Source organism: Calonectris borealis, chromosome 7, assembly GCF_964195595.1.
Source record: "Calonectris borealis chromosome 7, bCalBor7.hap1.2, whole genome shotgun sequence".
NCBI classification, from domain to species: domain Eukaryota; kingdom Metazoa; phylum Chordata; class Aves; order Procellariiformes; family Procellariidae; genus Calonectris; species Calonectris borealis.
Genome location: NC_134318.1, coordinates 22,554,430 through 22,695,537, shown reverse-complemented (window position 1 = coordinate 22,695,537; position 141,108 = coordinate 22,554,430). Strand labels below are relative to the sequence as shown.

General features: G+C 48.7%; 4 protein-coding genes across 14 annotated transcripts; 3 read left to right on the top strand and 1 right to left on the bottom strand.

Moving 5' to 3' along the window:
* The first annotated feature begins 13,012 nt into the window (after positions 1–13,012).
* Positions 13,013–35,280, top strand: SCD (stearoyl-CoA desaturase). Its single transcript, XM_075154545.1, has 6 exons — positions 13,013–13,332; positions 17,110–17,395; positions 25,002–25,132; positions 28,546–28,751; positions 30,015–30,247; positions 31,446–35,280. The coding sequence occupies exons 1-6, from the start codon at positions 13,306–13,308 to the stop codon at positions 31,643–31,645; spliced, it is 1,083 nt and encodes a 360-aa protein (XP_075010646.1). The 5' UTR covers positions 13,013–13,305; the 3' UTR covers positions 31,646–35,280.
* A 27,143-nt stretch (positions 35,281–62,423) lies between these two features.
* On the top strand, positions 62,424–74,937 carry WNT8B (Wnt family member 8B). Its single transcript, XM_075154544.1, has 6 exons — positions 62,424–62,482; positions 68,768–68,801; positions 70,110–70,248; positions 71,628–71,753; positions 73,810–73,952; positions 74,380–74,937. The coding sequence occupies exons 1-6, from the start codon at positions 62,424–62,426 to the stop codon at positions 74,935–74,937; spliced, it is 1,059 nt and encodes a 352-aa protein (XP_075010645.1).
* A 5,113-nt stretch (positions 74,938–80,050) lies between these two features.
* Positions 80,051–124,104, bottom strand: LOC142084220 (NADH dehydrogenase [ubiquinone] 1 beta subcomplex subunit 8, mitochondrial-like). 10 transcript variants are annotated; one of them, XM_075154534.1, is made up of 26 exons: positions 121,185–121,274; positions 112,549–112,637; positions 109,711–109,834; positions 108,716–108,911; positions 107,834–107,929; positions 106,606–106,746; positions 105,958–106,100; positions 105,606–105,705; positions 103,465–103,626; positions 101,365–101,517; positions 100,405–100,635; positions 98,844–98,918; positions 98,150–98,233; positions 97,079–97,187; positions 96,497–96,675; positions 95,704–95,830; positions 93,976–94,121; positions 92,532–92,705; positions 91,728–91,916; positions 90,826–91,039; positions 90,106–90,432; positions 86,038–86,093; positions 84,656–84,802; positions 84,121–84,237; positions 82,667–82,738; positions 80,051–81,936 (listed from the first exon to the last, which is right to left on the bottom strand). In XM_075154534.1, the coding sequence occupies exons 2-26, from the start codon at positions 112,625–112,627 to the stop codon at positions 81,757–81,759; spliced, it is 3,621 nt and encodes a 1,206-aa protein (XP_075010635.1). In that variant the 5' UTR covers positions 112,628–112,637; positions 121,185–121,274; the 3' UTR covers positions 80,051–81,756. The 10 variants fall into 10 exon arrangements, 9 of the variants coding, with proteins under 9 accessions (XP_075010635.1, XP_075010634.1, XP_075010637.1 ...); XM_075154533.1 differs by lacking the exon at positions 121,185–121,274 and adding an exon at positions 117,326–117,459; XM_075154536.1 differs by lacking the exon at positions 121,185–121,274 and adding an exon at positions 117,326–117,459 and having other exon boundaries at positions 90,826–90,919.
* A 2,114-nt stretch (positions 124,105–126,218) lies between these two features.
* HIF1AN (hypoxia inducible factor 1 subunit alpha inhibitor) lies at positions 126,219–136,225 on the top strand. Of its 2 annotated transcripts, none has more exons than XM_075154532.1 (8): positions 126,219–126,426; positions 127,604–127,854; positions 129,094–129,242; positions 130,993–131,138; positions 131,649–131,755; positions 132,148–132,211; positions 132,449–132,559; positions 133,080–133,768. In XM_075154532.1, the coding sequence occupies exons 1-8, from the start codon at positions 126,256–126,258 to the stop codon at positions 133,104–133,106; spliced, it is 1,026 nt and encodes a 341-aa protein (XP_075010633.1). In that variant the 5' UTR covers positions 126,219–126,255; the 3' UTR covers positions 133,107–133,768. The 2 variants fall into 2 exon arrangements, with proteins under 2 accessions (XP_075010633.1, XP_075010631.1); XM_075154530.1 differs by lacking the exon at positions 133,080–133,768 and adding an exon at positions 133,787–136,225 and having other exon boundaries at positions 126,220–126,426.
* The last annotated feature ends 4,883 nt before the right edge of the window (positions 136,226–141,108 follow it).

Here is a 141,108-nt window from a genome sequence, read left to right as displayed (position 1 = left end):
TGAGCTGAGCTAGAGCTGGTGGTTATCCCTGGGGATTGAATCAGGGTGAGAGGATGGGAAAGTGGTGGTGGCAGTACTGATCAACTGTTAAACATCAGAAGAAAAAACTAGATTTCCAGGCAGAGTACCTTGGTGCTGAGTAAGCTGTTTATGCTGCATTTTGAAAATTTTCCCAGCACAGTGTATTCAGATAGATGTATTTTCATTACTTTTCACTTAAACCAAGTCTTCTCTGCCTATCTCCGTTTTTGCATCAAATGAGTAGATTTACTCTGCGTTTTAATTACTTGATACCATTCTCATTCTGAGAATGTGCAGAGGCTAAGATAGCCAACCATCTCATGAGAGACTCACTGAGGAACCAATATGAAAGGTGAAAGCTGCTATCCTCAGACCAAGATGTAGGAACTGTGTCAGTAAGCATCCCTACATGTCTCCAATCCATCAAGATAAATCTGTCTGAGGAGAAGGAGAAGGTGGAGAGGGATAGAAGTGCATCTTAGACAAACACAGATTGAAACTGATAGAAACTTATTGCGAAGTTGTACAACACAGTAACAAGTTTCCATAAACATTTGTATGTGTATAAATGTATATTTACTAACATTTACATATTTCCTAATGCATTAGAGAGCTCTCTTGCATTCATGTACCTGTGCAGTGGCCCTCGGTGGGGACTTCACTGGCTGGCTGCAAATTCACAGGGAATGGCACGTGCAACTCCGGCTGAGCAGAAAGAAGCAAGTGTAGGAGAAAGTTACAGGATCCTTTACAAGATAATGGTCATTTTTCCTCTTTTCAGAACATAATAATACTAACAGATTAATAATATTTAGTTATTTTGATGATGAATAACCTTTACTATCACTCTGCAGGGTGTTGTTTTCTTAAACATCCATTGCAATACATGCACGTGTGCATGTGTGTGTGTGTGCACGTATGCACACACATCTACTACAGAATTTTTTGTTGAGTTCCACATCAGCTAACAAGCATTAAAGCCTGCACTTCCAATCACCATTCCCTTTCTAAATTGGAGGCCTTGCAGTCATCTTTCTCCCTGTTTTACCCAGGACGTTCAGCGTAGCAGTCTTGATTTGCTGAAGCCCCATGGCTCCCACTGGCTGCTCAGGGCCTTGAGCACTCCCACGCCAGTGACTGTCCAGCAGTCACCCAGCTCCTGTAGCCGCAATTCCTGGACCAGTAGGCCTGGTCCAGCCTTGATGAGCTTTGACGTGACATGATGGCAGTGCAAGAACCAGAATCTGGCTACCAGCTCTGATGCAGCATTTCTGCAGCAAGCATGCTCTGTGCTCCTGGGAGCTGTCTGGGCGACCATTGTACTGGCATTACCGAGAAGAAAGTCCGTCTTTGAAGCACTGTGGGCAGGGATGAACACCCGGGTGGGCACCACACCTAAAGAAGCACAAGTGCCCTAAGGGGCCTGGCTTGAAAGTAAAAGGTACTTCCTCCTGTGCAATGCAACTGGCTCTGGGGTGGCAACCAACCAGAAGTTCACTCCCAGAGGTGACCCGTGCTTAGAGAGTCAAGCAGCTTCCTTCAAGGTGTTCAAAGAGCAGCTTCCCGTAGGCTGGGCTGCTGTCAGTGCCAGTGGCAGGTTGTGTGGTTACAGGCTGCTCCTTTGACCCAAATTTAGCAGAGCCAGCAGAGAGAAGGACACACACAGCCTGTGTCCCATGGCATATCACAAGCAAACACCTGCCAGTGTCCCTGCAAAGACAAAGCAAGGCTCAGAGATCGAAGATGTCTTCCCCAACCCAGCTACCTGCCATATGCAGATGAGTCCCTGCATAATACTCCTGAAATACAGCAGGTTGCAACCTGGTATTGAATAAGTGCAATGAAAGGAAGGGATGCTGATCACTCTTCCTTGGTTTGTTCCTGAAAGGGCATAGGCTGGTTTTAACACCTGTTTGGAAGGCCTGTTCCTCTGAACTCCTCATGCTAGCCACTGACTATTCAGACAGACCGCTTGCTGCTTTCCCTCAATGTCTCTGTGCACAGAGTGAAGAACCAGCCAGTAAGTAGTGTGTTAAACAACTGGAGAAAATCATTATACCATAAAGGCCTTTCCAGTAATCAGGAATCCTTAGCCTCTGCATAGCCCGTTCCCTTAGAGGACTTACAGGTTACATGAATAGAAAAGAAAATAAAAGCAGGCACAGAGGTGAAGAAACTGGCTGGATCTTCTATGGCAGGCAAAGAGAGCTGAGCAAGGAAGACCTCCATACTCCCATTCCACCAGGTTCCTGGCAGATGCAGCCTGCCTTTCAATAGCTCAACCCCAACAGGAAGAGGTCCACATCCAAGAATTCAATACCTTGTCTGTTTAGTCCCAAAGAGGCCTTCCCTACTAGCACTTAGTGTGCTTCTATGATAAGGTAGTGTAAGTAGCAGTTTAAATCTACAGAAGTAGGAAGAGCTAGTTGAAGAGGAGAAGCAGCTTACAAGACAGTACAGGCCTAAACTGGTGCTAATGCATAGGCTAACGCATAGGAAAAAATAACAGTAAGCATCAGAAGTGAGACTTCCCATCAGCTTTGTTAACAGAAGCAAGCACAATGGAAAACAGCATCATTACACCCACCTTACTGATGGAATACCATAATGCATATAATGGGAGACTAGTAAAAGAAGGTCTCTGTTGTGACACTGTTCCCCTCCTCCTGAACTTGTGTTCCTGCTGGTGTTCCCACCTTTAGATGCATCAGCACTTTTATAAGCATTTAGTCTCTGAAGCATAGCTAAGGCCGATGCTCTTTTCAGTTTATTCACAGTAAATCTTGCATTGAAATATTGTGTGGTTTCATTAGCTATTATTTGTACTTCACTGCTTTTCATCTACTCACCAATTACACGCTTAGGAGTTTAGTAAAGCTCTTAAGCTCACTATTGGGACCACCTAGTTTTACTGGGCATCTCCCAGGAATTTTATAGCACGTGGCTCTTGCCTACAAACAGGCACAGGGCCACCCTGTTTGGGAAAGCTCACTGGGAGCATCGTTGACCTTTTCTGGCTTTCTGGATACATCCCATGAGGATGGTATTCAAACTCCTTAGCAATCTGGGTCCAGCCTACCTCAGACACTTGCCCCCATGACTAGGGTACAATCCAGCAGCTGAGATCTCTGCAGGATGCTTCGAGGGCTGCAGTCCCATACTTCCAGTTTTTGCTGGACTTTGGCAACCCTGCCGGAGTCAATGGACCAGATATGTCTCTCAGTTTCTCCCCTGTAAACAGCCAAAATGTAAAATTCTCTATGAACACGAGAACTGTGGGCCGTGTGGCAGCACAGGACCGCATTGAACAGGGAAGTGGCAGCTTGATGGGAAGGACAAGGGCAGAGCAACGGCAGAGCCCACGCGAGAGGGCAGCGGGACCTTGCCCCCTCCCATACCCGCCCGGGGAGCCGCTGGCCCCGCTTGGAAGGCGGGTGGGGTCCCCCCTTCCCCGGGCTCTCTGCCCCGGCACCTCCGAGGTGCCGCCCGGGCCCCGCCACCGGGTGGCAGCAGCGCTCCGTCCTCCCGCCGCCGCCCGGGGCCGCGGCCGCCCACCGCCGCCGCCCCAGCCCCACACCCGAGGGGCCTGGCTGGTGAGCAGTGCTGACACGTAGAATCCGCTTGTGAACCGTGGGTCAAGGGGCTGCCGTGTGCTCTTCACCTCGGCCGGGTAACGCCGTTTTCCCACCGCGACCACCTCTTCGGGTGGTCCTTCCACAGGAGCGGAGGTGACCCAGACCTCCGATGCACACACAGCAAAGCCCGTGTATGAGGACAAACCTCTACTGCTGTCCCAGGGGCCCTCCTGTAAGTAACATGGCTTTGGGGCTGCTGCCTTTTCCACAAGGGTTCCCCCGGTCCCGGGCAGGTTATGGGTGGAGGGAGAGAAAGCACTTCTGGGTGACAGCAAACCATCTCATCCGCTGACTTCCCCAGACGCCTGCCCGAGTCAGGCCAGAGGACAGCAGGGGGGAGGCACAGGCTGGACCACCATCCCAGCAGGCTGAGCACAATTTGTGAGCCAGAGTTAGGCATGATATAAATCTCATTTACTGCAACATAACCCCCTTCCCTCTTGTTCAGTGCAGAGAGAAAGCAGATTATTGTCTCCTTCCAGCCTTGTCCCTTCGTTTCTCCTGCGGCCACCACCAACCAGCTCCTTCAGGCTGCGCACACACCTTGCATTCCTTCCTACTTTCCTCACTCCCTTCTGAATTGTCCCAAAATTTTCTCCCTCTCTGAGGGCATGGTGCCCACTGCTGAGCACATTTGGCCAGCTGGTGCCTTCCCAGTGTCAGGATGACTTCACATAGTGACCTCTGCTGCTCCTGCTGCCGCAGCCCAAGCTTTGTTAGCTTATTTAGCAACCCTCTGGCACTGCTGCCTTGGGTTCAGCTGCAGCTCCACAAGGCCTCCTGGGCTAGGCAGCGCAGGATGGCTGTCTGGGCACTCGCTGCCTTGTTCTCTTTGTGCAGCTGGTCCTGCCTGCATGGCCCCCTCCTCAGTTGGCTTCTACTGCCTGGGACCACATCCCCCAGCAGCCATGAGCACTGGGAATCCCAGTCCCACCAGCACTCATCTCCCACACCAGACTGGCGGTGTCCTCTGCCAAACTCAGTCAGTTACTGCCTACTCTGTCACCTTGGTTAATAAAGACAATATGGGCAGAGCCAGCGCAGCCCCAACAAGACCCATCCTGCCACTGCCAGGACAGAGCTGCAGAGACATCAGCCAGCTAGGTGAGAGAGAGGCAGCCAGTCTTCTTCAAGAGCTAGGCAGAGCACTCAGCTGTCAATCCTGCCTGAGGACCAGTGCAGGTGTTTGGGATGAAGGGAGTGCAATTTATTCCACGTGGGAAAGCTTTTTCTGGCAGGTTGCTGTCCCTGCACGTCGTTCACATGCTGCAGCATGAGGGGCTGACACATGCCATGGAGGGCAGCACCAGAGTCCCCACCAGCAGTCGCCTACTGAAAGTTGCCAGGCTCTTTGCAGTTAAAGCACTGCATGTTGAGAGGGGTTGGGCGAGAGACCTTGGGAACCCACCTCTCAGGGCCTTCTGGCAGGGGCAGACAATGTAGATATCCTGTGCAGATAATTTAGGGAAAGTCCAAGGGGTGGGGCTGGGGGGACAAAACTGGATTAGCAGTTCAAACTTACATCCTCAGCACTAGTTAACAGTCATGTAACTCATACCTGTCCAGGGGAACTCACCCTGCCTGTTCCCATCATGCCTGGAGCAAACTTCAGAGACGAAACACAATGAGACCAGGGACCTCCAGAGCAAAACCTTGACCATCTCTGACACTTCCTGCAGAAGTACTCTCCCTCAGGTGCCAACTGCTGACATTTTGGTGTTGTTTTTCCTCTTAGTCCCTGGCTGACTCACATTAACACCCACATGCTGCAGAGGAGAGACCCTGTCCCCAAGGGTGAAAGAAATGTCTGTGATAGATCCAGCAGCACCAAGGGAAGAGCTGGGTCCCTGCACCCTGAGGACTGGCACCTCCTGAGATCCAGGCGTGAGCCCCAGGGAGGAAATGCAGAACAAGGAGTCCTGACATCTTTGGAAACCGAGGCAGGGACCCTGTGAGCACCAAAGAGCTGTCCTAGTCTTACCCCAGCATGTCCTGAGCTCACTCCACTGACTTTTGGGGGAATGGTGCTGGCCAAGTCCTGGCTAGAGAGCAGAGGGGCAGATTCCTCAGGAGCTGCAAATGATTCACCACGCTTCTTACCTTTGTCCACCAGTTTTCTCTCACCAAACCTTTGTTTAGATGAAGATCATTTGTCCGCAGTGCAATTATATCAACTCAATCTGCACAGTACTTGTTTTCCTCTACTCATTCCTGACCTTGTCATTCCAAATAATCCATGAAGGTCCCATCTTATAGTTAGGAAAAGAAGATCAAGAAAGGCTCAGGTGGCCATTTGAAAAGCCAGAGGCTGGCATCAGTTTTCGGATTAGATGCTACATGTGCTTGATATTCAGGGATGAGCCAATCACCTGGTTGAGCCAGCTCCTTAACAATAAACTTGACTGACTGAGAAAGAGGAGGTGAAGGAGGAGCTGGGGCCCTACCAGTCACTGGCAACATTGCATGTTTGCACACCAGGTAGCTGTTATCTGTGTTCCAGCGCTTTCCAGACTCATTCTACCCCAGCATTCAGGCATGCTAGCTGGTATCCTGGGGTCCCTGTGGGGTGCTCTCAGCATATTACAGAAGCTGTGATCAGATGGGGACACCCTCAGGAGGACAACGTTGCAGTCCCTTTCTAGTGGGTTGAGAGGTGCCATCCTGAGAGGCAACTATCCCCCAGAGCTGCACAGCCCGATGTCACACACGCAACCGAAGCTTTGCTGGTGCAGGACAGGGTAAGCTTGCCTGGATTCTCCCTGTGTGTTATTTTTTCTGTTCAGGGAGGCTCTTCAAGCTTTTGCTAATCTTTTTACATAATTCCTTTTGCAAAGTTGTTATTCCCAAGGTACAACACAGAGCCAGCAGACTATTTAAAAAGCAGAATGGCACAATGGACAAACAAAGCAAAACCTCAGAGCTAAGGTGTCCCCAGTGCCAAGCAGAACCAGACAGTTGCTCCATGTGTCTTTCCTATTCTACTATTTCTACATCTGCAGTTTGCTCTGCTCGCAGCAGCATGAGGTTGTGAGCACATGCTCCACTGTTGCCCCCAGACCCTTATCTGCAGAACTGCTATCTCACCAAATTACTTTCCCACTGTATGTTTGGACAGTTGACTCTTCCCCTCAAGCTAGAACTTTGTACTTGTCTAGTGAATTGCACCCTATTTATTTCAGTCTATGTATCCCATTTGCCAAGATCTTATTGGAAATCTAAGCAGGGTGACCTCCAACACATTTTCCACTCTTCCTAGTCTAGTACAGTCTGCAGAAGTAGGAAGCTTGATCTGTCTTCCATTACATATATCAGCAGGGTTATTCAGATCCATAGCTGTATACAGGTATGGATCCCAGAGCTGTTCCAGCAGCCCTCAAACTGAAAGTGGGTGCTCTTAGCCCAGCTTCCCAAAACCTCCACAACCATCCTCATCTAGGTAAAATTAGGAGGATAAGAACAGTTGTGATAATGTCATGTAACTCTATACCAAAAACCGTACAATTCTGCTACTTCGCCCTTACCTTACTTACTTTTCTCAAAGACTCAGGGATAAAATCGCCTGGCATTATCAACTAGAGAAGGTTGAAGTAATTTCTGTGCCAGCATGGGTTGTTCTTGAAGTTTATACCTGGATTCTGTGCAAACGTGACCCCCTCAAACACAGCGTGGATAAAGCAAAATGCATACTTTCCAGAACGCGCCGCATGCCTGCTGTGTGAATGCATGTGGTGGTCGATCATCTGCTGCAGCTCTCCAGTGCCATGAGGACCAGACGTTATAAGAGGCCTTAGTAGATTGACTTTTTGAATGAGTCTTCTATGTTAGCACTGTCACAAGACTTAAGAAGTAAAACGAGGACACTTCAAAAAGGTAATCAGAAATAGCTTAGATACTGGGCTGCAGGGAAGGAAGGCACAGAAGGCCTGGAGGAGGAGAAAGGACAGCTGAGATGACCGGAGCATCCCGCAGAAGGGAGGCTGCAGAACCGCAGAGGGTGTCGCTGCCCAGCAAACGCAGGCTGGGTACAGTGGGGAAGGGCGCTCAGCATGCCGGCTCCTTGGCACCTGGCCTGCCATGTCTGATGTGGGTAGAAAGACACCAGAGAGCACCAGTGCCGAAGAGAGGGTGGCAACACAAAGACCGCTGTGTTCCTCTGCTCCCCATCCCTTTCTCCCCCTCCTCTCCCAATTTATTTACCCGAGTTCAAAAGACAGCCTCACAGTCCCGAGGGGCTGGCTGAAGTGGCCAAGGGGTGGGCTGTGAGGTCATCTTTAATGAGGGCAAAAATCCAGTGTCAACAATGCTGCCCATTGTATGGCCCTGTTTAGACAATACCGGCTGGGTTCTCGCTGCTGGCAGCCCGAGGACTGGGAGCAAAGCCTGTTTGGGGTAACAGGAGGGGAGGAGGATGGGCAGGGGGTCTGGCACTGAGTCAGGCAGCAAGGGATGGGACAAAGTGCAGAGATAAGCACCCTATCCCAGTCATCAGCGTGTTATCAGCCTAATTCTCATTGCTGACAAGATTACTGCATCAATGGCAGGGAATTTAGCCATCCTGATCACAGCCTGGAGGCACAGCCCATCACACCAGTTACACCCATTCTGACCCTGGCAATGAGACACTAGTGATTTCTGCTACCTTACCGCCTCCCTCTAACCCCACATTTCCCACTCAGCAGCAGTGGGGTGGCAAAGTGAGCACCAGCTTCTTCTTTCAGCCCTGGCCCTTCCCCAGGCAGTTGTGGGAAGGCAGCTGGGGGTTTGGCCACTGCTGCTCTTCTGGGAGCTCCCAGCAGCAGCTGTTAACTGAAGAGCCCAGGTAACCCGTACTGAATTCAGCCATGCTTTAAGGGTGAGGATGGAGCAGGGGATCTTCAGGAGTTTGTGGGATCCACTGAATTTATGGAGCAACAGAACATGTTTTTTGGGGGGAAACATGATAGAAAGCAAGCAAGCGAGCGAGATGATGCCAGTTCTTGTAAACATCTCACTTTTGGTAAATGCCAGGATAGCAGACTCCTCAAGTCGCAGTTTCTGGAGCCAGGTGACTACACAAAAAGGAAAGCAATTTGCTACCTCTTCTGGCCGAGGAAGAGTATGTGAAAATATAACACAGGGTCACCAGATTCCAAAAGAAAGCACGGGGGAGAAAGCAATATTAAAGAAGGGTGGCGACCCCACGAGCTGCCATCTGATCCCCTGGCATCTGAACTCCTGTGACTGACAATCCTGAAAGACCTGCAGCTGCCATCACCTTTCAAGCAGGCATTAACTCTGAATTCCTGTAGTCTGAGACAGGTTTTGTCCCATTCTGTGGCCATGGGCCGCCGCCTCACTTCTCTGCAACACATTACTGTGCCCAGAAGCCAACCTGTCAAAAGCAGGGGGACCATCAACCCCCGAAACAGCTGGCAGCAGTGGTGAACCACGCTGGTGTTCATCTGCTCTGCAGATAGGGCTCAATGCCTTTGAAGAGCAGATTCTTTATGAGGGGAAGGAGAAGAAAGAAAGGAGGATTGGTGAAATGACAGAAAACCACCCCTGCACTTCTCCTTGGATGAAAGGCCCATGGCATGATTCTCCTATCCCTAAAAAAAGCTCTAAAGCTGGAATTGCTTCATACTTCTTCAGGAAAACAATGCAAGAGATGCAGAAAATAATCCTAGGAAAATTTTTGCAAACCTTTATTTTTGGCAGAGGGGAAGGGGTAGGGGTCAGCTCTTTCCCCAGTTTTCAGCTTATTCCCTCTTTATTTGAGTCATCTCTTCTTTTTTTCAACTTCCAGCTGTGAAATAGAAGAAAAAGAAAAAGAGGGAGACAGGGAATGCTATTAAAGAAGATAAACAAACAACATGAAACAAACCTTGCAAAGCCCTTGCAGCAAGCTTTTTTGTCTGTGTGGCTTTTTCAACATTTTTGGAGGGGGTAACTGAGGAGATTCAGTAAATTTTCCAAGATGTTGACACCAGATGAAACCTTCTTGCAAAACTTACTGCTAAATGGAAAAGCAATACTACTTCTTTTTTTTTTTTTTTATTGAGGAGAGAGTAGGAAGGAAAATGTTTTGGTGAAACATCCTTAGCTTAGCCTTGGTGCTTTTCTTCTGCACCGTGGCACTGTGGTAGCAAAACCAGGCTGATTACTGCATCCCAGGAGAGGAACGCAACCGTTTTTTCTCACACGGGCTCCATTCACAGATAGTGTCTGGTGATAAACCCCACTGCTGGTTTGTGCCTCTCTTTTCCCCAACCTTGATAAAAAACTGTGAGACCCTCTGACAAAAAGTACTCTGCAAGAGCTTTTCACTAGCACAGTGACCCAGCTGGGTCATGAATCTGTGGGGAGGACTTCTCAGAAAGGTGGAAACAGCCTTGTGTTAGACCATGCGTTTCTAAAGAAACCCTGTGCTGAAGTTCATGGCCTGTGCTGCCCATGGCATGGCTCTGTGCATCACTGCCCTGAGCCCTGGCATTGCATCAGCTCATTTGTGAAAGACCACGACCTCAGGCAGCAGTCACCAGACGCAGAAGAATTGAATCAGTTTCCTGAGGACGATGGCTGAAGCTGAACCTTTGCTAAGCAGTGTTGGTGAACTCCACCAGCGACGTACTTCTGCTGAAGACTCAGCTGGGCAGCTCTCCCTGAAAGGAGGGAAAAGCCTGTCTGGAGAGATACAAACCAGAGCAGGAAAAGCCCAGTTTAAGCTGTATTGCTGTGTCTATACTAGACATTTCTGCTTTCCCACCTGTGCTGCCCAGTGATTCCCCCTTTTGTCTCAAGCCTTGAGCTGCAGAGCTGAGGCAGGAGTCTGCAGCAGAGGCCCAGATGGGCAGGGCCCGGTGGTAGGGACCAGGGGTGTGCAGGGTGCTGGCCATTGCCCCGGCCAGCAGCTTCCAGGGGAGGGAGCCTGGCTGGCACGGCACAGCCAAACCTTCAGCCCGCAGAGGGCCAAAAAGCCTTTTGACAGGCAAGGCTGGAGCTGCTGCAATCTAAACATTGGGAAAGCAAACTACCCTGCTCACCTCTCCAAGATGTCAATGCCTGAACCTTGTGGCCACATTCAGAACCATTAACCTGTTTCAAAAGTGATCAGAATGCCAGCTGGAGAAGCTGACTATGCTGTGAAGGGCCTTCCTCAGGGCTGTCCTTAGCACATAAGACTTGAAACCTGCCAGGTGAGCACAGCCCTGACGATGGTCAGGATCCATCTCTCCCTCTGTGCACGAAAAAAATGTGATGGTCACCTCCCAGGATAACTTGGCAGGGGAATATTCAGAAAACTTATTCCTGTTGTGTGGGAGCAGCCAGACACGGTGTTAATTTTAGCGGATTACAAAGTCTAGCTGCCCTGTAAGTTCCCTCTTAGCCGTGCTCCATGTCTGAGGAAAGAAACTGGTGGGAAAGGAAAGGGCTCTGGTGGGTACGAGTATCTGCAAAACTGCAAACCTTGAATCCCCAAAAGCCTCATTGTCACCCACCAGTAGAATTGCCAGTTCCCCTAGTTTGTGTCATTGAGATTATTTTCCCCATGTGGCATGAGCTGCAGATTATTTTTTAAAATCAACAAGTACCATCTCCTTCTTTGTTTTTATTTATTTCCTTTCTGTTTTGCTTTTGCAAATAGCAGGATTCAGATTTCCTTAGGGTAGTTTTTAGCACAGCTTATAGTTCTTCCAACACTCACATAGAAAGTAGGTAGAATCTTTAATTAAAACATCATTTCTCCCCAGTGTTCAGTAGCCCTCAGTGTTGTTAACCAAACATTTAACAGAAAGTCTTAGAAGGGACGGTTAAAAGTCCCTCTCTGACTCATGTTAGCTTTTACCATCTAGGAACATCTTCTGACATGGGCTCTCTGTTTTAATACTGTGTCTCAGAAAGTAGGCAAGACTCGAGTTCCTAATGTAAAACTAAAACACAGACTCCTCTCAGACCTCTTCATCTGTCACAGTGAAATGAAAAAGCAGAGACATATTTTTTTCCCCTTTGCTGGACACCTCTAAATCCAGAGAACAATGGGAGCTACTGTTATTTTTCATTGTCGCTTTTCCCTCCCAGTGATTACAATGCAGCTCACTTTTGACAGCGGCCACTGCATCAGCCCTGCTATATCTGAGCAGGATCAGCCCAGGGACGGATTCTGCAAGATCTTGGTTGCCCGTCTGCACCTCGTGTGGCCAGCTCCGTCACTGCAGGATAGCTGCCTGGACATGATACGTGTCAGGGGATATGGGCTCACTTCAAAATGGCTTTTGACATCCTTGTTCCACTCCCAGAATGACTCATGTGTCAGTGGGGGGCAGAGATTGAACATGGGACACACCGTGAGTGGGGGATGGAGCTGAAACAGGTTCTGGCTGGGGTGATGGCACTAGGGCACCCCAAGCCTTGCTGCTAAACAGCTGAGGGTGCCTGCCAAGGTGACCACACGGTGGGGTTACGGGAGCTGCCTCCAGCCCCTACCACCGGCAAGGTTTTATTTGTAAAGGCCCTCTTTTTCACTTTTAATGGTGAAGGTGTCCTTGGGATAGAGCTTAGATTTTCCTATTGCTGGCATTACCGGCTAGCGAGGAGGTTGTTATGGAAAATAGCTGATAGCAAACCGAGCTGCTCCTTTTTCCTTCTGCCCTCTGCCAAAAGGGACTGTTTTCTGGGGGAAAATGGCCAGGATTCTTTTTAAAACGTTACAGCCAACGTTTTCCAGAGATAAACACCTACACAGATATACATGCTTATCCGGATATACAGTTGTGGGTGTGCTTTTCTTTGCAGAGATGTATGATTTATGTATACATGTATATCTATAAAATGCTCCCCATACAGATCCCCTACTCAGATTAGATGTTTTACGCTGAAGCCCCTTCTTTCCCCGCCGCACTCCCTTCCCAGCTGGGGAAGGGGCGCGGGGCTCCCTCGCCGCTCCCCGACAACCCGCGGGCGCCTCTTCCTTCATCGGGGCAGCCCCCGCAGCGGAGCAGCGGGGGGACGCGGAGGGCCGGGTGCCGGCGCCCCGCGGAGGGCCGGCAGCACCCCCGGCGCCGTGCGCGGAGCCGTGCGCGGAGCCGTGCGCGGAGCCGTGCGCGGAGCCGTGCGCGGAGCCGTGCGCGGAGCCGTGCGCGCCGCGGGGAGCGAACAGCAGATTGCGGGCAGCCAATGGCGAGGACAGGCCGAGGTGGCACCAAATTTCCCGCAGCCAATGGGCTCGGGAGGGGGAGGGGGAAAAAAAAAAAAAAAAGAGGAAAGAAAAAAAAAAAAAGAAAGAAAAAAAAGCAGCCAGGCATCATGAGAGAGCCTGGCCCTCGTCATCCTCCTCTTCCTCAGCATCCTTCCTCCCGCCCCCCGGCCCGCCCCGCCCCGCCTCCCCTCCCGGGCACGCCGAGAGCCGGGCCCCCGCCGCGACTCGCCGCCCGCCGCGCTGACCCCGCGCATCCAAACCGCGGGCAGGGGGTCACCGGGAGGCCGGGGCGCAGGGAGCCCGGCCCCACTAGCCGCCAAGCAAGCAGCCCCGCTTAAATAGCTCCGCGCCGCCTCCCCGAGCCGCACAGCTCGCCGGGCGAGGGGCCGACAAGCGCCAGCCTCCTCCCACCGCCACCGCCGGGGACCTGCGCGCCCGCGTTCCGCCGCCGAGGAGCAGAGACAGGGCTGCCCCATGCCTGCGCACTTGCTGCAGGAGGAGGTAAGCGGGGGGCTGCCGGCGGGCCCGGGGGTGCGGGTGCTTTGTCTTCCTCTCGCCCCTTCCTCCTTCATCTCCGCGGCTCCGGCAGTGCTGCGCTGCTGCTGTCTTGGGGAAAAAGGTCTGGGCATCCACGCGTGTCCGTGCACGAGCACACACACACACGTATGCATACGTATGTGCGTGCATGTGTCCTCTCTGTGCCACTTCTCAGTCATGAGGCGAAGTCATTTGTTGCTTACTTAAGACATCGCCCAAACCTCATGGGGAGACCGTGTAATGAAGTGGGGATCTCCGCCGCTGGGACTATCTCCCTGTGGAGTCTATGCCCTCAGATAGACTGAGCATAAAATACAGGTTTATCTTAAAAACATCCATCTAAGCATGCTGGTAAGGGCTATTCAGGAAGCTCTTTTGTGCCAGAGGTTGTGGGGTTTTTGGTAGTGCTCAGACTGTGATTTTTTTATTTTCTTAATTTTTTTTTATTTTATAAGAAAGGACTTTCACTTACAGCGTTTTTAAGGCAAATGTTGCAGCAGGGAGCCTCTCTAGGACAGACCGCAAGGTGAAAGCCGCCAGCTGCCCAGATGAAATGAATGGCTGTGTCTGCATTGCCTGAGCCAAGCAAACATACAATGGGGAGGCTGCCCATTTTTGGCATAAGAAGGACTGAATAACAGCTTGGCACCAGGAAGATACATAGAGCTGTTGGATCTTTAGAGATTTTGTTTTTCATTTTTGCCCCTCCTGGCAGCCACCCTTTGCCCAAGGGGAGGCAGGGGCAGGTTCTAGTATTCCTGCTCTTGCCTTCTCATCCTTCCCCCTTCTGCCTATCCTGAGGAGTGGAAGTAAATCACAGCCCCGCTCTCTTGCCTGTCGCCAGCACGCGGGGTCTCCCCCGGTCCTTTTGTGCAGGTTCTGTGACCTTCCAGGGATGCTGTGATGTAAAGAACTTTATGCCCCTCCCCGCCCAAAACGGATGCCAAAGGCAGCGTGCTCAGACCATGTTTCATGATCTTGGCATGTATTTTGGGGCATGTCCTGGAGGCTGGAAAGAATCCTGTCCCTGGGTCACGTTGGGCATACTCAAATATACTGGACCCAAGATTGAGTGCCCTGGGGCCCCTAGGCTGAACCCAGCGTGGGAGCCTTTGAGTTGCAGTTGGTTGTATAAGCTGGCTGGGTGCCAGGATCACCTATGGCGTGTTCAATGCTGGTAGTGTGTGGGGGGGTTGGAGATGGGGGAACACATCTGTTCTGCAGATGAGGGCTGCAAAGTCATTCAGAAATGAGGGAGAGCTCATGAAAATTATTTAGCTGGCCTCCTCCCCCTCTCAGCTGTACACCCCAGATCAATCCCCATCCCATCCTCCTCGGTAGGAGCCGCAGGAGCCACTACGGCGATAAGGGGGTAAAAATCCTCTTTCTTTCCTCCTCATTTCCCTGGTCTCCAGCTAAATAGCTGCCCACTCTCCCTCCCTCTTCCCCCTATGCTCCCCCCACCAGGTCTGTAACGGTGGAGCTGTGTTTCACAACTGTTTTATAGCCCTTTAGATTTAAGGTTAGTTTACATGTGAGAAATGACTGGTTTGATTATATCAGTGTAATTCCAGCAGCATAGGTATGCTGGTAAAATTCCTCATGTGGCTACTATGACTCTGGAAGAAGAGGTTTTTTTCCTCTCTGTTTTCTTTGCACTCTCCCTCCTCCTCCTCTGCCCCTGTGTAACTTTGACAGTGACATAAGCTATCATGGAGGAGAAAAATGCAACTCCAAGCCCACATTCTTACTCTGGAAGCAGCATGTCCATATGGGGAGCGTTACCCGTCTAATTATACCACCAGATCTCTGTTGGGAATTTTTCCTGCATAGACAAGTCTTAGGTCTTTTTGGTAGATTGTCTTCCAGCCAAGGAAGAAAATTGTGCCTTCCTGCCAAAATGCCAGATGAGAATATCTGACACTTTGAAATGGGCAGGACTTTTCCTTGCCTGATCTCTGGATTAGAAGACATTTCTCACGGCTCTTTTTGGGGGGGATTGCCTCTGAATTCTCCAGCAGCTCAGAGTATCATACCCTCAAAACATTAATTAGGAAAGCAGGCAGAGACAGCCTATAGCCAGATGCAGAGGAGCCGGTCCTGAGCTCAGCAGCTGCCTGGGTTCTGAGAAAGCAGCAGGATACTTGGTGTCCATGTTTTTTCCTTTCTAACCTTTGATTCCAGAAGGAAAAACTTAGAGGGCTCCCTCTGTAGAGATCATTTTACTTCCCAAACGTAGGGAATCTGTCAGCTTTGCCAGCTCCTCCCCGTAGGAAGGTATGTCTGTAACCCTCTAGTTTCTACCCTTGGGAAAGGGAGGAGTTGGGATGGCCACGTAAGCTGCCTGGCCTGATTTTAATACCTCCCTCAGGAAACTAGGCCATGGCGGGACGGTGGTCTTTTACGAATCCCGGGTGCCTGGGTGGGAATCTGCTGTTCATTCAGGAGAGATTTCACTTGGGAAAGGAGCTTTCCCAGCTTGGCCATGCTCCCTCCTGCGGTCCCGGCTCTCCCGTTCCTGCCAGCTGACCTTTGGTGCCCCTTCGCACGTGGAGGCAGCGGCGTGGGCGGCGGAGGGACGTGTCCTTCATGCAGGTTCCCGGGAAGCTCAGGGATGGGGGCGGCGTGCCCTCCCACCGCTCGCATCCCACGTGCTTGGCACCCTCGGGGTCGAGCTCAGTCGGGCGCTTGGGCTCGGGCCTGACAAAGGGCTGCGAGCACCAGCAAGCACGCGGGTGTCATGATGGAGATGGAAATCGGTGATTCAGGGTTCAGTGACCTGTCTCATTAGGGTCAGTCCTGCCTGCTCCTTTCGTCATGCATGCCTGATCGGGCAGGCTGTCACTCAGCCAGGGCAAACAAGCGTGTGCAGAGGGAATGTTGTGTCACGGTTACAGGAGGGAGCCGGGAGCCAGGCTGAGCCAACTTGCTGCTTAAAACTTTCTCTCTGCGTGCTGGTGGCCTCGGCTCAGAGGATTGTCTTCCATGCCTCAGTTTGCCCGTGGGTGGAAAGCGGGAGAGGGATAAGAGGCTTAGCAGCAGCTGTGGGATAGGATGTCTAACTGGAAGCACACCGCTCGACTGCTTCCGTCTGCTGCTCTCCAAGCGTGTTGGTCTTGCCATGTCCCAGCCTGGAAGGTGAGGCAGGGGGAGATAAGGAGACACCCCAGAGTGGATCCTCCTGATGTTCCTCCAGTGATCCCTAGTGGGGTGACACAAAGAGGCAGGATATCAGGAGCAGCCCAATGATTTGTAATAAAACTGTGTTTGAGACCGTATTTCTCTCCCACCTCTTTGTTCATTCACAAGATTTCCTTTATTGTTGTCTGCTTATGTACAAGCCCAGACCACAAGCCCACCTAAAAACGCCTACTAGTAAAACAGGAAAATGAAAATCCTTGCAGCCTGCAAATGATCTCACCAGAGCCACTGGTGGAAAAAAGACTGGCTTTCAAGTCTTTTACTTTACTTTCTGCACCCTGTCCACCATTCACCTCCTCGCCCCAGAAATATCAGGCCCCCTCCCTCTCAGGCCATGACTCCGTGGGGCCAGAGTAGGCTCTTCTTGATGCCAAGGGCTCAGCTGAAAGAATGGAGCCTGCCAGGAAAACTGTAGGCTGCAAGTCTTGGTACTGCCAGCTTAGCTGTTTGTGTTTCAATTCCCTGCATTGGTAATCACCAACTTCTTGTTTTGTTTTCCCTTTTTCCTTTCTTGAAAATGTCCATGGCCACCTCTCCAAGGAGTTCTCCTCCGCTTCCAGCACCACCACTGTCGGCACCGTCACCTCCCGGGTGACCAGGAATGGGGATGCCGTCATGGAGAAGGACTTACTCAATCACGAGGACTTGGCAGGAGACCGGGGCATGATAGACGATATCTTTGATGAGACCTACCGGGAGAAGGAGGGCCCCAAGCCCCCCATGCGATACGTCTGGAGGAATATCATCCTCATGAGCCTGCTGCATCTAGGGGGCATATTTGCATTGACGCTGATACCTTCTGCAAAGATCCAGACATTGGCATGGGGTAAGCACATTCCTCCACTTAATTCTTGGCATCTGCAAACCTGTTTGTTAGGTGGTATTTTTTTTCCTCCAGCCCACAGGCTCAGGGAGGAGAAAGAAGGAAGTGGAGGTCTTCTGTTAGAAGAAGCTACTCAGCCAGCTTCGCAGCAAGCTGTGGGAGGACTTGCTGGTGTCTCTTGTAAGGTCATGCATGAGAGGGAAGGATTTGGCAGGGGACTGCTTGGCTGCTTAAAGAGCAAACTTGATTCACAGGCATTAGGCTTGGAAGTAGCCCACAAGTGAATGTGCAGCCACTTCTGGGGTAAAGCACAGAAAATGTTTGATGGAGTACTGTGACGGTCCCAGAAAGTTAGGAAGAAAGGTGCTAGTAAGAGCACTTCAGGGGGTGGCTGGGGAGGCAAGCTACAGGGCATCATCTGGCATGAGGCTGCTGCTCAAAGACAAGAACCATTCCTGTCCTTACCAAGGGAGGATAAATCCTGCAGAGCCTCCGGTGTGTGTGAGGGGAAAGAGGCAAAATACAGTTGTGCTGAAGATAAAAGTCAAGAGTTAAGTCTGAAGCTCAGGTCTTCTATCATTCTTAAGAAAGCACAGATTAGCCCCCATCATCCCGGAACTAAGCCTGACAATTTTCGAAAAATAAATAAGCATCTCTCCAGGCAGCAAATTCCAATGGAAAGCACAACCCAGCAGAAGGTAGCTAGGCGAAGCTCCCCTTTCTCAGAGAACTTGCCCTGGGTAGGAACCAAACTTCTCCTTTGACTGCTTGAAAGGCAGCTGGGCCCGGGGCCCAAGCTGCAGGGGAGCCTGGCTTTCCGCAAGCCTTTGTGTGGACCCCTGGAGGAGTCAAGAAGCCAAATGGGTCCCCGTGGGGAGGTCGAGAGATTGCATCCAGCCCCTGCCTTCCTGTGAAACACAGCATCCTGAAACAAAAAGCGACGGTCTAATTTGAGACCTGCTGGCATGGCTTTTGGTTTCAGCGGTGCTCCTGGAAAGTGCTTGGCTGGGAGCAGGGTCCTGGCCAGCCCAGCTGCGGACAGGCCCTGGAGAGATCCACCTGGTCTGTCATGCTCTCCAAGTCTGTCCTCCCAATGGCTGTGAGCAGCAAGCATCACAGCTGGACTGGGAAAGAGATGACTCCCTGGACGGCTAAACTGACTCTTTCCCTCCTGGACCACCTCAGCTTCTCACAGGCAGAGGCCTGGGGGATGAGCATCACTGGAGGCCTCAGGACTCGGTCAGAGGCCGGCTACAGCATCTGCAAAAGCAGAGGCACCGCCGTGTTCCCTGTGCAGCCAGCATGGCCTTTCAGGGGGCTGTTATGAAAGACTTTGCTGGGCCTTTCCCGTGTGAAAACCTGGCGGGCTGCACTTTTCCCCCGGGTGGCAGGGCTGGGCAGAACGTGCAGCCTCAGCACGACCTTGGAGAAGCGCTTCAGGGCTCTCGGTCCTGCTCTGTGTGTCCCATCCCCGGGCTCTCAGCTGGAGGCTAGGCAGGAGCTGCTGGCTTCTCTCACTCACTGAGCTGACAGCCTGGGTCCTCCAACCCCAGCCAAATATCCTCAGCTCATTGGGGCAAGGAGGAAGGAAAAGGTGAGTTGGGTTTACTGGTTTCGTTTCAAGCTGGTGAGATGCACTCTGATTTCCAAATCCATCCCTTGAGCTCCCCTGAGATACGTAAGTGGGCTTGAGCATCTTGTTCCAGAATGTTAATGCTGCTTTGCATTCTGCTAAGCCCCACCTTACCCCAAAATGCTCTCTGAGACAGTGTCTTTGCAACTGCGTGCCTGCTCGGGATGTCTATATGGCATCCCATGGCATTTTGTGGGAATCTGCCTGCCTTTTTACCTGACGCCAGTCCCGCCTGCTCCCCTCCCTCAGTCAACTCTGATGTGAAGTGCCGGTTGCCCTCCTGCCACTGTGAGGCATTGCGAGATTCCTTGGTGGCTTCTGGAGTGACAGATGCTCTGGGAATGGGAGAAGGACATGGAGTTTGGGGGAACTGCGCTGTTTTGGACTGGCTGAAGATCCATCTGCCTTACCAAAGCTGGAGTAGTTCCACAGAGCTCCCTGTCCTGCATCCCTGGCACTTGTTCGGGAAAAAAACCACCCTTCCCTGCACCCTGCAGGCAAGTCAGAGGTTTCCCCTGTAGTCCATTCTCCTCCAGTGCTGACCAGAGATACTCTGATCCTCCACAGTTCTGGCTTCTCAGCAAGGCTCCTTGCTCCTTCTTGCATTGCCCTTTTCTCAGTTCATACCTTTCTTTAGCACATACAAGGCATCTGTGGCTGTCATCTCAGTGACTTGCTGTTATTTTCCCAGCACCTCCTGGTAGCAAGGAGAGGACTACGGTTCCTGTTTTACACACAAGGATAGAGCAGCAGAGACTTATGTTGCTCCCAGCAATACACCATGGGGTCATGGCAGAACAGTTCTCCCAGTGGTAGTTCTGGAGCTGCTGGGGTTTTTGCTTGTTTCTTTGTTTTTCAGATCATTCCTTCCTTAGGCTGTATACATATAATATAAAAGTAACATGGCCCCAGATGTTCTCTGCTGTGATGCTACAGGCAGCTGTGGTGCCTGGTAGCTGATCTGCCTTCTATATTTTATTATAAGGAGCAATCCCCTGCTTATACCCTCTTCATCCAGGCCACCGTCTCCTTGATGTTCCTGTCCCTCTGAAACCAGTTATATTGGTGACTGTGTCCTCTTTTGTTTTCATTTCTCTGTGTGCTAATTCCTCTTTGTCTCTCAAGCTCTCCAGCCCTGCCTTCATCATTGTTTGCTGTTCTATTTTGCTGTGTGCATTGTATCCCCTGATCTCTTTCTGGTACAGAGCTTCCCAGAACGAGCCAGGGTTGTTGATCAGGTGAAAGCTCACCATAACGAGAGCTCTCCAAGCCCTTCCAGCACTATGGCTTTCTAGCCAGCTCCCCCCTTTTATTTACTGTCTTCTCCACTGCACTTGACAAAGTCTTGCGCAGTCTTTTCAGGGATCATGGGCAGATTTCACGTCATTTGCCAAATGGCATAGAGATTGAGTCTGGAAGGGCAGGATGTAAAGGTGATTGACATTTTCTTCTCTAGCTGCTCTGAGCCTCCGTGGAAACATGATTTGCAGGTTGTCTTCCTGGCCCTCGGGTGCAGCAGACCGATGATATTTGTGTTAACCCCTGTTGGCCTGGCCATCAATGTCTATAAAACAGTGACGGTTTCTCTCGACCTGGTGCTCTGACAATACCCCAGCTCCCTGCAGTGCCAGTGGTGGCAGCAACATGGGTTGATACCATTTTTTGTTGCTGCTGCTTTGGACCAAGGAGAATCTTGCTGGATGATTTAGGCAACTCTGACAGCCTGAAAATCTCAGTCAGTACTACCCCCAGGGATGTGTCCAGCAAAACATCTACAGAAGTTTTTTGTTACTTTCCCATCAAGGCTACTGCTGGCAACACCTCCCTGCTTCGTGTCCTCTGCAGGCTTAACTAGCAGATGGCGTGCTTCTGCTCCGAGCGTGGAGGTGAACTTCTGATTTTGCTAGATGGGGAAGCTAGGTTTTAACAACAGTAGCTCCTATTGCTCCTGCTAAGCACTGTTCCCCTTGTGCAGGCTGCACACGTTTCCTTGCTCTTGGTATCTTTCTCCTGAGAGTAGCGTGACCCACATGACGAGCAGGGGCTGGAAGGCAAGCTGTAGTTTTCCCTTGCACTGAGCAGAAGCTCAAGAACACCTGCTGGAGCAGGGACACATCTTCATGTAAACATCGTTGGTATTGACTGCAGGTGACAATGCCTTTAGCACATTCCTGGCTTCCCATCATAAAATGAAGTCTGAATCTGGGCCCTGAAGAGGTAAAGGCTAGTGAGTCATATAGACATGACTGAATCCAGAATGTTTTGGGTTTAATTTTTGGAGCACTGAGTGCATATTACTGCCAGTGGTCATAATTCTTTGTGTTCCAGTTGAATGGGTCATTGGGAACATCACCTATGAGTTGACAATCTTTTGGATCTTGGATACTTGAAAGCATGGTGTGGAAGATGAGTTTGAAACCTCAGCTGATGCAGTCCCCAAGTCCTTCAGTTTGGGGCAGCTTCACAAGGCACCTGTGAAAATCTGTGCTACTTTATTTCAGCTTCTCTATTCTCTTTCCAATTTCATTCCTAGTGGATGATCTTGGAGGAGATTTTCTTCTTCCTTCCCTGTGAGATGCTTGTTCCCTAGCTATGCAATGATCATCATTGTACCTGTTTGTGGGGATGAGCCCTCTGAATCATTAGGATGCTGGATTCTTCTGTTTTCCACCAGGCTTTTCAATCTTACTGTCCATATCCTGTCACTGTCACAACAACTCGTAGGTATGGCTGATGGAGCTAATAGGCCCCAGGTAGGGTTTGGGTTTCTGTGTGGCTGGGTGCCATCTATGTATAGACTGAGAATCAGCTCCTTTCCCACAGGAAGCGTCTGCTCCTTAGGTAAGCTACGGCTGCTATATATGGGCAAGGGGGAAGGCAGCACGGGATTATAATTAGAGAGTTGTGTCCATTGTAGTGACCTGGGACGCAGCTCCATGAGAAGTCAACACAAGCTGCTGAGCTTCAGGGGCTTTGGATGAAGGCCGTGACTGTTCTATACCCCACCCGAAAGCAGTGGGTACTCTTCCAAATTTCTAACAAAAGCTTTCAGTCAAGGCTACCCGGCAGCAAGTACTGGGTTGTCTGGTTTCTGGGTCTGTCGGTGTCCCCACCACGTCTCTTTTGTGATTCCTTGTGCTTGCTGATATGTCTTCATTGCCGGTGTCATTTTTTACCGAGGGGGGTATCCACAGGCAAATTCTGAGAATTGCCTGTATAAAAGAGATACAGACGAGCTTCCTTCTTGCAAAACTTAAATACCACAGTCCTCAGCCAGAGTCATTTTCCTGGAGGCCTCTTTTACAAAAAAATTCCCAATCAGCATGTGAAGATTCACTAGAGAGGGAAACCTGAACTCAGGGCTGTAAATAGGGTCTGTACTTACCTAACCTGGCATTTACTTTCTAGTACCATTGAAGATTATGAAAGATCGCAAAGTTCATTTCTGTCCTCAGTGCACCCGTTAACTCATGCCTACGTGCCTTACAGTGGAGAGCTGGGCTCTTTCCCCAGCAATTTGCCCCCTGCATCCATTGCAGCTGATGTTGTTTTCCACAGGCTCCCTGTCTGGTGTTTCTCACAGAGTCTCTATAGGTTGAAGGTTAAATCCAGACTCCTGGATGCTGCTCTCAGCTCTGCCATAAACTGCTTGTCACCCTTGGAAATCCACCTCAGCTATTGAGGTGTGCACTGTAGGTATAAAGTTGCCCAGAGGTTTTATGAAATGCGGTTTGCAGGATATAGCAGCTTGTGTTCAAGGCAGAATGGCGGCGAGTCGCCCTGCTGCTGCTAGCAGGAAGTGTCTGAAACATCCAGGAGTGGGTTTCGTTGTTATTGCAGTGTCTGAAGCCAGAGAGGTTCTGCGAATCAGAGTCATATGTTAGGTGCTTTTTCAAGGTTCGCTCTTCTGTAGGAATCTGTGGGGATAGTGACTGATTTAAAATGAGTCTTAAATCTAAAACCAACAGGGAACTGGTCATGGGCTGGTTCATAACTTTCAAGTCAGCATCATGGGGCTGGGTGAGACCTTCAAGGTGTCCAGCGTAAGTACTTTCCTGTTGGTAAGGCCAAAGGGAGACCTGAATCAAATGCCCTGGTCCAGCATGCCTCCCTTCTCCCCTTCCAGGTTTGCCCAGCTTTGTGAGCTTTGCTCAGTTCCATTGTCTTTTGCAAAGGCTGGATCCTGCTGCATTTTCATCCCTCTTCATGCCCTATAAATCAGCTATGACCAGTGGCTGCTTGGCTCCTCTGATTGATCACAGAGGTGCTGGGAGACACGAGGCAGAGGTGTGCTGGTCCGAGGCTTGCACTGCATTCCGCAGCAGGCAGGGAAGCCAAGGGAGAAGATGAAGATGGGAAGTCACGGTCAGATCAGCAGACAGGGAAGGTCGCTGTTATGCAGCGGGGTGGGAGTGAGGAGGGTTCGTGCAAGTTTAAGGGGCCAGAAGAGGATGTTAAATCAGCCAAGACCAGCTTTTAGTGGATAAGAGATTAGGTTTGGAATGTAGAAAAACAAAAAGGAGGTGACAGACGGAAGAGGGAGCAGGAGATGGTAGGAAATAAAGCCTGGATTATTTTGAATAAATAATCACCCTGAAAGAACAGGGTGACAGTGCCTTGCGTATGTCTCAGATCTCTGATTCCAGACAAGTTTCTGGCAGAAATATCGATTTTCTGGGTTCAAGATAAGCTTGATTAGAGCCATTTGGCTGGACTGAATGGTATTGTCAAGCATACCAGTGATTCATATCCACGGGTTTACGTGTTAGAATAAGGAGCTGTTTTCATGATTGATCCAATTGTCTGAAATCTGCAAATTTATACCAAGGAAAGAGTTTCCCCTGGGGAACTGGGAAGGTGTCCCCCCAGGGGACTGAAGGTGGGTCAGTTGACCTATGCACAGATGTGCAAACTTCCTGACCCTTGCTCCCTAGAGAAAGAGTTAATTTTCAGATCCAATTTTCTTCTTAACCCCAGCTTCCTAGTGTAATGCTGTTATGATCCTATTGGGGTCTTTCTCCATTTTAGTTCTAGGACCAGATGCTGGAACCCAGGTTAAATTCCAGCAGTCCCAGGAGGACATGTGGGAACACACAGACCAGGGCAGATATAAACACGTGATCCAGAGGGAGAGGGATGTGGTTTTTTTACTAGCTGCCAGAGGGGTAAGGAATTCCTTCTGACCTGTGTGGAGAGGGAACGCTTGAAGCAGCCTCGAAGCTCAACTGGGCCCAGCAGCGTCTGCCTCTGCCATGGGCATGACTTGCAATGAGTTGTTGGCCTTGGAGTTTCCTTCTGTAAATGGTGCAGGAGCTGAGCAGAGGGGGGAATCAAAAAGACCCTGGGAACGGGAGCCTCTGAGCAGATTTTAAGTCAGTGGTGGAGCTGAAGGTGAAGCCCAGGCTTCTGGTAGGTTAGATCTTTTTCTAGCCAGCTTCTTCTCAGAAAGGGAGCAGAAGAGAAGCCTAACCCTGGCTTGAGCTGTCCCCCTGAAGAACTGTAAGACATCTACCACCTCTAGGTGAAAAGAATGCAAAAGAGATTTAGTGAGGAGCGGTGAGATAGGAAAGCAAAACCCTTGATTATTCAGGGTGGGAGGAAAGGGGGAAGCTGTTCCCTGGTGGACTGCAGAGCTCTTACCACAGGGCTATATGGAAGCAGTTGCTTTATACAATTTTGATGATCCTTCACCATGACAGATGGGACTATGCTGAAGAACCAACCCTTGTGACAGGTCTTGTAAGGGCGAGCCTCCTCCCTTGTCAGAGATGAAGAGCTGAAGTGATTTGCCCCACATTGCTTAGGAAGCCTGTGGTAGCTTGAGCACTCTCACATTAATTTTTATTGCCCCAATCTGTGCTCTCCACGGGTTCCTCTCTTGCTTATACAGCTTTGGGGGAAGGCCGGCCTTTGTGTTGCTCTGCCTGAAACTTCGCTGCAGGCTGACTTGCTCCAACACTTTCTTTTCCTCTCCAGCCGTTCTGTGTTTCCTGGTGAGTGCTCTGGGAATAACAGCTGGATCTCACCGCCTCTGGAGCCATCGGTCCTACAAAGCCACGCTGCCCCTGCGGATCTTCTTGACTATTGCAAACTCCATGGCCTTCCAGGTAAGCACCTCCTCAATGTGCCACTGGTCCTCAGAAGGAAGTGCTCCCCGAGTCCCTGTCTCTGATACAGGGCACAAGCTGATGGAGAGGTTCCTCTCTCCTACTACCTCTTTTTAGGAAACAACCTGCCTTTTCCATCTAACACTGCAGTGCTAGGATCCATCTCATTGTCTTGTCACCTTGTCTTGTCAGAGGGTGACTCTGAGATGAACCGGGTGGGGAGAGGACTGTTGGCCAAGACCAGGGGTAGGAAAGCTCTCCAAAGCAGGAATGTACCCTTCCCTCGAGGTGTGGTCTCCCTCTGCTTGCTCCAGGTCCTGTGAAAGAGGTGTGGAAGTGCTAAGCGCTCTCCTGGTGTTTAGGTTGCCTCACCCTCCTCTTGCTGCACGGCTGATAAGGGGGGAGACATCTGCACAGCCCAGGGAGTGTGGAATTTGCTGCTGCAGGAAGACCAAAAACTTGTTGAAAATATGCAGTTAGGGGGATGCTTCTCTGGTTCGGAAGAGTGATATTTAGGAATAACCCTGTTGTAAGTCACACCACTGGCTTCCAGAGTCATCCCGGGTCAGAGATGTTTCAAGGAGGGAAGGGTTGGGCCCATTCAGAGTGGCACAAGTGGCTGCAGGCAGCTGATAAGCACCTCAGTATATTGCCTCACCGCTCACGAGAGCACTTCACAGTCCACAAAGCAAACAAACTGGGAAGTCCTTAGGGACTGTAGAAAGTAAAAAGAGGTGGCACTTTAGAAGAAGTTAGAGTGAAAACCCTGATTGGCATGGCACAGAAAAATCCTGGTGGTCTCGGGTTTGCTGCTTGAGGCAGCTCCAACGGCACTCCGTCCTCCAACTGTACTTGAAGGGACTTCGTGCAGGCTTGCTCGTGTGTGGAAAGTACTCGAGAGGGTGGCAGGGTGCAGCACTGCCTGCTAGAAGAAGGTAAACAGAAAAGTGTCAGTGCTCTGCCCCAAAGTAATTCTCCAGCTGAGGTATGGGGGAAGGGTAAAGCCCAAGTGGACCAGGTATTTTAGAGATATTATCTCCCTTTTCCCCTCTGTGTAGCTGTAGAGGATATCACTTCATTGACATGTAATCAGGACAGGGTGGGGGTGGTTTTTTCAGCCTTTCTAAAACACGATTCACTTTCCTATTCTCTGTTAGTACCGAACCAGAGTCTTTCATAAAGAAGAGGAACGACCAAGCTGCTGATTCCAGCTACTGGTCCAGCACTCAGCAAGGGAATGGGATGGGTTGCTGTGTATTGGCTAGTCCCACACAAAGACCATCTTTCACGGGGTTATAGGGCAGAGGGGGAAAGAATTTGCTGAGCTATTGCTCTAGGGGATAGGAACAGACAAAGATGAGAGACAGACAGATATTTCAGCTTCAATAGGAACTAATCCAAAGTTTTACTGAAAATTCAGTATCATTCCCCATGGATTTTTTTTTTTTAATAGTTAATTTCAATGAGCTCAAGAGAAGGTTTATTTTCAATTTACCTCATTCCTGTTAGTGGCAGCAGCTCTAAGATCAGACTGGTAACTTTTAAGGCCAGATAAAACTATAGATTATCTTATCTGAGGTCCTTCAGAAAATGCCTGTTGGCTCCTCAGAGACCTATGGCTTGCGATTTCAGGGAATTCAGGAATTCTGCCCCTAGTTGGCTTCTCCACCTGCAAGATCAGGCAGCTGCAGCACAGCAGAAGCTCTCCTGGTTATAGGCTATTGCTGGAAACTCCCAAGGAAGGCGGCGTTCTCTTAGGCTTTGCTTGCTGGTCTCAGAAAGCCGTGATTTTCAGACAAGGTTGCAGTTTAGAGATTGTCCCAAAATAAGATCTGTAGAAAAGATATGTGCTAAAGTTTGGGTCGGGATTCTGACTCTTCAGCTTTGAGACCCCTGATCTGTGTTTGTGCACAGGCTGTGGTGGATGAGGTGCTTCAGCTGGGGTACATGGTCTCTTTCAAAATTTGTGACTCCTGCCTCCAGCTGAAGAATTTCCAGGAGACAGGGAAGGCCTCCCCAGATGTGTAAACCGAAGCTCTCCATCAGCTTTCAGGCTGGGATTTCTCACATTACCTGATGCTGTGCAGGGTCTGGGATGTGAGAGAGACTTTCAGTCACAGGTGAAGCATTTCCAGCACAGTACTGTATATATACATTTCCAGTACTGGCTGTGCTTCTCTGCTTACTGGATAGGGAAGCTGCTGGGCCACCCTCTTCTGAGGGGATGCTGAGAGACCAAGCTCTGGCTAATATCAGTGCGGGCTTGTGATACTTGGAGATGCTCAGGATTTGGCTGGAAGGAAGGCAGCAGTTCCCAGTATTTGGAACAAGTGAGAGTTGAATTCTGGCCCATGTCTATCATTGCCTTATTGCATGGCCTGCAGGTAAATCATTTTATCTCAGTTGAAGGTGGAGTGGTTACAGCACTTGAGAGGGAATTGAGGACTTGTGTCTCTGCTACAGGGTCCCTGTGTGGATAAGTCATTTGATCTTTCCAGGCAAGAAATAGGGATGGTTATGCCGCTTCCCTACCTTCGAAGTGTTTTGAAGAAAAGTCCTTATGAGATTAAGGAGCGTCTTGTGTAATACAGGCAATAGAAGCATGCTTGGATCTGTTTCATGTTTTCTAGGAGAGTGTAATACATGGCTTTAAGCACATCAAAATCTTGATGTAAAGGAATGAGTACAGGCTCATGAAAATCTCTTAAAACTGGCCAAAACAATCATTTCTTAATTCCAAACTGTATTGATTTTGCAGCTTAAATGGAACAGTTACGGGGCTGAAGGGGGGTATTTTTTGTAATTGTCATTGAAATGGTGTGTTTATTCTATTTCTAAAGAGGGGCCTTCGTTTTAACACCATTTGATTTCCAAGGAAAAAAAAAAAGTTAAAAGAACTCGCCCCAAAGTTAAACAGATGTCATTTGGCAATCCCAGGAAAAGCAAGGCAGGTTGACCCATGGGAAATGTCAGGGTGGAGGGAAGGGGCAGGTTGATCAATCCCAGCTGGCACTGCGTACAGACGGGGACAAGCGACCAACAAGAGCTGAGCGTGTGAGGGAGGAGGCACTGCCTGGCCAATGAGGGCTGACTGTTGCAGGGGCGGGGGAACAGGCTGGCCAGTCAGAGCCTGTGATGCTGTAGAGGATGTGCAAGCCAAAGACTAAATTAACCAATTAAAAAAAAGAGAAAAGGCAGCCCACCAAAGAAGCAGATTTCAAAGAAAATTGAAGTGGTTGAAGATCCAACCTCTGTTTTAAAAGCCAAAACCCCCAAACTCTAAAGAAAGATAAAGTGACTGATGGGAGTTCAGGTCAATGGGATTTAGGTGTCTAAATGTTTTAGGCCTTTTGTTAATTTGAAGGGAACATGTCCAGCCCTGGCCCTAAGTCTCCGCTCCTGTTGCCTTGCAGAATGACATCTACGAGTGGGTCCGGGACCACCGTGTCCATCACAAGTTCTCCGAGACAGACGCAGACCCTCACAACGCCATGCGGGGCTTCTTCTTCTCCCACATTGGCTGGTTGCTGGTGCGCAAGCACCCAGACGTCATAGAGAAGGGCCAGAAGCTGGACCTGAGTGACATAAAGGCTGACAAAGTGGTGATGTTCCAGCGGAGGTGAGTGGTGGGGTAAGCCCCAGCACGGAGCCGTGTGGGATAGAGCAGGGACCCCGCAAATGGGCTGGGGAGCCCAAGAGCCTTTGGTAGAACATGAGGGGATTGAGGGCATCATGTGAGAAGTGTGAGTCTTCGGTCTGCCCGAGGCTTTGCTGTGGGATGAACTGCGGCAAATGAACTGTGCCTCTCCTATAGGAAGTACTTAGGAGCTAGTGCTACCTCCAGCCTTCCCACACCCCTTTCTTGCCTGCCTACCCTGTAGCGTCTTGCCAGCAGCAGGCTGAGCTTCCCACCACAAAGCACCTCCACGCCTGCCAGCCCACAGCCCAGCTGCTGCTTTGGCTGGCCCAGAGCCCACCCACGGGTGCCTCTGGGCCATCCTTGGAGATGTTGTGGTACACCTTCTGCCCCTCTCCCGTCAGTCTCCTGGAAACAGTGTGGTGAAAGAGGAGTTGAAAATGGGGACATGAGAGAGGCAGTCACTGGGAAGGACAGTCTTGATTCACTGGTGCCTCTTGGATGGGCTATCTCTCAGCTGTCTGGGGCTGTACTGGGACTGATACCCAGCGGAGGCGAGCCTGTTACCAGGGCTGCAGGGATGGGGGACTGAATCCGTATAGTAACCACCCTCGCTCGGGAGGTCCCTAGTTCAGTCCCAGACAAACCAAGCAATGGCTCTCCTCCTTTTTGTGGCTGGGATTTTTCTTGTGGGTCATCAGAGTGGTTCAGCTTCCTCTACTCCCATCCCTCTAGTGTGAGAGACCCCACATGCTCATCTTTTTGATGGGGCAAGCGTCCCTTGCTTGCACTTGTTGGTGGGATGTATTGGTAGCAGGGCCAAGTCTGCAAGGAAGAGTTGCAGCACTGGGCCAGAGCTGGAGAAGGGACCTTCCGTGGAACTCTGCAAACCAGGGGTTGCCTTTATGGAGACCAACATAACTGAGAAGCAAATGGAAGATGAGGCCAAAAGCAGCAGCTGGTGTCTGGACTCATGGTGCTGGGGACATTGCTCTGTGCACGTGTGAGATTGAGACAGGGAGAGCAGTTTAGTCCGAGTCTCCTGCCCGGTGGTAAGACTTGGGAGTCTCCAGGAATGGCTTCTGCACCTCCAGGGCAAACGATGCAGGGCTCAGGGGTGAGGTATTTCTGCACTTGATTTTCCCTGTATAGCTGAGCGCGAATCCTCCAAAGGGAGGACTGAACCAGGCCTTCTCGTCCTGCTGCTGCCACTGAGCACTTTCCTCCTGGTCCCTTCCTTTCCAGATACTACAAGCCCTCAGTGGTGTTGCTGTGCTTCACGCTGCCCACTGTAGTGCCCTGGTACTTCTGGGACGAATCCATCGTCATCAGCTTCTTCATTCCAGCTATCCTGCGCTACACCATAGGGCTCAATGCCACTTGGCTAGTGAACAGTGCTGCTCACATGTTTGGCAACCGGCCATATGATCAGAACATCAACCCACGGGAGAACCCCCTGGTCAGCCTGGGGGCCCTAGGTATGTTCAGCATCCGTGTCTTTTGCTGCGGGTAGACCGTAGAGGGGGGACTGCCCCTTGGGGCTGCAGCTGCTTCTAGGAATTTGTGTGAATCCAGGTGTCCCCATTTTCTCCTGCACCCTTCCCCTCCAGCCTTTGCATCTGGGGGTGTTTCCCAGGCTGGCCAGTGTGTACCTAAGGGCAGTGGGGTTATCAGCTCCCACCAGCCTCTCTCCAGGCTGGAAAGGACTCTGCTACACTTAGCACCTCCTTATCTCAATAGCAATATTTTATTTACCCTGCTCGAAGGTCTCCCTGCCCCGTTCACCAGAGTGAAAAACGTGTGCTGCAGTCTCTGCTTATCTGTCTTAGATTTGTCAACTTGAAAACCAGCGGATGCACATTTGGACATGTTCTCAGGGCAGCTGGTGACTTTGGGGGTATTTGAGGATGAGACAAGCCAGATCATCTCATTTTGGGGACCTAGGAAAGTACATCCCAGGGTCAGCATTTGCCCTGATCTGTTCTCCCAAGCCCAAATCCTCACCTGGTTTGCATCACTGTATGTCACTGGGGCTGCACTGATTTCCACCACTGAAGGATCTGCTCCTGGATTTTTAGCAGGGAGGGATTTGAACTGCAGAGACTCAGGGGGTAGGAGCAGGAGTCCAGCCGATGTCATTGAAGGGGCGAGCACTGAAGCCAGCGTGACAGTGTCTGGAGCAGAGGGTGGCTGACTGGAGTAGATCGCTTAGTAGAAGTCTGTCTGCATTATTCCCATCTGGAAATGCCCTTTGGATTTTGGCATTAGGACTGCCAGTGGTGTAGGAGTATTGATTGGCCTGGCTTGTCGGGGACTTGCTGCAGGTCTAGCTGGTAGCTCAACCAATACTAGAAGGTTTCTCGTGGTGGCAGAGGAAAAGCCGTTAGGATTTGGTGCAGTCAGTGAGCCTTTCTCAGTTCCTCGCCACACGCTCGTTTTCCTCTAAAACGCCATAGGTCCTCTATGACTGTCATTGCCTCATTTGGGCCAGCACGGGCATGCTGGACCATGCCCAAATGAGATGGGGTAGATTACAGAGAGGTGAAATTGGGCTGAGAGGAGGGAGGAGCCTGGACTCAATCCAGACCCTGTTTCAAGAATGTGGTGCTTTGGGCCAAGAGAAAGGGGCCATCACCTAGAGCTCTGCAACATCCTCTCCCTGGTCATGTTTTGCAGGAGAAGGCTTCCACAATTATCACCACACCTTCCCCTACGACTACTCCACTAGTGAATTTGGCTGGCGCTTCAACTTAACCACAGCCTTCATCGACCTCATGTGCCTCCTGGGGCTGGCCAGTGATCGCAAGAAGGTCTCCAAGGAGGTCATCCTGGCTCGTAAAATGCGGACTGGAGATGGGAGTCACAAGAGTGGCTGAGTTCCTGCTCCCCTTCACACACACATCCACACCTCTCCTTCCTCCTTTTTTCTCCCTTTTTCCCTTCCAGACCCCTCTGAACACGCTGGACAAAGGTTTAATGTTCTGTTTACTAACTACTGAATAATGCTACCAGTTTGCTTGAGATAATGATAATGCGTTTTAACCCCCCTCCCACGCTGTATTTTACGTGATGTATTTAAGATCTAGGACTCTGCCTTTATAATGCAAGGCCACCCCTTTCCCTCCTCTCCTCTTCCTTTCCGTTCTTTCTCTCCAGCCCCTCTCCCCCGTCTCCCGCTTTACGTCATCCCGGTCTGTCCCTGGCAGAGGAGCTGGTAGGAAGCAGCCCGGGGAGGCCCATCGCAGCCAGCTATGTACCATGGAGTTAAGGGAAGCCTGTACCAGCCAGCTGAAGAGTTGAGCCAAAGTCAGTGACCCTCTCTCCACTACCTTCCCCCCGAAACTCCTTCCTCCGCCCCTCCTCCTTTCTCAAGGGCTGCTGACACACGGGGCATGGCTAAACTGCTCTCCCCGGGAAAAGCAGCCACGTCGCCTTCCCTTGCCATTGGAAAGAGAGTTGTCTTTTTCCAAGATGTCTCTTGGGAAGTGTTCTCCCCAGCTCCCCACCGCACAGCCTCTCTGGCTGGGGAGAGGAGAGCCCCCAGGCTCTCTCAGAGCCCCAGCCAGGTCCACTGGTGGCTGGGGCCTCTGATGGCGGCAGCGGGCACTGGAGGGGGAGCCTTGGTGGCCTTATTACCTCCCCCCTCTGGCGTAACAGCCTCCCTCCCTGCGCTGCCCGCTGTGCCCTGTGCCACCAGGGACTGAAGGCAGAGCCCGGCTCCGGGGTCCGCAGCCCCTTTGGAGAGCCACAGCGAGGAGGGGGACAGACGGGGTGTGCTGCTGGCCGCCGTGGAGCGGCACCGGCCCTGGGGGGTTTTGTTTGCCGCCGCCGCTGAGATTTTTGCCAGCAAACAGGACTTTGCCAAAATGGAGAGGGGGAGAAGGACGTAAACCAAAGCTCCACCGCTGAGTTAAGCTGCTTTACGCGTGGGAGGGGTCCCTGCTGGGCGGCAGGCGGATGTCCTGGTGTCCGCGCCTGCCCTGTGGATCCGCGTCCTGTGCTGAGCGCAGGGACGGGGCAAGGGAGCGCCTGCTGCCATAGGGAGGGGTGAGGATGTCCGTGGGAGCAGGCCTCCCCGTCCTCGTGGGCTCCGCTCGGTCGATTAACAAGTGCCTGAGAAACACCAACGCGGGGCCAGGCAGCACAGGGGGCTTGAGGGAGTTGAGACCTCCGAGACGAGACGCTGCCGCCAGCGTGGGCCACCTCCGGGCTTTCCTGCCCGCGGTCGCCGGGGTGGTTTGCAATTCCCTTCTCTTCTGAGGGACTGGGAGGCACTCCTGAGGGAGCGGGAAGGGGAGGTGAAAGCAGCTCCTTGTTAGTCACTTAGCTTGCCTCCCGGCCCCCTTGGCAAGCCATTTCGCCACCTCGCTCCTTCGCCGGCGCGGCAGGCAGCGAGGGCGGTGAGCCTGCAGAAAGGTCAGTTATATCACCGAGCCGATGTGGGCACGCAGCTGCAGGGTGTGCTGGGGGAAAAAAGTCCTCGTGGGTGTTGTTCCCTGCAAGTTCCAGAGACGGCAGCTTGAGTTCAGGCGGTGGGTTAGGTTCTGGGCGTTGTGGCCCCAAGCCCATCACTGGGCTGAACGTGCTCTTTTCCCCCCCCCTAACTCTCTCCATTATTATTAATTTTTATTATTCTTATTAGTTGTAGCAATAGTGTTGTTTTTGTTGCTTAAATGCATCAAATGGAGCTGGAGGAAAGCACAAGAGGTGGCCGGAACAAGGCGATGCTGGAGTGGGGTTTGCAGCGTCTCCCTTATCCGGGCAGGCCAGGCTGGGCAGAGACGGAGCGGATGCCAACTTCCTCGCCTCAGCTCTGCCACGTAGCAGCCGGGCAAGCTTCACAGGAGCGAGTCTCTGCAGCTTTGTGTGCTCCTGCTGCTGCGAAACTCACCAGGAGCCAGGACAGCTCTGATGCTCTCCTTACAAGAGAACACTTGTTACTCAGAAAAAAGTCCTTCTCCTCTCCTTTCCCCTCCCTGCCACTGCCATGGCCGCCTTATTGCTCAGCAATGGGACTCTTCAAGGTTTTGAGCGATGTGGTCTCCAGCCGAGAGGTACAACAGGGAGGAACAAAGCAGGGAGCCCTTCAGCTGGCGGTGTCAGGAGACGGCATCCTTACCTCTCCAAGGCTCGTGACTGCCTGGGGGCTGGCTGGGGCAAAGGGGCTATGGCTAGAATTGTATCCTACCATTTAAAAAAAAAAAAGCCCTCAAAAAAAAGAGAAACACTGTTAGCTCTGTAATTGTGGGCTGACTTCGCTCTAGTCTAAACCCTTCTGAACTGATGGAAGTCTCCAGAGAGGAGGAATTTGCTCCAGCCAGTAATTAGAAAGAGGTGTGGGGAGGGGAGAAGGTGAGGAGAATGATTTCCTTGCTCCTGGTGCCCTTAACGTGTTGTGTGACATACCCTACGGTAGAGAAGTGTGCCGTGACATGCTGCAATATTTCACATCCTCTCAGCAGAGAAGCAGGGTTTGACATCAAGGGTTCCTTTCAAATTTCAAGTGCTGATTTGGGTCCAGAATCTGGAATTAGGGTGGAAGCTGAGGAGCAGTAACCAAACAGTCCTGGTGTTTGCCCAGTCACTTTAAAGGTAGATTGGCAAATATCTCTGGGTGCCTTAAATCTTTCTTTAATATACATAGGAGTATTGACAGCTATTTGCCGTATTTTTTTCTTTTTTTTTTTTTTCTGAATTATGAACATTCAAGGGGTTTCTCAATTATTTAATTGCCTACATTGAACTGTGGGTGCAGGTGATTTTGAATGTATTTGAGTTAGAATTTTTGTTAGATTAAGAAACAGATACAACACTTTAAGTAGAACTTTGTTTGAGAGAGAGATATATATATATACACAACTCTAAATATATATATATATTTTTGGTGGCATGTTTGTATCCTGGATGCGTCGTCTGTATGTTTAGCTTAAATGAGTCTGTGAGAGGTGGAAGCAGAGAAGGCAGCAGTGGGACCTCGTGGCTGGAGCAGCCATTCTCCTGGGACCTGTTCGCGGCTTAGCTACTCGCTCACTGCGTGATTTGGGACAAAGTCACTTAAAAACTTTCCGTGCCTCAGTTTCCCTATCTGTAGCAGGGGGTTACGCCCTGCCTCCCAGGGGTGTGGTGAGGCTCGCTGCCGACCGGCCAAGTGCGGAGGATGGAGGCGTACGTACCACACGCACACCGCTGCTGGCAGAAGCATGGACTGGTTTGTTTTCCAAAACCGTTCCCAGCCCCGCTGGTATTGTGAAGAGCCGATGTCCAAGTGTTGGGTGTTCAGGGAAGGACTGGAAAGTTGAATCTGCACATTGTCTAAGCTCTGTCACTGTTGAAATGTGAGTAGGATACGATTTTTCACAGCTTAGGGATTTCTGCATAGTAGTATCTCTGTTTTGTGTACTGGAAAAGAAAAAAAAACCTTTTTGAAATAATTTCTACTAATATGGAAACAGACATCTGGTTGTGCTGATCTGAAATTTTATTTGTTCATAATAAAAATGTTACTTTAAAACTTGTTGGCCCGATGACATGGCAGGCTTGGTGCACTAAAGCACGCGACGCCCCATCGGGATGGAGAACGCTACGCGTTACCCTTTCCAAACCCTCCTCCCTTCCAGGAGAACCAGGGAAAAAACCTCTGGCTCTTTAAGCGCTGGGAATGAGTAGATTATAATGGCTTTCATACTCCAGCGCAGCGCGGGCCGGCACACCCTGCCAAGGCTGCCCCTGCGCCGCGGGGTTACTGCAGGTTAATTCCAGCCGGGGCCTCTTGCCAGAGCCTTGCGGCTGAGGGATGTACATGCAGCATAACACGTAATACCGGCAGCCCGTCTTCCCGGCCGGGCACGGCCACCACGGCGTCAGGCGGGTTCATTAACCTCAGCGAGGGGGAATTTTCCTCCTGCAAGAGCGAGCGTCCCTGCTTTCCCCACCCCTTTCACAGCTGGAGGGAAGTGAAAGGAGAAGGGGGAAATCCCCGGAGCAAATCTCACTTTAATTGATGTTAGCTTCCCCACTCCCCCACCCAACCGCCCCTCAAACATCCGATCCTAGCAGCAAATAAGGCCATCTCTGCATGGCACCAGCTTGCTCCATGCGGGAGCACGCAGAGGGGATGGCCTTGTTTGCAGCAACTTTACCACCTGCAGCACCGGGGGACCACCGAGCCAGCCCATGTTCGCCGGCACAGCCAGCCCCTTGCAGCCAGCATGCCGAATTCCTTGGCAAAACTGGCCCACGCTTTGGTTTCCAGCTGCAGCTGCCAGAAAGCCCTTTGGGTGGGAAGGCCAGAGCCAGCGCGCTGCAAAACAGAGCGCATGGGAGAGCACAGGAGCGTACGCCTGCGGGAGGGACAGAGGGAGAAGAGGGTTATTCAGGAGGAAGGTCTGGGCTCTTCCAGCAGCCGCGTTCTCCCACCTGGAGGTGTGTGACCAGCTCAGGCAATGATGTGATGTGTGGCTGCTCTGAGCTGTGGAAAAAAGCAAACAAAATGCTCTGGTCCCAGAAGTATGTCCTTGGAAGTGACAGAGAGGTGCTGCCTCTGATAATCCAGTGCACTTTTGATCCCAGCTATGCCAGCAACAGCCCCTCCTAAAACAAGTGAAACAGAGCAGGCAAATCTTCAAACCTCCTGATTATTCAGCCAAGCCTAAAAATAAAGTTAATGATCCCTCTGTCAGGATTTCATGAGAGTGGAACTCAGATCTTGGCCTCTCCCTCTTCGTTAAAGGCTGTTATTAAATCCCCTGCCCAAAGTATGTTTTTCTATACATCAAGCCCTTCAGCAGCGCCAGCTCAGCATTTTGAGCTCATTGCCTGGAAGCATTTCACACATGATCATTGCTCCAGGTTTCCTATGTAATCCGTGAATTAGGGTTGCAATTCCAATGTACCCCAACTTTGCTTCTCTGAAGATCTCCCACCCACCAGGGAAGGGGAGGGAAGAGTTAACGCACCAGCCAGCTCTGCTGGGAAGGAGAGGACAGGCAAACAAGCGCCTGCTTGTTCAGACCCAGCAGCCGAGGGCGTGCAGAGAGGGCTGCACGCCGGCGCTGCTGGCTGTCAGCAGCCAGTTGGAGAGTTTGCTGCATCTGCTCAGCCTTTACACAACACACAGGAGATGTGTGGTCTCCGGTGGCCGGGGGACAGACCAGGTTCCAGCTGCAACCCCCTCCCCAGAGCCGGGATGCAGTGACCACAGCTGTGAGGAGCCCAGCATCCCCAGGCCAGGACCCTGGGAATGGGACTGGGGAGGGTGCCTTGGGAAGGGCAGAGGTCCCACTGGGAGCTGCCCAGCAGCAGGGCTGGGTGCCAGCTCTGCACTGAGCCATGGGCTCCCACCACAGCAGGAAACCAGCAGCTGCTGCTGCCCCTCCAAGAGGGACCAGGACCCCAGGAAGGCTGCAGGGAGGAGGCAGTACCACAGCAGCCCTGCGTGCCAGATGGATGGAGTGGGTGGTATTTGCTTAACGTCCAGCCAAGCAGCCTCAGCCCTGCCCCGGGGGGACCTCTTCTCCTGGGGAGCCTGGCAGCCGCCCTGCCCCGGTAGGCAGCGCTCCGGCACGTGGCCGCCGTGGCCAGCAGCAGGACCGTAGGGGCCGACACGTACCCCGAAAGAGTGGGCACCCCCAGGCTGTACCCCCTGCTAGCGATGCCCGGCCGGCCGCAACCTCCCACTTCCCGCGGCGCTGGCTTACACGAGGGAGCCGAGCCCCACCTGCTCGGGCTCGAACGAGCCCGCTGGCACAAAAGCGGCTCTGGCCCGAGAGGCCGCGTTTTGCCCTGCCGCTTGCTTGGCTGCCGAGCGGGGACCTGCCCCGCACACCCCCCCGGCCATTGGCCGGGCCGCCCGCCACGGCAGAGCGCGACCGGCTGACGGTGCACGACAGCGAAAGGGGGGAAAACCCGCGGCCGGCTGAGTTCCCCTGCGGGTTACCGCCGGTCACCCGCCGCCGCGGGGGCGCGCCGGCCGCGCGCTCACGCCGGCCTACAGCGCCTGACCCGGGCAGGGCCAATCGGCGCCGCGCCGCCCTTGTCCGATCCTGCGCGGCCCAATCCGCGCCCCGCCGCCTGCGCCGCCCCGCCGCCTGCGCCGCACGCGCGGCCGCGGCCGCGCTCGGCACGGCCCGGGCCCAGGCCCCGGCCCCGGCCCCGGCCCACGCCGCGCCGGGGCTGGCCGTGGCGCCGGCCCACCTGGGAAAACCCGGCCTGAAGCCGTCCCCGTGCCGCCCCGCGGCGTCGGGGGGGCTTTACCCGCCCACCCACCGGTGCCGGGCTGCGGGCGGCGCTGGCAGCGGCTGCTTGGCCCGCCTGCCCCGCGCCGCGAGAGGGAAAGGAGCAGCGTGCCGGGAAAGCAGCAAATACCCTTTCCGACGGAGCTGCCCTTTGCCTGCTCTCCTGCCCCCCCCCGGGCCTCGCCCCTCCGGTGCAGCACAATCGCCCCCACCTGCTGCCCGTGTTAGTGCTTCCTCTGAGGCATCAGGTGCTGGGGTCATGGGAACTGCCAGCACCTCGGCCTGCATTTAACAATGAGCTCCGGTTTTAGCTTTAAAAAGACAGTATAGAAAAATCCAGGAGACAAAAAATTACAATCCGGCCTGCATGTGGACACACATAATCGCACTCAAATATGTATACATGTACATACATAAACACAAGTGTCAATCATAAAGCAGGATACTTAGATTTGGGAGAGAGGCTTAAAAAAATACGATTTTCATACACATAAATGCTAGTTGTGTTATAATCTGGTCATTTTGTGACTGTATATTGAAAGTTGGCATTACATGAAAATAAAATCCTCCCTTACTTGGAATTCTTAACTAACAAAGCAACCTGTAAAATTACGTCTTTTATTTCTTTTTAGACTGTTGCACTTTGCAGAACAAATAGTGTTTCATAATGGAGACGGTAGCGATGACAGCTGTTACATGCCAATTTGGCTTTGTAACAAACACATCTGCTTGTTTTACATTTTTTCAGTTCTCCTAAAATAGCTTTTTACAAAACCCTGGTCTTTAGGACTCAAACAGAAGAAATGCCTATCTCTTTTCAAAATGCCTGTGACCTTCAGTCACTTTATAAGCTGACTAAGCGAAATCGTCATTTTGACCAAATGATCGTAAATACTTGCCCCTTCATCTACAGAGAGGTTTCACGTTCTGTCACATTTACACAGATAGATAAAATTAATGGTTTCTAAGCTAATCACACAATTCTGGTGACACCTGCCATGTGATTTTTAACATTCAGAAACAGGAGGAGACTTACACAGTCATAATATTGCACTTCTTCCTTGTCTTTTTGAGCTGCCTAATTAAATAGTGGTGATCCAAATACCATGTATTTAACTGCCATTTTATCACCTAAGATAGATTTGGCCTGACCTTGAATCCCAAGGAAACTATGCTATATGTTGTTCTTGGGTGACCACTGGGAAGTGCATCATTAAAAAACCAAGATGATTAATTTAAAAGCCCTGAAAGGCTACAGCTGTGATTGAGGTCAGGATGTTTTCCCACCTCAGGCAGGTGATGGAGCATCAGGCTACCCTGCACTCACCCACCCACTATCCCCCTTCAGCCAAAATTCTTCTGAGATGACTTAGAGTTCAGGTGTCTCTTTTCACAAGGCAAAGATGGTAGGGGCAGATTTCAACTAACTTCAGCAATTTTAAACTTATGTACGAAATCCACTCTGGTTAAATAAGCATCCTCTAGAGTCAAGAGAGACAGGGAGGCGGTTCCCGCAGTGACTCACAGCAGCAGTCTGTTTTAGAAAAGGGTGAATCATCTGCTGGTGGTGCACCTGTAACTTCTATATACAGATACCTGGATTAGTTGTTGGATGCCTGTCTTTTAGACTATGAGTTTGGTGCAATGAGTGCCCCTCCGGGATTTTAATTGAGGAAAGCCCTCAACTTTCCAGCAGCGACCCATGACAGCGCAAGCTCTGAGTGCTCAGAGTGAGAAACATGTCATCTGAGGCATCTCAGTGGCTTCGGTCTGTGGCTCAGCTTCCTTGTTTGGAGCTAAGGACGTTCAAAATGCCCCAAGAATTGCTGGAAACTTGAAACTGGAAAAGTTTAGATGCGCTTGACAGATAAGAGTACTTTTGGTTTTTTACACAGGAGGTGATAGACTTCCGGAAATTGTTGCCATAGGATGTCGTGGTAGCACACAGCGTCAACAGGTTCACAAAGGGTTTAGAGAGACTCATAGTAAACAAGGTCTATAACCAGATGCTAAAAGCAGAGATGTGCCCTCTAACACACACACACACAAAAGGTTCGTGGACACAGGTCTGAGTGGAGAAGGCCTCAAACAGCCCCCAGGCTTGCAGGCTCTCCCTGAACAGCCTCTCTGGTTGCCACTGAGGGAGAACATGACATGGGGCAGGATGGACCATCGGTTTGAAGCCTTCCTCACGCCACTGTCAGGCGGGTACAGTGGGATGAGGAATAGTTGCCAGTAGTTACCCTGCTCTAAATTCTGCTCTCATGATGGCTGCAGTCACAGCGTGGCGTCACAGAGGGCTGGAATCGCAGCCCCAGGACCCCACCCGGCTTTGGAGACAGCGCTCCTATTCCTCCATGTCATTCCTTCTAGATCTTCCAGTTCACTTCCCCCAGGCTTTGTTTTTAATACTCCAAGTTTCTGAGAAGTCCAACCATCAAATTATCAAGATGTCTGATGGCACACGATAAATATCGAATCTTTGGGAATGAAGCTCATAACTCAGTTTGCCACTCCGGACTAACAAGCCATCTCAAACTCATAAATGAATGAGTATGTTCTTCGGACTAATGACCACATAACATGCTGGGATTGATGTTGTGGAAGATATTGCAGACACATGGGAGTTTTCAGGAAATATCAAGGCTCTTTAGAACCGCTACTAACAATGCACTAGCTTTGTTTTAATATCCGTGTGGGATTTATTTTCTGTGTTTATAAGATTTTTCTTTGTCTCTAGTCTCTCCAATTCCAATTAAGCTGAGTCATGTGCAGGCAGAACATAAGGGGTTGTATTAGAGGAGCATCAAAAATGGAAATTTTTGTTTCACAGAAATTACCTATATCACTACTAGCTTTCATTTGGATTCAGAACAAACCTGAAAGTTGAAAAAGTGAAGGAAAAACTTGCCAGTTTTTTCTGATTTATCTGAAGTCAGACAAAAAGCCAGGATCTCCCAGCTGTCTTGTCTGGTCAGTTGTTCACGAGGCAGTTCTCTCTTTCAGCCTCAACAGTACTTTCCTTCCTTTCTTTTTTATTTTGACTCCTTCCGTCATAATGTACATAATCAGCACCTTTGCACACAAATATAGCTGAAAAGTCATTTCCAAGCAAAAGCTAGAAGCATTTCATTTTGAAAATACTCAAACCAGAACATTTCAAAATGGCCAGAACATTTGTTTCCCTTTTTTTCTCCTCTAAGATGATATTTCTGGTTTCAGGCAGTGTTTCAGTTATGATGACCACATTTTCTGCTGGCAAGAGGTCCCCTCAGCGGAATTTAGCTGGTCAGAAGGATGATGCAGTCTTATACCCCTTGGGCTCGGCCAGCCTGGAGTCTGAGTCACTACTAATGCATTTATTTGGTTCCCACTCTGCTGTTGGCTTCTTACATGATACTGGGCAGGTCTCCTAATCCTCCAGGAATTGGTACAGATGCTGCTTTCCTCCTTCCCAGATTTTCTGCTGTGCTCTATGGAGGACAGACTTCACATTCCACATCTAGCATAGGGAAGCCAGAGTGTGGTTAGGGATGTCATAACCCAAATGGCTGTGGTAGAAACCTTCTGTTTTATCTGCTCTGTTTAGAGTTCAGCCATTCCTGTTGCTGTGAGGTTCACAAGGCAGGTCCTCAGGCCATCCCTCAGCCTTTGAGGAAAACCAGAGCCGAATAGAATCCTGTCCTTTGCTGCTGCAGAAACCCTTGCCGGAACCAAATGCCTGTGCAATGAGAGACACTGAACCACTGAAAGCACCCTCTCCCAGGAGGTGCATGCACAGGTTTTTCTCTCAAGAGACTCAAATCAGTTCTAACTGCACATTTAAATGCTTAATGCTTTTGAATGATTGATGGGTTGAAGTCCAGCTCTCCTAATATCTGGTTTGTTCTATGCCTGCATCCTCATCTGGATGTCTTGAGCTAACGGAACAGCACAGCCTGGTAATAAATGCCTCTGCCATGGGAACTGGACATGTTTCATTCCTTAGCAGCACATTTACTGTCAGCTCCTTCTTCTACTGGAGCAGGTACAGGACATACTGCAAGGATCACTAATTGCCTGACACGTCTTTGTCAGTAACCAGCTCAGCTGAATTTTCCCTGCCTTGCTGAGTTTCTTTTGTTCAGCCCCAGTATCATGTTGTGCTGTAACAGATTTCCGTTCGGCTGGAGAAACCCTTCTCTACCTCCTGCCCAGCCCTGCTCTGCTGCCCAGCAGCGCAGTCACTGAGCTGGGACACAGGCAAACTCTAAGCTCAGCGAATGCTAAGGACAATCTCTTTGCCCTTTAGTTGCATAATAAAGATACACCTCTCTTCCATATGGCCAGCACATACAGATACTTCTAACCCAGATGTTTGCCTGGGCATAGTGTATGGTGTCAGTGCCAATGGCCTCCGACCTTCTCTGGTCTCCAAGAGGTAGGGCAGATGATAGCTTTCTTGGCCTCATGGCATTAGCTCTAGCACAAAGGGTAGTACCACACACATACTTATAAATGTGCTTGCTCTTCACTGTCATGCTTAAATGCATAGGACTGCTCAAGGCATATCAAATAGTAAATATTTATAAGGTCAGGCTGGCATCAGGCACTGCATCTTTCATGCAAACCCCTCTTCAGAGCACATTAGCCTATTAAATGCACTCACTTCCCCTCTGTAAAAGGCTACTGGGGAGAAAAGAATCCATTCCTGGTCGTGAGGGGACGCAGTGCAGCAGTAAAAGAGAGGAGTGCTCACTTAGAAAGTGAGTTAGCTTAAAGGTAGTCCCCCTTAAAGATAATTTCCCTGTCCCGGTTTCAGCTGGGATAGAGTTAATTTTCTTCCTAGTAGCTGGTATAGTGCTGTGTTTTGGATTTCGTATGAGAAGAATGTCGATAACACACCGATGTTTTAGTTGTTGCTAAGTAGTGCTTACATAGTCAAGGACTTTTCACCTTCCCATGCTCTGCCAGGTGCACAAGAAGCTGGGAGGGAGCACAGCCAGGACAGCTGACCCAAACTGGCCAGAGGGGTGTTCCATACCATATGACGTCATGCTCAGTATATAAACTGGGGGGAGTTGGCCAGGGGGCAGCAATTGCTGCTCGGGGACTGGCTGGGCATCGGTTGGCAGGTAGTGAGCGGTTGCATCACTTGTTTTTTTCCCTGGTTTTGTTCCTCTCTCTCTCTCTCTTGTTCTTTTACTTTTCATTACAATTTATCATTATTATTAATATTAATTTATTTCAAGTATTAAACTGTTTTTTCAACCCACGAATTTTCTTACTTTTGTTCTTCCGATTCTCTTTCCCATCCCACTGGGGCAGGAGGAGAGTGAGCGAGCGGCTGTGTGGTGCTTAGTTGCCGACTGGGGTTAAACCACAACATCCCCCATTCTCAGTGAAAAATACTGAGACACTCTAGATCGGCTGGCATAGATAAAGCGCCTCCCAGTAAAAGCTCAGATTTACAACTACTGAAAAAGTGCCTGCTTCCTCCTGTATTTGGAAATAGCTTTTCCATGGCTGAAAGACAGGGTTAGGCAGCTCTTCCTGTCGGGGGAGATGGGGACACCGATACAAAAATGTTCTTACTGCAAGATAGCGATGAGAGTACCATCTCTGAGAAACAGGCAGCGGAGGCTGAGAAATAGCCTGGCTGCTGAAGAGCTGTTTGACTGAGCCAGCAGGGAAATGGGGGTGGGAGCTAATTCCAGTTAAGGGCATGACAGATAACAAATGGCACAGTTGCCATGCTGGCAGGGCGTCTATCACAGTGACATAAACAAATAATAAAAGAGAAGGCATTTGGCACTGCAAACCCCCAGCAAAGTCCATGCAGAGCACGGTCTGTCAATAAGGGCTGCATGTGCCTCTGATTTCCCAAACGACAGCTCTGTAATAAACAGAGTAAAAAACTTGGCTTTGTGAAACAACCTGTAGCACTTCACTTAGCACTTAAGTCCACAGCTAGTGACTCTTCTTTACTGACACGTCAGCTTGGCCTTTTCACACTTTCCTGCTGTTTTATACTTTTTTATCATATGAACCACAAACCACCACCTGTTTTTAATTTCTAATTCTGTGTGGGACTTCTGAATGCTTTTGAAACCTAGCAGAAAACACCAGCAATGTAAAGATGTGCAACGTGTGCTAACCCGCACACCTGCCAACCTCACCTCCACCGTCACAGGCAATAGCTACAGCGCTAGCTGTCAAGCACGGCATCACAATCCTCTCAGTTTTCCCCACCAAAAATGAAGTTACTCATTCAGAGTGGTTCTCCATTCTGGTTCCTTCTAAAAAGCCGACTCCTCCTGTTTTCTTGGTTACACTAGTCAGATCCCCCCTGTGCCTCCTGGCTCCCCTGCAGCTGCGTGAGGTGGGTCAGAGCATCGATCAGACCGACTGGGTCCTCTCTCCCCGCTGGCTGCTTCAGTCACACCAAAAGCCAGCCGGCTGGCAGGCCAGCCCTCCTGGTAAGACAGGGAACACTACCTGAGGGATCCTGCAGTAGGGAAGGGCCCGTGTAATGGTGATCAGGAGCCCACAGACTTCTCGATTACAGTGTCCCTTTACCCAACCCTTACTCCCAGCCGCTTTGGCCGCTCAGGGCAGGAGCCTCTTCGAGGGTCAGACTCCATGGAGGGGAAAAGGCAGGGCTGGAATTAGGAAGAGTTTCAGAGCACTCACCCCTTTCCTCCACTGTGGACACCCAAGATGATAAACGCTCCTTTCTCCAGGCTGGCTCGCTGGCATTAAATCCAGGCTTGCCAGCTACCACCAACTACAGCCCAGACTTCTTTGGAGACCCTTGCTGTGCAGCCAGCAAAGGTGTTTCCTCCTTCAGCAGCAGGAGACCAAGACTCGTCTGGGCGAAACCAGGGAAAGCCAACCGAGACCGTTGGCAAAGCTGCCAGACTGAGCCAGTGCTGCACACAAAGGAGCCAGACTAATTGAGACCTGCTGAAGGAGTAGACTCTCTCATTAACCACATGTATAGGAAAGCCCCAAGCGAACCTATTCCCAAGTAACCAGCGCAGCGTGCCATATGGCTAAGATCCCAGGGAGCTCTCTCCTGGTTTGAAAGCTTGGGCCATCCCGCTCTGCTACGTTCCCATATACAGCAGAGATGTAACTTGCTAGCTGCCGGGTGCCGCGCAGTTACAGTGCTCCTCTTAACCCTTCTCGAGTCTGCAAGGAACTCTGTTCTTCACCAGCAGTCAGGCTGGGCAGCTGTACATTACAGCGCAACTATGGGAGGAGGTCATTGCTCCATATATGAGCCAGCTGGACCACCAGAAAAAACCTCTGCATGTCCAAATGCAAATCCATAAAGTGTTAGAAGGAGTGTCCTGAAGACAGAAATGCTAACACAGGACAAAAGTACATGGATGCTATTAAAAATCAGGAATCAGAATTGGTCTACCTGAACTTGTTTCATGTTTATACATCTCTAAAGTGTATAACTGAATAGTTTTGGTCAAAAGGGAGACAGGGGGAGACAGGGGTATTGGTCATGTGGTTGGTCAAAAGCCCAAGCGCAGGCTTTAAAATAGGAAGGAAATTACATCTCCATGGATGGAGAGATCCAGGGAACAGCAGAGGAAGGGGGGACACCAAACAGTCTGCAAAACACACAGGAGAGCTGTGGCAGGGAGCCTTTTCTTTGTGTCAGGAAGTGTCACGTATAGGCTCTGGGGCCAGTTGGAGTAGATAAATGTTGACTCCATCCACGTGAAGGTGATGGTGTCAGTGAGCCCAAGTACTGATCCATCTACCTATTGATCCAGCTTATTCCCCATGAATTTGAGTCCATCTCATGCCACAACATCAGGTACTCTGCCAGGGACATATATTATCCACCACCCCATATACCACCTCCTGGTATAAAAGCCTGCTTTGTACAAGTTTGTGTGTTTAAGTTCTGTATGTTTCCATAGATTCGGAGGAGAAATAGTTATCAGAAAACATCACAGGCCAAAGACGAGAAAGATAAATGCTAAGAAGATACTATTTGAAAGTTTCCCAAGGACTGATAAGCTTTGAAGACAAGTAATCCTGGTGAATTTGCAAGAACTGATAAACTTAGACCACCAGGTCTAATGCTGTACAAGGCTGCCAGCACACATTAGCATCTACAACAGGTTGTATAACTTGGATCACACCCAGGAGGGCGGTGGCTGCTATACGCAGATGAAGACTACAGAGTTACGTATACAGCTGGTGAAACAAAGTGCCCTCTGAAGGAATTTCTAAAGACCTACCTAGAAGCCACTGGTGCATCAGGATGACCTTCTGCTTCCAAGTGTGCACATTGGGGTTGGCCTCCCAACGGCTGTTCCAGTTAATAAGCAAACATGAATGAGTGGTGTGTTATGTGAATAGTTACCTGGTATTACTAATAACACCTTGATTCCATTAATAACAGCAGCTAATGAATAAAAGATATTTTAAGAAATAGCAATTGTAATCTGTGTTTTCCCCTAGCACTATCCCCTATCAAGGAAAAAGGAATTTATACCAACTGTTTGGGAAAAACATGCTAAAGTCAGTGTGGCACTCATACCTTTTCAGACCCAGCTGCAGACCCAGCTAGGACAGGCAGTGTTGGCACAGGACAAACAAGCCACTTGCTTGTTAGCTTGACCAAACAAGCCACTAGCCATGAAATGGTTTGTTGAAATCCCAGTGAAATCCTTGCCACTGCTTGCCAGAGGGAATTGGTTGCTGTGGGGAATACGTTCCTCCTCCTGAAATGTGCTATAGGAAATTCAGTCAAATCCAGCCCTACGGAGGGACTTGACAGGAACTACATGAGTGTTCGTAAGGGCAAGATCTGTTCAAAGAGAGAAGGTCTCACGTAAGAGCCAGCTAACCATCTGGCTCCATCACCCACACATTGTCTTCTCTGCATGCTTCAATGCATGGCTGGGGACCATGAACTGGCAGACCCAACTCTGCCACTTAGTTACTCTACAGACATGGCTTGTCGCTTGAGTCTGCTAGTTTTCTAAAGCATCTCCATAGGTGATGCCTCATGGCTGCCACTGATGTCCAGAGAAACTATGCAGACTCAGCACTTCCAGCGCAGAAAAACAACAAGTGTTGCAAGTCACACTGCCACAAAAAAAATGAGACCCACAGCATTTTAATGTGTAAGCCTCCCCCTCAATCTGCCTCCAGGTAACCTGCATTCCTGTCTCTCCAGGGCTGTCAAGTCTGTACCTCCACTTAAGGAACAGACAGATTTCTCCATCTATAAAGAGAATGTGAGGTTGTTTGAATAACTATTGCAACAAAACTAGCTTTATTGAGTCAGACCAAAAATATCCTCTGACTAACCACAGCCAGCAGCAGATGCTTAGAGGCCTATAGAAGAACAGTCAGATTATATCTGGACCTTTATTTTTAATAACTACCAACAGCCTCATCCTCTGTGAAGCACGCCTTCCATGTAAGTGCTGAAAGGCTTGAACCAGATCACAGTCTTGCATGTAAAAGCAGCTCCTACCCTAGAGAGAGTTTATAACCCAAGAGGCAAAGCCCCATACACAGATGCAGGCACAGAGCTGCCCTTGCAAGAGGCAGCCCCAAGCATTCATGGCAAAGCTGAGAATCAAATGCAGGCTCTTGACACTGAGTTACATTTTCAAAACCATCTGTCCAAAACATGATAGAGATGATTAAACTAAAAAAACAAAGGCTTTGACAGGGGAAACTTCCTTCCAGATTTTCTGGCAGTGTTCCAGCCTTGATCACTGAAATTTCACATGCACACCTGACCTCTGCGAGCACACGAGCGCAGTGCTAACACACGCCTAAGCTGAAACGCCACTCAAGCAAAACTTTCTGCTTGGTGAGCATATTTTCTGTTGTCTCCAGTAACTCCTTCAATCCCAGCACACTGATACCAGCAATATCATGATTTATTAAGATGTGGAGTGGTGTTTTTCCAGTGGGTTTTTTCCCCCCACACCATTGTCATCACTGATGAGATCCTGGCTTTGAGAGCTTTCTGGGTTTGGGCAGTCAGAGCTGGCACCCCGCTGAGCTGCGGTCAGCAAACATTTGCAATCAGCAGCTGACTTCCCGCTGTCACCTGCCCGCTCAGGCAGACAACGAAGCCCTTCGCTTTTGTGCCCAGCACCTCACTCCGAGGCAAATTAAGATCCCTCAGCCCGTGGGACTTCCTGAGCCTATGCGTTGCCTACAGATGTTGGATTCGTTTAATGCCCAAGTAAAAGAAGCCAAATTGGGTGTGATCGAAGAACAGGGGAAAAGTGAGCTGGCTCAGCTCTGCTTTAATGATATTAGTCATGAATTTTTACTCACTCAAAGTTCCCAAAGCTTGCTTTCCTTTTTTCCCCTCTTATCTCTTTCATCTATGTGAAACATAGGTGATGTCAATCCTGCTGAGATAGTCCTGAAAACTTTGCTTGGCTTTGAGACTTCTACCACTATCTCAGACTTCAAGGAAAGCCTGTGGGATGTCAGCAGATGTAAAGCTAAAGGCACTCCTTTCCAATCCTCTCTACCATGCCAAAACATTGTCAAATCCCCACGCTTCAAGCAGAAGCCTTCCTCCTTCAGAAAGAAACATGCCTTTCCCTCTACTTCCCCCGTGCATCAGCAAGCAGGGTAGCTGATGGCATGGCTCCAGTGCCCTCTAAAGCTTCCAAACCGCTGCTGCCAGCAACCCAAGCAGGTGCCACCTTTGTCTGGCAGGGTGACATTTAGAAAGCCACAGGGTATCAAGTGAGAGTTCTCCAAGGCTGTATCATGAGACTTGCTAGAGAAGAGTCAGCAAGAACCTTAAGATTAAATCCCATCACTTTAGGAGTTAAATTAATTACGGTGCTGATGGAGTGGGTGAGGGAACCTGTATGAATTAATTAAGCAATACACCTACTCAAGTTAAACCCCAGTGACATCCGCTCCTTCCCCTCAGAGAAGTGTCTCTGGTCTGGACCTATATGCAACAAGGTGAACATACCAGCTCCTCCACCAACAGGGTAGAAATTCCCAACTCCCCTTTCCCTCCCTCATTCTCATGAGGATAAAAATGTTTTTTTTTTTCATGTGATGCATGAAACATGAACTGGACTGGGGCTCAAAAAGTTTGGATGCTCATTCCTACTCTGCCACTGACCAGCTGAGCAACCTCGGCATGCCCTCTTGTTCCTTCTTCACAAGAAGGAATGATCCCCCACCTTGCTGAGCCTTATGCAACACACCCCTGCTGCACCCACTAAAGGAATAATTGGACCTGTCCTAGATGGCCAGAGGCTTGGCAAATCAGTTGGTTCTGAACCATCCCAAGGCCTATTTGGTTCTGCATTCTTGCCTAAGATCTTTTTGCAGATGGAGAAAAAAAGTCAATTTCAGATCAAAATGCTTTTAAAAGTTTGGCATAGTTAAGTAATATAAACGTTTGCAACTGGTTTATTTGCTTGGTGATGAAACAGCACAGAATATAGCCACTGGAAACCTTTCAGCTAAGGTATCTGCTCTTCAAATACCAGAAGAGATATGATGGCTTTTCAGATCTAGTAAGATTCCCTATGGACACTGTTTGAAAGTCAAATATCTGTAATTTTCCCTCAGACAGGACATCCTGCCAACCACCGCAGGGACACGGTGACACTAACAGAAGTGCCAGATTTTCTGTTTGTCTGCAAGCACCAGAGAGTTGCTGAATCTTTGGCTGATCACAGAAACCCGAGAACAGTAAACTTCATGGGTGATAAGACTGATGCCAGGCAACGAGGAGACCAGGTGATTGATGCGCACCCCACGCTCTCTGACACAGGAGGAGCAAGGGGTTACTTAAGTGAAACGACCTGATTAGGCACTGCCAGCACACACTCACTAAGGCTGAAATCACCCAACCAAGATAGCAGCTCAGGGACAGACTTCATCGAAGGGTGGCCTCAGCCTCCAGCTCCTCAGATGACGCTTCCTGAGCTCTGCCCCTCCACCCCAGTATCTGTGAGGTCATCAGCTGAGAAATATTCCTGGCTTGGCCAAAGACACCCCGCAGCAGACCTGCTCCAGCATAGGGAAGAGACTGCAGATCAACTAAGTTGTTCAGAGACCCGAGAAACAAAACTGTCCTATGCACCTGGGAAAGGGCACAAAGGCACTTAAAATAGCAGCTATGTCCCCAGAACTAATTCGTAAGCTTCTACATCCTAAGGATATTCCAGCAACAAGCAGAGAAATGCCACACAGGACTTCAGACTGCCACATCGTCATCAAAAGAGACACTTTCAGAAGCCTTGATTGCATGTAAGGCCAGGGACATAAAGGCACTGCTTTCCCCAAGGACAGGGGACTCCAGACTTTCAGAAACACTTATAGGCTCTGGAGCCTCATGATTGCTCCAGGTTGCTAATATCAGAGCCTGACAGCTTCTCTTTCACACTACCCAGAGCATGCTTAATCCCAGAAAAGAGATGGAAACAAGGGACAACTGCAAAAGGGAACTCCCTTCTCAGCAAAGTATGCTCTTTCCTGAGAGCAGACCATGCATTGCTTTTCTCCCCTTCCTCTACACAGTACCAGTTGTAATAGGTAGTTTCCAAATACGTCTGCTTCCCCTTTTCTCTAGCAGCTGCTTTACTAGCCTTAAACAACTGCCTAAACCACAACCAGAATTTCTGAAGCTTAATCTCTAAACCTTCACTAAGGGTTTTCCTGCAATCCATCATTTCCCCAGCACATCATATCAGCAACATCCCACATACTCTCATCCCCCAAATAACCTTCCAGAAGCTCTTGTCCCAGCAGGCTCCTTTTATAAGAAAGCCCACTGCTCAGCTGCCCTCTATCCCCACCAATCCCCCCACCTGGAAGGGGGGAGCAGGCACAGCTGAGGCTCAGCCTGGCTCCTTGTAAGGGGTCAGTCCACCTTTCCTCAGCAGAGAAGTTACAAGCTTGTGCTAATTTCAGTACAAGCTCTTTGAAATACACAGGCCGAGCCCCTAACTATGCCTGAAAGAAATGTATTAACATATTTGGGTGAGCATAAAAGAATGATCCACCTCTTAGGCTTCCATAGAGGACATCCAGCCCAAGGGTTACATATGCAGAGGGTGATTTTGGAAATCCTGCCAAAGAGACTGTGAAGTGCCCAGGGGCTCTATTTTTTCTGGAAATTGGGATTAGAGAGGGTTTTGTGACTGGGTTTTTTTCCTTAGATGTTTCTGAGTTCTGCTTTTGGAAACTCGCTAGTCATCACTAGTTCCTTGGGAATTCTGGCATTTATCCTGTCAAAATAATAATCCAGGAAATGGGGAGGGAGAACAGCTCCAAATTATCATTTAGCTGATGCTACAAACAACATATTTGGGGCCAACTTCTCCCTGTTTTTGTAGGGCTTATCACATTTTGAATGTGCGTGCTTTGACTCAGCTCAGATGAAGCCCCAGCAATGTCTGGTGGTGGTCCAAACAGAAGAGTCAGCACTGCATCAGAGAGAGCACATGAAAGACACTCTGGGGCTGAGGTTATGAGAGGACATGGCAGTGGCACTGTTCCCATTTGTTGGGACGTTGAGGGCAGAAATCTCAGAGGACTGAGTGATTTTATTGGAGGTCCTACAACCTCCCTTGTGACATGTAGGGCGCTTGCTCCTTCAGTGTATGGGGAAGATGGTGGGCATGGTAGGACGCTGCTGAACTCTCTTCTGCTACATCATTAATGCAATTGCTTTGGGAGAGAAGGGGAAGAGACCCCAAGTTTGGCTGAAATGCTGACAGAGTCCTGCTGTCCAGATCCTTCCTCTGAGAGGAGACTTTGCTATTGGAGTCAACTCACCAAACAAGATGCCATTTTATTAGTTAGTTCTTTTCTGGGCTGGTATGGCCAGAAATGATTGCAAACTGCTCTGGCTTTGCCAGACATTTGATGAAGTGCCACATTATGTATTTATTAAGGGAGTGAAGAAATCCTAACTGGATAAAAATAGCAGGGCTTGGATTAGAAACTGGCCGGCAGATGAGGAACAGAGGTTCACTGTTGCTTCAGGATGCCTAGTGTCGCCAGAAAGATCTTGCACAGTGTTGATGTGGGTCTGCTAAGCTGGGGCAGAGGAGACGCAGAAGGCACAAGACTGGCCTGAGGAAGCACACTGAAAAACAACACCAGGTCCTTTGGATGACTGGCTGATGTCTTGATCAAGAGATCTTACTACTTCATAGTAAGCCAATGAAACAGGCTCTCTCTGGTAGGGACTGCACACAGATCTGCTCCTTGCAGCCCACCAAAGCTGGAAGACATACCACTGGAGGTGAGGTGCACAGTGGGTTCCGCTCTTCTGCCAGGCAAGACAGGAAGTTCACTCTCTTAATGACAGGTGGAGCAGTATTAGTGGTTCTCACATTATTTATGGAAAAAAGGACAAAACCTCCTGTTTAAAATGTTCTTTGTCAGGCTTCTTTCAGTCAAAAGCGATTTTCCCTTATGAACTGATCACTCCTACCTCCTGTGGTGTTTCTAGTAGGTGGTTAAAAATGGAAAAGGGACTGGAGGGTCCAGTCTCCTCAAATCTTTGTTTTTGCTCCCTCTTCAGACGCGTCAAGGGTATCCCTTTGTAATGAAGGTACCAGTTCATTCTCTAGTGCCAGTGTGCTATTAGCCCTGCTCTCTAAGGTAGGTTGGTCTCTGCAGAGAACCACCACAACTGCTACAAAATCGCGCTTTGGGATCCAAGACCAGGAGTTGGCTTCTTTTTCCCACACAGAAGAAAGCTTCTAGCAGGCAGTGGGGGTGGCATACACATCATGTCTGAGGTGCAGTGCTGCCACGTGAAGGGCAGTCACCTCTACTCACAACCCAGATGTTACACCTTCAGTCACTCCAAACCCGGAAAGTGGTTTTATATACACACACTTTCCTCTGTCACTTCTTATCACATATGTGATCTAGAGTCAATTTGGCCAGAGGATTGTTCAGGTAAATTAATTCATATAAAGACTTTGATGTTTCTATTAACATAATGAGTGAAGGCTGCCATCAAGATCAAGGTCTCCATTGTGCTGGGTGCTGTACAAACCCACGCTGGGAGATACCCACTGTCTCCAAAAGCTTACAGTCTAAGTAGACACTTGAATGGGGAGGGAGACTGAGGCACGTGAAAGAGGAATAATTTATCCATGATCAAAGGCTGAGCTGGAATTAGAAGCCCCTGTGTCCTAAGCAGGATCTGCTACTCCTCTTAGCGTGACCACCTACTAATGACTGATACAGTCTGTAAATACTCATAATGAAAAGCCTCCCAGAAACAAGCCACACTTAATTATTGAGGACATTTTGTTCTTTCTCTGGTTACAGACCATGGGCGGGTAGGGGCTGTTCCAGCAGCTGCATGCAAGGCTTCGGACGTAGCAACAGCAGGCGGACCGTGGCTGTAAGAATGACTCCTGACACATGCAATCATCTATCAGCACACCCTGTGGTGTGGTGCTAATAAAAAAAGCCCTTCACAGAGTGCACAGTGTGCATTATCAGCTGAAGAAAGAGCTGAGGCAGCATTGCCATCCCTGAGTCGGAGAGGGAACTGCAGGGGAAACACGTCCGAAGCTGGTGCCTTCAGTGCCACTGTGCATTACATATTCCTCTTTGCTCACGCTGATGGCATGAGGTCTGAATCATGTTGCCATACTTCTGAAAACTGTGGAGAGGAAGGGTGAGACTCAGCCTCCAAACAGGTACTGCAGTGAAATCTGGCAGGAGAAAGTCTGGGAGTTGGCACATCTTTCACAGTGGCAATGGCTAAGGACAAAATTACCTGAAGTGCATCATTCCAGAAAGTACTGCCCAGTGATGGATTAATGTGAATGTTAGTTTCTTCTAACGTGGTGGCGTTTGGGGTTTTTTGCCTTCTTCTCTCTTGGTGTGGCAACGAATGCTTTGTCCTCTAAACATTCCTCCTTTGCATGTGTTAATGTAAAACCAGTGCAAACGTCGCTGTTGATTTTCATTCTGAGACCTGATGCAGGTCACCGTATAAACTCCAGTGTTTGGGAAGAGCTGATGTTATACAGGATCCTCATTTGCTCCTGATGTGGTGCCATCCCAGTGTACTGGGGTCTCAGCCCCCAGCAATCTCTGGCCAGAAGCCAGGATGTTCTTGCATCTTCTTTGGTAGGGTACCCCCCTTCCCAGCATTGACGTGTTGTAGGGGTACCCTCAGCCCCCTCTTCCTCCCCCTAGTAGCAGCCTATGCTCTGCTCTGTTTTCAGCTCAGATGTATCATACGATACACCATCGCTCTGCCTGAGTCTGGGCAAATCATTATCTGTGCCATGCCTCAGTTTCCAGCCTCTAGTCAACGGCTGACACTTCGTAAGTGTACTGAGAGGTTGCAGTAGACTGTGTCCTGGGATGCTGCACTGGTGGAGGTCAGATAAGGATGACTTTGTAAAACATTCATGCAGAGCAAGCTTGACTGCTATCAGTTGTGACAAATGAACGTAACCGGCCAGAACAAAGTTCGCCGTCATGCATTGACTCCCCTCAGCAGCACCTGGCCATGAAGCATGAAGCCCTCTTTCCTAGCTGTGCTTCAGCAGTGGCACTCAGAAAAGGGTTATTATTTCTAGCCACATTTCTCTTTCCTTCACTCTCTGGGTCTCTATTTTTTAGGGCTCCGTGGAAAATCTTGATCAGGCCGTGCTCTTAGCCTGTAACCAAAATGTCTGATCTCTTTAGACAGGAAAAGAAACAACTCCTTCAGAGAGTGTTATGCTTCAATAAAGCACCTCTTTGTGGTGGCCCACATTAGAGGTGAAACCTCATCCAGGCTGACAGTATAAAAGCCAAGGGGTTTGTCCCCAACAGGCCAGCAAAAGTGCTGCTTTACTATTTGTGCAGCAGCCTGTTTCTTGGGACACTTATAAAAGAGGTCAGGGTTGTCCAACAACATTTTTCCAACAACCATCAATAAAAGTGCCTCATGCTTAAGATTTGCCAGGAAGCTGGATTCTGGCTCTGCCAGCAATGGCATTTGCAAAGGATTGGTGATAGATTTTGTGGTGCCAGTTTACTCTGACCATCTCGAAGCTGTTTCTTCATCTTGGCTGTCTGATTCAGCCTCCAAGCTCCTCATCAGAACCATTTATTGGGATTGACTGACTATTTTGGCAGAAGAGATGGTCCCAGTCAGTGCGGAAAACACTGGGGAATACTGGAGCTGGAACCAGATCCTGAGCCTTGGGTTTTATTGGGAAACGATTCCGTTTTTCTTTCAGCTCGCTGTGGGCCACAGCATCCTGTGGGCTGATCTAATGCTCACCACTGAAACGCAGCCACTCCCAAGGTGAAGAGTAGCAACAAGTAACACACTGAAGGCCAAGAGAAGTTCTTGGCCAAGGACAGAGCAGAAAAGATCTGGTATTTTAATGTACAAACACTGAACGTGTAAGATCTCTCAGGCAAACAGCCAGGACCCACACTCAGCAAGTTTTGGGCAACGCAGAGACGTCCTACGTGCCTTCTCAGCCTTGCTACCTCCTGTGATTTATGGCAAGCCTTTTGACATTAGGTGTTCATCGGAAAGCCCGATTGCCTGCAGCCCAAGACTCTCGGTGTGCCTTTCATGCGAGAGAACAGCATGTTCCCAGCCCTGCCGATTCCAGAGGAAACAAGCCCCAGGAGTACCTTAAAGGCTTGGACACAAATAGCTCCCACTGTGTATTATTTTCAAGCCAGTCTCATGATTTTGCAGGCCTGACTCATTCCGGGTAAATGCCGAGGGTTAGTCATGTTAGTCATCCGTAGGCAAAGAGGAAGGACCTCACCGGACTTATGCCAGCACGGTTTTTACTGCTGTTTTAGGGCAAAGAACTGAGCCAGATTTGCAGGTCCCTGACCTTGGCGTTTGTCCTAGGACCTATTAGGGGGCACACCAGTGAAAAAGTGTGGATCCAGATCTTCTGTGCTTACTGCTGATGGCTTTACATCCATCTCCCTGCTGAGGGTTGATGAGCACCTGATCCTTCCTGAGCTAAGGCCAGGTGTCGGTAGAAGACTCATCATCCGCCACAGCGGCTGGCCCACGGGGAAGTGTTCTGCAGCGCACGAGTGGCGGCTGCCCCGCGGTATGCTGCGGCGGGGAGCTCACGTCAGGGCGCTGCTGGCCCTCCACCTGCGGGCACAGCCGCCAGCGGCTCTGCACCACTGCTGTGAACACTGAACCATTCATGATCATCTCTGATTAGCCCATGCTGAGGCCTCAAGGTGCTTGGTCTGGAGAAGGAGGGAGGAGGAGAGGAGGTTTTTTAAGCCTGGATCCCCTGAAGAGCCTCTTGGCTGTGCAGCACAGGAGCATTTCCCTGCACGCCTGTGATCCAAGGATGCTCTTCAGCAGCAGCGCTGAGCCCCAGCCCGGCTGCAGCCGAGCCGGGAGCACCATCTGCCGGCTGCGAAACCGCGAGCTGGCTCACCAGAGGGACAAATTACAGGGTAATTCAGAGCTACGTATGCCGCTGCACGGTCATTAGACCGCGTAGCAAATTAGAGATGAAAAAGATCACAGGATTGCGTAAAACCCTCAGCTAAACCTCCTCCTGTCTGCTTTACAAAAGGGACTCCAAACCAATCAGTCTCTCTATGCTAGAGCAGAGCAAAATCGCTTGGGTGAAGGATATCCTGCTGTAAGTCAGCTGGAGCTATTTATAGCTCCTGCAGAGCTCGCGGACAGTTTCAGCTAAAAAAGATCAAAGCACGTCACTGGGCAGTTTTCTTAATAAAAGGGCTTGATTTTGTTCAGTCTGAAATGTGGTTTTGTTTCCAAATATTCCTGATAATAATAATATTGAGGGGAGCACAGGGAGCCTGAAAGGGAAACAAAATGTATGACTGGTGCAACAGTGGACCCATTTAAGCAGCTCCCATGTAGATTTTTCTTGGGTTCCTCGGGTCTGCCAAAGACCTGAGCTAGCAATTATTTACACTGCACTGCTGAGCCATCTTTCTGCTTTACCCGCCTCATCCTCTGGTCCACTGAGCCCCACACACCTCTCAAACCCATAGCCCTTTCCCCCTCTAGCTACTAATCCTTCTGGCCAGTACAGAAGGATACCTCTGCTTTTTTGCTTTTTTTCTTTTTTTTTTTGCCATGCCCCAAATCTTCATGTGCAGGGGCCAAGCACGTTTCCCCCTTGAGAGGCAGAGCCCTCGTGGGTGCTGAAGAGAGGCTCCTTTTGCAGAGCTGCCTGCTTTGATGCCTGTGACATTTACTCCCCGTGGCCCTGAGCTTGTCTGTGGTGGCCAGAGCAAGGCTCTCTGAAGGATGGTGGCCGTGTCCAGGATGAGCAGTAGCACATGGCCTGGGCTCCTGGTCCCCAAAGGGCCATGCTGGGGAGAGCTGTAGCTGCTGCTCCACATGGGAGTCTGGCTTTCCTTTGAGGTGCACGGGGACAGGAGCGAGGTGTGCCCGGCAAGCGGCCAGGGTATGTTGCTAGACCTGGGAGCTCAGTATGGTCCCTCTCACTTCCAGGGTTATCTCACCTCCTGCCAGCCAGCCAGGAATGTGCTTTGACTCGCTCAGTCCTGCTCGTCCTAATTACAGCTTCCTGGGTGCTATACATAATTTCCCTCCCCCTTTCACAGTCCTTTTTCTCCAAGCTGATCCTGCTTGTCCTTTAATGGCACACCACCTCCTCACTTTCCCTTGATTTTCATCCCCAGATACCCCACCTCTCAGCACTTCTGTCCCTTTCCCTCTCGCAGCCCTCAGCCGCCTGGTCAGCGGGTGCTGGAAAAAGATGCCCTGGACCCATATTTGCTTTCTGGACTCTCAAAAGAAATACTTCTTTGACCAACACAGTGTGAGCCTGTGCAAGTCACTGCCATAGCAAGTCAAGACCATTCAGAGGGAATATCCCCTAGTACTGTAACTGAGAATATGTGATAAAGGAATCATTGTAGCCCAGGCTAAGGATGAACTGGAGTTTTTGAAGTGCTCTAAGCTCACTTGCTCCAGGGCTCGGCCAACTTCTACGTACAATGGCTAAAGAGGATGTTTCCCTCGAGACTTTTGCCTTTCCCTTGAAACTGGCTCCCTGAACGTCAAACTCATCAGATGGAGGCTGGGGCCAGCCTAGGGCGCCGCAGGCTGGATCTATCCCCAAACCGCTACCTGGCTCTGGGCCTCAGTTTTGCATCCTGTAAAATGGGAAAAGTGGGGGAGCTGTTTCGCTGAGGCACTTTGAGAGCTACAGGTGGAAAACACTTTACAGGTGTCCATGCCTTGAATCTTGAACCAGCCCTCTATAGCCATTGCAACATTTCTGTCCCTTCTGATGTGAAATAATTTTCTTTGTTTCTTGTGCACACCTTAAGCTTTTCTCCAGCAACTGAAGAACAGCCTGAACACCTGACCCTCCTGCCTTTCCCCACAGTTTGAGATGTGTGATGGATGTGTCCAGTCACGCAGTTCACTGCAGTAGGCAAGGATCCCCTGAGCTGTCCCTGCATGAACCGTAAGGAGAACCTGCAAATGTGAGGACACATTCAATACTGGTAAAGCACAAGCAGACCTTACGGGAGGCTGCTCAGTGTGCGTCACCCATGCAGAGAGCAGCGTTAGGGAACATAAAGGTTACAAAGTCAAGCTTACAGCGAAGCGGTCATGCAGCCGTTTGCATGTCCTGGTGTGTCAATACCGTCTTTAATGGCACAATCTCAGATTGATATCGCTAAAAAAAAAAGTAAACACATGGGCTTCTAGGCACACTAGCACCTTTCCTGCCTTTTCAGAGTCAAAATGCTGAAAAACCGTGTTTGCTTCTTCCATTGCGTATCAGTCGATCTAATAAAAGCTATTAAATCTCCCCAGCTTTTGTCTGGCTTTGTTTCTGGAACCACTTGACTGTAGGAGCAGAATAGCACAGGGCATGTTCAGTACAGGATTGCAAGCAACACTTAGACTTTCTTGGGGTGCTGGGGGATGTTTTGACAGGCATTAGACACTATTGAAGCCACGTTTAGCTGGTGCAAAAGACAAAGCTGCAGTCAAATCAGTTGAATTCTGCACTGGGAAGCCAGACCTTCCTGAGAATTTTTTAGCTCTTTCAGGGTTGAATTCTGTGTGCTCCCTAGACAAGATTAATTTCTTTTTATTTTGAACTCATACCTTTTACATAACTTTTAAAATAAGAGACTTTGAATTCCTTCTTGACCTTTTTAATGGCCATTTCGTTTTAAAAAATCTGTCCTTTGGGCACTTTGCATTGACACCAAGAAACTTTTGAGATATCTGTGAGTCAGACTTGGAATTTTTACCCCCACTTCTTAACTTCATTTTTCATATACATCAGTTGCATTGGTACCAGGGTGGAAGGCAGCAAGAGCATTAGAGGCTTTATTTTTTACTCTTTCTGTGATTATACAAGTTCTTTAAGGACGGTTCAGATCGTCCCTGTACTCTGGAAATTAAACCTAGACATCTTATATTAATGTTTTGATTTGTTTTTTTAAAAAACTGGAACAAATTACCACAGATGGTGGTAGGTTCTCTGTCTCCTGTTGTCCTCCAACCCTGTCTGCCATTCTGGGAGGAGAGCAAATAGTCAAATGCACATTACAGCACTCAATGCAAAGGTCAGTGGAGATCTGTATTGGCCAACGAGTCAGATGGGATAATATATCAGTCCTTCTGGCCATAAAATCTATTTTAATGCTCTCTGGGCCCATTTTAGAAAATTTACAGAGCTTTTGTCGGTAACAATAACAAAATTTGAGGAACATTATAAAACAATTTTGCATCCCATTTCTTTAGAGAGTACCTCATATAGTCTGTTAAACAGCCTTTGAGAGCTGTAATTAAATGCTTTGAAACATGTTTGGGACAGTTTTGTTTCAGCCTTCGCCTTCAGCCTCTTTGGCTTGAAAAACATGCTTGTTTCCAGGAAAGTGACTATTGCATTTAATTGAAATTAGAAGTTGACTGGGAAGGCTGCTGACTCCGAAGTGCCCTGGTGCTACTGGTGCTTCTGTGAGCTTGGAGGAAGGCCTGGCTGCTTCGTGTAACAGCTAATAAAAAAATAAATTCCTCCCCTTTATTTTGGATCCACCTACAACTATTTTTTTCCTCATTTTTGTAATCCCCTTGCTTAATTTGTCTTGGAGTAAACAAAAATAGCTCACCCCAGCAAACCCAATGGTGTCCTTCCTTTCCAGTTGGTCAAGCCATGTCTGAAGTGTTGCTTGATTTCAAAATGCTGTCACTGCTGGGCCCGAGGAGTGAGAAAACTCCGGTTCAAGAGTCCTGAAACAGACATCTGGCGACTTACAAGAAACAACCGGAAGTTCTTCTTCTTCCTGCCATCGGAAATAAATGCCAAGTGCAGGGTGGCAGCATCCCCTGCATCCCACCAGCGCTGCCCTGGTGGGGCCGGGCCCCCGCGGGGCCCCCTCAGCTCCCCTGGGGCAGCACCAGCCTCCGCAGCTGCTCCCTGCACCAGGTCCGGGACAGCCTCCTCTGGCAGGGAGGGACAGCCACCCCCAGTACTTGAATTAGGCCTCCAAAACCATTAAACTGTGCTAAACATCACAGCATTGAAATTCTATTTCAATATAATAAATAATTTAAATAAATAAACAAACAAACAAAGGGCTTATTTCCCTCACTTTTCAGTTTCTGGGGTTTTATCTTCTACTAGATACATTTTCAAGTTTTTCTCAGTGTACATAACACCTTGGGTTTTAAAATGCTCATGGCTCCAGGAGCTGGGGCTTTAATTAGTGCAAATACCGTCAGCCTTGCTGTAATAGGATGCAGCTGGGAGGCACAGCTGGCCCTGGGATCAATTGCCGGTGGCTGCATTTTCTCCTCACCTGGGTGTCTGCAAACCACCCAGCCACCCCCCGGGGCGAGGGGCCCTGCTGGCTGGGTGGGCAGCGCTCGGGGCAAAGGCAGTGTTTTGCCAGCAGTGCCCTGCGCGCTGTGCCCTGCACGCGCCCGGCCGGAGCTCCCTGGCCTGGGCAGAGCCGGTCTTGGCACGGCCAAAGTCCGGCTGAGAGCAAACCTCTGCCGGGCAGGTTTGCCTCGGGACTGTGAGATCCGGGAGGGACGTTTCATCCGCCTGAGGTGGCCCTGAGCCAAGCTCAGCCTCCAGCCAGCCCTGCCTGATGGCCCAGCCGCGGGGTCTCGCTCCCCTTCAAATCTTGCCCTGGTCCAGCTCTTCTGCCCAGCCGCTGCACCCCGCGTGAAATGAGTTTGACTGGTCTCAGCCCATGTTTTAGCTGATTATGTCCACAGCACGAAAATCAGCCGTGCAGTGCGGAGAAGATGCTCCTACAGCTCTGGGACAGGGCCACGTGGCTGGTCCTGTTGATCTAGGGCCGGTCAGAGTCCTGTGGTGGGCAGTGTGACAGTAACTGGGATGTCCCACGTGGCCAGGAGGCACAGGCTGGATGCACTTCTAAGAAGCTCCAGCAGCTCTTGGCCTGGGATAAGCCCTCACTGAGAGACCACTGACCCTCCCAAACCAAAGACCCCCTCCTGCGGACTTTGTAGGAAACCCCAAAAGCAAAAAATTAAGGGGAAAAGGGAAGGTTTAGTCAGAGACCTTTCTCCTGGGGGTGAGAATGGCATGTTGCAAAGAGGAGGTGGGAAGAAAGAGCAGGTCACCATGATGAAGGAGGAGCAGATGGAGGTAGGAACTGGCCCCAATTCCCCTGAAACTCCTGGGGCAGTCTGAGGCAAAGACGATGTTCACGTATCTGTTTCCCAGCCTTCTCCCTGAAGCATGCTGAATGGCCTCCAAGCAGCGGGGCAGGCGGTCTGAACCCAAGCTCCCCATCCCGGAGCACCCAGCGCACCCCAGCCCCAGCAATGTCTCCAAGGCAGGAGGAGGTGAGGGCACGCCGAAAGCAGCCCTTCCCGTTGCCTGTGCGGGGGATGGAGAAGCAGGGCAGTGCTGGTGGAGATTGAATCTAGTGATTACTTTAAGGGATTTGCTGTCTCTTTCTTTATCCCTCTCTCTCTCTCTCTTTCTTTCTTTTTTTTTGTTTTCCCCTTTTCCCTCCCTCTTATCCCTTTCGTAGTGCATTTGTCTTCGAGGAACCTGGGGTGTTCTTTTCATCAGTTCAATCTCTCTCTGGCACTTGAGTCCTGATTGGCTGAAGGACTTAGGGAAAAAAAAATCTTTAATTAAGTAGATAATCTCTTCTTAGGAAGTTCTGCGGCTCCATTTCACCAACCCCCTTTAGCTCTTACTTTAGGATTGGTTACCCTTCGCAGAAGTTGGGATTCAGGGGGCATACGCCTCTTCATCACACCAGGAGCGCCGGGTGGAAAATAACTCCATCCCTTCCCTAATTTTGTTGTGGTTTTTTTTTCTTTTTTTTTTTCTTTTCTCTGGTGGTGGTGGTACCCAAAGTTTTTTTTAGGATCTCCTTTCGCCCTCTTTATTTGGATTTTATATTTCACATGGACCCTTATCTGGGCATCTTCTTCCTCACTCCCTTCTTCCAATCCTGCTGTGCCTGGTGAGTATCGAGAGCACCTCAGTCTGTGTCACAGGCAGGTGCTCTTCCCAGACACCCTAAGGAAATTCCTCTTCACCTTCTTAAATGTCGCCTCTTTTCCACTTAGCTCAGTTCTGGTCTTTAACGGGACCAGATATTTAACTAGGTCCCAACACACTCATTGGCAGAGAGGTTAGATCTGAGCAGAGAAAGTCCCTTTCTTCCCCCTCGCCTCCCAGTAGATCCTGAGCTGGGGTAAAATAGAGTAGAGGAGAGCGGACGATCTAGCCCCTCACTTCCAGCTGGGAAGATAACCCAATGGCAGATCCGGGGATTTCTGTTTTTCCAAAGGCTCACACTCTGCTTGTCTCTTGTCTTAATCAAATCAAGTGGGGCTTCTCCCATGCTCCCCGAAGAGGACCGTCCCTGATTAAGAGCTCAGAGCCAGCAGGGGTGAGTTAGATCCCCAGGAGCATCACTCTGGATGAGCAGCCTGAGACCCGGACTCCTTGGCAGGCACAGGGTCAGGATTACACATGTCTGAAATTCATGTATTAGGATTTCCTGGGGAGAAGCTTTCGGTTGCTACGGCTTGGTTCCCAACCACCTGGGTCCCGACAGACCAGTCGCCCCATGCACAAACCTGCGGTCATCTCCTGTGGGCCTCTTGCTCTGTCCTAAGGGTGGTTTTACATTTATTTCCAGAGATGTTTTCAAAGGGTCAGCAGAAGGAGGTTACACTTGCATCAAATCTTGTATCATTCCTTGCAGAGTATATCTATCCCATGCTCAAATGGAGATGGACTCAAATGACCTGGCTCTGTAGGTATTTTTTCCTATGTGATTTTTACTGAGTACCTGAACTTTATTCTCCATTTCTGTGATGCCCTGGGGAATCTGCTCAGTGGGTTACAGACTTATCTCTAGCAGCAAGGAAAGTCTTTTCCCGTTCAATTACTAAAATCCCCAACCTCCCCCGCAGCAGATCTCTAGGGTTATTATCATGGATGGAGAAACCAAAATTACAGAAAGAGAAACTCAAGAGTAGATGGGAACTCACTCCTGTTGGGCTGGGAGTGAAATTTATGTTCTTTCAGAGATTTTCCACTCCCTTCATTAAAAGAATGTGCAACAATTTGTATATGCCTAAATATTATACAGTAGCAAACTCAAGATAAATCTCCCTTTGGAACAACGCTAATATATATGTTATGCAGAGAGGCTAGGCAAGAACTCATGCTGATTTTATTTTTATTTTTCCGCTCTTCCTCTGTATGTCTCTTGCTTTCCTCAATATAAACAGGTTTAGAATACATTAAAAGATAAAAAAAAAATCAACATTTTAAAGAAACAGTTCAAAGGGGAGAAATTTCAGAGCACAAAGTAGAGTTAAATTCGGAAATCCCAGGCGTTTTCAATGGAAGTTGAATGTCTAAATTCCCTGTCTGCCTTTCAGAAGTTTTTATCTAAGAGAAAAGTTTATAGATCAAGATAGCCTTGCTTCCCTCCGCGTGTTGCTTATAGGTCATGATTTCCTCAGAGAAAGGAAAATTGCAAACTTTATTCGAAACGATCATGTTACAGACCCTGTCCCTTAACTCTTGAGGAGGAAAAAGCAAGGTTCGTGGGAATCATGCAATAATCCTGCTTGCAATTTTTGCTGGTCTTCTTTATCTGATCCCACAGCTTAAAACGCAACAAGATTCTTTTTTCCTGTGATTTAATCACAAGAATTGGGAGTAGGGGGCAATATAGATTAACAATTTTTTTTATATATATGTGGCCACTTCCCTTCTCTGAGTGTGGATTGGATTCTGCCGTGTCAGCTAGGTTGAATGGTCAGCGTGTTCCTGGATGAGCAAAATGTCAGGGTTGCATTTAGGAACTAAAAAACAAATAAATATAACAAAATATATTGAGAGAAATGAAGAAAAAAAATGTAACGCTCCAAATGTTAATGAGTTGCCTCCCGGTCTCCTATCCTGTGGGAATAATGTAACAATCTCTAATGCAGCAGCTTGTTTCTAAATGGTTTTTTACACTTCAGTTGTGGGATTGCCTTTAGTTTCCAGTGTCACTGGTTTTCTAAAAACTTGGGGGAGTTTGTACTGGAGAACGAAACTCAGATCCAAAGTGAAATTGTATCCATTTTCTGTATTTACAATAATGACAGTAAAGATCTAAATACAGCTTTATAACTTTCTAAAGAGCTGAACCAGCAGCACAGTAGCATGAGGTATCAAACAAATACTTTAACGGGAGATTTGATAAGGCTCTTGTGGCATATTAAACTGAGGAGCAGGGTGCTGTTATTGGTTAAAGCTGTAACTGAGCAGAAATTACCAGAAGCTTATTAGTATTTGATATGTGTAAAATATAATGGGACAGCTGCTTGGCAGGGTTATCTGCTTTCGGGTTCAATAAAACTATGATAGAGAACTTCTGCTATAGATATTCATTAGCTTTGAGGTAATTTCCTAATATCGGATGCAATGAAAATCACTTGCCCTAGTGGATTTGCTTTTTACCTGGATGCACAGAGTTGCAGTGAGGGAAGCAGCGTGCCCTGCCCAGCGCCCTGCACGGGCTGGGGAGGGGGCTGAGGGACGTGGTGGGGCTCCTCTCTCTACCGGCTGAGGTCCGTCTCTGCTCCGCTTCAGTCCGTGTAACGCTGTCCTGGAGTTTGAAGGTGGAGGGGAAGGGGGTTTAGATAGCTAGAAACCCTGTAAGCTTTGTCGGAGAAGAGAAATAATTTCAAGTGTTTCCTTTCATGTGTGTGATTTCAAAAAGTTTTAAATTTGTTTAAATCAGTGTAGTGACACCAAAGTCATGGGAATTGGGCTGTTTTACACCCATTGTGGAGGCAGCTAGCTAGTTAGTTTAGGATTGCATTCTGCTTTCCTTTACAGGGGTATGGAAAATTAGTAAAAATAAATAAATGAATAAAAATCACACTACAGAGACAAAAATGAAGAGACATTCATTTTCATAGTGATTCCTATTTGCAGCACAGAGATTACTCTAGTGGCATTGTCACTACATCTGTGGAACAAGTGGCTGAATTACTCTCTGTCCTTGCTGGAGCCTATGTCCACAATAGAGATGCGTTTTTTTCTTAGCTAGATCATATGGGCAAAGACAAAGCGCACAGAGTTTGTCTCCATTATTATCTTTCCTTCCCTCTCAGCACAAATTAGAAAAAATCCAGCTACCCCTCAGCCATACGACAGCCCGTTCTGCAGCACATAGCACCCTGATATTCAAACTGTCCCATATCCCCTTCTCCTGAATCCGCTTGCAGCTGCAAGAGTTAAATGGGGGGGGGTCAAGTGTACCAGCCTAAATGAATCCTTTACTTGTCTAAGTCTTACAAACCCGCCCAGCAGCGTGCCTGCCTGGTGATCAGAGAGCTCAGGGAAAATGCCTTCTGTCTCTCCGGCTTAATAAAAATGTTTAGAATATCCTGCTGGGGAATTGCTACTGTACCGTTTGCTCAGCTGCAGATGGTGAATTGGCATATCCTGAACTTGGCCTTTTTGTGAACTTTGAGGTTTATCCCGGGAGGAACAGATCCTCTGCTTCAATGCAGTTATGTCAATTGACACCTGCTAACAGGCTGGTTTGCTGTAAACCCTGAACTTGTGGATTACTGTCCTCCTCCTAAAGCCACCCTTGCAACTGCTTAGCGAGGGTTTGAAGCAAATCCTTCTTGCACACTGTGAATTTGGCTTTTCCTACCCAGGTGGGAAGCAATGCAGATGGGATGTCTCTCTTGTTTTGGCCTCAAAAGCAAGATAAGAGGGGACTTGCAATTCTCTAGATCTTGCCTACACAGGGGCAGTTTACCAGAGTTTTCTCACAGCTGCTACCAGGGGCTCAGATTCACACTGACACCATCCTGAGTGTGGTCCCCATAGCAAAGCGCTTAAGGTCAAGGCAAAGGACAGGAGGGAAACCAGATGGAAAAATGACTTGTTCATGCTGCTACCCAGTTGCGTTAGGATGGGGACCCATGGAGCTTATGCTGTCTGAATAGCCCCAGGTTCATGGCCCTGTGTGATTCAGGTCACCCGATGCTCTAATCACCCGGCTACAGATGCCGTCTCTGCAAGTCTCAGGAAATATTTAATTAGCTGTACAATGCAGAAGCAGCTCCCAAAGGAAAATTCCTCTGCAAAACAGCCATCAACTTCGTGCTAAAGTACCCACAGGGGCTGGAGCACAGCCGGGTCTTAATCCCAGGCCTAGAACAAAAGGAAAGGATCTCCTGCTCTCGCAGTGCCCGGGCACAGCCCTCTCCCTCCCGTTTTGACCCAGGGGAATCTTTCCCAAAGCAAGCTTCACAAATATGGACGAATTTCCACCAAAAAAAAAAAAGACTTGCCAGAGTGAAACTTTGCAAACTAGTTCTCTCAACTCTTTCTAAACTGTGAGTAATAGCAAAGATCAGGTTTCTTGCAATTTTGACCAAGCTAAAATGACGTGGTCTGCCTCGGAGAGGATCTCCGTGAGGGCAGTTCTAGTGGAGGTGAAATGGGCTCGCTGAGCACAGGAGTGGTTTTCCAGGGCAGGGAAACATCCTCTCTAAATCTCTCATGTGTCTGATGTCTGGGCACCAGTCCTGCAACCCTGTCTGGCCACTGTGTCCCTGGCAGGGTTGCAGCATGGCTACACTTTGTCCCCCGGCTTGGGACAGCAGTGCCTGCTTCTGCCTGCGCTCAAGCCCACCCCGGGATGCCGCCGCGCTCTCCGTGCTGGCTTTGTAGCACAACAGGACAGTGCCTTTCTCTCCCTTACTGGGGATACCTGTGGCTCCAGACAGCATCACTTGAAAACACACAGGGAGCAAAAACCATACCCTAACCCACACCTTTCTCCCCTGCATCCAGCCACGGTCCGCCGTGGGATTTTCAGGGAATGGAAAGGAACTAGAAAAGTAGCAAGCATCACTGCATGCCAGGTAGCCCAGTGGAGCATGCCGCTTCGCTGAAGGGACAGAGTGGGTGAAGGCTCTGCGAGGGCTAGATGAAAATGGGAGGCATCCTCCATCCGGTGGAGCAAATCCAGCATTTGAAGCAGAACATCGTCTAGAGAAGAAGCTGAAGAGCCCAGTTTCTCTCGGTGCATGCTCTAGCTTTTTCCTGATTACTCACTCACTGCAAGGTCTCAATCCACTCATGCCACCTCTCTGGCCTCAGTGTCCTTCCCTGGGGATAACAGCACTCACCCATCTCTCTGGAGTGCCGGAGTGCCGTCAGGGGAGACGCTCATGAGTAGTGATGAGGGTTATTTTGCAAACCTGGAGAGACTGGAATGAGGTGTTTGTAGGAGAAACCTCCCTTTTCTTGCTTCATTTCTGGCTAGGGGTATTGGGGGTTGGCTCTTGGGCCTTTTTAAAGCCTCAGTCCTTTCTGCCATGACACAGCTAAGCTGCATTCACCCAGCCATCCTCCAGATTCCTAACGGTGGTCATTGCACCACACGGAGTCCTGATGCTGGCACATCATTTGCACTGAAACGGTCTTTCTTGCTGGAGAAAGAGACCGGCCAGCATCGGCTCTGCTCTGCAAGCCCCTGTGGAGAGTGATGGAGACCAGCCATGCTGCCTTGTGGCTCTTGGAGATGATCCCTTCACACTTTCAGTGGGAACACCAGAAAGTTTAATTTTGGCTAGGACCACCCCTTCACCCTGTACTCCCACTCCCCCCCTGCGCAGTGCCCAGCAGGATGGGGAGGACAAGCGTGTTTGTGCTCAGCCATCACCATAACGTGACCAAGAGGAGAGTGTGGACAGCCAGAGCTGCCCATAGGAAAACAAGGGACCATGATCTGGGGGGATGCTGCTGCGACACACACTGTGAAGGAGCTCCTCCTTCCATCGCATGGTCCCACAGAGAGAGCAGTGCTGGCACATGGTCCAGCTCCTGGGGCTGGGGGCAATGCTACCCTGAGCTAAGCCAAGCAGCAATTTGGTAAGGTAAAAAGCAAAGCTGGGGGAACAGGAAAGCACTAAAAAAATAGGGGGATTGGTGTGAAGGGCAGCTGTGCAAAAGAAAGCAAAAGGAAGGAGCAGTGAGGGGGTTGCAGCCCGGTACAGCCTGGTTGGGGGAGCAAGGTGGGGGGAAGGAGAAGTCACCATCCTGGCTTGCAGGGAGCAGCGAGGGGAGATGGGGGAAAGACCAAAGGTGCCTGCAGCCAGGAGACAGGCAGGCTGCGGGGGGTGAGAGGAGAGCTGTGGGATGCCAAGCATTCCCCAGGCCCCTCCGCCATCAATCCCTCCCTGCTGACACTGTCTCTGTCTTCCAGGTCAGTGAATAATTTCCTGATGACGGGCCCCAAGGTAAGAGAAATCCCTTTGATCTCTGTCCCCGATTCCACTAAACCCAGAGAGGGAGGGGATCCTCCTTCCCACTCCTCTCCATCCAGCCTTGGCCAGAGCTTCCCTCACCCCCAGATTTCCAGCCACAAGGCAGAGGATGGTCAGGAATGACCTGCTATGAGCTGCAGCTCCTTGGGCAGTGTCAGCCCTAAGCAAGGCTGGTCTGGGGTCCTTTTAAGCTGGTTGGAGCCAGATTTTGGAGATTTGTCTACTGGCACCAGCTGAGGCTCTCACCTGTCATCTGTTGCTTGCTGATGATCAGGTTAGCATCAGGACCCATATTCATCGAGCTGGAAAGGTACTTTCTGTAGGCCCTGCAAAACATACTTCCCCAGGGAGCACAGCTGGAATTACCAGGACCTTGTTCAGTATTTTTGACCCCCCTGCCTCCCTGCACCCCTTTTTCAGAGGCTTTTTTTTTCTAGCCAGGACCAGTTATAAAATTCACCCAATTTTTGTTCTGGCTATTCCCCAGGAATACCTCCAAGCCCATCTAGCTCTTTCTACAGCTCTCAATGGTGGAGCTATGGAGGAGCAACCTTGCCCCAAAGCACTGGCTGTCCCCCTGGGGCTGCAGTGAAGGAGGAGGCAGGCTGAGGCACCTGCTAGCATGGAGCTCCCTGGTCTCCGAGAAGGCTCTGCCTTCTCTCATGCTGGAGAGATAAGGGGTTCCCCATTGCAGGGGCTGGCTGGCACATCTCCTAACATGGCTAACAGCTAACAGCTCGGCCTTCTGCCCTGGGAGGCTCAGGCTCCAACTCAGCACAGCAGAAAATGCATTTGCTGCTGGGAGTGGCAAGCTCCACTCCCCAGGGGAGTCAAGCCTGAGAGACCTCCTCAGCTCTGTATATCTTGTCTCTGTAAGATGGCATGCAAGTTACTTTCAGTTGAATGCCAGCCTCCTGGGGAGCCTGCAGCCATGTTCTTCCTGGTGTTTTGCACTGTGCTTCTCCATCCATCTAGACCCCAAAGCAGCAGGACCCACGGTATGCAGCACAGGGCAGGAAGGCTACGCCTGCATCAGCCCCACCGCTGTGTGGGAAGAGGCTGGGGCTACGCCAGCTTTGCACTGCCTGCAATGGAAACTAGAGCTGCTGAGTGACTTTCCTGGACCCTGGGAGTAGCCTGGGGACATTCCTAGCCTGTCGCCCACGGGGCTGTCCCTGCATGCTGGCTAATGCATCCTGACTCAGTTTTGCAAGTTAATGCTGGGGGGGCTGAAGCAGGGCACACACCGTCCCCACTCCTGACCTGCTGCTCTGCTCCTAGGCCTATCTCATCTACTCCAGCAGCGTGGCGGCCGGGGCGCAGAGCGGCATCGAGGAGTGCAAGTTCCAGTTTGCCTGGGACCGCTGGAACTGCCCCGAGAGGGCACTGCAGCTCTCCAGCCACGGCGGGCTGCGCAGCGGTAAGGAAAGCATTGGATACCACTACTGGGACCCCCTCACTACAGGTTAGAGCCCATGGGCCCCTCCTCTCTTCCCAAGTGCCTCCTTTTCTTCCCCATCCCCACCTGGGATGTGCCTCTCCCCGGAATGCCCCAGAGGGATCTTTCCAGGAGGCCCCTTCACCCATCACACGCTGGGATCTAGCTTTAAGACAAGGCAGCCTCGCAATGCCAGCATCGCCTCCGGACCCGCCGAGCCCCAGCTTGGGCAGGACAGGAGTGTCCCACCAACCCTCAGGCAACTGGCTCCCCACAAGGATGCACCACCACGACCTGTGGCATGGGCTGCTGGACACGTCGTGCCTAGGTGGTGTCTCTCACCAGGGTGTCCCAGGGAGGCTGAGAACCAGCACAGGGTGGTGGGGTGGCAAGCAGAGGGATATGGCTAAAGGGAGCAGGAAAGAGTTCATCAGTGGCTGTGCTCTGGCCAAGAGGCAGAAGAAAGGTCTTCTCACGGCTTCCAGATGTCAGAGTCACCTTGGGCAGAAAGCCAGCATCCATGACCTGTGCCACTGCAGGGCGTGGGGCTGTGGTCATTGTCACTGTAACCCATTCCTTACCTGTTTGCAGGTGCCAGGAAATGTTTCAATGCATACCTGGTCCTCTAGATCCATGTATGGTGCTGGGCTGAGCTCGTACCTGCCCTGTACAGGCAGGACCTGGCTATGGAGGAGAGCCTCAGGCCTCTGGTAGCAGGCCTCTGGGACTGGCAGCAGACGAGGGCCCCAGGCAGAGGTGGTTTTGAAGAGGGGCCTTGAGGAGGCACTTGCAGCACGAACACACTGGGACTGGGAGCAGGTCCCTGAACCATTCCCATCAAGGTTATCTGCTCAGATCCAGCCCTTGCTGGTATTAAATGAAAGCCAAAGGCCCAGTGAAGTCAGCTGATGATCACCACACCGATCCTCGTGGGTAGGTATGGTCACTGCTCTGAGCCCTGGCCAGTTCCAGCAGAAGATGAGGCTCGAGGGGGCTGTGAGGAAGGAGCTCTTTGGTCCTTGGAGAGGGCCCCTTCCCCTCTGGGGTGTATTAGACGTGGGGAACACTGGGCTGGCTGTGTTGTGTTGCCACTGCTGAGCTCCCACAAGGACAGCCGAGTGCTAAACTCACCCACACCCTTGGAAATGGCACGAGTCTGCCTGGATCAAATTTGGGAGCTTCTGTCTTCATGCAGTTCAAGCCAAAACTAATCAGACATGTAGGGCCTGCTCTCCACCCCACGAAGCCCTCCCCATTGCAAATCTCTTCCTGCGCAGTCTCCAGCATGGCAGGACATGTTGCTAATACTGGTCTGGCCGTGAAATCTTTAGCACATCTGCTCTTGTATTCCCACTTGACAGCAAACCGAGAAACCGCTTTTGTCCATGCCATCAGCTCTGCGGGCGTCATGTACACGCTGACCCGGAACTGCAGCCTGGGGGATTTTGACAACTGTGGCTGTGACGACTCCCGCAACGGACAGCTGGGTAAGCGAGATGAGCTGCCGCCCCCCGCTCGTGTCCCAGGCGGCAGGAGACAGCTCTTCTCCTCTCCTCCGCTGGGGCCTGCAGAGACAAGTCCTCCTCCTGGTCCCCGCACCTGGAAATGCCCAGAGCAGAGCTTTGCCTGGCTCAAACCAAAGTAGCTCTGTGGAAGATAATGGGGCCACCTCCAATTTACACCAGCTGAGGCCGAGCCCTTGATGTTTTCCATTACTTTCTAAATGAGCAGGAAAGTAGAAGGGGGTTGCAGTTTCCCTGGTTCAAATCAAGCACAACTCTGTCTAAGCTGCTGGAGGGAATGACTGTATCATACGGGCAGAGGAGAGGATCTGATGCCATGCATCTAAATGGCAGGTCTGGTTAGCGCAGCGCTGATCGAGGGACCTTGGGGTCCCAGGGTCTGCAGGACCAGGGTGGCCCCAGAGCAGAATTACCAGGAGGGAAAGCCGGGTGCCATCCACAGACCCCTCCAGCGTTTGTCAGCGTGGCAGGCACACGAGTGCACAACCAGGAGAACCGCTGTGGCAGCACGCAGCCTTCACCCCCTTCCTGTCGCAGCGGTACCCAGCCCCGCAGCTGCTGAGCAGCCCCGGCTGCAGCACCGCTCCAGCTCTCCGCTCAGAAAACATTGACATTTCCGTCTCTTGTTTTGAATGGAAAGAGGTCAAATTTCAAATTATCAAAACCTTTTAAAAGCTATTCCCCTCTCAGCTGCACTGGGCAGTCAGTATGTGTCAGTTTACGACAAACTCCTCTGGAGTGTCCAGTATTTAGTAATTTGCTTTATTGGCTAATAGTTTTTAAAACAGCCACTGCTTCTTAGGTGTCCGAGGCATGGGATAGCCCATCTCTAGCAGAGCAAGACTTTTGGGCAACAACAAGCCCAATTTTATCTTCTCTGGAAAACTGAGTTAGTCATGCTACACTTCTTTTCCCCAAAACATATTTGTTTTTCATGAAAATTTTCCATTGTGAACTTAAAACCTTGGAAGGCAAAGGAAACTTTTGGGCTTGTCCAAAACAGTGTGATTCAATTGTAAATGTCGTTGCGCTGAATCCAAGTTGGTGAAAGGTTTCCATTCTCCCTTCGGTCCCAGCTCTTGATTTGGACTTCATCATCCGCTGCAATTACCCACCTCCCATGAGACACCCCTGCCTTTCCCTGGGAGAGGGGACCGCGATGCTCTGGGGAAGTCCGGGCAAGGGCCGGGCCTTTCAAGAGAGGCACGAGGCCGTTAAACCACAACTCCCAGGATGTACCGCCACGGCACGTTAGGGTCAGAATGTTCCAGATTTCAAATCTTCATTAAGAAGTTTGGCATTTTTCTCTAGGAGGAAAAGCAGCAAACCGCATGACGTGTTTCCAGTCAGCCGAGCTAAGTTATCGAGCTCCCATGCAGCTAGGAAAAGTACCCTCCACATCTTGCTGTGCAGTTTCCCAGTTCTGAGCTGACTCCTTTTTTTCGTTATGATAATTGGAAAATCAGACCCTTCTGAGATGCCAAACATCATCTCAGGATTCTGGGTGTACCAAAAAGAGGGCATCCTCGATACCTGTGTGCCAGGCTTGGGTTGTTTCCTGGCGGAGGAGAATCTGATCGCTCTGACCCAGGATGCCTCCACCAGTTGGCTAATCTGCGTTAGCAAGATGCTGTCCCTGCGAGTCAGACTGAACCAGTTCAAGTCAGGGTTTGCGGGAAGGTGATTAAAGACCCAAAGCCTTATCTATATGGCTGCTAATGCGTGATAAGCAACAGCTTCTGAATCCTGCTCTATAGAAAGCCTGGAAATCCCTGGGTTTGTCGCACAGGACATACCCCTTCGCTGCCTGCATGAGCCACTTACTGTCCAGTTCTCGGCAGAAATGGCAAGAGCCCAAGGGGAGGGAATCGGGGAGCATCGCAAGGCAAAAGGCTGGATTTGCCCCCACAGCCTCCGTTCCCTCCCATCACTTCTGAGACCCTTTCTTGTCCCCAGAGCCACAAGCCAGGCAGGCAAGGGGCTGGTTCCCTGACAGCACACATCTCGTCTCCTTTCCTAGGGGGGCAAGGCTGGCTGTGGGGAGGCTGCAGCGATAACGTGGGCTTTGGGGAAGCCATTTCCAAGCAGTTTGTGGATGCCCTGGAGACTGGACAAGATGCCAGAGCTGCTATGAACCTGCATAACAACGAGGCGGGCAGAAAGGTGAGCCCCTCTCTCCCTCCAGACCTGACAGCACATACCAGATTGGCTCTGGCCATTCACTGTGGAGAATCACAACTTGCTGTGGCTAAAAGCACGTGTCCAGAAGAAACAATGACCTTGCTGAGGAGAAGGGGATGGCAGCAGTACTGACATGATGGGTGGTGTTTGTTCTAAGGTAGCAAACCGCCCGTGATTACGCTGTTAATGGCTTCCTGCTGTCCTCTTTCTCCCAGTTCAAGTAGGGGAGTACCATGGAGAAGCAAATCTGCGAGCTTTAAGTCAACAACCCCTAGGCAGGACTACTGCGCAGGGAGGGTCGGTGGCAAACCCCTCTGCAGGCTTGGAGCCATGCTTCTCCATGCACTGCAGCACAGAAATGACCCCTCTGGGCTTCTTCCTGAATCCCCTCTCTCTCCTCACCCTGTAGGCCGTGAAAGGGACCATGAAGCGGACTTGCAAATGCCACGGCGTGTCGGGGAGCTGCACCACACAGACCTGCTGGCTGCAGCTGCCCGAGTTTCGGGAGGTGGGCACTTACCTGAAGGAGAGGTACCACAAAGCCCTGAAGGTGGACTTGCTGCAGGGGGCAGGGAACAGCGCTGCCAGCCGGGGCGCCATCGCCGAGACCTTCAGCTCCATCTCCAAGAAGGAGCTGGTCCATTTAGAAGACTCTCCTGACTACTGCCTGGAGAACAAGACGCTGGGGCTGCTGGGCACGGAGGGCAGGGAGTGCCTGAAGAGGGGCAAGGCGCTCAGCAAGTGGGAGAAGCGGAGCTGCCGGCGGCTGTGCGGGGACTGCGGGCTGGCGGTGGAGGAGAGGCGAGCTGAGATGGTGTCCAGCTGCAACTGCAAGTTCCACTGGTGCTGCGCCGTGCGATGCGAGCAGTGCCGCAAAAGGGTCACCAAGTACTTCTGCGTCCGCAAGGAGAAGCGGGAGCGGAGCGGGGGTGGCGGGGCCAGCCGCAAGCTCAAGAGAAAGCTCTAACTTGCCTCTGCTCCTCCATGGTCCTGTCTGTCCCTCTCCTTTCCTGCCCTCTCCACTTCCCCAGCACCACCCTCGCACCATTTCCCTTTGGCTTAGTTTTGTCTTATTCCCAATACCACCTCACTGGGGCCTGGGCGAGGCAAAAGAGCGCTCATGAGCCCCTGGGCCTTGGCCATACGGGGCATTTCCCATTAGTGCAGTGGGTGATGACTTCTGGGAAGACCCTCAAGTGTTGACAAAACAAGGTGAGATTTGGTGCCTTCAACCCAGAGTCACTCTATCCAGTGACTATGGTTTTACCACTGAAAACACAGGTGGTCTCGGTGGCTCCTGCTTTTTTGAGCTTGTCTGTTCCCCAAACAAGCACCTGCTCTGGGTTTTTGAGCAAGCAAAAGCACAAGGAAGCTGAGATGGCACCACCAGAGTTGGGCAACTCAGAGTGGTAAACCCTAAAACAAAAGAGGCTTCTAGTACCCCAAGAAAATAGAGACACTAAAATAAAACCGTTATTGCCTTTTATTAAGCCCTACACTATGAGGGAATAGAAAAGTTGTGCGACTCCTTCCTGCAGCAAGCCAGCCTCCAGGATCACTTTGCATCCTTTGACAACTTTGCTAAGCTCTCCAGTGCTTTACTTTGCATTTGAGATGGCAGCAGCAAGATTGAAGATGCTGCTTGACCTGCCCATTAAACAGCTGTCCAAAAGAGGAGTCCCATCACTTGCTTTTTACATGCCTTCTCTGCATCTTCTAAGCCTCCAGGTCCAGTCTCCCTTTTCACTCCAGCATCCCTGCCAAAGCCCTTGATTGATGCCATAAATATGCCCTCACACTGCTCCAGTCCCCTTTCCCTCCCAAATCTCTCCCATAAAGGAGCTGCCAGCTGAGCCCATTCCCCACCTCCTGGTGTGTGGAGTGCTTGCCAAGCACTCTTACCCTGTCAGCTAACTAACTAACTACTTCCTCCTAGTCTGAGAAAATAATGTCAGTTACTATTTAATGGTGGTGTAAATAGGAAAGTGAAGCACTTTGAAGTTTAATTTATTGCACAGTTACTGTGATGTATACATAACAGTTTTTCCTCTACCATGTATTGTATATATTCTATAGGCTAAGCAAGCAGCAGGAAGATTTGGTTGATGCAACTCTGTTCCCTTGCCGTGGTTGGGGTAGGGAAGGAAGAAGCTGTCAGCTGCAGGACCTGGGGAAGCTCACTGCACCATCACAGTGACCTCCCTCGGGCTGTGAGGTTATCGTCTGCTTTGCTGTTTGAAGTGTCCTTTAGGCAGATGAGAAGCCAGCAGAGCTAAGTTACTGGCCATTAGACCTGTCTTGTAGCCAATATTTGTAAACCAATAGCCAATGCAATAAATCAGTAGCCAAGTGCTTGCAAAATGCTGTTGTGTCTCAAGTAGTTGGGTGATTTTTTTCATCCAATTGCATGTGTGGATGTATGTAATTACAATCCTGGAGACTAAAACCCAGCCGCTTACCCATCTGTTGAGCATAAGAGCTGACCAGTGTCCTCCATGGAGCACCACCTCGGCTTCTACCAGGAGGGGAACGGGCCTGTTCTCTCCTTGAGCTTGCTTGAGGTTGCACCCAACTGCAAAGCAGCTGCCAGGGGGAAAGGGGACGGGAGGGGGGCAGACAGGGGCCCGGTTGCCCATTTCAGAGATGATACATTAATACAGACTCAGCAGTCTGTGTGTGTCTCTTAGTTATCAAATACCCCCCGATCCCAGGACACCCAATCAATTCATTGGGGGTGGGAATTTGGACCTACAGCAAGCTTGGGGTCTCACCAGAGCAAGAGCATTCATGTCAAGCAAGAATCTAGCCCTTCAAAAATTGCAAGAAACAATCTTGGCCCATTCTCAGGGAAAGCTGAAACACTTCCACTTCACACACGAACCACCAGCTGTTTGCACAAAGGTTCTTACTAATACAGTGACCCTGCCCTCCGTCTCCCTTGCATCTCCACCAGCAGCTCCTCCATCTCCCTGTGGTGGGGATGCATCCTTGGGCCCAAAAGCAAAGAGGTGGCAAAAGCCTCTCACCCAGCAGGGAAAGCTCCAGCACCGGCTGGCTTGAGAACCGCTGCACGGCAGAGAGGACAGCTTCTACCCCCTTGTCCCTCTGTGCCCCCCATTCCACGGCTAGCTGGAAACATAAAAAAGGAGAAGATTTGGAAGCTGTTTCCCATTTCCTCCCCCTCCCCAGCACATGGCAGGCTGTGCTACCCCATCCCTCACCTGCTGACATGATTGCCCCACACGATTGCCCCATGAAGGCCGTGGCACAGCCCAGGATGTGCCCGCTGGGCACAGTGACGCCTGTTGGTGAAGGGGACATGCAGGGAGCATTCCAAGCGGGAGCCCCACCGCCCCCCCCCCCCCCCCCCCCCTTCTTTCTCTAGGAGAAAATGGCGACACCGCAGCTGCAAAATGTGCTGACCTCAGCAGCGGGTCGGGGCCCGGAGGGGTCCCCCCTCCCCGGCACAAGGAGCCCTTAGCGGTAAAGGCGCTGCTGCCATTGTGCTGCAGGATTGGATGCTTCCATGTATTCATTTCGGTTTAATGAAGGCGCATTCCTCAGAGGAGAAATATTTACATTCAGCTTCCCAGGTGGTCACCTTCGCCCAGATGACACACAAACAGGCAGCCCCCCGCTCCCTTTTCCAATCCAAACCTCTTTAGAGGGCTCAGGGAGGAGGGGAGCAAGGGGAGGGGGGCTGCAGGGGGAGCAGAATAGAGAAGGGAACAAAATGCTAATAAATCAGCCAGCCAGCCCTTTTCCCCTCCCCTCTGTGGAGTCAATGGAAAGTGTCATTTCACATGCTAATCCCCCTCCGCTCTCTTCACAACACCTTTTCCGAAAAGTGTTTGGGAAAAGTCCTTGTGGCCCGTTTACAGCTCCCTGCCGCTTCGGATTCCTTCTTGTCTAAGGCCGCGGCCCCCGTGTGGGTCTCTCCCTCCAGCAGGGCTCCTTACAAAAAAAATCTCAACAAAGACTTTGGAGTTCATCAGCCTCCCACTGAAATTCACAGCTGCTGAACAAACTAATCCCCTCTCTTGGCCTTTCTTCCTTTCAATGGGTTCTTGGCTTCAAAGACACTTTGGGAAAGGACTTTGTGGGGACTCACACTGCTCCCTCAATAGAAGTTAGTGCAAGCATTATCTTCAGAGCAAGTGGCTTTACAAACAAATACTGCCTAACAATCTCTGCCCCTCCAGCTCCCCCAAACACACACAAGCCTAGCCTGCAGACATGATGTTATCTGCAACAGGATTAGAGCTCTGTTCCCTGTGCCCAGGGATCCTTTCCTACCGCCCCCCCCCCCAATTCTTTGTCAACCCAAGGGCCTTCTCACCCAACAGAAAATGCTTTCTCTGTCGAGCGGCGCAGGGATGCTGTGGTAGCATGTGCCCACATGGGAGGAGGCAACGCCAAGGAGCCACAGTCCGTATACCAGAAGCTGTTACCAGTCAGCAGAGACAGTGCTATAAATGGAGGCGCGCTTTCCAGCGGCACTTAGGAGGACATATACCGCACCGGGGCCACAGAGACGGGCTTCCGCCACAAGCCTCTCAGAGACCCTCAAGTGGGTCACCTCACTTCCCCCTGCCTGGTTTCCCTACCAAGAGTTTTAGGGACAGTGCTCGCTGGGGTAAACCTGAAGCAAAACTGAGCAACAGTGGCACAAAGGGGCAAGCAGGAAGGACTCGCCGCAAAGGAATAAATAGCCAGTCTCTGCATGAGTCCATGAGTAGCAGGAGCCATGCGCGCTGGAGGGAACTAAAGTCAAATGCATCTGAGAAATACATGGAAAATCCGTGCTTATTTCTCAGTGGTACAAGTGGCCTGATTTAAAGAGAGGGGCTGGACAGCACAGGGGACTGTAACTGGATCCAGAAAGGCAGAATCTAAGAAATACCAGGCTTGTTAAATGATCTCAGAAAGCTAGGACTTTCCTTATATATTCATTAAGCAAATATATGCCTCCAGGGCTACCCGCTCACTTGTACAGCATCAGAAGGGGTCATAACACAAGTGCTGCCTTTGAAAACCAGCTTGCATCTCCCTGATAGGGGACAGCTGGGAGGCCAGACTGGTTGCTAACTACTCCCAGACCGGGCTGCAAAAGCTCTGCAAGACTCCCTCATACTGGGCGTTTGCCTCTGCCAGCAGCAGAACTAACAAAGGCTGGTTTTCCCTGAATGCATGTGCTGTGTCCATAACACCCAGAACTCTCATAAACCCTGGTCCCTTCCCAGCAACGGCCCTTCAAATCTTCCCCATCCAAACAATCTTTCTCAACCTCTACTTCCTCCCAAGTCCTCTAACCACAAGCCAGGTAATGCAGTTCTGCGTATTTCAGAGTTTCATGTGTGCTGACTGGCTGGCCTGTACATATATACTAGCTAGCCAGCTGACAGCAAAAAGAAAACAAAAATTTTTTGAGATTACATCGGTCTTTTTGCAGAAGCTAGTTTGATTCCCCCCCAACTTTATCTCAGTACCAATGTTTCACTTCAGCCTTCTTACCTCCTTAAAAGCTTAAATGAAATCACCCAACAGATTCAGAAGTTATTAACCAATGGTAAGAACTGACAATTCAATGGTATAAATCTGATTTCCACACAGGTCAGATCCTCATCCTAGTTTAAGTGGCATGGCTTCAGTGGTGTAACATCGATTTCCAACAGGAGAGGATCTCATCGAGGGCTCTCTGTTTACTTACTGACATACTTGCAGCTCCCGATGTCAAGTGTAAAATCCCCAACACTGCTGTGATTCCCCAAGAGAACCTCAGCCATCCCGGGGACCTTCTTATGTCTGATGCAGATGAACAGTCACAACTGAGGCGGGTGATCTGGAGAAGATCAGTTCTCTGACCCTGCAGCCTTAGCGAGTGGGTAAGGCCTAAGGTCTCACCACACCAGGGCGGTTGCTCCCCACACCAGCAGAGCCCAGAATCTGGTTTGCCCCACACCGTTCTCAATTGCCCCCTCACCAAAGCTGAGAACTCAGCTCTCAGTGGGTGGCCCTGCAGACTGAAGGAAGTCCCCTGTAGCCAGAGGTGACAAGCCTATGAAAAAAAGCTAGCAGCATCACAAAACACAGCTTTTATTTCACTGTTCTGTAATCTCTCAGTGCATCAAACTGCAGCAATAGAAACAACACAGCAGCAACAAGGAGGCACTTTGACCTGGAAAGGAGAGAATGAGATGTGTCCTCTCCCTCCCTTCTCTGATTCTCCTCCCTCCTAAGTCTCATTGTAGAGCAGGCTGATTCATGTCAGTCACTGAACTACAGGCCCACGATGGCATTATCACTCAAGCAGCAAGCAGCAGAAGCAGAGGCTGGCTGCAGCCAAACGTTGGGAAGAAGCCTTGCTCCCAGCTAGGGCCCAACGATTACGCTGCCTGGTTAGCATGGAAGAGGGTGAGAGAGAGGAAGGCAAGGAGGGAGGAAGAGAGGGAAAGAAACACACACACAGATGTGCCCTAAAATCCCATCTGCCTTCCCAGACTCCTTCCCCAGGACAGATATGCTTCATTCATCTATTTTACCCCAGGGGAAATGCCACAGCAATGAAAAGCCTCAGCACAGCCGTATCCTCGAGACCTGACAGCATCACCTCCTGCAGCATACTCCTACCACCACGGTGCCAAGGGGCCTTTAGGAACCACCTTTGCACCTATCTGCTACCTTAGGCAGAATGAATGCAGCACACTTGGAGCAATGAGCTGTTTCCCTTTGCTTAAGTCTGGGCTGGTCAGAGTAGCTCGAGGGGATTCTTTATGGGACCTGAACAATCTCTGCTGCTCTTAAAGCTCCTAGACTGGCTGAAAAGCCCGATGTAGGAATCCTTTAGATAACACCAGTGGGCAAAAGGCCAACTGTGCTAACATGAAGGAAGTGAAAAAGGCCAGGAGCCAGAGAGGGCGGCTTTTAGCCCACAAACAGGATGTGACCAGCTCTGGGGAGGAGCGCACAGAGCAGTCCAACCTGCTAGCATTCCTGAATGGGAGAGTCCCAGGAGTTGGAAGGGGGAGTCAGCCCTGAGCCTGAAACATAAAGGGCTCAAGCCTGCAGCTTATGGGGGAAAAGATATAAAGGAGGAGGGATAGAGGGTAAACAGGAGACTTGACTATGAAAAGAGAGGGCTAGGTGAAGAAGAGAGAGAGAACCAAAGCTAGCCCAGAGCAGGCTGGTAGTTAGCCCTAGTTGTAGAAGGATATGGGTGCAGAGAAGTGAGAGGGTGTGTCAGGGATGAGAATGAAGAGAGAGGAGGAACCAGAGGAGAGATCCTCACTGCAGCCCAACAGAGCAGGGACACTCCAGCTCAGGTACCAAGGGAGCCCAGCTATCACTCAAGCAATTTACACTGCAGCAAGGAATAGAGCCTGAGGCTCTTCTGTCTGGTGGCGCCGCAGGTGCCAGCCCTGTTTATCTCCTAAAAAAAAAAGCAACGTCAGCCTGGGAAGGAAGGAGTTTCCCCTTTGTGCCAGGGATACAGGGAAGAGGGAGGATCTCTGTGCAACCTGGACAGTCTGAAATTGAGATCCCTGGGCTAGGAAGTGGCCTCAGACTAGTAAGAAAGAAGAGAGAGGAAGAACAGTCTCCAGGAGTCCCAGGCACCAGTGGGCTGTCTGGAGAGTGGATGGGGCGAGGCGTGCTGGCCCAGCACAGTTCCAGGCACTGGCACAGACTTATTTCTCCAGAGTCAGAAGGAGAGTCCACAACCTGTAGCACATCAACAGTGAGGGAGTCCACCAGCTCTCAGTGTGCACTGTTCCAGCTGCTCCACACTTTACACATTCAGCTTGCCAGCAATGGTCATGAGGACTTTCAGGATGGGCATGAAACCAGACACCTCACTGAAACTGCTGCTGCTCACCACTTGGGTGTGAACCAGGAGACCCTGTTGGTAGTTCCTAGCCTCAATGCAGCGGGCAATTTCATGGAGACCCATGAGGATGGTTGGAGAGAGCTGTGGGGAGGGAGCAGAAATGAGTCAGCATGCTCAGCACTGTAACACAGGCCCCCCTCCCTCCACACTCTTCTCTCCTGTTCTCCACCTCATCCTCACCAAACAGCACCTACACAATCAAGCACTGCCAGGAAGGATAGCCTGCTTTCTCCCTCGGTTTCCCAGCCTACAACAAACGTTAATCTAATACCCAGGCTGGGTTACAGGTCCTAAGTAATGACATTTCAGCATTAATTGAATATCTGATGTATCTGAGGAGGTCAAAGGTCCATCTAGCACAGAATCCTGTCTCTGTTCAGGCCTAATATGGACACTCAGGGAAAGGGTGTATGTTAAAAGGATTCTTCCCTTGATAGCTATCCCTCCAGCAATTGGCATCAGCAGCTTCAGAGTTTTCTAAGCCAGAGGTTACACCAGGTTCACACTTAACAACTACCCCCAATTGCCCCTTCCCATCTGGAACCTGTCTATATGCCAGTATACTTCCTGGGGGTAAAAGCACCCTGCAAATACCTCCCCAGTTTTTCCTTACACTATGTCTGGGCCAAGGTTAAGGAAGAAGAGATAAGGCTGGCTGGATTCAAGGTGCGTTGTAAGGTTTGGCTCTCCCCTTACTTTCTCAAGAGGATATGGGCTGCTAACACTGGGACAGACACCAAGGCCCATAACCCAGTGCAAAGGTGAGATCAGGAACCCAGCTGGGCCATAGGGAATGGTGGCATCTACTTACCGCCTGCTCGCGGAGCTTCTCATACAGACACTCCAGCCGCTGCAATGCATCCTCCAGTTTCCTTCGGGTTTTCTGAAGTGAAACAAGTATTATTAGCTCTGCCAGAGCTTCAAAGCCACCTCTCCCAGTTGTTCTCGCTCAGTCCCTCCCCTCCTCTGTTCTTCTCACAGCACCTTACAATTCAGCTGCGTTCAGTCTCTGCCAGCCAGGAACTGTGATACAAGCCAGCCATGCCCTCACTGTGCGTATATACATGCATGCATTCTCTCCCCAGGACAGGAAGCTGGATTTGCCCCTTTCCTCATCTCCCAGACTAGGCGTTCCTCCCTTCTGCCAGAGCTTGCAGACTACAGGACACAGTGACTACTTCCTAAGCTTGAGAAACATCCACTAGTTGACCCACAGGGTCAACAGCCTCACCCTGGCTGACCTAAGCAACAGCTTCTTCCTGGTCTCCTTGAGGAAAAGAGGGAATATCCTTCCCACTCTAGGTAACCACCAAGGAAAGTGCCTGAGTACTGAAGCTCTAGTGGGACTGACCCCATTAACCCCACCTTGGCTAATCCACTCACAGGTAAATTACACCATAGATAGAAACGCCTGGCTCTGGGCAATGCTGGGACAGGCCTGGCAGCCTTAGGTGCATTGCATTGCTGTACCAACCCAGCTATTCAACCTCCACGTAAGCCGAGTGCTTAAGCCCAAACCAACAGGCCTTTCTGTCCATAGAGGGAACCTTTAGGTTATCTCCCAGAAATTGCTACACTGCACTCTCAGAAAGCACAGAGCAAACAGGCTGAAGCTGCTGCTACACACAAATGTCTGACACTGGGATAATAGTTTGGGCTCAGTGCTCATCCCAACACCCACTAAGCAGAGGTATTCTGGAAGGCTTCGTAGTGCCCCCAAGCCCTGGGAAGACTTAGCAACCTAACATGATGCTGCAAACACTGCTTTTCTGCTTCTAGACAGTCTGGCCTGATACATTCACACAACGTGACATGCATGCCAACAGCCTTCCAGGAACCAGGGTGGAGAAATTACAGTGACTCGGACACAAAGATTGTCTGGCTTTCTCTTCCAGCCAGGATGTCTCAGCCTTTCCCTCTAAGCTTTGAGGATAGCTGGTAATACCAGCTCTGCAGGAACTATCTACAGATCAAGGCAATGAAAAAGGAAGCTGGGTCATTTCTTCTACTTTCTTCAGAGAAAAGACCCAGGAGGACAGAACCATTGCTTCAGAGAGGCAATGAGAAGCAGTGGATAAATGTTAGAGAATGCATCTCAGCTCCCAAGAGATGGACAAGCCTACGGCCTAAAGGAAGGAGGCAAATGGAAATTAACTTGGTTATAGGGACAAGACTCTTCCTCTCTTTTCCCAACCAAAAGAAGGAAGCACCATTCAAACATCCATGAGGGCAAAAAAGCCAAAGATCAGAGAAGGGAGGCCTTACCGGATCAGTGGCGACAGCAGAGCAGCGTTGCACCAACCCTTCAAATGTGGCCTTCAGAGCCTGGTGCTCAGGGGGCACCTCCTTCCTCTCAACCCTCTCCACGGGTAGCTGGTGATACTGACAGAGAGAGAAGCAGCTGAATGAATGCAAGAGGAGCATGAAAGGCTGGAGCAGGTAGATTCCTCTCCTGCAACTATGAACAGAAAGAATTTCACCCCTTCGCAAATCCAGAGAATACCTGGAGCACGGAGTTAGATTATCATCTTCAGACTGCGGTATAGCTTCAGGCCTCTGTGGATTCCCAAATCCCAGAAGGCTGACAGCCTGCCTGGCCTCCCTCCCTCTCTCCCAGCCATACCCAGGTGTCATTTTCCACCTTGGCAATTCCTCTAACACTCAGGCAGAGATGTCTTATAAGGGCTAGGGAGCAACATAAGCCCTGAAGCTGCCAAGTAATAAGAATCTCAAAAGCTGAGTTGTTTTTCTACTTGAAAAGGAGCTGGTGGCTGGGGAACACCCCACTTTCCTTGGGTACCTGCAGGCTGCCTTCCTTGGGTGCTCCTGGGGGTGACTGGCCAGATTCTTGCAAGCTGGACAGCTGAGGATGGATCCCTTGGGGCTCAGCAGGCAGGCTCATTACTGGAGCTGTGATGGGAGCTGGAGGAGTAAATTTCTCAGGCAACTGTCAGCAAAAAGAAAGAAAAGGAAAAAAAAAAAATCAAAAACTCAAGAAAACCAAGTCCAAGGAAGGAGGGTTCGTTACACTCTCCGCAGTCAAATTCAACTTCCTTTCTAACTTGCAGAGTGCCCAGTTCTCAAGACGATGTGTAACACATCCCTGTTCTTTCAGCCCCCTGACTCAGAGCGTGGGGCCCTTCCTCTTGCATCCTAGATGAACAGTCAAAGCGACAGCAAGAAAACTCCTCTGGAATTGTTCAATCAAACAGATCCGTTGCCCCTGAAAGCACCGGTCCTCAGAAAGCCGCCTTGGCTCTGCGACGGCACGAGTCCTGAATGTAGAGATTAGCAGCAGTAAAGTGTCCAACAGAGCAAGTGTTGGGGAAAATCCCACGACATGGGGGAAGAATCCTCTTGCAAACACTTCATCGTGCCCCTGCTAAGCCAGAGAGTCAGGATAGATTCGCTCCGACAGGGCTAGATCAAAAGGAGATGGCTTTAACAAGAGGCTAATCCTGTTGTAGTGAGCACAGCCTGAAGGAGGTTCCCAGCTATGCTGCCAGAAAGAGGGCGAGAAGTCTGTTCCAAGCTAAAGAAGAGGAGTGGGGAGTGGGAATGGTGCCAAAGAAGCTTCTCATCACACCTGCCAGCAGGCAGCAGTGATAGAAATGGGGTACTGAGAGCATTTGTTGCAAAAGAGCTCAGCTCACAGGTCCTCCAGTGCAATCACTACAAGGCAGAGAGCAGCAGGGCCAACATGGCAGGCAGCTCACAGCTACACCTGTCCCAACTTCTTTCAGCAGAAGTGTCTTATCAGGTGGTATCAGCATCTGAGGAAAATCACCGTGGGTCTCACCGTGCTGAAGGGAAATGCTGCCCCCAACTGTCAGGTGGGAAGTGAGCGTGAGCTCCCCAGCCACTATCAAAAAAGGTGTGTGGGGAAGGGGATGAGATTAAATCCTAGCAACAAGTGACTAGTCAGACTGACAGAGGATGCAGCATCACTGATGATAACCATATTACAAAACACTCACCCTGGAGAACGGCATGCGAGTTTGGATGGCAAAGGGTCAAGATGACTTAGACTCCAGTCCTAGCTATGCATGTAATGCAGAAGTAGACAGACCAACATGGAATGAGACCTGCTGAGTGCGACAGGGAGCATTTATAGGAATGTATCTGTTGCATGGAGCTCCCTGGCTAAAAGACAACCAACGCATATTGCAGCTGAAAGCTTACCTTTTTCTTTTGAAGGCCTCCTCTTACAGCGGAGGGATCAGTCCAAGGTTCCTGAGCTGCCAGGAGAGAGAACAAGACACAGATGTCAGACTTTGAGAAGGTGGCCACAGCAACAATTCATGGTTGCTTGCATGGTTTGGAAGTTCCCTCAGCAAAAGGGCCCATGGCTCCAATTCCCCCATTATTGCACTTTCAGACCATTTCAGCCGAGGAATTTCAGGCCCAGCTCACGAGCCCAAGAACTGCTCTTGCTTCTCTTTTTCTTAATTACATTCTTAGCATCCGAGTATGTGCACAGGCTTCATTTGGTGATGTCTGATCAGATTGAACTAGCACACATCCACTCCCACACAGAAAGCTTTTTCGCAACTACCTGAAGCTTTCCGCATTCTGCACAGGCTGCAGAAGTCAGCCTCAGTCAGGCTTGGTCCTGGGACCTGCATGTGTGTGCACATCAGGGTTCAGGGAGTTCCTGGGGTTCCCCAAACAGAGAATCTAGCGCTGTGGTACCACATTGAGGGCTATGTTATGGGTGAGAGAGGCCTTCACACCAACACTCGCAGGAGTGCCTCACGGTGGCAGTCCACAGCAGTGCAGGTTGCTGTGATAAAGGGGGGAAAATTTAGGGGTGGGTTGAAATATTCCCGTTCCAAAATCATGTTCGGAACCAAAGCTTAGCAAAATTTCTGGCTTCCCAACTAGAAGGTAATAGACTTAACCAGAAAATGCGCTGGGAGCAGAGTGGTGTCTCAGCAGGCGCTTCTGTGGTACCTAGCCTCTAACCTCACTCCAGGTAATTAAAAATCCATCAGACAACATGACATCAAAAGACTTGCGACCACACTTCATTCTGCGAAGGTTAAATTCCAACTACCTTGTCTGCTGCTCTCCTGTAAGGGTACCTGCATCTCTAGACAAAACCCCAGTGCTTCTTTTGTCACCCCAGTATTAATAACCTCAAGCCCATGAGACAGGAATAATCTGTGAGAAAGTGGCATAATTCTAAGAGGCAATATCAGAATTGCTGGAGCTCAGTGCCACACTTAATGAGCCACTGATCCTGAACTGAGCTTTAAAAAAATCACAGGGGAAAGATGCAAAAGGTGCTTCATTACTTTAATTACCTTTATTATTAAAATTCTGGCAGCCTCTTTTTGCCCTCCCTTTTCCCATGATTTCAAGACTCGCTCTCTGATGAGATGGATCAGTAGTTTAATTAAGTTGGCACTTATTTCTAGCTTGGGGATTCTGTGCCCTAGAACTCTGCTGGCCCCCACCGAGCCTGTGGCCTAGCAATCCTTGGCACTATTCCAACCCAGTGGCACTTTGAATACTCACAGGAAAGAGCTATTTAAATCATAGTCTTTAAGCCAGGCACTTAATCATCAGACATGAGACAACAGGACCCTGCTGCATTTTGCTGGGATGAAACCGACTGTCTTGCCTATGCTACTTTGTGAAATAGGATTTCTCACCAACCCTGAAAGGAGTGCCCCACGGCAGCAGTCTCCAGCAATGCCTGTCCTAGAAAAAACAGACCGTCACAGGCTGGAGTCAGGGATTACCCCGGCCAGAAAGGAGATCAGCCAACATGTTGCTATCCTTCACCCTGTCCCTGACGCTCCCCAGGAGCATGGGATTTCTACAAATGGAGATCTCTCTCTTCATTGCGCTAGTGAGAATGTGTTCATGAGCTGTTCAGATCATGTTCAGGAATTTCCAAAGCAAGCAAGTTTGGCCAGTCAGATTGAGTGATCTTACAGTCCCTTTCCAGGCCAAAGAAAAGTATCCATCTAAACCAGAACAATAATAGCAGGCAAGAAAGCACTCTCAAGGAAGCCGGTTTGCACTGCTGATCTGGGCATGCCATATGCTGCCATTGAAACTATGGGTAAATGCTGCCAGAAGGGAATTTCCCAGCAGTGAATTCCCACAGGGCATCTTCAGCCTGAGGAAGTGCTTGAAATCCTTGCCATGGAATCATCTTTCCTTTAACAAGGAAACATTGGGGTCTTTTGTTTCTCTGCTGAAAGGACAACTCCCTTTCTAGAGTCCCACTCCACGCAGCAAGGCTTGCTTGGTGGCGTGACTACTGAGTACTCGGATTTCCTAAATAAAGCTGAGACTCCCTAGATAATCTTCTGTGCCTGGCAGATGGTCTTTGGCGCAAGCAGCAGTCACAGTGCAGAGAGAGCCCACTAAGACATGGAGCCTTACCCCACTGACAAGGTAGACTGGAAGATACCTACTCTCCATCATCAATGGATCACAAGCAGAGAAATCAGCACAAAGCATCAGTCAGAAAACCTCTATGGTCCAAATTCTCCCCAGCAGATGGACTGAGATTCAAAGCCAAACCTTGCCCTGTAACTAAAGCCAAAAAGGCTTTCTAGTTCCCCTAGGAATAGAGCCCCCAAATTCTGCTTGGGAAGCTGTACTCCACCACTGCTCATGCTGGGACCCACCTCTTCCAAACCCCCTGGGGAAAGCACAAGCCATGCATAAGGCTGGGAATCTAACAGGGAGAAAACAAGAGACGAGTTACAACCACTGGCCTGTTCCTTGCCCAGAGAACCAAGAAAGCAAAAGGTGCTGCTTCCCTATCCTGCTGGCCCAGCAACTGTCTGAAGGGCTACAGAGACTGAAAATGCTCTAATTCCTCCAGCACCAGAGGAAAGTAGAGAAGGAAGAAGCTGGAGCCCCTGTTTTCTATACCCAAACTCATCAGTAAGAGCACAGTGCTTTCATTTCACTTCCAAGATCCCCAGCTGTCACTCACTAGTCCTCCAGACAAGTATGTCCACTACCCCAGTTATACAGCTCCCCAGGCATGCAAGGAAACAACAAACAGCAATGAGCATGCACGCATGCACACACAGTAAAACGTGAGCACACACCCCACATTTCACTGGAAGCAGCAACATTGCCTCCCCCACAGGTCTGGAGGCTTCTCTGAGTACTACCTGCATGATCCACGTTCGGATCTAGCCAAGGGAAGAAACCTGAAAAATCAAGGCAGGGTGGGAGAGTCATCATCACCAACAGCTTTTACTCAGTGAGTAATGTCCCTGGACTACTATTCCTGATAGCTTTTCAGAAGGGATTTGTCCAGCCTTAGCTTAGAACCCACAGGCTTCACGCAGTGGCATTTGCTATCCTTAGTTAAACAGAGCTCAGCGAAGGATTCCAGGTGGAGGCAAACCTCAAAGCCTCAGTTCCTTCACTCTCAGAATACGCGTGGCTTGGAGAAGCATCTGCTCAAAAATCTAAGGATTGTCAGCCTTGTTGTTAGGGATCTCCACAGCCTGGCTAAATCTGTCCCCTGAGATAGCAAAAAAGGAATTAACAAGCACCAGATGTGGTGATGTTGTGGGAAATAGAAAGAGGGAATGCCCATCCACTGGGAACTAGGTCCAACAACAATCTCTTTTTCTTCATCATGCTAGCAAGGACTTCACAGTACTGGCAGGCTGGCCTGGATTCAAACTACAGACCCAGAGAGGAAAGGCTCCAGGTCTAGAGCACTGCACAGAGGAATCCAGAAGTGATTCCCAGGCAAGCGCTTTATGGCAACAGGAAAAAATGGGGAGAACTAGAGCACAGCAGACAGAGGAATTTTATCCTGAAGCTAAGCAAGGTGTATCCTATGGACAGAGAAGCAGCACCCTGCTCTCCCAGCACTTCAAATGGACTTCTTGTGTAAGTTACGTAAGCAGGGGCGAGATCAGCAAGCCTTCCACCAGGCATTCCCTGGGAACCACCACCCTTTCAGTCAGAGCAGATGCCTCTCGAGTGGATGACTACTCAGTGAAGTAGCACCTGAAGAGACAGTATCTTGTAACCACAACCTGGGGGACAAAGCAGCTGAACAGGCTGAATGAAACTGTCATCATTGCTGTGTTTCACCACCACAGGAAGACTCAACACAACGTGCCTTTAAGGTTAGCCTCAGCACCACTTCCAGCCTTTACGGTGACAGACCAGACCTCAGAAGGTCCATGTCCATTCTGTACTGCAAACCCCATCCAGGAGTGTCCTGGACACACAAGTCACACAAGCAGTACTTACCTGTGGGAGGAGGAGGAATGCTGGCTGCTGGCAGGGGCTTAGTAGACGGAGCTCCAGGACCTCCCTGAGGGTAACCCATGTTCATGGGGCAGTTGAAAGGTGCTGAAGAGAAACCTAGAGGAGACTGGCTTGCCATAGGGAGAGGACAAGCTGCAGGAAGCTGAGATGATGGGACTGAGGCTGGAGTGAAGAGGGCAGGTCCGGGTGGTGGAACACCAGGAGATGTCATGGGCATGGACTGTCCTGGCAGAGAAGGCTGGCTGGGGAAGGGAGCAGGACCAACAGGTCTGACTCCCGCTGGTCCGAATGGCTGAGACTGTGACACAGCTACAAATGAGAAAGAGAGCGTATCAGCATGACTTGTTTCATGTGCAAACTACTCCTGATGCTCTCCTTCATGGTAGTAAGTCTGCCCTTCTCCAAGCCATACCCTAGAATATCCATGCCAGGCATGTCCCCCATAACCCAGGCTACATGAGTCAAACTGCCACAAAGTTACCTGTGGCTTCTCCACCCCTATATATGCTTAATATCAGTGGATGTGCAGCAACAGTTGCTAGAACTAGATGTGTCAGAAGCACTGAGAAGCCTCTCAGACAGCTGACTTGTTCTTTGCAAGTACAATGGGCCTGTGAGGAAGAAAGTAGAACAGCCATCCATGTTGAAGGCTTTAGCCTAAGAAAACCTGGAGAACGGACATGACTATCAGACAATGCTTACCTGGCCCTGAAATGGTTGCTGGAACCAAGCCCAAGTTGTACTGTGGGTACGGGGGCCCTCTGGAATAGACATTTGTTTGTGGACCCGTGCTGGCCTGGGGAGAGGCAACATGGTGAGGTGTCACAGACATCGCTGGCACTGGCTGAGGCGTGAAGAGGGAAGGCACTGAAGGCTGAGAAAGTGCTGAAGGGGCAAATGATGACTGATAGTTGGGCTGCAATTAAAAAACAAAGAACTTGCAAATATCCAACACAGTCATGTGTGTACACACACAAGCAGATGCACTTTCTATCCCTGTCACTTCTCAGGCAAGAGAAGATGCTGCTGCTGTCAGTGCCCTGGATGGATTGGATCAAAGGCCCTTCCCACCACATAACTTGCTCAATAAGCTGGGCACCACACTCTTCAGAGTATTCTCCGGCTCTGAAAAGGATTAGTCCTCAGGAGCCAGTTCCCATAGAGTGACTTGCTGGAAGCACAACCAGAGGAAATAACGAAGGAATAATAATGAAGTAATAGAGGCTGGAAGCAAAACTTCCTGAACAGTCTTCTTGTGCAAGATCTGAGATGAAGCCATACTACACTAATTTTACTGAGATATGACAGTGAGATGGGCATAGGAGAGTGAACCACAGCCCCATTTTCCCTCAGTATGTGAGATCTCAGTTACACTTGTAACAGTCTCCTCCAGTGACTGCATGTGGGACAGGGCTTTGTGAAAAGATGCCAGACAGCCTACTTTTGGATTATCACAGAGGTTGTGTTTCCTCCAGCGAAGGACGTTACTGATGAGTTCTTCATGCCTGCAATCTGCGTCATCTCACATTACTTCATATGCCTTCCACAACCCAGTAGCCTTCCTCCCTCTCCCCAAGCCACGAACACCTGAGTTTAAGGCCTACCTTCTCTGGATGTCTGGGACCTGTTTTGTGGGCTGCTCCTTCAGGGGCGGAAGCACCCTTGGCTGCTGGAGGTGTGTGTTTAATGACACCTACATTGATACGAGTGTAGGGAAAAGGAGGTGGCTGCTGATCACCCACACTCTTTCCTTGAGAATGGAAGAGCCGGTCTCGGAGCTGTTCGATCAGGAGCTGAAACAAACTATGCTTTAGGAGAAGTGCCTTGAGAGCCTCAAATAGAAGGTGCTGGGGAGGCATTCAAAGCAGACCCTGACCCAAAGCACTGAGCATTAACCTGCAAAACTAACCATTTCCCCAATAGCCAGTAGGAAAAAAAAACAAACTGTAAGCGACAGTCTGGGACATCACCTGCCATATTCCCAGGCAGATGAAGTCTCACCGATCCTTCCCCCAGTCTTTAGAGTATTCCCTCCCCAACCCCTACTCACATCTGGGCACTAGACAGATTTGTTTCAAACTACAAGGTGACCTCCCCATTCCCTTCCTCTACCAGCTAGTTTCAGGAATAGATGCAGCTTCCCAGCGTTGTTCTCCAGGAACCATTTTACAGTTTTATAGCTCCCTTCCTTTTCCCTGAATCAAAGGCACTACAAAAAAAAAGCAAATGAAGACAAAAGCTGTGTCCTAGAAAAAAAAACAAAAACAAAACCACACCTCTACTCTCAAGTTACCATAATTAAGGTGAAACCTTAAGTCCTGATGCATGTCAAAACCCAAGCTCTCTCTCATACAAAGTATCTTTTTTCCCCATATACTACTCTTTCCCACAACCTATTTCTCACTCACCTCTTTAGAGCTGCTGGGTAGGTAATTCATTGCGGCTGCCAAGCACCCTTGTGATGCCAGGAGACTTGCATATTGGGTGATTCGTTCTGCCAAGACAGGGCCTGGTGCTGGTCCTGCTGTGCCTCGGAGCATCTCAATGGACCTGCTCAGCACCATCACCTTCTCTATGAGATCCTGAATAAGCCAGGGGGAGGGAAGAAATAGACAACTTGGAATCTGACTTGCTTTACTGGTCCACCTCATGCTGACACAATACCAGATGGCTCTCCCCACTTTCAACTGACATTGGGTCCAATGTCAACAGAAGTTACTCCACTCTGCACCAGATACTATCACTGATGACCATTGCCTCAGCTGCACTTCATGAAGAAAAACAGGAACCAGTAAGCAAACCCTGACAGTGCTACTTTTATGGTAAGTGAAAAAAGAAAATCAGAAGCCACAAGGACATTCCAATCAACTGTGATCTTTTTACTAGGAAGTTGCTACTGTAAGTCGAGGAGTTACAAGCTATCAGCTTGGAAGAGGAAGGATTAAAACCATAACAGGAGAAATTCACTAGGAAAAACTACTACTGCTGACAAACAGACCAGAAGGTTTTTAGTTATTCAAAGCTCCTTCAACTCCAAGAAATCAAAGTAATGTTTATATCTGTAGAATGATACATGCAACACTCGCTGATAACTGGGAGGAGGCCAGTTTCAAACATAACCAGGAATGCTGAAGATGCCTTTTTGTTGCTGTTATTCACTAGTGGGGTTGCAAAACCAGGGAACTCTGTAGCAGAGGGCATTATCTGCAGATATCTGAGTGGAAGACTTGTCTAGCTCATTCTAGCGACTGGTGGACACAATAGGGGTTAGTGACTTAGCCAGGACTGCTTTAAGTGTAATAGGTAGGTAACAACACTGACTTAGAAACCCTGATTCATCTGGAAGCTGTGACTTCCCATACATGATCATTCTACTTGCAGTGGGAATAATACAGCCTAGACTTTATTTTATTTTGCCAGAGGCTGTTCTGAAGGTACAGCCAGATAACTGGAGCATTACAGTTAGACATTATAAGCACGGCAGCAAATGTACTTCCAGGCCACTACCAGTAAGAAAAGAGGTGCAGTCTAAACTTCCCTGACTAAAAGGAAGCTCAGCGATGACATCAGTATGCAAAGATAGGTGGGTAGGCCATAACTCCTGTCCATGGCTGGGTTTATGTGCAATGTAATCAGTACTCTCTAAACACACAAACCCTTAATGTTTAAGAGTGCAAGCCTCCTTTAGATGTAAGCCCATAATCCAGGCTAGAAGGAGATACCTTGGTGACTACGAACAGGTCTCCACTGTCTGCTGGAAGTCAGATACTCTGTTTGATGGGATAATGCAAACAGACCAAGGCTACCAGACTGGCCTAAAGAGGAGTCAAACCAACATTATAGCACCTGTACCTGCAGGGCAAGGGGTGACGAAGTCTCATGGTTTTTTACCCAGCATTCCACCAACCTCTCCACATTGCCTGATGAGATATAGCAGAGGCAGGCATCATTGGACAGGGCTGCATCTCCCTCTGACTCGAGGCGTGCACCCAGCATGTCTAGAGAGGAAGAAATATGGCCAACATTTAACAGACTCTCTTTCTGAAGATCTCATTAACCCCAAGGCTCATGTCTTAGCAATCCTACTCTGGCTTGGCATGAGAAGGCGTTGACAGCTTTGGATCTGCACCTAATTAGAAACATAGAATCACTTAGGTTGGAAAAGACCTTTAAGATCATCAGGTACAGCCATAAACCTAACAGTGCCAAGTCCACCACTACACCATGTCCCTAAGCGCCTCATCCACACGTCTTTTAAATACTTCCAGGGATGGTGACTCAACCACTTCCCTGGGCAGCCTGTTCCAATGCTTGACAACCTTTTCGGTAAAGAAATTTTTCCTAATATCAACTCTAAACCTCCCCTGGTGCAACTTGAGGCCGTTTCCTCTCCTTGCTACTTGGGAAAAGAGACCAACACCCACCTTGCTACAACCTCCTTTCAGGTAGTTGTAGAGAGCGATAAGGTCTCTACAACTGAGAGTGCCTCCTTTTCTCCAGACTAAACAACCCCAGTTCCCTCAGCCACTCCTCATAAGACTTGCTCTCTAGTCCCTTCACCAGCTTCCTTGTATAATTCTTGGATAACACAGAGAAATGGGCATCATTAAGGAATCCCAAAGCCAACTTGGTTGAAAAAAAGTAATTTTTTATATATCTGCCAATTTTTATATGTCTGCCCAGACATATAAAAGAAAGAAAAACTCTTAAAAATCACAGATGAATTCAGTGAAAAAATCCAACACCTTTTTTTCCAAAGAGGTGTGGGAATCTCCAGGCAACAGTAGTGTCCAGTACCAGGGACAGCTAGTAATCTGGTAGTTGTCAATGTTTAGCAAATGCTAGGAGATAAAGGTGTGCTGGAGCTATCTCACTATCACTACAGCCACTTTCCACGCCTACAATTTGGTCTGTAAAAGATGTCATTTTTTCTTGCATTTCAAGTTGTGTCATCTTACTTGTACAAAGTGCTGGCATTTCTCCAACAGTACTTAGCTGTTGCCGTCAGCTAGGAGCTAGTTCCCAGCTCAGCAACATGAGTAACTTCATCAGATTCAGTCACTAGGTTGCCCCCTAACGCTGACTCTCAGGTCAACCAGTTGCTGAGCATGTTGGACTATTAACAGGACTGAGGAAACTACTAAAGCCATCAAATGTTCATTAACCCCTGTTTCTGAGCTTAAAAGGGAGGGGAACATGCTGGAAGGGTAAACCTCTTTCAGATGGAGTGAAGCCACCTGACCTTTTACTGTCAAGGAAATCCCTTTCTCCTCAGAATAAAATAATAAATATCACACTCTTAGTGTCTCAGCCTAGTGCCTATCCTGTTTTTGCCATGCTATTGGTAGAGGTGACAGGAAATATCAGCATATATAACTTTACACCATGATTCTCAACTACGATGTGTTGAGATCTATCATTCTCCTAACTCAACAGGCCACACTTATTTAGTAAGTTCCAGCTAGCTGTAATGAGTAAGGAATGCTTTCCTTCCTCAACTGTATCCACTTCTTTCTGTAAGCAGTCCAGAGATGCCCTCCCCTAAGGGAAATCGTATCAAAAAAATAGTACGCTGCATACCACAGAGCTGGGTATAGTCCTCATGCTTTGAGTATGTTAACAAGATGGCCAGTGCCTCCTTCCAGCTCTGTAGCTCACACGTGCAAACAATATCTTGCCAGTTCTGCTGCACAATGGAGGAAAGCAGCTGTAAGGGAAGCAGAAGGCCTGTCAATCACTGAAGATAAAGATAAGCTGACTGCTTAAGCAAGTGCACCCACAGCGATAGCTCATTTTCAGGCACACTTCCCACTATGCAGCAACTACCTCACTATACATTAAGGTCCACCAATCCCAGCATCCCAATGATAACAGTAATTGGAACCCGATGCCTCTAAAGAAAGTAAAAAAGTACAACAAAGCACTTAAGAGAATATGGAAACAGCCGCACTAGGCAAGACTAAAGATCTATCTAACACATATCCCTGCTTCAAAGCAGCTAGTATCAATGACTGGGAATATAGTGTAGGATATCCCAACCCCTGTTACACTTCCCCATTTGTAATTAAATAAGCTAGGACCTTCCTAGACGAGCTGTAAAGGGGCAGTATGCTCCACAGGTTACAAGCATGGGAGCTGAGGCAGAAACCATTAGATTATAAAAAAAAAGGAACAGAGAACACAGATATTCTAGGTGGGCAACATGAAGTTGTCATAAAACTACCAAGATATTAGAGTCGAGTCAAGAGGAGATGCAAAAATTCTGCTGACATTCTACTTCCTGCCAAAGCATTTCCCCATATATTCAGACAAACATCTGACAAGATATCGCACACCTTCCCTTGCTCAGTGGGTACACAAAACTGTCACTTACCAGGGAGAGTTTTGTCTTCCGCTTGGCAAAGTAGCGCTTCTGGGTCTCCTTTAGGAGGTTCTCCCCACCAGTTATAGCTAAGATGATGGCATCAGCAAAGCGCTCTGCTCGCATGCACAGCTCCACTGCACCCTCAAAATTCCCCAACAAAAGGGCTTGGCTGATAAGTCCATCCGTATCTACAGAGGCGAGAAGCAGAGTCAACGCACAGGGGCATCATCCAGATGTATTGATGATGCTTGTTCTAAAGGGCAGGCAGTAAAAAACAGTAACATATGGAAGCCAGCTAAAAGAAAATTTGGAAACCCAAATCAGGTTTTGCACTTTAAAAAAACCACTGACTTCACTCTAAGTCTTCCATCATCTAGAAGATTCTTCTATTTTTTTAATGGGCCTCTTATCTGGGAAGCGTATTTCTCTGCACAATGCTGAGATATGCTGCATGACACTGGGAGGGGTCATGTGTTTTAAAAGTATCCATCTGCTGGAGTGGACCAGATTCTTCCTGGTCTCTCTAATTTTCTGGTTTTCTCTCCTCTCCCCTTTTCCTAAGAGGGTAGAAACACACTTCATGTAACATACCTTCTGTGACAGGAATCTCCAATGTGCTCATATTCTGTGGGATGAGGTTGTCAAAAAAGGCTGAAGAGGAGGAAACAGCAGCCACGTCATCACTGGAATTTATCAAAAGCTGTGCAAAAAGTGCAAGAGGTTAATTAATTCATTGAACACAGAGATCCTGCCCCAAACAGTTTAGTGGATTACAGAATGGGATGGGGCTGCTCTCCATTTGGTTGAGCATGCTCATATAAATCTGATTTCAACTTGGAAACCCATCATACCTCCTGTCACTGCTCTATCAACCTGCACAGTTTCACCAGCGCAGCGACAGGAGCAGCGCTGCTATTGACAAAGTTTAGGAGATTGACAGTGTGAGACATGCAATGCCAACAGTATTGCTGGCCAGCATTCATCAACTCAACTGCCAGCCCTTAAGCAAGCTGAACAATTTTGGACGGAATAGGGACAAGCCCACCAAGTGATATCTGTAACTAACAGGTAGGATCACAGCCATGCTTGGTGCTCTATTGAAATGCACAACACAATTGTTACCTCTAAAATATCTCAGCCAGTATTTAAGGTTTGTGAAGAAGATTACTAATTTGAGGATAGCAGTTTTAGATACCTTAGAGGAGCAAAATTTACAGTGCATGGTGAACCAGGCCTTGGAAGTCATCTGAAGGTGGACAGCCCAAAATCATGTAAGAATACATTTCAAAGGATAGAGGTGAAAAGGAAAGAAATGCAAAAGAAATACCACAGCAGAAGCTTCACAGAAGAAATCCAGAACTGTAGCATGAAGTTAAGCTGGGGTGAGGCTAATTCTGTCACTGAAGAAATCAGCACTGGTGAAGCAAGCCTTCTCTTGCAGTGTTAACAGCCAGTAGTCCATCTTCATCATTCGCTGATTTGTTTTAAAGCCAGAAGGGACTGCTATGATTGTTTAGTCTGACCCTGTGAGGGTCTGACAGGCCTGTGAACTGCCCTCTGCAATGCCTGCATTGAGCCCAACAACTTGTGGTTGGAATTAAACCTTCCTGTTCATTCTGCCCTCCGCTGCTCTCCCAGGCTGGCAAGACGTACAGGACATACCTGATCTGGCTGTGCAGCATTTGTCTCATCTGCCTCAGGAAGGGGCTGTTTATCTGGGATCCCATTACTCAAACATGACGCGATCTAGAAAAGTAACAGACATGCACAGAGTGAAGCCCCTATCAAAGTTAAACACCTGGGCAGCAAAGCCACCAAGTGACTGGCAAGCCCCAGACACAATTCCCCTGGCTCTTTCACCCGTTTGAAAATTTCCACCTCTCCCTATTCCTGGCTGGCTGCCTGTCAGAGGTTATTTATCCTTTTCAGAGCGCTGCTCATGTTGCTGCAAGAGTTTCCTCCCCTGCAGCTCCATCAGTGCTATGCCAGACTGTCTTCATCTGTCACCTTCTTCCTGGCTGAGGAATCCCCTGAGGTGCAAAGAGCTGGATGCTAGAAGAATCTCTCACAACTGCACTGTTGTTGTACACTTCTCAGAGCACCAACAACGGGAAGCAAGTTAACTGGGCTCAAGACCCCTTTGGTTTGATCCACTACAGCTACAGTTATATTCTTACAAATGCCTGCATTTGCTTTTTAATGGGGGATACTTCAGGTGCCTCTCAGCTGAAATTTAATACAGTTTGGTCTTTTGTGTGTGGTGAGATCACTCAGTCATTTCCAGTAGGGACCCCACAACTCTCCTGCAGCAGCTTTAGTCCTGTAAAGGTTTCTTTCTATTGGAAAGACCCCTTACCTTTTTTTGCAGATCCTCTTTACTGTAGCCCAGCAGCTTGAGGAGTTTAGTCCTGGACTCCTGCTCCAGATTCACCTGAGTCCCAAAGGATATTAAAAAGACAAGAAAATATGTAAAATCCTAGACATCTACACACTGCCAACAGTTGGCTGCTTCTGGCAGCAGCAAAGTTTAGAGCTCAGTTTATAGATAAGGAAATCAACTATGACAAGTCCACCTAATGACTACTGGGGGAAAATCTATGGAATTTAAGTTATAATCATGATAAAAGGCTGAAATTCAAGTTTGTCACATAGTTACAACTGAGGTACAACTGTATATCAGGGCTATGACTGCATGCATACCTAGTGTACTTGGTCATTAATTCCCTGGGTGGTCTAGGAAATACAAGCTAATCTCTGCATAGAGACAATGGACTGATTTGAATCCAGATGAAACTGCGACAAGGTGGTTGCCTGAACTCCTAGCTGGCTTCACAAAAATTATTTAAGTAATTGTTACAGAAGGTCCCTGGGTGGGGATTTCAGACAGTCCCAGAGATTCCCACAGGCTGCACGCAGCCTAATTGATAGGTGCTATTTGTATGCTTTAATACGTGATTAACATTCTGCAAGGAGAATCTGTCCATCTCAGTAAGTCCCAGGCTGTTCCTACTGCAGAACTGATCAAACTGTATATGGATAAGGTACTTGTAAACAGTCAGTAGAAACTGTTCTTGCAGACGCAGAAATGGTCATGCAGGACAGTCTTTTGTACAGAAGCTTGGTTTGTAGTTTAAGACAATCAATAGTAATAGATCTTGTATGTGCTGGAGTGGTCTCACAGGACCATGGGCCAGCTGGATTATAAAAATTCACTAGAACGACAGTTCGACGTATCTCATCCAATGCAGCTGAAGACATTGTTGCAATAACCCTTGCAATGGAGACTACTGTCACCACCTAGACAACACCTGGCCATCCTATTCAAGCGATACGATTCTCCATGCCAATGTAATGCTATGGAAAAGATCCCAATGTTACGCCCCACACACAGTCTGCCTATGAGTCTGTAAACCACTACCAAGGCTAAGCCCTGCCTCTCTAGAAGGGTGGCCACTCCTCATTACCTAACTCTTTCATATTATCAAGTTGTCAATGAAACTGTCGTCCTATGGGCTACATACAGTCAGTCCTCATGCCACCATAGCTCTCTCCCTTATTACTGGGGAATCTCGTTGTCTATTTGGACTTTGCCTTGAGAAACAGTAACAGTAGAGCTCCACAGGTAGCAGGCAGATATAGCTCGGCCGTGGGTTGAGATGAGAAAATCTCATTTAGCACCTTGACAGGAAGCCCAAACAAGTCCACTGAAAAGACCATTCCTACTGAAAAATAAGACAACCTTCATGATCTCAACTGCAAAAACTTTTATTTAGACAAGTAATTTAAACTAGCCTATTCAGTTCCATTTTCTATCTTAAAGAACAGGAATATAAAGGGCTAGAGAGGACCATAATGAACACATTCCACCCCAGAACCATAAAAGAACTGACCTTTGTGTTTCACCACAGCCATCCTACCTTCAAGAAGTTCCAAAGATTCTCATCAAATGGCAGCTTGGCTGTCTGGATCTTGCTCTGGCAGTAATCAAGGAGGTTCCCTGACTGCAAGGCCATCTGCAGTTCTCTGGATCGGAGCAGGAATTCAGTTTCAGTAGTGACTTGGCTGATGAATACCTGGTGTGGGTAAGTCTGCTGCATTTGCTGTCCAGGAGCTTTGGTAAGACCAAAGGTAATCAGTTTTCCTCCAAACTGAGAACAACAGAGAGAGACAGAGTAAGCATTCTTATAAACGAAGGTAAAAGCAACTCACTTAACTCTTCATTTAGCAAGGCGGACTCAAGCTCCAGCTGTGATCACAAGGAACCCAAACAGCTTAATGTGTATGGATGGTAGGGACATTGAGGGAGTTCACATCACAAGCCCTTCAGCTGAAGACTGGTAACCATGCCATTTGTGTACGTGCTATCAGGCCTAGCCAATTGCAAATGCCAGGGAGGCACAGAGGAAGAAGTACCATTTGGAACTGTTTGTTCTTTTCTGACATGATAAAAACTATCATGCAAATGGCAGGCACTAGACAGACAGAGAACAAGTCAAGCCACGGGCTAAAACAACAATTCAGCCTTTCGATTTAGGTGCAAAGAGGTGAAGAAAATCAAATACCTGGATAGGAAGGAGAAAGACAGAGAATGGGAACGCATGTCACAGCCTACAGGGACAGCTTTTATGAATCTTCCTTAGCTTTGTTAACTCCTGCTTATAACCTCCTATTCTCTGCTACAGGACTCTTTCTTGTTGGAAGTATATCTGAATGTTGAGCAAAAGACTTTCGCAACATGGGACACCACACTGCACCTTAAACAGGCATTAAAACAACTAGCAATGGGAAGATAAAGGTTTCTCTAGCGAAAGAAAAGGGTTGTGTCACAAGACGACACATCTATTGCATTTTAAGCTAAGGATGCTCCATTCACTTACTGCAAATGAAACCCCCACAGGTCTGCGAATCCACTTGGGTGGCTTTTTTAATGGTGGAATCAAGGTGGTCTGAGCTATTTGCTCTGGCACCTGCAGAGGAGGAAGGATCTGTCCTGTGCCAAAGGGATCCAGGTTGTTGAAGGAGGAAGAGATCTAGAATCAGATGGAGAAAGGAATAAGATATAATTCAATTCCTCTCTGTTCAGAGTAAGCACAAAAAACTATTGCTTAGTAATGAGTTACTTTCCTTGCTGATGAAGAAAGAGCTATTACAGCACCTCTTCCTGGAATACCACCAAGCCCCTATGTGAAAGAAATCGTATTTCCAAACAGTTTCAGAAATTATTTCTGAAGAAATCTTCACCTTGAGAGATTTTCAAGTAATTTCTCCTTAGCAAGATGCAAATTCCCTAACAAACACTGCTTGGCCTAGCATGTAGCTCATAAACACAGGAGTTACAAAATTACTTGTTTTGTGCAAGACAGTGACAACATATGGTCAAAAGTTGTCCAAGTTATTTCTTGTTTTGCTCACAAAGGAATGCTGATTGTTGCTGTGGTCTTTCAAATGGGTTAGTTTTAAGGACTGTCTCACGCTTTTACGGCTTAGATGAGGCTGGTGAAATAATCTCTCCAGACTTTCTTGCCTAGACAAGAGAGTGTCAAAAGTGGCCCCTGATCTGGATTTCTGACATTTAGGAAGTCAGTGAGCATACATACAATGCTGTTCACAAGCATTCTTAATTTTTAACATTGTTGGCATAGGTTCGTTGTTTGCTAAAGATAACCCTGTTCAAGTTTGACTGGACCATAGGGCATAGCTCCAAACTACAGCTGATCAGCATACCTGAAAGGAAGCCACATAAGGCTGATCAAGCTAAGGTTGCCAAACGAAGAATCACAGGCAAGACCTACATGTTTTGTCTTTCAAGTCTTTCTTGATGGGAAACCAATTCCAAAGAAAGACCATTTCCTGGAGGAATAGCTTATACCTAACAGATCAATCACCCTAAACCTTCAAAAAATACTTACACACTACCAGGGCACCAGTAACATCAACCACCAGCTCTTCAACAGAGTTTCTGTCCTGATACCATGGAATCCAGAAGAGAGAGACCTCTTGGTCACAAACTCCCTGCCTCCATAATTGTCATTATCTCTTCCTATTTGTGTTCTTATTTGTTATTCTATGTATCTAAGAGTTATTCTACCCTACTGTTCTCCAATTTTGAACAGTGGAGTTTTGGTGCGTGCACATGAAGAATGCACGGAAAGAAAATTCTCCATGGGTTAAATAAATCCTTAATCTCCTACAGCTGTTGCTTGATAAAGTATTTTCTGTCTCTTGCAAATCCTATGAAACTGAACTCAGTCAGCTGTAAATGACTATATAAATAGCACTTAAGCCAGCTCCTACGTATTCTCTTAAAACCTGTATTGTAAGGCCTTTGTTGGCTGGGAGAGAGGGAGGGAATTAAAAGACTAGACACCAGATTAAAACTAAAATTTTAGACAGTACTGACATATAATCTGTTCAGAGTTTGCCCATCTAGTCATTCACTAAGTAACGGGTTTCAGTATCAAAATATTAACATGCTCCAAGTTACAGTCAATTGACTTGAGGAAAATTGCTAATAGTGGCTTATAAGCTACTTTTTAAAATTCTCTTCTGGACTAATAAAGAATAATGTATTGTATTAATCAGTATCAATGTATTTAATTTTAACTAATGACAAGACAAGCTTGTTGCTCTAACAGGTGTGCTGCTTTATTTTCAGTCTAGTAGTAATAACCATGAAAGATATATAACATCAAAACTACACTTGATCTTGTTTCTCTTTACACACTTTAATGAATCTTACAAGAAATACTGAGACACCTTTGTCAAGAGGCAATTTAGTTGCTATGGGACTTCGTGGATATTAAGTCCCCACATAGGTAGCTTCTGGTTCCCACACCATACAGCTGTAAGTCCTGGTGGGTGGGAGAGACTGCAACGCTTAAAAATCATACTGTTACACATGTACGCTTCTAACGCTCTCAGAAGTCAGGTGAGTAACTGCCAATCTGTCAAGCTGTAACATGTTCACAGGACTTTACCTTGTCAGCCTGTGTCTTCTGCTGAGCTTCTAAGTTCCCACCCATAACAGAATAAATGTTGATCCACCCATCAAAAGTGGCAGCAGAGAAGACTGAAGGATTCCTAGGACACCACTGGACATCAAAGCACCACTGACTCCGAATGGGCAACTCGTAAACCACCTATCACAGAAAGAGAGAAGGCAGAAGCACAACACGAATAGTCCGCTGCTTTCCCCAAATTACTTGCCCACAGCAAGCGTGTCACACCTTATTTACATAACACCATTGTATACAAGCCTCTTACTTTTGCTTCTTGAAGGACGCATTTGCAACCGAGTTATAGCGCATTGAGTCCAAACAGTAGAAAGCCACAGAAAGCTGCTATGCAATAGGATTCTGATTGTAGAACAAAATCCAAAAGCAACAAGTGAGTTTTGCTCTGCTTTCTAAGTACTACTGTACCAGAGTACTACAGTATCATCACACCTACTGTTAACCAAGGGAGACACACGAGAAAACAACACAAGAAAAACAGAAACCAAAAGGCAAGAAGGTGTCATGAGCAAGAACATGTAAACAGAAAGAACAGTCTGGAATAACAAATTTGACAAGGAAAATAAAATCCTACAGAAAAAAGTAGAACCACAAGAGAGGACTGTAATAGCTGCAGATGAACTATAAAGGATATTGCAGCCAACAAGTTTCTGGTCCAGCACTGAAAAATCCAAAGTTCAATTTATGGCCCAGTCACAGACTTCCTCCCTGATGTTGGGCAACTCACTAACACAACCTTGACTTTAAACCTCCGGTTTGTAAAATGAAGAGATTTCCTTTATGCCTCACAGGCACAAAGCACAGAGAATCACAGCGTCCTTCTCTGTGGGAACACGATCTGCGTTTTCTGTTCCCAGGTATAAAATCTTGCATTTGCTTATATTAAAATCTAGATTGCTAAATTTAAAAAACCCCAAATATCCCCCAAAAAACCCCAAATATGCCCAAAAAACAATGAAACCATCCCTTCCCCCAAAATTTACCAGATCAGCCATTCTGTATAACTGTACTGTCTTTACTGCTGAAAACCTTCCCAATTTTTTTATCACTTGAAAATTTTCTGTTCATTGGTACCAAGTCAAGAAGAGTCCCCTAACAATAGTTTATGCATAACTAACTTGAATTTGGACTCTGCAAATCTACAACAGCATGCATAAAGGTGAGCCAGATGCACTAAAATTGTTTTTAAAAATTTTTCCGCTAAAACAACGTGAAAAGACTTCTGTAAAAAATTAGACATCAGGAACGTTTCAGAGTCTGATTCTCTTCTAACCACTAGACATCTGTACAGAGTAAGCATCAAATCCATGAAACCACAACAGCAGCAGTTCATGCATTTTATGAAAATGAATTAATTTTTTCCTACGCCTCCAAGGCAAAGGTGGTCAGCTAAGTGAAATTGTCCCATGAAATGAATCCAGCCTGGGGCTCTCAGCTGGACTTTGTTCAGTATTGTTAGAATACTTTCCCCATGCTATCATCAAGATCAACTGCATGAATTTTGTTCAAAGTTCAAAATTCAGTTTTATCCAGAAATTCAGCATTGAATGAGTAGGTGTGCGGAAAATTTTATTTCCTATTTTAATTCAGGTGGTACCTAAGTATTTCAAAGGTGGTAATTTTGAGATACATGACTAGATAAGCACATATATGTGAAACCACTGTAGTATGAATAAAGTTTACACACATATTTAATTACATCATTCCCCTCTGAATGACCCTAACAACTCCTCCTCATTCTCTTTCAAGTTCCCCCCCCAAAAAACTTACTACCCTAGGAGAAGGAAGAAGAAACAAATGGACACAGAGAACACTACATGTATGAACATAGCAAGAGTAATCATAATTAGCTGAAGCTAAGTTTTAGTTAAAGCTTTCTTCCCTCTATGATCTCTGGACACAGATATATCAGAGAAAATCTGTCTGTCTCTGTTGTTTTCAGTCTGGATATGGACAACACTCTCATTCACTCCAGACAAGAGTGCAGAAGACATACTGGAGGAAATAATACTGGCACTCCACAGGGATATAGAGAAGAGACACACATAGCATAGCACACAGCTCTATAAAGCAGACCATGCATTCTTATAGCTGTGGTTATGTACCTCTCCTATACTTGGGTTCCAGCACAAGATCCGGTTGTCTTTGGCGCTACTCAACAGCAGTTCAGGGTCAGCCTGGCACCAAGAGACAGAGAGAACTCCCCTAAAACAGATCAGAAAGAAATCAGTCATATTTCATACCCAGTCCACTCTCCCACCCTGTCACCAAGAAAGCAGCATACATCAGCACTTAAGGTCAGAAATGCTAGTTCTCATCTCTACCCTCAACCAGATTCATCTGTGAAACAAAGCAGGCCTAGCAAAAAATCATAGTTCTCCTAAGTCCAGTCTCCCAGATGTCTGCCTTTTAAAGATGGAGATCCTTGAAAAGGCAACACAACAAGCAGGCCCTCACCTCGTGTGCCCTTCCAGCTGGCTCAAAGGAGAGGTAGCAAAACGTAAGTCCCATATTTGGATCACTGGCAAGCGGTCATCCTCAGAGGAAAGAACTAGCTGGGTTGCAACTTCTGGATGCCAGGCCATTCCTGAGCAATGCATCTAGGGACAAAAATAGCATGGGCTGAAAATTCAGCAAAGCAAGTGGCAATAGCACAAACGGCCCAGAGCCACGTCATTCTGCACTTAACTCGCCTAGCATGCTTGACATAAAGCAAGTCTAGCAATGTCTTGCTGTGGGAAGCAAGTATTTCTACCTTGTCTACACAGCAAAAAAAACCACTAACCACACAGAAGTTGAAGGACTAGTTCAAAGTTGACCTAGGAAGACAGCTGGGATTAAAATGCAGGAGGCTTCTCATAAATGAGCTGCAAACATAGAAATTGAATGCAAGGATGCCCTCATTTTACGAACAGCTAGGGGTCTCGTTTTTCCATTTCATTAGGGAAAAAAAGAGAGAGGTGCTTTGATGCTACGGCTCCAAGACAACCAGTCCCAACAGCTCCCACAATAAAAACACCTGATCCCAAGAGCCTGTGCCACTGCTTTACAGTCACATGTGTCATGTTGTGAGCTAGTTAGAATCACAGTCTTTCCTCCACTCACTCTGTTGCTGTGGTCACTGACTTTGATGATAGGCTCATTCTTCCTGAGGTCCCAAACCACAGCCTTGCCACTGGGGTGAGCGGAGGACAGGATATGCTGCACCTGCCGATTCCAGGACACCACACTGATGTCTTCATGAGGCTGCCAAGACAGGAAAGGCCACACATCCATTACCCCCATGTTGAGGGAACACTAATCACAGGACTCTGTTACTAGCTTAACTAAGGGATTTGATGATATATAGGTTCCTCTCTTCAATCACTGATCAACTAAGTGGGAATATCAGCAGCACTGAGCAGAAAGACTAGGGAGCATGGAAAGTCCTTTACTCAGAGTACAGTGGACAGCCAAATTCTATGGGGCAATGTCACCTGGAAAAGCACTTTTGCATTTTGGGAGCAGGTACTGGATTCTGCATTGGCCAAATGTGTTATAAATCAGCCCAGAGAGAACTGCAGCTGAGAGAACATAGATGCTTCTACCCCAACTCCTGGGATGAACTTAAATGCAAAGATGACCTTGTGCAACATTTCAGGAGTGCAGTGAGATGGAAGATAATGGAGCATTCAAGGCTAATTGTCGTTACTGTATCTACCGCAATGCAGGAGATAAGCAAGGAAACAAACGGGAGGCTTATGGGAGGAAAAACTTGCCCTGCTTTTAGGCAAGTTTACTATGATTTTTCCACTTTCAGGAGTTGATTGCCCTGAATAACATAATCAGCATCAGAAGATCAGAAGCTTCCTCCTCTTCACATTCAGGAAACATTACCTGGGAATAATAGCCAAGATGCATTAAATGGCTCACTGGCTCTGCTAGGGATATTACTTTCATGAGATATGAAAAGCTTCAGCTGAAGCCTGAAATAAATTCATTCCTCAGAGAAAGTCCAATAAACCTTCTTAATCCATCACACATGCCCCAGCCGGATCACAAGATAAACAGGTCAGTTACCTGATTCAAATCCACAAAGAGCTTACCCATCCATGCAAAGTGCACCCTTCCAGAGCTTGTCAGCCTACCTCCCCTCCCTTTACAACACTCTTTCTACCTCCCCAGAATGAAGCCAATCAGTCACTTCCGATTCATCTTTCTCCTGACAGACATCAAGGTCATTCCCCCTTCACAGACTGACTAAACCAGGATGACTCCACACACTCACATCTTTTTGCCTTGCCTACGGAGATATAAAACTGCAGGGGTATTGCCCAGAGGAAAACTCATTTACCTGTGATTTAGCCCCTGGAGTCATAGGCACACTGAAGTTATTCAAGTCCCAGATGAAAATTTCAGAATCATTGGCTCCAGAAGCCAAGAGGTTACTCTGTAGAAAAGGAAAAGCTCAGCTGAGTTTCCTGCTCACAGGGAAAGGGGATGGATTTCTTAGAAATAAATGTAAGCAAAAAAACCAAAATCTTCCAAAGTCAGATGACAGCTGCATTTCACAGCCACTGGTAAGCAGAAAGATACTAACCGGATTATAAACCAAGCACATCTCTGGCCTCCGTGCCTTCAGCTGTGCCACGGTACAGACCTGCTTAAAATTTTTCTAGCAAGTTATATGTGCAGGTGGCTGCTGAAACTCTGCCACAGGCATGGAAGCCACTGTCTCTAGCCAGCTGAGCCTTTGCCCGGCATCCCGGCACCACGGACATTTCTTCTGAGAAGATGCAGGCTTCCCACAAGTGTCTGCAGACAACTTTCAATTTGCTTTTGTGCTACCACAAGAACTTGTATTTTGTTCACTACTTGCTTATGTTGCAGTCCCTTCAAGTGTGATCAGAGCCCCAGTGAATTAGACACCAACTGAACAAATAAAAAAAAGAAGTTCTGATTTCAAATAGGTAATGGTCTAACATGTAACAGTATTACAAAACATGTTTTTACAGAGAGCTAAGACACTTGATCAAGGTCACAGGAGAATTCAGAGGCAAAGCTGTGAACAGAACCCAAATCTGAGTCCCAAATCAGCTTTGTGTCACAACCGCCATGGCTCTTTCGAGTTAAAAACTGTTCCTTCAGTTTATAAATCTCTATACACAAGGGAAAACATATTTTTTAACATGGAGGTTAACTTTCCTTTGGTTATAAGTATCTTAATGTTGCATACCTGGAAAGGGTTGAAGTCAAGAGCTCGAACAGGACCTGAATGCTTCTCTGTCTGCCCAATTACAGGCTCGCTCTTTGAAGCCAAGATGTGGTGCACGCTGTACATTGTCAGTACACCATTATCCCCTCCACCAACGATCACTCCATAGGACTCCGGAGACCCATTTCCAAAGTTACCCCAGATCAACTTATGAAACCTAAAAAAGAAGAAAATAAAGCTGGCGTAGGCCACAATATTTGGTGGAAGTCAAGGCAGTCTCTGCATTACCAAAAACCACATCCATGTTCCGACCTATCAAACATAACCATCAGTCTGCACCTTAAATAACCATTTCCCTTTTAAGAGGACTGTGGCTCTTGCATGCAAAAAAAGAAATGAGCTTCCTTCCAAAGACTTTTAAAGGGAACTTTCAAAGGAAGAGCTTGTCTCTCTCTTTTTTTGGTTGTTTTTGGTTTTGTTTTGTTTAAAACCTTTAGGACCTCATATGGGATTTCGTGAGTGAAATCCTCTAACCTACACTATATAGAAAATTAGATAAGAGGACTATGTGCCTTCCTTTCCAGAGCTGTTATCTGAAAAATATGTTTACCCCCTTTAAAATCTGCTAGTTAGAATCAAGGCTGTGTTTTACACTGGGTGCAAATGTCACCCACACTGATGAGCCTAAGAAATCACCTTGTCTTAAAAAGCTGGAAGTTTCACTCTGCCTCTAGTTTATTACAAATCATTAGCCCCAGCAAATTCACATGATAGAGAACGACTCTACTGACTGACTACCATATAAGTCCTTTCAGATTTCTCCAACAGTCCAACTCTTCTATTTTTACACCCAACATGATTTGTGTCAACAAAAATCTTCAATTCTTGAAGAAAGAGGTCAACTGATCTAAAAGATCACTTTATACCTCGAAAACATGATCTCCTCCTCTCTTTCTTGTACCAGAAAAGCCCTTTTCAGTTCCACTGATTGATATATCAGTATGAGCCTCTAGTACCTGTTTGAGGCAGGAAGTGTTCCTTTTTGCTTCATGTCCAGGGAGGGATCCTTGAAGTCAACCTCAAATATTTCCAAGGTGGCGTTTGTACTGAAGGATGCATCCAGTTGCTGGGCAGATGTTCCTAGCAGAAGTACAAGGGCAACACAAGTGGGCACTTTTTTCAAGAGCACAAGATACAAAAAGAGCAAAGCACTGGAAACTTATTCTTCATAGTCAACACAACCTTGCTGTTGTGCCCATTCAAAGAGAGGACATGTCTGAACACCTCAGAAAGAGGAACCAACAATTATGACAAAGGCTTTGAAAGAAATTAGAACTTCTTCAAGAAATTCTGGGCCACTGTTTGCGCAAATAACTTTCTCTCTTAGGTATAATTCATACACCCTCTTCAAAGCAGCCACAGCTTCTGATATTAAGTCCTTATCTAAATTACAAATGCAGTCATATCAAGAAAACCAGCTACAATTATGATCCCAAATACGTCTATATACTGCTCCTCAACCACGACCAGATGTCTTGATCAGATCTTCTAAGCCTAGTCTACAGCTAAAGCTCTTCAACTTTAGCCAACAAAACATGCCCCAATGACCCACAGACAGCTAGCAGTCACACAATGGTGGCTTCCTTCCTTCTCCCTAGCTTACAGAATAAAAGCTAAAAATTTATTTAACATTGCCTAATGGGACATTGCCAGGCAAATAGTCACCCAGTTACCACAGGGATGCTTTGTAACTGCCTATGGCATGGAAAGTGCCCAAGAGACTATTAAAAAGCAGCACAAATTATGAAACTATGCAATTTCTGATCTAAAGTAGACTGAAGCCAAGACCTTTGTTCCAACCAAAACTCTGGCCTTATTAGAGCAACACAAAATAGACTATCTACTCCAAAAATGGTAATGTTGCTTTTAAGGCAACAGTTGAACTTTTGTCACTTTCTTTTGACAGTCATCCCTGAAAAAAAATCAAAACAATACGGCAGTGCTGCACAACCCAGGCAGAAGACAGAGCTGACTAGTTCTCATGTTGGGCAGACAACTGCGGTGGGTTGACCCTGGTTAGATGCCAGGTGCCCACCAAAGCCGCTCTATCACTCCCCCTCCTCAGCTGGACAGGGGAGAGAAAATATAACAAAAGGCTTGTGGGTCAAGATAAGGACAGGGAGATCACTCAGCAATTACCGTCACAGGCAAAACAGACTTGACTTGGGGAAATTAGTTTAATTTATTACCAATCAAAATTGGAGTAGAATAATGAGAAAATAAAAAATAAATCTTAACACACCTTCCCCCAACCCCTCCCTTCTTCCCGGGCTTAACTCCCGGGAAGAGAATTCGGCTTTACTCCCGAATTCTCTACCTCCTCCCCCTCCAGCGGCACAGGGGGATGGGGAATGGGGGTTGCGGTCAGTTCATCACAAGTTGTCTCTGCCGCTCCTTCCTCTTCAGGGGGAGGACTCCTCACACTCTTCCCCTGCTCCAGCATGGGATCCCTCTCACAGGAGACAGTTCTCCATGAACTTCTCCAACGTGAGTCCTTTCCACGGGCTACAGTTCTTAACGAACCGCTCTAGCGTGGGTCCCTCCCACGGGGTGCAGTCCTTCAGGACAGACTGCTCCAGTGTGGGTCCCCCACAGGGTCACAAGTCCTGCCAGCAAACCTGCTTCAGCATGGGCTCCTCTCTCCACAGGTCCACAGGTCCTGCGAGGAGCCTGCTCCAGCACGGGCTTCCCACAGGGTCACAGCCTCCTTCAGGCATCCACCTGCTCTGGCGTGGGGTCCTCCACGGGCTGCAGGTGGATATCTGCTCCACCATTAACCTCCATGGGCTGCAGGGGGACAGCCTGCTTCACCATGGTCTTCACCACAGGCTGCAGGAGAATCTCTGCTCCGGCGCCTGGAGCACCTCCTCCCCTCCTTCTTCACTGACCTTGGCGTCTGCAGAGTTGCTTCTCTCACATATTCTCACTCCTCTCTCTGGCTGCAGTTCCCCAGGTTTCCCCGCCCCCCTCCTTCTTAAATATGTTATCCCAGAGGCGCTACCACCATCGCTGATGGGCTCGGCCTTGGCCAGCGGCGGGTCTGTCTTGGAGCCGGCTGGCATTGGCTCTATCGAACATAAAGGAAGCTTCTAGCAGCTTCTCACAGAAGCCTCCCCTATAGCCCTCCCACTACCAAAACCTTGCTACACAAACCCAATACAAGAACCCAAGCTGTCAGTTCCACACAGACACTAAACTCACCTACTGCCAACTCAGTGAACAGGCTAACTTTGTGCTTCGGGAAATAAAATTACTATAACAATAGTGAATAATGAGTAATATCAACAAAATGCAAATTTAAAGTTTTGCAGAAGTATTGAAAACTGAATGTCAACCGAAACAGGCAACTTTAGGGAGAAGAGGTTTCTATATTTGATTGTCAAGCCACACGATAACAGCTGAAGACCAACAAAAGTAAAAGTGAGCTTAAATGAACATGACTAGAATAAACTTTTTTTTTCCCACAGACATACCAAGTACGTAACCTGATTTTGTTTTATTTTTCATAGCAAGCAGGTGTTGGAGTTCATACAGACTTAATTAGAAGTTAGATCAAAAAAGCCACATATTCACCCTTTGAAAAATCACTGGCCTTTAAGATGTCAAAGTTGGGCATAAAAGTAATCCTCTACCGGTCACTTTAAAAAAAATAAAGGCTGTAACGTTTTCGGTATATTGCTTGTAAGTTTTCCAGAGATTATTAAGGTGGGAATTGTTGAAAGTTAAAACCAATACAACTCTACATAAAATCTCTCTGTGACTCATACTTTAATACGAATTGTGAAGAACTTTACCTGTTGCTAGGTAAATGGGGTGGTTGTTTGCTGGACTCCATGCCTGGACAGCTGTTCGCTCAATTTCCTTTAGCTTCATTTTCTACACCCTGGAAGAAATTTCACACAGTGGTTAGAATAACCAGATAAAGTCAACACGAAAGTAATCACACCAGTAACAAAATATCCCTCTTACCAAGATACCACAAGAACAAATTGCTCTCAATAGAGGAAAGTTGCTTGGTACTTCCTGAGGTAGTGAATACAGTTTTACTGGAACGAATTAGGGTATTTTAGAATTCATTAAAAAAACCACAATCCCAGCTGTCTGACCCCAGATTTTCTTTCATATAGAGCTCTCTTTTTCATATACCCCAATTACAGGAGAGTTTCAGAAAAAGGAAGGGGATCTAAATTAGACAACATACTCAAGACTTCAGTCCAGGCTGGTTTTAATCAGCTGCAGAAACTAATTTAAACAAATGTATTTGCAAAGCAGTTGCTCTTTCTGAACAAGCTGATGTCAGTATATACATAGGCAAGAAGGGAGCAGAAGGAATCTCAGGGCAGGCTAAATTCCAAGCAGAAAAGTGACGTGGCAACAGAAAACAAAGTGCAATGCTATCATGTGCCAATTCAGTTCATGTACTTTGTTCTCGCTCCTCTGAGAAGCGAAAGGAAAAAATCATTTGATTTTCTGCTTGAGTTTGTAAATGATAGGAGAAGGTGAGAAGCAGCGATCCAGAAGTAACTACTGGATTTCAATCTCAGCTCTTACAACAATTCTTTTTATCTACTCTGGATAGATCAACTGACACCTGTAAAACGGGAACACAACTTCCCCATGTCACTGGAGAGAGATTAGTTGGGCAATAATGTAGCAGGATAATTGAAAGTCAAACATCAACAGCAGGCAGCCAGGAGGCTGCAAAACTGAATATAAGTACAAATTACTGTTCCACATAGGATTCTTGCTGAGGAGAAAGCACCCAGCACCTCTCCATCCCAGACTATGCCCAGGCCTTCTAGGCATGTCAGCAACATAAATGATGTGTGGACATATCGTTCACAGGCTAGCTGGGTCACTCTCATGAGCAGTTCCTAAACCTTTTGAGCTTGGCTGCAGTGCAGTCTTTTAACTCTAGCTGAACAGAGCTGCTAACTATGCGCTAAGATGATATCATGCTGAATAAAGTAAAACTGTCAGCAGGCAGCACAGCAAAACACTCTGCATCTTGCCAGCTCGCTGTGATTAACTCTCCCGGTCATTTGACACTGTGTTAGCCGGGCTGACAGTTAAACCGGTCATGAAGCCCTCTGTTCAGATGCAGGGCTACAAGTGTCAGTGCTTCAGAGTTTGGCCTTACTCTGGCCAGAGTATGGATGCTTATTCGTAACCAAGTTCATAAAGGTAGCTTGCTGTGGCAAGCCCGCTGACTGATCAAACCATCAGAAAAAAAAACCAACCACCCTGTTTTGAAACAGCCTTCTGTCATCTTGTGGCTTATATGAAGCTATGGCCTCCTGAGGCCCACACAAGGGGAAATCTGGCCAGCTTTACTTCTTGGGCTTGGACCTCCTGGCTAATAACTCCACACCCTTTTTAGGGTTTCTTCTCCACCACCAGTCAGAAGATAAGGACATCCTCTCTCTCCCCCATGCTCTGTAAGGATATGCTGTTTGATTAGAATTTATTTAATGCTTTTTAGCATTAGTCTGCAGCAGTATCTCCCAAAGCTCAAACTGCCTATTGCTATTCTCACATTAATCTTACCACAACTTAGCTGAGGCCCAGAGGAATCTGAACAGAACTCTTGTACAATAAAATAAGCGCAACTATTTCCTCATGCAGCCTAGGAACAGAAGTGGAAGGGTCATCTCCTACTCATCACCATAACACACCTTTAAAGCTTACTTTCCCATCTTCCAGCACGTACTTTGCGGGGTGCTCGTTAGGGCTCCATCACATTATCTCTGCCAACTCATCTCCCATACTAGTGCGGGAACACTGTCCAGGCCTCCTCCCTTCATCAGCACGGAGGGAATGAAAATATCCCCAGGAGGAGTCAGGCGAACCTGCTAGCAACAGCCTACTGCACAAGGCACTACCTGACTCCACTGATGCGGGGGAGCAGGACAGCCGGTACGTTCCTTACCATTCCCTTTCTTACCTCTTCCTCCTCCAGTTACAATCCATCAGTTGTAGGAGCCTGTAGGCTCCTAAGCCTGTAGGAGCCTGTACATACAGGCCTCACTGCTTCTTGGCTTTTAAGAGGGCAACTCCCCTGCAAACATTATTAGACAAGGGCCAAGAGACCTCTTCCTCTTAGTAAATTAAGTGGTAAGGAAACAATTAAGAGCACAACCGTCACAAACTTAGCTAGGTGAATGGTACAAGCTCCCACTCCTGACCCTCTGTGCTGGACTGACTGCATGGCTGGCACAATTTGCATTTAACACACAAACAAAGATAAGCCACAAAAAATGTGCAGAACAGTATTGATCAATTGTCCAGCTTTTCTTGTCAATAGAGCATTTTGCATAAGAAAGTCAACATTACTGTTCTCTTTTCACAAACTTAAGCCAGGACAGAATGTGAAGGTAAAGTCTCTTGCCCATGGTAACTCAGCTAGACACAGGAAAGCAAACAAGGCACCATTTAGAGTGGCTCAATACCGACAGAACAACTGTAGAAGTGCTGGATCACAGGTATTGAGCAGGCACACTGTATCCCTGGTCCCCAAGACAAAGCAGCAGTAGTGCCAACAGACTTGAGAAGGCACACAGGAGATGCGTAAGAAGCCAAAAGATCACAGTATCACACCATCTCTTAGGCACCTCCTATCACTTCAGCTCCATTGCAGCTGAGGTTCTGCAAGGATGCAGCAGCACCTCCTCCTTAAGTCAATGGGCCCTGAGTTTGGAAGGGAAAAAAAAGCCTGATTTGAGTCTTACTCTTAGAATCCTTCTATACACTGTGCATGTCTATACCCAGGACAGGACTCACGATCCTTAAAGCAGGAAAAAGCCCTTCTTTAGCAACCTCTTGTGGCTGCCTGAGAAAAATTCACAAGTATTAAACTCTTCCACAGGGGAATTTTTAGGGAGAGGTTGCCACCTGCTGTCATGTCCCAAAATATCATCTAAGACTTCTGAGAAAGCTCATGCTTTTCTCAGGACCTCTAATTAATTAATCATGACAATTCCTCTTCCTCCTCCTTCTACAGACATCCGATTACAGATCCGACGTATTAACGAATCTCAGCCCCAAAGGGGGTCGCAGGACAGAAGCAGCATTTCCCCGCAGCCTCCCCTAGCCATGGTTTCCTGCACAGTGTCCTTAAAAAGCAACAGTGTTTGCAAAGCAAAACCCAGCAGGTCAGAGCCCTCCCCACCACTGGGAAATGGAGAGCACACAGCTAAACAGTGAAAAGTAAAAGCACATCTTCTCAAATCAGGATGGACCATGCAAACAATGCTGACAGAGGCAAAAATTCCTCACCTACATTAACTTGAAATACTTGTGGCTTTAGAGTACATTGTAAAAGACCGTGATTGTTGTTGTATCAGCTAATTGACCCTCAAAGCTGTCACGATAATCATCCCCGGTATCACTCTAATGAGGCCTTGTCTCTCTTGCACCACCCAAATACTGTCAATCAGAAATCCCCTCCTACTGACTTTCCCAATCCTCCTCCTGCCACTGGGCACCCAACCATTCCTCTTTGAATGTTTCTGCTGATGTTGGACTTCCAACACAGCACAAAAGGGAACCGACAGCCTGACCCCCCTTAGCTAAAGGTGAAACTTGGGCAGAACAGAAGAGATCTGTCTAAGGTCACCCAGGTGACAAGCAGCCACCCTAATAATTGAAAAAGGCCTCTCAGCCATGACAGAATGCTTAAGACACAAACTGTCCTACAGTCTCCACATCCCAGTGTCAGTTTAAAATCTTTGTACTGCCCCTTCCCTTTGCATTGCTCTGACACTCTCCTTTCGCAGCTCCCCAATAGCCTATAGCCAGGCTGTTCTCATAAGTGCTTATTATAAACCCCGATTACAGAAGGCAGAAGGCACAGGGACACTAATCTCAGCTAATCGCTGGCGTTTGCAAGGTGGGGTTGTTGCAGGGCAGGGCTCAGCACATTCCTCCATGACAGCTCCCATGGCATATAAAGAAACTTCTTGTGCTCTGAGCACTTTCAAAAGCTATTGTTAAGTGCCACAGCACTGCACAGGTGGGAGTGCGCATACACGTACCTAGCCAGCTTGCTCCGCACAACGGCGTTACACCGTGTGATAGTCCAAAAGAGGGAAGGTCCAGGAAGAAAGCATTGACCTCGGACACCGCGTGTCACAAACAGGCTCTCAGCTACGCCAGAGGCCTCTCGGCGGCCCAGGTCAAACAGCTTAGCCCCCCCCCGGCGCTGCCCGCCTGCCGCTGCCCAAACGCCGGCCCGCCGGCGGCGGGGAAACCAGCTCGGGGGCTCCCGGGGCAGAGGGGTAGGGACAGCGCCGCGGGACCTGGGGACGGAGCCGGCACAGCGACACCGGGGCGGGCAGGGTAGCAAAGCAGAGCTGGGTTGGAGGGGACGGGGGCGAGGGGCCCGGCCCCGGGGCGCGGCAGGGCAGGGGCGCCGCAGGCGGGGCTGGGCCGGCCCGGGGGCGGCTCCCGGGCCCCTGCCCCCGACGGCGGGGCTGAGGGGCGGGAAGGCCGGGGCAGGAGCAGCCGCTCGCGTCAGGCCGAGCGGAGCGGAGGCGGCGGGGGAGGGAGGGGGAAGCGGGCGGCGGCCCTTACCGGCTCGCTGGCCGTCCCCGCCGCGCCGCCGACCCAAGCCCGAACGGCTCCCGCAGCTGAGCCCTCGCGACGGTGGCCGCCGGGAGCCGAAAAGCCCCCGCCCGCGAAGGGCCGCCCGTGACCCCGCCCCCCCGGCGCCGGAGGGAGCGCGCGCCGCCCGCCCCACCCCGCCGCGCCTGCGCAGGCGCCAGCCTCAGGCGGCGGCGGGGGCTGCCGCCACTGAGGGGCCGCCGCGCTGGGCGGGAGCCGTCACCGCCGGCAAGGGTGCGGGAGCCCGTCCCCTTGCGGGGTTTGGCCACTACCGCCCTTCGGGTGTGTCCCGAAAGTGTGTGGGGAGCTGCCTTCAGTCTTTGCTGACCAGGGTCGGGGTGTTTCTTCCTCGGCCGCGGCACCACGACCGGGGGCCTCGGTAGCTAGCCGGGGCTCAGCACGGGGCTCCCAAACCAAGAGGCTCTTGGGCACCTTTTCTGTTTTTAAGATACTTGAATTTGCTCCATCCACTAGTCCAAAATGGTTCATGCTGGAGGCCAAGGAACACCATAGCTGGAGCCAGGGTCTGCTGCCTCTGAAGCCACTCCCCTCAGAAGAACTTTGCCTCAGCTACAGATTTAAGCCTCCTGAGAAGGCATGCAGAAGGGAAAGGCGCACGGCTTTGGAATGTATTTTCCTAAAAGCATTTTAGTTGCCAGGAAAAAGAAGGGCCTTCTTCCCTCACCTCTCTCCTGTGTTGAGAAAATTTGCCTACGCTACAAACCCCATTTTTAAGGATTTCTGAGCCATATTCTCTGCCCAATGCATTATGCCTTCCCCACGAAGAAAAACATCCTTAAGTTACTGGTTAGATACTGACCAGGTGTGAAAGTCCCCAAAGGAGAAGGCAGCAAACAATGCTGGGGCAGGGCAGCCGTGTGGTATGCTGTACAAGGAGCTGGATGGGCCTCAACCTGCCTCTGTGCAACTGTATTATCAGTTTACATACAGCAAGATAAGGTTCCTATCACTGCTCTGATCATTTTCATTTTACTTGAAGACTCTTACAATTCTCACAACATTGTATATAGTGCTGTGACATAACTGCTACAGAATGGTAATTCTTACTCGAGTATCCCCCTAAGGAGTATTTTCCCCTGCGTAACACTTCGTAACAGAATTCAGTTTCAAGGTCCCCACAGCTCAAAAAATACTTTAAAAACCCTTCTGGAGTAAAACATCATTGTCTGTATTTTAAAAGTAAGCATTTCTGTAACTAGAAGAGAAGGTGACAGCTTACAAAAGCCAGGAGGAATGGTGAACGTTCAGCACCTCCAAAGAGGTTAGTTATATTTACACGTACATATTTGTATGTCTTAGCATTCAATCATGTACTGAATACTGTGTTCAATTTTGGGCCCCTCACTATAAGAAGGACATGTCCAGAGAAGGGCAGCGAAGCTGGTGAAGGGTCTAGAGCACAAGTCTTATGAGGAGCGGCTGAGGGAACTGGGACTGTTTAGTCTGGAGAAGAGGAGGCTGAGGGGAGACCTCATCGCGCTCTACAACTACCTGAAAGGAGGTTGTAGTGAGGTGGGTGTTGGTCTCTTCTCCCAAGTAACAAGCGACAGGACGAGAGGAAATGGCCTCAAGTTGCGCCAAGGCAGGTTTAGATTGGATATTGGGAAAAATTTCTTTACTGAAAGAGTGCTTAAACATTGAAACTGCTGCCCAGGGGAGTGGTTGAGTCACCATCCCTGGAAGTATTTAAAAGACAAGTAGATGAGGCGCTTAGGGACATGGTGTAGTGGGCATGGTGGTGTTGGGTTGACAGTTGGACTCCATCTTAGAGGTCTTTTCCAACCTTAATGATTGTATATAATTCCCTTGAACATACACCCTTACAGAAATCCCTACACAGAGATCAAGCTAACTGTCCTTTAGAATATGGGATTAAAAATCTTTATAGATTGAAAAATCATGAATCACTGTCTTCAAATACCTGCTTCTCTTAAAGCACAAAACTGAGTCATGCTCTCTGTTGAGAGCAGAGCACAGCAACCAGAAGAACCCAAGCCCTCTGTGATCATCCACTCCTGCAGCCAAACAGCAGGGTCTCAGACGTAGCACAGGGAAGCTGAGAGAACTTTCACTGTAAATCAGTACTGAAGGTACTGTCTCCTCCAGTAACAAGCGGAAAAACTTATGTTAAGGGAAGAGTGGAGCTGGAAAAATCTAGGAGCTTAATAAAATTGTATGCATAACTTTCCCAAGCAAACTGCTGATGAAGCCAGAGGCCCTAAACCAGTGGTTTGCAGCAAGACAGGCAGACTTCATGGGTCAGACGTAACTCCAACCCTGGCAGACGAGCTCAGGCCGTGCGGGAGCAATATGGGCATCTGTGCTCTTGGACCAAAGCCCAGGCACAGCAGAACAGGTCTGGCTAGAGCTGGACTTGCTCATTGGCCTTTTCATACCACTGCTGTCCACAGCTCTGCTGTCAGCTTCAAGCAATGCACTGCAAGGCTCTGTGCCTCACTAGTGCTCCCTACCGGTTGTGCAACCTTCACTTAAGCGGGCATCTAGATCAGGAAGAGATCAAAGCCAAATCCCAGCAAGGACAGACAGTTATTCACACGGTATGAGGCTCCCAAACACTGGCACTTGCCAGTCTGGTTCTGCCTGTCATTTCACATTAAATGATGACACTCCAGTTCAACTCCAAGCAGCACCTGCAGTAAGCCATTTGGTAACAGGCAGTATCTCCTACATAAACAGGCTTAGCTAAGGAACATTTGTGCACAAGGTACACAAACTAGGAGCAGTCCTAGGACTGCACTCAGAACTTTGCCCCACAGATACTAGCCCATTTAGAAAAATGGCAAAGGTCATTCAACTTCGTTGCCATTGTTCAGCCTTCTCAAACCAACAGAAGACAACTAGCACAGTAGCTATCATCGATATATTTCACTGCAGTTAGTGGTTGAACATTGAAGAACAAGCGTTAACATATGCCACGGTGAACACTAGAGAAGATGCCATGCCCAGCAGAGCTGACACAGGAGAAACACAGCACTTCAACAACTTTCAGATTTCATAGTGCGTCACCACTGGTGGCTCTTTATTGGGGTCTCCTCCTCTCTCCAGATACAGGTCATTGAAGGGATATTGCTTCGGTCCCTACAAGGAGAGAGAGAGAGTGGCAAAGTCATCACATTCACCAAGCAAATGAAGGGGTAAGGGGATGGGGATGTTTTATCCCATCCCACCCCCACCCAAATCAAGGCTTGTCATTTACGACTTAAATCTCTATTTCTTAAGTGCTTCAGCAGGAATATTAGAGTACAAGGAAAGTAAATTCAGAGATAAGAGTTCTTTGTATAAACCCATGTCCTTTGACAGAAACATCAAGGTGGTCTTGCATTTAATCTTAACCAACAGTTAATCTCACAGCATGAGGATAATACAGTGCAAAAGCTGTTTGTGTACTCAGACATATTTTTCAGAAGTATATTCCAAATGATCCAGATCATGAGATGTAACTAAAAATACAGGCAGGAGAAGAGATAAAGCATCTCCCTCGAGCAGATGCACACAGGGAAGAATACCTGGACCAAAGAAGGATACTGTAAGAAGCATAGCTTAAAGTTAGTTTCCTGTGAACAGCAACTGCTCCCCATGAAACAGAACCTGTGAGCTGAGCCAAGCCAGACCACAGAACAACTCAGGCTGGATAAGGCCACAGGACATCCCTTGGACCATCCCCTGCCAGCAGCAGGGTTTTGCATTCACACTCATCACTCAGCTTTAGCAAAACCACTCTTCTGGGCATCGGCAGTGACAAGAAACACAGCTACTTTTCCTCCCTTTACCCAAGGGTGTCACTCACCACAGGCCTGTAAGACGGATAGATCTCTCCAAGACCAAACATGATCAGCATGGTACTCAAGAAGACAAGGAAGTGCTTGCGCATGGTGTGCCAGGGAACTGGAGTGGGGGATGTATCAACACGGTTCCGAATATACATGTCAAAGTCCCAGTGCATCTAAAGAACAAAGGAAAACGGTTGCACATTTACCAACAGTGCTCAAGCTGCTTTTATCAAGGAAAGAAGTGCTTTACAGCATTCACAAAACTGCCAGAAGCTGTTTCATCTCCACCTCGCAAGTGGAGATAAAGCCACAGAGGAGATAAGTGATTTACCTACAGTCACAGCAAGTTGTCACTTACTGTAAAACTCAAGACTCCAAATTCCATCCTGTGCTTATACCAGGCAATATGCTTTATTATAGGATAGCAGCAGCTTTTATTTATATACATAATCACACCATCTTAGATTTGTTCCCCAGCACTGCTGAAAAGGCATGGTATAAATCGGTACCCTCATTTACGGAAGTTCAGTCACATATCCAAACAGAAGTAGCACTGTTATTTCAAACAAAGAAGAAACCACCTGCCACTTGGAAGCTGGTCCCTCAAAACAGGTAGAGCACCTGCCGCTGTTACTCCATGACAAGAGCAGGGCTGGTAACAAGCTAATGCCCTTCCTGATTGAAGCAGAAGGGCATTTAAGCTTCTGCCTTGAAGCATACATAGGGAAGTCCCAAGCATGCTCTGCCTATAGTCTCCTTTCACATTAATGAAAGCAGATAACTCATTAATTTGCAACTCAAGTACTGCCTCTAGCTCCCCAGCTTTCCCCTTTGCACACAGAACCGTTTGCTATCAAACCCACAGAGTCAGATTGAGCAGAAATCAGTTGCCTAAACAGAGGCATCTGCTGACAGTGGAATGCACCAGTATATTCCACTTGGTCCCGCACTGCCAACCCCACATGCAAGGTACCCATACAAGCCTTCCTGTACCGAGCACCACAACAACACAGAATCACCACGGGTTTTTTCACGTGCTTCTACAGTCATTACAACATGCACTTTACTGTGGTACACATGCTATGATGCTCTGGCATATTTATAATATGATATATCACACACACATGCCTACACAAGCTCTACTTTTAGTAAGGAGAGCTCAAGCCAATTACCAAGTTCGGTAATCACAGCTAGATTGCAGTTATTCACAGAAAGACCATGCACTAACTGAAAAGTTACTCCCGACAAGGAGTTTGAGGAACTTAGATTTTGAAAGTTAACACAGGTGCTCTATTCATCCATTTCTCTTAAGGATATCTTGCAGACTTTCTTCAGAGAAAACCTCCTTATTTGTATTCTATCCCAAAACAACCCTGGAGTAATAAAGCAGCGACAGCTACTTCGGTTGTACTTAAAGGGCTTTACTCAAACAATGGCTTCTTTGCTAAATGATTCTGAACTGAGCTCTCATAGAGTCAGATCAGGCAAAGAAAATGGATGAGACTTTCCTAGTCCTACAGAGAAACTTAAGTTTGTAATAAGACGTTAACATTCCTCAGCACTTTCAAAATATTTACCCTGATGGCCATAGCCTAAGCTTCCCTCAAACTGACTGTCCTTCCTTGTATAGGCAACACACACCTGCACTTGGGGATGCAATTACACAAAGAATTAAACAGAAAGCACTACCAAGATCTGTATGTTAGTATTTAGTAACAGTAGCATTGTAATCATAATGAAAAGTGCTACTAGCATTCCTACCGGCTCTCCCCAGTTATGCCTCAGGTCTGGCTGGTCCCACTGGTACCAGGGGTCTCTCTCATGAAGAGACTTATCAGGGAGCTTGGGGTAGTCACCATACCTGTTAGAAACAGACAAAAAACCAAACATACCAGAAATCTGTATTAATTTAGATACATTTTGTAGGAGACAAAAATGTAGTATAAGATAGGCCTATGGAAATGGAAGACTTAAACATTACTTTGTTTTTATAGCTCCTATGTATACACATTTTTTAAATGCATACATGCAACTAGCACAACAATCGTCACCTTTATACCAGTCATTGTAACAAATAGCATTCTTCAAGGTGGCCTTTTCGGGCTATACTAGCTGGAAGAAAATGCGAGCTTAACTGAAATACAGAACCTTAGTTGTCTAGCATTTTGCACATGTCAAAATACTCCCCAACATTTAAACATCTCCTGAAATCTTTATTCCAGAGGTGGCTTTCCGTTCATCCCTCTTAGCCTTGCATTACAACAGCACACGAAGTCTCTCATACAGTACTTGATTCACACGGGCCTCCAACTCATTCCATTTGTTCCTGCTTTAAAACACGGATGTATGGCTTCAAAGCTCTACGCTCACGGCACAGCATCTCCAGGCGTTCAACAGAGACTACTGGCCTGCAGCTCCTCCCCGCAAAGCCTGGGCCTGCTCCCCGGCTGCAGGGGCACGGGACGCCGCCACTCACCCAAAGCCGTCGTCGGCGTAGGGCTCGTAGTCTTCCACCCGCATGTTGTACTTCTTTGCAGCAGCTGCCCGCTCCTCCGGTGTCCGGGGGTACGGCCCGGGCATCAGGTCCTTGGACATCTCCGAGGCTGGCGGGAGAGCAACAAGGCAGGGTGGGCGCGGGCCCCGCCGGCAGCCGCAGCCAGGCTGGGGAGGTCGCGCCGCCCTCACGCCCCGGCCGCGGGACCACCGGCCCGCCGCCCCAAGGACGCCCGCTCCGCCGCCGGCCGAGGCCCCCCGCGTCCGTCTCCCCGCTCACCCGCCCGCGCCCCTGGGGGCGCCCCTGCAGGCACCGCCGCGGCGGCCCGCGCCGCCCACAGCCGGGCGGCTGCCCGCTGCCAGAGGACACCGCGGAGCCCGGCCGCCGCCATCGCCGCCACCGCGCAGGCGCGGCTGACGGTGCCCGGTAGGGACGCACGAGCTCGGGGCGGGGCTAGCGAGGGGGCGGGGCTAGCGAGGGGGCGGGGCGACCCCTGCCACCGCCTGCGCCGCAGGGTACAAAGCCCCCGATCAGGGCATTAATTATCGGCTGCTGTATTACAATATTGACGTAAGAGCTAACGGACGGAAACGGCACCAGTGCGATATTTCACTCCGGCTGTCATCGTCTGAAGCGGGGTAATGGGAATTCATGGCAGGTATTCCCTTCCAGACACGGGGCAGCCTCCTGCAGAGCAGCCGGGTCGATGCTCAATCGGATCGATGCCATGGCTGGCGGCGTTATGCAAATGGCCTTCTTTGTATCAGTATCAATATTATTAGAGTTAATACCCGAATGTAATCGTCTTATCTCCATGGAGCCAGGGAAATGCGAACAGCTCAAATGGCATGTTAATTTAGTGATGCTATTCTTCAAATGTAAGTGATATATTATTGTAGGTAAAATCGATACGAGCATTAAAGGATTTTGCAGTTTACTTCATTATGTAAACTCTGTGGTAGTTGAACTCATTTCCCTTCAGTTATTCACATCAGCCGTAATGGGTAATGTCTCTATAACGATCTACATTATAAACCTTTGCAGATCAAAAACTATCATGGACAATTTGTCATTAAAGTCATTCCTTCTAATAACAACATTAATTGTAAACCTACTAATTGAATGAAGATAGTGATGAACCACAAAAATATATCCGAGATACAGCATGCCTGAGGTAGGGGCATTGTCTCAGGCTAGAGTAGGATCTTTTCACTTATCCCGAAGGAAGGCCTTGTCGTGTCGTTTTAGGGACGATGTCTTAATTCAGCTAACTCCCTTACAACCGAGTGTGCAGTGAAGTTAGTATGTCAATTAGTTATTTATAAAGTCACTAACTCGGGGCCCAACCCTCCAGTGCAGAGGCTGCTGGTGTTTTCTGTGGAGCAGCATTCGGTGCCTGTCCCACCTCTGCAGCGTGCGGCGCTTTGGGGACAACAGCGTTGTGCTGGAAGTGGGGACCTGCGGTTCCCAGCTGCGCCGTCCGTCTGGGCTCAGACCTCGCTGCAGGCTCCGATCGTGGTCAGCTGCTCCTTACATCGGCTCTTCACCACTGGGTATTTACCTTCTGTCTTCATGCTTGAGTCTTCCACAGGTGTGGCTCAAGCTTCCTAAGCACCTAAATATGTTTGCAAATATGTTGTAAAAATTTTTCTTAACCTGTACAGGAGTAGTGCTGTAGATTTAAAGGGCAAGGGGGCACTCATTTTCCTAGAAACTAAGCACATTAATACATTTTGGAAGGACAAAGGAAGATAGATGGCATTATTCTCATGAAGGCAAAGCTCTACGCAGCTAGAACAGCAAATCCATCTACTCTAAGACGAAAACCACTCAACGCCAGAGACCAAAATTTTCTCAAGAGCTGCTGCCTCACGTGGCACTCATTCTTGGGAAATAGCAATCATTGTTCCTGATGCTTCCAGATTAAAAGCAAAACACAGACTTTGTCTCACGTAATAAACATACACTAAGAAAAAAATTCAGTAGCTCTGGCCCTCCGCACACGCGTCATGAAATCTTGCTAAATGATGTAGTGACACAACGTCTGTCCATGACCGAAAGTCGGAGGTTAGTTACACCGAGCAGCGCTGCGTATTTTTTCTTGTAGCAAGTGTTAATTAAACTTCTGGTTTTCGGGCACGACACAGGGCTGCACGCTCCCTGCAGACGGGCCGGGACCGCGGGCTGTTGCCGCCTCAGCCAGGGCCCGGCAGCCAGCGGCGCCGGCAGAGCAACGCCCGGCAACGCTGTAAGCCGGCAGGGCGGCGCCGGGCCAAGCCCCGAGGGCCACGAAGGCCCGCACGAGGCTCCTCAGAATATCCTTTCTGTTTCCTGCCGTGGGTCTTTCCGCGCGTGCGCTCCCAGCTCCCACAGGCGCCCAAAAACCTTGGAAAGGGCCAAAACGCGGAGGGGCACAGGGGCCGCCCCCAGCCTCCCCCCGCGCGGGGGCGCTGCTCGCCGCCGCCGCCGCTCCCTCCTGCCCTCTCCATGGCGCCCCTCTGCCTCCCGCCTTCTCCCTTCGCTTCCGGCGTTGCCATGGGCGGGCAACTTCCGCTTCCGGCTTTCTAGTTCCGGGTTCTCCGGTGGAGGCGGCGATGGCGGCGGCCTCCTCCTCGGCGGCGTCCGCGGGCTGCCGGGAGGGCCCGGCGGTAGCGGCAGGGTCCGGCTGGAGCGACTCCCAGTTCCGTCGTTACTCTTTCGAGACGCGGCCCATCCCGCGGCTCAGCCACAGCGACCCCCGCGCCGAGGAGCTCATCGAGAACGAGGTGCGGTGGGCAGCGGCGGCTCGGCCCGGCCCGGGGACTGCGGCGGGGCCGGGAGCGGCTTGTGCTTTGCGGCGTGGGGGCTGCCAGCCCTGACCGTCAGGCCGGGCAGAGCAGGGCCCGCAGAGCGGCTCGCAGGGTGCGGGGCTCTCCCGGGTCCTAGCGCCGCCCGGGTGCACCCACCCACCCCCCCATGCCGGCTCTGTCCCTCTGGGCTACCGCGCTGCCTGTCGCGGAGCGCCCGCCATACCCCCTCCCCGCGCGGGCTCGGTTGTTGCCGCTGTCCCGCTCCTCTTAGTTGTAGTGGACATTTCTTTTCGGTGCCCCAGTGTTGAGTTGTGAAATTTGCAGGAAACGTTTGCCTTAAGTGGTTTGTTGTCGGGATGGAAATCGTGGAAATGTTGTGTAAAACCATGGGCACACGTTCGTTATTTTCTAAGTGAGAGTGGCCGCAGATGTGAAGGTTGCCTTGCAGTAGAGGCTCTTGTATTGGTTCTGGACAAGCTCAATCTAGTTTTGGTAAGATTGCTAGTTGTTTTTTTTTAAAGAAAGCCTGCAAGAAGGGAAGTTGTGTATGCACAGCTTGGAAACACAGCAGCTGTCATTCCTGTTTGAGTTGCTTGCTATTTATAGGTGAGGAGATAGGTGATGTCCTTTGTCTTCCTTTTGTACTGGTTCTTTTTTTGGTGTAGAAGAGATGGGGTAATCTCAGTTTTTCGACGGCTGAAAGTTATCTGCGATCCTCTGAGGAAAGAGATGAGTGTTGTCTCTGTTTCTGTATTCAGAGGTATCTTTCTGCCAACATTTACGCCTTCATAGCTGAGGCTGGAAGTGACCAGACAGAATCTACTGTGTCTCCTTGCTACGTGGCAGGACCAAGTAGGCCTAAAACTGTTCCCAGCTAGTGTTTGTCTAACCTCATGTGTTAGAAATTAGCAAAGTAGGTAGTGGAATCTGTCCCATTGCTACCAGGAGCTTACTTTAGGAGCAGGCCACCACTTTCTTAAAACTGCCTGTCATGTTTTGCTTGTCTTTCTCCCCAGACCAAGGTATCTGATTACTCTAAATGCCTTTTGCAATTCCCTATTTTCAAAGAGAATTTGTGTGGTTGCAATAATGAATGTGATCGCTCTCAAGTTCAAGAGGTCCTTGAATCAATAAGCTTCCTGTTTCCCTCCAGGAGCCTGTGGTGCTGACAGATACAAATCTGGTTTATCCTGCTCTGAAATGGGACCTGGACTACCTCCAGGAAAACATTGGCAATGGGGACTTCTCAGTGTACAGTGCCAGCACACACAAGTTTTTGTACTACGATGAGAAGAAGATGGCCAATTTCAAGAACTTCAAACCCAAGTCAAGCAGGGAAGAGATGAAGTTTGCTGAGTTTGTGGACAGACTCAAAGAAATACAACAAAAAGGCGGTGCTGAGAGGTAAGTGATCTGTGGAGGTTTCTACATTTCTACAAGTCTAAGTAGGGGGTAAGTTTCTCTTCAGTGAGTGTTGATGATTAAAACCTCTCAAACTTTCCATTTTTTTATAGCCCTGCTTTTCCTGCAGGGCTGCTACTTGACAGCAGCCTAGTTACCTAATAAAAAAAGTCATACCGTTAGTTAATCAAACTGTTCACATTGTCTGCAGAGACTTATTTTCTTTTTCTTCTCTGTCTGAGGCAGGGTTTGAATAGAGAAAGCCTTAAGCTTCCCTTTCTTTTGGCAGACTGTGGTATTGGTAGAGGAGCTTAGTTATCTGATTAAAAGGTATGGGCTATAGCACTCAGCCTTTTTTACAGAATACCAAGGTAGCTGCTGCTAATCCTCTTTCGGAAAGATGAGAAAAGGTTGCATACGTGTTGGTGGTGATGGCCTGCACCCCTAACAGAGCTGTAAGTTACTGAGAGGAGTTTCACGTTTATATGGAATATAACTAATAGCAACTGTACTTAACCCTCAGTTAATTTTATCAGTCACCAGCCCTCTAAAAGGACTTTATTGTGTCTTAATTGGAAGCAACTCTGTGCTTGTATCCACTTGTCATCTGTGCCTTTCTCTTCTTTCTCAGCTTTGGGTGTGCTTTTGCCAAGAGAGAAGGCAGTCCTTGAGCTTAAAAATGCATTTTTCTTCCAGCATTGCAGGCAGTAGTCTGTAATACTGCAATTGTTAATACAGATGTTTGATTCCTCTGATCATCTATGTCTAAATATAAGTTTGGCTTTAAAGTAACTTGATACTGAAACGTGCTGGGTTTCCTGAGCCCTTTTTTGCCCTCATGCACTTCTAGTAGAAGAGGTAACTTATCGCAAATGAGTTAGAGTGGTGACATTTATCGGGGGTTTATTCATGAGTGTGTTTGATATTTGATAGTGGCCAGCCTGTTTACAGTTTCCTCCTCCTGCACTGTGAGGGGTTGCTCTAAAATTCTAATTTTTCCCTTGTGATTGTTCAAGCAGAACTGAGTTCTGTTCCCTTCTGTACCAGGAAATCTTTCAGCAAAGTTTGGGGACTTTCTGAAACTGTTTCCTTCCACAGGTGTTTATGGTGTGTGGTGATAGAACAGAATCTCTAGGAGTTATGTCTCTTTGTTTTGAAATCTTTCTGAAGAGATGCAGAGATGTCTTTATGTTCATGACAAAGCTTAATACTTGATTTCTGCTTGTCTCTGGGAAAATACAGGCTATATCTGCAGCAAACCCTGAATGACACAGTTGGAAGGAAGATTGTGGTGGATTTCCTTGGCTTCAACTGGAACTGGATTAACAAACAGCAAGGGAAACGTGGCTGGGGTCAACTGACTTCTAACTTGCTTCTTATTGGCATGGAAGGTAAGCAGTTTCCTCTGACTGGAGGAGAAGGGGAGAAGATTTGGTCAGCAGTTCTGTATTTCAATTCCAGAAGGTCTTTCAAACGGATTTTCCACTGGTTTCTAAGTGTTCCTTCAGAGCAGGCAGTTTAAAGCTTTGTGTTGGGAGGGGACTGTTGCCCCAACTTAAGCTGGGTTATAGAGAGGAAACAACCAAAGGAATAGCCTGTGTTTCCCCAGGGACGTACTGTGAATGCCTGGATGTCATCTGCTCATGGAGAGGCTCTGTGTGATGCTGGTAGGGCTGTGTTTTCAGTAATTGCTAATCATATTCTGAGACCTGTTTATTGTTTGAATGCTTCAGATGCTGTAGATTTAAAATGATCAGAGTCTGCAGATTTAAAATGCAACAGCATTTGCAAGTTGAGCAAAGTTAGTCTTCTGGACTTTTCTTAGCATGTCCGATGTCTACCCAGGAGGAAATGTTGATTATTCTGTGAAGCATTTGTTCTTATTTGAGCTGGTACACTGTGGGGAGGAATTCTCTTTCAATTAAGAGCTGAATTTCTTCTTGGAAGGCTAGAGTGCACTGGAGAACTTGAAGATGGATAAATCCTAAAAATATCTGGATAGAGTGGAATTCCAAAATCCATGTGGAGACTGACTCATAGGCAGGTGCCTTAGAAGACAGAGGTACTACTACGCTGTTGAAAAGGAGAGCATTCTAGCAGAATGTAATTTCAATAACTGGGCAAGGAACGTACACAGCTTTGTGAAGCGGGATGGCCTATAATAAATGTGGCTGTCACATCCAATTATAATTACTTGGCAATTCGTGGCTGTTCAGTTCTGACAGCAGATATTTTTTCCCCTTTGCAACAAGTCATACTCAATTTACAGTAGTTTGCCACTTGTTTTACTAGCTGACAGAAGAGAACTTCATATAAAAGCACTGCACCAATGCTTCCCTACAGGTCATAATATGGTCACTAAAATCCTATTATCAACAGGTTACACACAAGAACCAAGGAATTGTCTGGAACCAGTGTGTGCTAGAAAAAGGAATGTCTTTACAGGAGCATGTGATTGTATGATCTATTTAATGAAGTTATGGGGTAAACTGTTATCTTAATTCTCTTTAGTGAAAATACATATAAAAAGTAAGCTAAAAGAATAATATCTGAATTGGCAAACAGCCTGAAAAATGTAGTTGTGAGGGGTACAAAATGACCCACTGTATTTAAATATTTGATTAAATTTAAGATCTAGTGGCGACAGTCAAGCTTCATAACTATTAATCAGACTGAGGGGGTGGTATTGGGAGCCCCGATGACAAAGAGATTTGTTTACTTGTTTTCTTGCAAAACTACTAGGACTTTTTCCAAAATCAGACTGTTAGACTCCTTTTCTCTAGACTAATAATTTTTGGAAGTCCATTCCACAACTTGTCATCTAAACAGTGTTTTATGAAAAAGCTTCCCGTCAAACATTCACCATCTGCTGTTCATGGAAACAAGCTGGAAATCCTAGTCCTGTAGAGCATAAGTTGCTGAATATGGATTTAGAATGGAAATTAAGTGGGATAGCAACTGCTCAATAAAGGCTGACTGATATAGTGATCAGTTTGTAACGTTCCTATGGTCATTTTCCTTGTTTAGTTTTCTGAATATGTGGGAGTGTATTTACTGTCTTTAGCAAGGAATATAGCTTGCTTCCGTCTTTCATACCTGTACGTGAGAGTGTCTTGATTATCATCCTTTCTCTCTGTGTAGGGAATGTGACACCAGCTCATTATGATGAGCAGCAGAACTTCTTCGCTCAGATTAAGGGTTACAAGAGGTGTATCCTGTTCCCCCCTGATCAGTTTGAATGCCTCTACCCTTACCCAGTGCACCATCCGTGCGACAGACAGAGCCAGGTGAGAATAGCAGATCTGTTCTCTGCTCCATGCCAAAAAAGGGCATTTGTGAAGATGCTAGGTGAGAGGAAGCTGCACTGGAATTAAAGCTGCATACCATTTGCTGAGCTTTTGCAAAATCTGTGTTCAGATCTGTTAACTGGTGAATACATTGAGAACAGATGGAAGGAGTGGTGGTGTTCCTGTTTGTGTCTGGTCCTGACTTGCAAGTGCTAGGGCTATAAACATCTCCTTACTGCTGGGCACAACTGGGCTGCAGTTGCTGCCTTCTCTGTTCTGTTTCACTGATCGCTTGGTCAAACACAGATTTGCTCAGAGACAAATTGCAGGACTCCTGTCTAGGTTGGTGGTACTTTGGGGGTACTGCAGGACCTCGCAATGGAGTTAAGACACGAATGGGAATGTAAAAGCCATATAGGGAAGATGAGGAGGATTTGATACTGACAGCCAATAATGAGGACTGTCATTGCGGGAAGTTCTCCTGAGTTTCTTGATGTTTTCTTCCGTTAGGTGGACTTTGACAATCCTGACTATGAGAAGTTTCCGAACTTCCGGAGCGTGGTTGGCTATGAGACGGTGGTGGGTCCGGGGGATGTGCTATACATACCTATGTACTGGTAAGAAGGATGGCGGGACTGCACAGTGACCAGCAAACAGAGGTTTAAAAGGTCTTCTGCTTAAAGTGTTGGGTTGGCTTTTAAGAGAATTTTGTTTTGACTTCTCCAGCAAGTATGGTATTTTCTTTGATATCTTGCGCCAATCTGTGTCCTATCTGTTGGATGGGAGTGGTAATTCTCCCTGACACTACGTTATTGTGCGAGTACTCCACTAACGTGTGCGAGAAGAGGAACTATATTTAAATAAGGAGAGCTTTCCAGAAGTTCTGAGGTCTTGATGATGGAGGTATAGGGCAAGGCTTGTCTTGTGCAGTCTGAACTCATCCATCCAAGGTATTTCACTATAAGCTACAGCAATAGTTTTTTCTCTTTTTTGTGTGGTTTCCATGCAGGTGGCACCACATTGAGTCTCTCCTGAATGGGGGGATTACCATCACTGTGAACTTCTGGTACAAGGTGAGTACAAGCACCTTCCTGCGCAGCTTGGATAGCTCTATCCAAGAGGATTTTTTCAGGTAGATGTCTATTAGCACTTGTTGTCGATATGAGAACTTCATTGCACTAAATCCTTTGCATTAAAGCTGAAAGCTACTTTCTCCCTTTCGAGTGGTGTGTGAAGAACTGGGTGGCTGGGAGAAGGTGGAAAATCTGCCAATTCAGGAAGCATGCAATGAGCTATTTTTGATATTTCAGGGTGCCCCAACCCCAAAGAGAATTGAATATCCATTAAAGGCTCATCAGAAAGTGGCGATAATGAGGAACATTGAGAAGATGTTGGGAGAAGCCTTAGGAAATCCACAAGAGGTACAAAAAAGAACCATATAGTCACTGCTGTTGAAATTGTTACGGCTTAATGCAAAACTCAAGATGCCAACTATTTGGCTCTGCAGGTGTCAGTGTCGCGAATGAGTGGTTTAGAGGCCGCTTAAAGTGAGGGTGGGAGAAAGCAGGGTTGCTCTGTTGCTGTGAATGGTTCTTCCTGCTGTTCAGAAGGTCCTTTGACTACAAAAAGGCAAGCTCTTTAAATTATAATTGTGGAGAGGACCACTACAAACAATGGAGTAATTGTTCTTCTATGTGGGGGAAGGTGCACTCTGGCTTTGGGCACTGCCAGGAAAGTGTTGCTCCCAAAGTCTCCTTAACCTTCTGTGCAGCAACAATACCCAGTATTTGCCAAAAAAATGAAACTGTTTTACCTGTTGAATCCAAATTTCTTAAATAAGAGAAATCTTTTCTATTAAGTCATGCACTTCCCCCTTAACGCACGTCTCAGTCATCTCTGATTTCTTTGCAATTTTAACCAACTGGTATTTCAGAAAAACAGATTGAAGCGCTAAGAGTATGCTTTTGAAGATCTCGTGCTGATATGAAAGTGGAAATACTGGATGTGAATAGAAGTGTTTTCATGGTCTGTAACCCTTATCACTGTGCAGGAACTCCTCTTTAATGCACTCATGTGAGATCATGCCTCTCCCCTGAGATTATCTTACTGCCATAGCATGCTGAACTTCTCTCAGTGATGAGGCAGTGCTGAGAAATGGGAGTGGTCTTGACTGAAAACAAAACCTTAGCAAAATCATCAGTCCTAGTCTTCCTTCCAAGTGACCTCACAGACCAGAGAGGATTCAATGAGTAAGCATGTTCCTTCTCTGCTCTGCGAAAGCAAACCCTGATGACTGTTGGCTCCTTTTAATAGCATCTACTGAGAAATCACAAATCTAGGGTGGGAAGTGAAAAAGTTTCAAACAAATACCGTGGATGCAATGTTTTGGTGACAACTAAAGTTGGGTGTTGGCAGAGAACCTTGCAATTTTGGTAGGGTATTTGAGGGTGTGCGCAAGGGTGCCCCAGTGCTTTATCTAGAAAATACTTTGAAACTGATTCAGTGTACCTTAAGCTCAGTTTGTACGCCGAGATCCTCTGCCCTAGGCCGCTCAGCTCATAAAGTGTTGTGATGCAGAGGGAGCAGGTTCTGCAGCTGCCATTTCTGTGTAACTGTCCCGGCTAACGATCTGTTTTTGCTTTGAACAGGTGGGTCCCTTGTTGAATATGATGATTAAGGGACGGTATGACTAATGCCTGGCTGCCCGGGTGACTGATGTTGGAGCTGCTTTGTTCACAAGCAATGGAAGATACTGAGCGCTAGTATTGCACGCAGCACTTAACAGACTGATGGGTTTCCTGGCCCGTCCCTGCCCCACTACAACAAAGAGGGCTACTGGAACTGCAAAACCGTTAGTACCCCATTCATCCTCCACTCTCATCTAACCGAACCTCCCAAGAAAGAGTCTGCACTTACTGGAAGCTGGATTCATGCTCACTAACTTGTTTTTTGTCCCTCTGCCCTGTTTGCCACAACAAGGAGCATGGCTTCTGGCACTCGGATGTGTTGCTTCAGGATTTTCAGGCATTTGAAGAAGAGCTTGGAGGAGAACCAGGAGTGATCTTGTTTCCTCAGCCTCATGGGGTTTGGGCCTCCTGGCTGGGTTTATGTGTTGGTGCCTGCAGTGGATATAAGATGGGAAGCGATAGGTTTCGCAGTCCTCTGTTGTTAGAGGACCTGTCCATGCTCAACTCTGGCACCTTTTTGTATAACGGAAACGAACATGTGAGATGGCCTGTGTGTGATGAGCAACTGGACAAATGATTCAATTTCTTCAACTTAAGACATCTATGCTTTGGACTTAGTACAGGGTAGAGATCAGAGTGAATTCATCTAGTGTGTGAGTGCCAAATCCTACGCTCTCCAAATAACATCTGTGTTGTAGGAGTCTAGATAAACCTCCTTTTTGACAGCTTTCTCTGGGGAGTGAAGGCTTCTCTCCCGCTCTTCTGAAGCTGCAGTGTGGTTAAAAGAGGATGTAGCATTATGAAGGGAGATGCATAAATGCCAGGGCACTCTCCAAATCTTGAATGATTAAGCCACATTTTTAAATGAAATTCCCCAGGGGTGCTGAGCAGGACTGTCAAAACGCAGTGTCAGATAGGTACAGAGCCTCCCTTCTCCCCACCAGGGGTGCTGGCTCCTCAGACTAACGTGGGAAAGTGCCCTTTTTACTGAAACTGCAAGAACTCAAGTGTGTGTGGCTGCACACAGGTGCGCATGTTTGTCTGATGTTGTGTGGCTCCTGTCCATCAGTTAAATCCATGCCAATGTGCGGTTCCCCTCCTTGTACAGTCACGTGAAAGAGGTCAGGGTTTTCTGTTTAAATGTGGTTAAGTTTATCTTGATCCTTTTTGTGTTCCGGGACTTGACACGGCAGGCCAGGAAGTGACAAAACCAGGGCATAGGAACCAGACAAGCCTCTGTTTAAGAGTCCTCAGCAATCACTCTGAAAAATCATTTTGCTTTCCTCCTCCTCCTCTTCCATGCAAAAGCCTTAGGCTCATATGGAGGCTGGCTTTTTATTCCCTGAGGTGTGCTGCACTGCTGTCCCTGGTTTGGGGGTGGTGCAAAGGTCTTGTATATTTAATACGGTTGTAATGGGTCCCAAGAGCTAGAGGTGGGAGAAGCTGTTTCATAGCCCATATATCTCATCCCAGAGAATAGTGGGGAAGTTGTTCTATTGAGACTTCCCATTGTTTCCCCCCTTGTTCTTTGGGGCTTGTTCTGACATGGGATTCTGATAAATGTGTTGAGAACATGCCACTCAAGAAGCGCTCCATCTTTGGCCTCGGGCCCCACCTTTTGCTGGGACAGCTCATGCACTGTTTGCTGTAAGCTTGTCTTGCACAAAGGTGAAAGGCTTCTCAAACAGGAGGTCCCAGGGGCTAGTTTTCTAGCTGCTTTATAGGTCAGAACAAATGCAGTGTAATTGGCAGCTGCAGGGTCCTTGTTTAAGAAATATGTCCGTGTCACTGAGTAGTCTGACTGCCATGTTACTTGTTGCAGACTCTCCAGAGCTGTGGTTAGATCCATACGAAGGTCATTCAGCTGGATACTTACCAATGCTCAGCCTTTGGCCAGGTGGGGAAGAAGGCTAAGCTGCTGATTCTGGCCAAAAGCAAGGCCTTCCCAGCAATCCTGGGCACATGCCCTTGGTTGAAAGATGCTCAAATGAAATCCCATCTCTGTGCTATTTATTCAGTACGTGGTAGTCGCCAGTACTACTTGTTAGGCACCATCAACCCTTGAAGCTCAGGGTGGGAGTTCATATCCCATGTGGAGAGAGAATGGTACTTACAGAACTTTAGGATCCTTTTTTTTTCTTTATTTGCCAAAGGTCTAACTTTTAAAGTGTCTGAACAGGTTTTGCTGCACTTGACTTCGTGAAAGCTCATTTACAATGCACTGATGGACTGACTCCCCCCCTTCCCTTTTCACCTTGTGCTTTCAATGCCCCTTGCCATGGTATTGGGAAGCTGTGTGTGTTCTCTGCTAGGGGTGTGTGTGCAGGGGGTGGGGTGTGACAAACACACGGTACCTTCTGAAGTGTAGTTCTTAAATACAACCAATGTTGAACAACAGAACTGTGTAGCTTTTGTTTTGTGAGTGGCTGTATAGGAGAGCTGCATAAGGAGATGTATGTATAAAGCCACCTTTCAATCTTTCTAATAACTCCGCTTGTGTTCTTCACTGGTGAAAGCTGCTGGTCTCCGCAACTGCTTTCAAAACAGCAATACCAACTGTGTTACTGTGTGTCTTCACGACTTTCCCCATACTACTTCCTAAGCCTGAAAGGAAAGCTGGGAATAAAATGGTATCCTTGAACCGTCTCAACAACAAGTGTTGATGGGGAGGGAACAAATTCCCCTCCCTGCTGACTTGAATGGTGTCGCCGTGCTCTGGTCACTGACGGGATGGTGGAGCAAACTACACTATCAGGTCTAATGAGTTCTATCAGTTGCTTATCCTTTGGGATAGCTTGTTCTCCATTTGGTCCTTTATCCGATTCATACTTTGGTCAAGGAGATTTTTGGGGGATGCTTCCTCTGTGTAGCTCTGCTGTATGTTAGCAGCCTTGGGTGATGGAGTCCTCTCCAGCTAGTAAAGACACAGGTTATTTTATGGTAATATTAACTCTACAGCAATCTTGTCGTCTAACCATCAGTGAAATGTTGGCTAAATCCAAACAAATTTCTGATGTGTAGTAAAATGGGGAAGAGTTAAATAGAGATTAGGGATATTGGGGGTGGGGGGGGGAGAGAGAGACAGCCTGGGGTACCACGATTGGCATTCTCTCCTCGTGCCCTTGGAGGACAGGGTGAACATGGAGGGAGGAGGAAAGACAAGTGGATAAAGTCTTCTGTGACCATGGGCGTTCACACTTCCCTGCTGTGCCTGCTGGGATCATCATCTCTGAACACACTTGCTTCTGTTCCACTGAACTTAGTGGTCTGTTGTATCTGATCCTACAGTCTTTCTGTTGTGCACATGCCTCTTGGGTGACATGCACGGCTGGCACTGCAAAGCTCAGAAATGTCTCAGCTTGTGCAGAGAAGCAGAGGAAACTGAGGTATGAGAACTGTGTCATTTGAAAACCAGATCAGACTTGAAGATTTTTCACTTGTACTTTTAGTCTTTTTCTTGTTTGCTTTTATTACCTTAGGTTCTATAATACCTTTCTTCTCTTTTGTTTCCCCCATTTCCCTGTTCCTTCAAAAGTGAGGTTTTTCTAAGGAGAAGTGACCTTTCTCTTAATCCTTGTAGATCATGGCTGCAGGATCTTTCCTGTAGAAAGAGAAGAGCATGGGTTTTTAGGCTGATGTGCTGTTTTACCCCCTTGGTGATCAGGGTCAGGCTCGGCTCAGTGATGACCCAGGAAATTTGGAGTAATAAAGCAGGTCCAAGGTGAAGCCAGCGGGTCAGGATCAGGGCTGGGGTTGAGGAGGTATAAGACACAGGCTGCCCCTGGATCGCAGCTAACACAGGTGGGGGTGAAGGGGGAGACCCTCAGCATCAAAGCAGCTCTTGAGGGAAAGAGGGGCAGCCTGTTTCTTTTCTTTACAGCAGTTCTTGCCAATGAGCAAGCCGACCTTGAACACTCTTTAAAGTCCTCAAATGGGGACGGTGCACTCAGGCTCTTGACAATCTCTTGGCAGGCCTCTGTGTTGATGTGGTCAACCCATGCTGCTGTCCCAGCCCTGGAAGCAGAGCAGCAACTGCAACAGGGACTACTGCCTTTGCACATGTTTTTTTAAAGTGCTTTTCTCTAAGCCTCCCTTCTGCCATATGTGTGCGGGGAGCTTCCTTGCACTCCCTTTGGTTTATGCTCTTCTTCTTCTGTTCCTGTTCTGGAGACGGCACCTCTCCCGTCAGTGTCCTGGGAAGTCCTCAAGTCACCATCTTCCCTGGGCGCTTTTCTGCATTGGTGCTGCCTAGAAGGAAAGGGAAAGAGATGCCGTTACTGTGACAAACACATGCAAAGTAAGTTCTAATTACTGCCTCACAAAGTCAAATATTTGTTGCAAGCAGAGGACTAATTGTGGGGGGAGGGAGCGGAAGTCGAGGCTCTTGGAGTGTAAGTGGAACAGATGCCCGGACGCCTTGGGGAAACGCAGCTTTCCTCTACAAATCAGAGCTTTAAATTACAAGGCTTTTACCAAAGAGAACAGTTGTGGGAAGTCGTCTGCTCTCATTTGCGTAATGGCTTCTGTCACTGGTGATTAGACACAGGATGAAGGAAAAGAAATTTGACAATTAGGAATGAGCGATCATTAATCAGAATCTTTGTTAGAAGGAGGGAAGGGGGGGAGAATATCCCTCAAACAATGGAGGCAGCCACTAGAGCCACAGTGAAGTCCATGAGATGCATAACTCTGAGTGCTACTGTTGCTCTACAGAGCCCCCTCCGCCTAGGTACGGAGCAGCAGCAAGGCTCTTGGCTTGGGTGGAAAGCTTGCGGAGGAAGGCAGCTAGGCAAAATCCTTCCCGTGCTGCTCAGTGATTCTCAGCTATCTGCTTAGTAAGGGGGAGAGCACATCTTGGAGCCCTCTCCTTGCCCCATCAACAACTGGCGTTTCCTTCTCAGTGCCTGGCTGCAAGCTGCCAGCAAAAAACACAGAAACAACTTCTAAAATTTTTGCGGTCTCCTTTACCCACAGCTTGCATGCAGCCTTGCAGTTTCTGGTGCGGCGGAGAGCTGGCACAGGCCTTGACTGGCATGCAGAAAGATTAGGACAAGCAAAATGAAAGCAGTTCCAGGCTCTTTTCCTGATAGTGTCATTTTCTACAAGAGCACGGAGGAACGTGATGGGCTGCATGACAGGTAAATAAAAGAAGGCAGTTGTGACTTCTCTATGTCTGTCGTTTGCTGGCTTAGCTCATCATCCAGCCATGCACAATCCAGTTTATGCATTTGGGTTTTGTGGGTTTTGATCAAATTATCGGTACACATGAAATCTGTTACCTATTTTTTCTACAGCTGTCATTCAAATTCTTGTCAGTTTAAACATTTTGGTGTAGTTTACACTGCCTCTGATTAGATCAACAGTTCTAACTTGCGAGGGGGGATGACAGACCATTTGTGGGGCGTGTAAGGTTGGTTGGTCCATCTCAAGCTTACTGGATTCATTGATTTCAGTGACAGCTCCTGTCTTTGCAAGACTGGGTCATTCACTTGAGGCGGAGGTCTCTGTCAGGGTGATTATTCTTTCTGTGACTGGAAATCAAAGCAGATACCTTCAAAGGGGAGAGCCGAAGCTATGTTGCCTCATTCCCAGGTGGCTCTGAGCTCAGACAAATGACAGCAGCTTGGATTTTCAGCCTCTTCCCGTAGCTAGTGGTGTTCACCACAGGAACTCGAAAGAGTAAACAGCGGATCTCAGGACAGGATCTAACAGGGCTTTTCATCCAGCGCTCATCAGGAGAGAAGTTAGGAGAATCATTGGTCACACTGCTCGGGGTGGGGAGATGCCTCAGGTAGTGACTTTTATCCCCTCTTAAACATGTGAGGGGAGGGTTGCTTCTCATTCACAGCAACATTTTAAATGTATTTTTAAATTTGGAGGAGTGCACCTCATGCTTTTTGTGGATGGTAAGGCAGCTTGTGGTGATGTAGGGTTGCTGGCGGAATTCGCCTCACAAAATTGCTGTAAACTCTGAGAAAGCCCAGAATTTAACATGGCAGGGTATTGCCCTTGCTGTAGGAAATGTCACTCTGCTGGATGGCAGGAGCCACAGGTATGACTTTCATCTTGGAGTTTCAGTTGTGTATTTTTCCTGGACAGCCAGGGTTTGCCATTGAATGCCTTGACAGGTAGGACCTTTGGATGTGACTTGAAACCCCTTGGGAAGCCAGGAAGGGAGGAGAGCGCATCCTGTACGTAGGTAATCTGTGTTACGAGATCTGCTGCACGTTCTGTGCTCCCTGAGCTGCTTAAGCACCGCTGGCCTCGTGCAGTGAGCTGTGTGAGGACTCTAGCTGAGCTGAAAGCAGCTAAAGGAGCGAGGTCAAATAATTTGCTTCTATAAAAAGGACAGTCCCCGTGCCCACAGAGACGGCACAGGGGGTTATAACAGCATCCAAGGGGGTAGTTTCTGTGGGAGAGCTTAGCACCACAGGCGATGGACTGATTCTGCCCAAGCTTGGCAGCTCCAAGTTCCTCTGCCAGGACTTTTGACAGTCTCTCAGAAGCTGCTCCTATCCATCCGTGTTTCACCAGGGTAAAATGCTTCTGGCAGCAAAGAATTACTGGTGCTGGTGGGTATGTAGGTCAAACGCCAGCTACTGTAGGCTGTGGAGCTGGAGGGTATGGGGCGGTAAGGCCTTGCTTGGCTTTTGAGGTAATAAGCTTCTGGTCTGTCAGCTCACGTGAACTGCAGAGATTTGTAGAGCTGGGGAGTCGCAGGGCCGTGTTACTCGGGCTGTCGGGTCTGACGCTGCTCTGGCAGGGCAGACCGCAGTGCTCTTTGAGCCTGCGTTCGGGGGTGGTGCAAAGCTGGGGGGTGAGCAGGGGTGGGAGTCTCCAAGTGGAGTTCGGGGCTCGAAGGACCCATTCATCTGCCATCAGTTCACCCCAAGCACAGCCTAGGGCCCCTTGCTTCCACCTCCTCCCCAGCACAGAGGCAATCCTGTGGCTCCTGCTTTTGCTGTTTGTTTATAGCTCTCCCCATCCCATCTGTCTTTCTCTCCTCCTTCCTCCCCTTCCTTTTCCCTCCTTGTCCCTCCTCCCCCTCATTCCCTGTAAGCGATTAATCATTTTGACAGGCTCGGCGATGGCCTTTATTTCCTTGAGGCGGCCAAGAAATGTCTGTGAGCACCTTCCCTGACACCCCCCATGTTCTCTCGCCAATCAGATCGGCCACTTTGCTTGGAGTGACACCAACAGAAACACGGGGAGGGGAGCAGGGGGGAAACTCCAGCAGAGCCAGCTGGGACATGGGCAGTGGGGCAGCATCCAGTTGGGTGCCA

Coding starts and splice junctions, on each gene's coding strand:
- HIF1AN (XM_075154530.1), top strand. CDS start 126,256: ATGGCGGCGGCCTCCTCCTCGGCGGCGTCCGCGGGCTGCCGGGAGGGC. Junction 126,427..127,603: donor AGGAGCTCATCGAGAACGAG/GTGCGGTGGGCA, acceptor GTTTCCCTCCAG/GAGCCTGTGGTGCTGACAGA. Junction 129,243..130,992: donor GCTTCTTATTGGCATGGAAG/GTAAGCAGTTTC, acceptor CTCTCTGTGTAG/GGAATGTGACACCAGCTCAT.
- WNT8B (XM_075154544.1), top strand. CDS start 62,424: ATGGACCCTTATCTGGGCATCTTCTTCCTCACTCCCTTCTTCCAATCC. Junction 68,802..70,109: donor TCCTGATGACGGGCCCCAAG/GTAAGAGAAATC, acceptor CTCTGCTCCTAG/GCCTATCTCATCTACTCCAG. Junction 70,249..71,627: donor CCACGGCGGGCTGCGCAGCG/GTAAGGAAAGCA, acceptor CCCACTTGACAG/CAAACCGAGAAACCGCTTTT.
- LOC142084220 (XM_075154534.1), bottom strand. CDS start 112,627: ATGAAGCTAAAGGAAATTGAGCGAACAGCTGTCCAGGCATGGAGTCCA. Junction 106,747..107,833: donor CTCCAGGGGCTAAATCACAG/GTAAATGAGTTT, acceptor CTGTCTTGGCAG/CCTCATGAAGACATCAGTGT. Junction 86,094..90,105: donor CATTCCTCCTCCTCCCACAG/GTAAGTACTGCT, acceptor CTCTCCTGGCAG/CTCAGGAACCTTGGACTGAT.
- SCD (XM_075154545.1), top strand. CDS start 13,306: ATGCCTGCGCACTTGCTGCAGGAGGAG. Junction 25,133..28,545: donor CAAACTCCATGGCCTTCCAG/GTAAGCACCTCC, acceptor GTTGCCTTGCAG/AATGACATCTACGAGTGGGT. Junction 30,248..31,445: donor GGTCAGCCTGGGGGCCCTAG/GTATGTTCAGCA, acceptor CATGTTTTGCAG/GAGAAGGCTTCCACAATTAT.